The sequence below is a fragment of the Helicoverpa armigera genome, chromosome 9 (genome assembly GCF_030705265.1).
Source record: "Helicoverpa armigera isolate CAAS_96S chromosome 9, ASM3070526v1, whole genome shotgun sequence".
NCBI classification, from domain to species: domain Eukaryota; kingdom Metazoa; phylum Arthropoda; class Insecta; order Lepidoptera; family Noctuidae; genus Helicoverpa; species Helicoverpa armigera.
The window spans coordinates 6,997,677-7,109,760 of NC_087128.1; the positions used below are offsets into that span (position 1 = coordinate 6,997,677).

At 38.2% G+C, this 112,084-nt stretch overlaps 1 protein-coding gene across 6 annotated transcripts; it reads left to right on the forward strand.

Moving 5' to 3' along the window:
* The first annotated feature begins 21,493 nt into the window (after positions 1–21,493).
* Positions 21,494–111,695, forward strand: LOC110370041 (ecdysone-inducible protein E75). Of its 6 annotated transcripts, none has more exons than XM_021325734.3 (5): positions 21,494–21,808; positions 99,266–99,354; positions 105,973–106,117; positions 109,489–109,724; positions 109,834–111,695. In XM_021325734.3, the coding sequence occupies exons 1-5, from the start codon at positions 21,538–21,540 to the stop codon at positions 111,355–111,357; spliced, it is 2,265 nt and encodes a 754-aa protein (XP_021181409.1). In that variant the 5' UTR covers positions 21,494–21,537; the 3' UTR covers positions 111,358–111,695. The 6 variants fall into 6 exon arrangements, with proteins under 6 accessions (XP_021181409.1, XP_021181410.1, XP_049695358.2 ...); XM_021325735.3 differs by lacking the exon at positions 21,494–21,808 and adding an exon at positions 69,133–69,307; XM_049839401.2 differs by lacking the exon at positions 21,494–21,808 and adding an exon at positions 75,064–75,124.
* The last annotated feature ends 389 nt before the right edge of the window (positions 111,696–112,084 follow it).

The window sequence follows — 112,084 nt, forward strand, 5'->3', positions numbered from 1 at the left end:
CTTGCCAACAGATATCGAGTTGCCCGGGAAATTGCGTTGAGGAGGGCAGATGTCAAATAGGAAATCGCTCTATGTAAAACACTGGTGTTCATTTGGTTAGGTTAGGTTTGCTGGAACATGCTCTTGGCCTGTTTTAAATTGCAATATTTACAAATAACATAAAGAGGAAACATATTTTGTTTATCTAAAGATATATCTAGAGATACCTTAATTAAAGGCTCCAAAACTACTGAATCAATTTGGACAATTTCTTCATTGTTGGTGTCGGAGTGTAGCTTTACACTCATGCCGAGTAACATAGGCTGTATTTTATACCGGTACGTGAATAGTTCCCACGGGACGCGGGTGAAACCGTGGGAAATCGGCTAGTTTCAAATAAACAAGAGGAATGTATTCAGACAGCCTAACTGTCTTTTTCTACTGCATCTTCACCTGCGCAACGTACACGTCGACCATGTTCAGCGAATTTCTTTGCGGACACGCAACGATATCATCATCATCATCTCAGCCATAGGACGTCCACTGCTGAACATAGGCCTCCCCTTTTGATCTCCACAGATACCTGTTGCGACCTGCACCCAGCGTCTTCCGGCGACCTTTATAACGATATAGCCGCGAATAATAGGGTGGCCACCATTTAGTACTACCTCGTACAAAAATCGGCCTTACTTTTTAAAACATATTTACAAAAAAAGACACTGATATCTAATCTTGTGTTCCTTCATGTCTTATGTCAGTCTTAGTTCCTACAAATGTATTTTTTATTCGTTTGCAAAATAAAAGTAAAAAGTAGTTGGTTCCATTCCACTGTTTGGCAAGGGAACTTCTCAAATTGGTCGATGCTTACGTTTTCGTCTGGAGAGACTTCAAAGCAGCAAAGCCCACAGCAGAGTTTCGTCGAAATTCGAAATCCATTTTGTTTCCGAGTGTATTGTACGTCACTAGTCATTAAACTTCCTACAAAGACGCGGCGTATACGTTGCGAGTTTAACTACCACGCGCCCACAACATTTTCACTGTACAACGGCGGCGTGTTGGCGACCCTTCTGCTGCGCGCTCGCTCCACCTGGCAACCCCAAACCTCAAGTGTGATAAAGGCCCTAGATCTTTAACTTTAGTTTCTATTTTTTCCAAGAGTATGGCTGGCTCGGTAGTTCTATAGTCAATAGCTATATATTTATTTAAGGTAGGATTTATTTAGGATTATAAATATGATGAAAGCTGGAACCATAATTGATTTGCATCTAATAGCGCCCAAACATTCATGCATAAATTATATAGGTACACAGGTCAAACTGAGAACGTTCTGTTTTTGAAGTCAGTTAAATATTCTTAAAAAAACTTGCCTGCATGAAGAGTTATATCCTCGGTAAGAACTATATGCGACCTTCACCATAGCGGCTTCAACTAAGGTTACAGCTATGTTTTTATTTTGAAAACCTATTTGGCTTTGTTTTGGTACTCTTAGAAACATATGTTGTCTTTCCCGATTGATTCTTTCTGATCTGAAATTGTAAAATGAAATGCCTTTCATTTTTGCATCTTTAGTTCATTCGTGAATCAGTCAGTTGTTTTTGCATCTTTAATTTCATACTTAGTGAAGTTAGCTACAGCTAGGTACCACCGTAATTATTATGACTCCTATGTACTCACTTATATGTAACCCCATAACATAAGCACACCATTATATGTACTTTTATATGATCTTCCTGCTGTATTTCCTTATGTACTACGCGACTACCATTAATTTACTTCAAGTGTTTTTTTTAATTTTGCTGTTATGAGGTGCTTTCACTTAACTTGATTAAGTAAGTATTATAAATACATTTATTTATATTAAGTAAGTAATATAAGTATTATGCAATTCATCTTTTGCCTTGGCTTTTCCCTAACTATGTTGCGGTCAGCTTCCAGTCAAATGAGATGCAACTCAGTAGGTACCTACCAATGTTGTACATGAAGTACCAACCACTGATACCCTTTGTAAGACTAGTTGTTCGAATTTCTGGCTTCCGACCTTCTGGACTCCTTGTTTGTTTCTATCATTCATCCAATTTAAAATGCCTTCCGGAACAAGGAGAAACTCAACATAAGAAGGTGGTCACCCTTTCATGGACCGATCGCGCCAAGCTAAGCGCCTGTTATCTTCTAAGTCATGAGTCCCTCCATAGTGTAATTGTTCGTGAATAATAAAACAGTAAGTAAAGATGCTGTCAGTTTTTAGGCAAGTAGAATTCGGTGTGTTTAGTGTGGCTCACTCCGTTGCGAATAACTTTGCGCAGTATTATAATATCGGGACCTGGGTTTAATTTTCATACATTTAGCGATAGGTAGTAGGTAAAAACTGTTGGCTTGCAGTATGGCAAGCGTGCAGTCGGGTCGGCGGCTAGGGAGGGTGGGCGGACTGTAGGGGTGAGGCCAGACGGCGAATGAACTGCAGAAAGGGTTAACGTTCGCTTCCCCTGCAGCACCGCCTGCGTTCGCCGCCCACGGTCTGTGCCAGTGATACCTAACTATGCACATAGTACTGGCTTTGCTAGAAAAATAACAATGACGTAGGTATACTGAAGTCTGTTCTAATGGACAACTTAGCAGACGTTGATGTAAGTAATAAAAATAAATTGCACGTTTTAATTTAGGCCTTTCCTAAATTATAAGTGTGAGAGTAACCTTCCTGCTTGTTCCTGTCCGTCTGTCTATCGTGCTTTCAAGCCAAAACTTCTTAACCGATTTATGTTTCAGATAGTAAAAACTATAGCCTGAAAAAAGACAGTAATAGCTGTTTACCGCGGTTCCACCCGCATCCCGAGATGCGGATGGAACCGCGGTAGGTACTAGTACTTGAAATTGGTTAATATATTTGAAATATATGTACCTTTTCAAAGCACTTGGAATTTCAGGCTTAACTACATTTTTCATGGTGCGTTAATCACGCGAATGTAGCTTAACAAAGCATCTCCAGAATCCTTGTAGGTGCCTGATGAGTTTTGCTTCTATCGGTGTAGTTACGTATCTCTTACATATCACGTTTGCATTGCCGTGCGAAACTACAGCGCTGAAAACCAGTGATGTCTATGATATGATGAATTTATGGTGAGCCTTTTCACTCAGATAATATGAATAGTAGGCAAATATAATCTTAGTGTTTAGTCGCCTCGTATTTTTATTTTTGTCTGTTTATTTTATCGTTCATTGTTAATATGTGTCGGTATTGTGAATCAATGGTTTTTCTACTGAGTTGGGAAGAAAAGGCAGATGGTATGAAGGTTTGGATAGGTTTATGACAGTAAAAAAATAAAAAAATATCCTTTTTGGATTCAGTATTTATTGGAATACTTCGCATATTTTATTAATTGTAAACTTTACACCACGCCACTTAGCAGTTCGTAACACGAGCGCCATCTATGAACTAAATCCAATAGGGCTATTAGTAAGAGTTCTGAAGATATCGACAAATATTGAGCAACAGTAAAGAGATGTCGCTACCTACTATAATATTTTCATATACACATTCATATTTAGAGTATTTACGTTTTTCTGCTTTTACATGGCAGAAATAATAATGAGGCCTGAGATTAGCGTGTTCAAATAAGCAATCTTTTCAACTTTTTAAAGCAATTGGGTAAAAAAAAACATGTATTCTGTTACTTATAATAAAAATAAAACACTTGAGTAATATCCGCATTTTTATCTATACTAATATTATAAAGAGGAAAACTTTGTTTGTTTGTTTGGTTATAATGAATAGGCTCAAAAACTACTGGACCGTTTTTAAAAATCCTTTCACCATTCGAAAGCTACATTATCCACGAGTAACATAGGCTATATTTTATCCCGGTATGAGCAGTGGTTACCACGGGACGTGGGTAAAACCGCGGCAAAACGGCTTGTATTTAATAAAATGACAATCAATAAAATGTTGTATTAGGGTTATACGTTACGATCATTTATTGTTGCCGATATCGAGTTTTGTGAATTAGTTTATATGGCGTTAATGATGAATGGGATGAAAATTAGTAATAAAAGTTTTCTTATTTACTTACCTACCTAAATTATTTCAGTGAAAATATTTTGGTTATTTGTTCCTAATAATTGCTAACAATAATAATTAGGAACTAATAACCGAAATATTTTCGGTATTCTACTCGGAAAAATTCGAAACTCCTAATAAATTACCTTAATATGAAGTTGTGGGATAAAGCTAGTAAGTGTGTGTATATGCTTCTTCCATGTAGGTGATGTTCTATCGTAAGTACCTAATATTTTTCAGCAGCTAAGGTACATAGAGTCTCTGATCAATTAATATATATTGCTGCTAAATTAAATTTAAGATTTTTGCAAAACAAAACGACTTTAAGAATGAGGCAATATTTTCTCAATATCCAGTTAGTACGTTTCCAAAATAATCGATTTTCAAAGCGATTTGGAGTATTTAGGGGTTTTCGTACCTTAGCACTACAAGTACCTACATATCTACCTAATTTATTTCTTTTCCTGCCTCGTTCCCAATTTATTTAGGGTGGACGCAATATCTTTTAGGCTTCCATTCCTCTCTCTCACTAGGTAGTCATAGTCATACCAACATTCTGTCACTTTCGGATAATCCACCCATTCTCCTTCGGTTTTCATCTCCATCTGTAGGTACTTAGCCTGCTCTTTGATGCATTTATTTACTTCGCATATTTACTTTGCCATTACAGATAGCTAAATCTAATTCGACATAGTACTTAAAAATGTTTCCTTAACTATACAGGTATCCTTACATACTACACATGTGTGTTTCATTCATTCCTCCTCATTAAATGCCCAAATGCCTCATATTTGTAACATGTTCTATTTTCATAATCATTTCTCACTTCACCCATTTCTGTCACATATACATATATATCTACCCATCTACTTACGATGATCGATAGGTATATCACCATAGCGTCTATTGAATGTGAAGTTAGTGGCTTGGTTTTGTCGAAGATTTTGCGAATATATTAAAAAAAAAAAAACGGATTTATAAAATATTAATATTGAATTAAACTACATATTTTAGTTTAAAACAGTTACGAATATTAAGTGTTTTCTTAAATTTTCGTTTTAAGTTCTACTTCAACTTAAATTTTTTGAAACTTGTTGTTAAGGACATGTTTGACCAGAATTATAAAGCCACAAATATTTTTGTTTGTATTGAATTTCATCCGATACTACTGAACCGATTGGTATTTTTTTTATCCGGATGCGAGAGGATCTAGTAATTTATGTATGTGTATTTGATAAAAATTTGCAAGGAATAAGAAATTATCAGTTTATCCATCTGCAATTCTTTCACAACAAAACTGTTAAATCGGTTTGCATAAAAAGTTATATAAGTACAGAGTACAGATAGTCTAAAGTTTAAGAAAGGACTTCTCTTCCCTCGGGACGCAGGTGGAATCGTGGGGAACAGCTAGTTTTAAAATAATCTGCCTCTTACGCATTTACGTCGTACCTTACGTAAAATATTGAATATTGAATGAACTAAAAGGATTTCTAGGCTTATACGAGTTGGTGTCATTTAGCCCGAACGCCTAAGCAAACAATTAGATTGTTTTACAGAGAGGCATAAGCTGACGTTTCGGGCCATGTTCCAAACCGTCTCCTATTTATGGCCCTTGTTCAAACAGTTCAAAAAGTTCGATGAACTTTTCAATATCACTCAAAGCTTTTTATGTAGAATCATTCACTTAGTGATATAATAAGTAAAATGAATATTTAAGTACCTAATAATAACTTTATTTACTTCTTTCAATAGTAGAGCCCTTATTTTCTAGATCAACACAGAATTATTTATCTATGCTAATAATAGTCTTAAGATTTTGTTTGTTTCTATGTTTGCTTGAACACAATTTCTGGAGCTACGAGATCGATTAAAGTAGTCGTTTCTTGTAAAACACTGGTACTCAGATACATTCGGTTGGACTGGAAGCCGACCTCAACATAGTTAGGAAAAGGCTCGGGAAATGATGATGAAGGGACCGATTAATAAAAAACTTTCAATGTTGGTTACATTTATCGAGGAAGGATAAAGGCTGCTTTTTAACCGCTGGTGGAAGCTCATATTATCACAAATGTGTTTGGGCTTCGTTTCAGATTTATCAACTTTAATCATTACTGAAGCAGGAAACTGAAAAAATAAACTGGAAAAGCACATGAAGACCACTACCTACTGCTCTATCAAAAATAAAACGATAAAGAAGATGATAAAGTAAATAATTATGCCGTTTAGCGAGACGAGGTCAATTTAGAGCTCAGTGGCACCAAATGGTTTATAATAGTTCAAGGCAGATGAAATGACGACTTTCAACTTAGCGTGCCACAACCACAACAAAAACAATGAATGGTTTCGTGTAGACAGCTGAAACAGTAATCATAAAAAGCTAAACTATTTTTACATTTTATTACACGTGTCATCAAGGTACTGTAAATGACCTTATATCGAAATGAAAGCAGATACCTAAGCCACAGTTAAACATAGTAAGCTTAAGTGTGATATAACCAGTAAACCAGTAAGCGACCAACATCATTAGACCAATGGCATTCTCGTGGTAAACAGGAAGTATTGAACAAAGGCCGGGTGTCTTTGCACCCCAGTAAGTACATTATATACGCACAATAAATAGCTGGGGCGTATATAAGAAGATCTGCGTAACAGGGTCAGGGCACTATGTGACGGTGACAGCGCGTGCGCGTGTAAAGGTCAAGGTCAGGTGCCCTGGAAGATTTCCTCGGGGTCGTCGGCCGAGGCGCTTATTTTCAGAGGCCTGGTCCGGGACCCGCGACCTTCACCGCGATATGACCCTAGCGCGGCACGTGTATTGCCTTGCGTAGGCGTTTACTCTATAGGCCTGTGTACCGATGACTATTCGATAATGTACTAACCATTTGTTGGATTTACTTTGATCTACCTCAAAGTTGGCCACTATTGGTATGTAAATACGTACTATCAGAGTTATACTTCCGCTGAAATTACTGAAGTTAAATCTGTTACAAAGAATAAGTTCATATTTACAACTACAATTTTCGTTCTCATTAATGGTGCATTTATTAACTACTAGCTTTCCGCCCGCGGCTTCGCCCGCGTGGAATTCGGTTATATTGCGGTATAAATCACAACTATAAGAAAACTTCTCATTCCCACGGAAAAATCTAAGAAGCGCGATGTAACGCTGGATACGATTAGTTGTTAAACCAAAACTGAATGGTACACTATATTATACGTTTTCCCTTGTGGAGCAAAAACATGCAGATTTTGGGCACTGTAAACGACACACAGCGCCATCTACAATCCATCCATCAAGCAAACAATATTTTTGTTTTCCCTCGGGAATATCTTTTTTTTTCGGGATAAAAAGTACCCTATTATTTAATCCGGACTTCTAACTTTACGTCTGCAAAATTTCAAAGCAATCGGTTCAGTAGTTACGGCGTGAAAGCGGAACAAACAAACAAACAAACAAACAAACTCACTTTCCGATTTATAATATTAGTAAGGATTTATTTGCTTTTTATTAAAACAAACAAGAAGGTATATTCGTAATATCTGATGGCTATGTTGTTACTAGCAAGATAGGAGAAAGTTCTTACAATATCGTACGGTTCCCTATTGTATATTTTTTATGGCATATTTTATTTTGCCATCCTCATACATTCGGCTTGCTGGTCGTCATCAGCAACCAGCCTCAGCTGCGTTGGCAATCGTAAAAAAATAGACCAAGTCCAAGTCGAACTATGGCAAAAGCTTCGTAAGTTCGTACATACCTTTTATCTATAATAATGGTACGAAACCGAGCCAAAATCACCATAAAACTGTATTCTAGTTTTCAGTGTTTCAGTAGAAGAAATGTCTAACTCTCGCAGTTCATGAGATACGGTCTGGAGACAGACGGATAGTAGGTATAGTCTTATTAATAGGGTCACAATTTTCCATTTGGGTAAGGCATCCTGAAGGTATCCTCTTCTTTGCTTTTCCCGTTTTCAGGGAAAAGAATATCTTCTATTCGAAAATAATAACGATACCGTTTAATAAATAACTTATAAAAAAAAAGCAATGTTAGCTTCGATACTACTTACGACGCAAATTCACGTTCTCATACAGATTACGTGTTAATACATTGTTATAATCACGCGTCGGGTTATCAGACATCGTAATTAAAGGACATGGACAAACCTATACACATATATTCATAATATAGTAACGTTGATTGATAATAAGATTAGCTAAACACTATCAAATGTAATCGGGCACGTTGACTCACGTGTGATTTGATTGAATCACTGAAGTTAAAACATTTAATGATTGATTCGTAGAATTATAAGTTACAAAATGTTCTTTGTGTTGTATTTATGATAGGATTTAAGCTGTGCAATAAAATGTTTGTGTGATGTAACTGTTTCAAGCGATTTTTATCTGTCGACGGTTGCTCTCATTTAATAAGGATGATAAGCTACTTCCTGTGGTCCCAAGATAATATAATGTAGGTACCTAGTTTTCTATCGATAAAAGAACTTGTGATATTGATTGATGTGACTCCTATATTCTTATGTACTTACTCTCTATTGATTTCTTACGTAATTTGTTGATATATTTTTTTGTAATATTTTATTTGCTAAGAAGGAAATCTGAAAATTACATAACACCCATTGAGGTTACCTTATTTTCGCGTTTGGGTAACATAAAACCCGGCTGTCAGATAAATACGCACATATTTTTCTTTTTGTGAAATATTGAGATATACCTTGGGAGTATCTACATAATAGTGGTTATACCACAGTTTGAATATAGGTACCTGCATATTTATACTTTTCACAATATGTTGGTTGTCTACACATATGCTTATGAGTACTTGGACGCCAATTAAAAAAAATTGCTTAGTTTCAGAAGTTGTCAACCCATAGACCAATAAAATAAATTAAAAATCTGAATTTTGGTACCAAATGTCAAATGAACCTTGCAATCCTGTTGTAATTTAAAAGCTCTAATGCCTTCTACCTCAAGAATTTTGAACAATATTAAAAACAAAGTTCACGTACAATCTATGAATACGGGATCAATAAATATTTATTTAATTGTTTAGAAATTCTTGTGCGGCAGCAAGTTTATTGGTTCGCGCGGGTGTGAAGCGCGCGGGCGGCGGGGGGCGGTCACGGTCGAGGACGCGGCCTTGACACGCGCCGCGCAGCCTCCGCGCGTCCCCCCTACCCGCCTCTGTAAAGTATCTTGCCAAACGGTGAAACAGGGAACTAACTTCAATTCTACTGAATTTGACATCATTGTTGACTGTTGACATTAGCATTTCTAAGCAGTCCCACCAACAACCACATTGATAAGTTTGATATCTCGAGCACGCTCTGTCAAGGACGATTCCAGGGATCTTGAATATTCAATGTAGAATATAGGTACATGTTAAGCTCTTAATATTCTTATCGAACTTAGCTTTTGTTATCACAAATTATACTTTAAGAAGATTTTCAGTAGAATTTCAGGCAAAGGATTTTAAGATTATTTCATTTCTTCACAAAATTCTTAATACAGGTAGGTATTATAAAGCTGAGGTTTTTGTTTCTTTTTATGTTTGTTTGTTTGAACGCAATTATCTGGGAAACTGCTGGTCCAATTTGAAAAATTGTATCAGTGTACGGAAGCCCATTTATTACAGGCTACTTTTTATAATATTGTGAAAAGTAGTTCCTTCAGGACAAGCGGGACATCAAGGGTAGATTTTTTATTGTATCTACAAACTTCATGGTCGGGGTGAAATCAGAAACGTTAGGTTGTAAGCTGACCTTAAAATCGTTCAAATACTATCGAATTATCGATCATAAGTTAAGTATGCACGTTTAATTAAAGGAATGACCTTGCGGCCTGAAATGTTAAATCATGTTGCAAGCTTTGCAGGCAAAGAACAGAGGCCGATCGCTGACACATTCTTTCTTATTTTACATACAAGTTATAATAGGTATATTATAGACACTGTTTATCTTATTTTTTTTTACGAAGTGTGTTCGCAATAAGTGTTACTTACCACTTCATTTTAATAATTAAACCTATTTTATTGTTGGTTAGATATGTCTGTTTTTTTTTGAAAACATTGATTAACTCTATCTGTTTGTCATAGCTCTTTCTTGGTTTCTATGCACGGGAATAACGAAAAACAACATACACGTGACAAGTATTATATATTTTTGAAAAAATTCAAAGTGTGCAGAGTTCAATTACCCGATGAAAACAATGCTCGTTTGAAATTAATCTTTGCTATAGAATTATGGTTAAACGTTAATTCCAATTATAAAATACTACTATCAAAGCTTAGTTTTGGAATTCGCACTATATCAATTTAATACAAAGTTTCTGATAATACATTTAGCAAATAGCTTGTCAGTGACACCTACATAAATAGTAGTTTACATCAATGGATTACAATTAGAACTGCGTGACAATTAAACCTTTGTTGTTTTTAACCGTCCCGATAACCTTGGCAGTGCTTACAAAGTTCAAGGTTGATATCGTCAGGTCACGTAATTGCTGTAGATCGTAGTCACTAGACAAAGCAAGTTTAGTATGGAATGAAACTGGAAAACCTAGAATTCCACCAACTTTTGTATTAGCATTTTCATTTACAGTGTTTTTGGTATGGTGGATATTCTTACATAAGGATACTACACAATTACGCACAGCTAGCGAAAGATAAGAAATTAATAAATGAAGGGATTGCAATATTTTTGATGTGACAAAAGCTTTTAAAATAAATATTTATAAAATAATTTATGGAGAGCAATCCGACATCCTTCGACCCCAATTAATTGCTAATCTCTCCTGCCCATCGTGGTGCACCCGCTGAAAAACGATGACGAGGCTTTGGCGGCTGCATAGATACAGCACCAAGTGGTATATTAAGTATGGCTTTTTGTGAAAGTCAGTAATTTTCCGGGATCTGCTCATTAATTAAGTAATAAATATAATTGACAAACGACGTGGGTGGGCGCTTAGATATAGGCATATTTGTAATCTCTTTCTTACATAAATGTAGGTACAAAATATTGCTATTATTGCGAGTAGTAAATTTTAAATGTCATTGCACCCTAACGTTGTCTGTGACTTGCGTGAGGTTTTGGAAAAATCAATGGCGCATCTTTAGAATGCATAGAGGTCTAACAAAGAAGATATTATAGAAATTTCAGTGGTGTGCAATGCTGTAGTTAGATCAAAATTAATTGGTATTACTTTGTAATTGGAATAGCATCAAGTGTTTAGTGTCCTGTGTTCTACTAACTACAGAACTACTCTAAACTACAGACTTCAGTTCCTGTTAATAATACCAGAAACGTAAAAAGGGAACCTATAATAATAAAAAATGTGTATGTATCTTTTTACATCCCAAGAATTATCTAGGGGTCTAATATAATAGGAATTGTATGTCTCCAATTTTTTTTTACCAGATAATGTACTTCTCTTAAGGCGTCTCGCAGACTGAAAGTTAAAATGCAAAATAAATGGGGACAATAATATACTAAGCAAAAATAAATGATTATTAATTATTTGTTATTCTATCAGAGGTTTCCAATGATTTAAGCCAATTACGAGAAAGCTTGCAGCTAACTTGAACAACAGCGATCAAAAAGTAGTTGCAGAAATGTTTTCAAATGAACTAAAACTCAAAATATTTGTTCGTTTTTTTTAATAAGATTGATGTTACTCAGTAACATGTTAAAATATTAATACAAAGATTAGCCATTAGTAATTTTTCAAAATTTCAGTCGATTCGGACGATTCTCAATTAAGTAAGTACATTCATTGAATTAGAATTATCAATGTCTGTTCTTACTCTAAAAAGTATTGATTTTCCATGAATTGTACCTATTTAGTGACAATAATTGAATATTATTATGATTATGAAAAAAGGCTATAGGAAAGACATCCGCCAAAGAACAAATTATTGCCTTATTTAAGACTATACAAAAAAAAAAATGGATTTACATATTTCAGTTCTAGGGCATAGACAGACAAAGGAATGACAGTGACGAATGATATCCACTATAATAGAAGAAAGCGCCATTACTGTTTATGATTATTTCAACTTACCTACTGAGGTTTACGATTACAACTGACTGGATCAATTGCCAGATATAACAGCTCGCCAGATTTCTTTGCATGCATTGTAAATCGCATTCCTGATTCTGCCTGGAAGAAGAAAATAACTAGATATGAAACCACCTCTATCTGTTCTAACATATATTTAGCTTATTTTTGGCTCGTCTTGTACTATTTTCTTCAGTGATGAAAATTAGATCTAAAATATTGTCTACCCAATATACACAGGTCACAGGTCAATAACCCTCAAACTACAGTCTGTCAGACTTTGAAAATAATAATCGAATTATTATCAATCCCTTGTTATGTCTTGCCAATTGTACCTGCATCGATATTAAAGCCAAAGTCAAATCATTTATTTGGCCTAGGCCTTTATAAGCACTTATGAAAGTCACAAGAATACTTAAATAGTATTAAGTGTAGCTGCCCGTTTCAAAAGTAGTTTCCTACCGAGATGGAAAGAGGGCAATGAACTGCATGATAATTCATTTCAAATTAATTTTAGCTATTTTTGCCAAGATCATTTAAGGGCATTTAATAATTTCAACATCAATTGGATTGCAAGAAATAACAGTTAAGCTTTAATAAATTAAAAAATGTGAGAATTTATTGCTTTAGACAGGCAATCAATTTGTGTCAACATAGTCTTAGCTAGACTATCACATATTTTTCTAATCTCTATGCATAATCACTATAGAGCATTCGTCTTCAGAGCATGAACTAAATCGTACAAATGGGCACAAATATGAATATATAGGGTGAGTGTGTTCATTGTCTCAAGTATGCAACCGATTAATCGTTTTCATTAGCTCAACGAAGTGAGGAGAGTTGAGAGAGACCGGCGAGCGGTGGCCGGCGCTGGGAGCGTCGCAAAAAGCGTGGTGCGGTGCGCGCCGGATACGGGTTCCCGTTGGAGCGCGCGGCGCGGCGGAGCGGGGCGCGGGCCCGGGAATGCATCGGGACGTTGACTGTCTGGGCCCTGCCTGCGTTATCTGCAGTTGCCCTTTCGTACGATGCACCGTAACCCTCCTTCCACCCTTACTGTGGGGGCCACCAGACTACTGCAGCCCCCTCTATTCTAGAATTTGCTATTGACCTGAAATGAGAAAGTAAACATGTTTTGGCGAGGTCGGTGAACTCGATTAGATACAAGTTAATCTCGTTAGCGATATTATGTGCTAAACATAATACATTAATAAATCGTAGAGGTGCTTTTTGTATTGCAGCTAATTATTTTTTGCCAATTGTTTATTTATCTAGCGCATCCTTGCACACTTAACTCATCTAGAGAAATAAGCAAGAATCAAGATTGCCCCATAAAATAATGGATGAATTTGATAAGGCACTGTACCAAGTAAACAAATAATGTATGTACTGGAAGTTATAATTATAAGTAGGTGTCAGTTGATGTGCAGAGTGTTCGTTCGCAGGAGTCGAGGACGCGTGATAACGATAGCAATAAGTAATGGGCGACAAGCCTTGAACCTGCAGTGTAAGGACCTTCACAATGTCTCGTTCATTGTTTATTGAGCATTGTTATATGACCAGTTTATTTAAATACAGCTGTATTGATTGTTCTTAGATGTAGTTAAACTAGTTAGGTCTTCGCACTGCCAATGGCGGTCGGTGTGTGTTTTCATTTTTCCATCTGATTTAACTTATACCTACTCGTACACTTTCTGATTACAAAATATATTCTTCTCTATAAACATATGGAGAAAAAATGTATAATTTTGAATTAACATACAAATAATATTCTAATTTTTATTTTTGGTTTTTCCTAGCCATTGTACCTCAGCTGTTGCTCAATTTTATGTCCCATACTATGTCTATCTGTCTTGAATTGGTTGAAGTGTCCCCACGTTGTTTTGCCTCAGCTGTGGTCGGCAGCTCACCCGCATCCTTTGCTTGATAAGCGGACCACTTAATATTCAAATCATACATCACTAGGTAATATAGATATTTGAATACATATCGTAAATTATATACATTTATATCTTCTATCACAAAATGGACACTAATGCAGTTTTAATCCATTATTTCGACTTCTGTTTCAAAACTCGATACAACTGTAGGGCGGGCGGAATCTGATTTTATAAAGCTGAGAAAAATTGTCACTCCGAATCAAAATGACGCGACATGAACTTCTAACTCCAATTCCGTGCTGTGTATCAAGTCCCACTGAACACAACTGATGCCCTGACTCCTAACAAAGGAACGTAACTTGGAATGTATTTTATAGATACTGAAACGTATTTATAAAAAAGCCACCCTAAGGCTAGTGCGTTCAACGGCCCGTGCTGCCAACTTTAACGTTCATTGCTCCGTTTGAATCCAAGACGTCCTTCAAAATAGTCAGAAATTGAAATTATAATGAAAATTCTCCAAAATTTTGACTCTTCGAATCTTCAAGAGCTGCAGTGCATTACTTGATGAAACATCTAGATATTTCAAGGTCGTAATCGCGGTAAGAACTTTACTGTGATTTAAGCACAACAAACTATAATTTTATAGAGTGTGTAAAAGTACAAAGAACCAACAGAAATTTGATACTCTGGGCTGATTTGGGAAAGCTTTTTGGGAATAACTCAGTACGACTGGACTACTGTGTTGTTCGAGAAGTATCTAAGAAGTTCTAAATTAAATCAGGGGTCATGAAACAAGGCATTTTAAAAATATTTCGAATAAAACTGGAGCAGTTTGAGGTTTCCGAATACAGATACTGCTCCTAAGAAGTAAAATGTAGTAACTAGACAAGGCTTCAATCAAGTGACCCAAAACTACATGCAATAACTTTACCCCAAAAGAAATCGACCTACATGTTACCAAACTTTTTGCTGAAATTGTTTATTCGACAACACGTTTTATACAATTGTATGAGCGGTTGCATCCATTTCTGGCGATAGCTAAACTTTCATAAAGGGATTACTGAGGGCCGAGCGACCTTGGAGAGTTTGTCCTCGGGCCGTGTCAACGACAGCGAAGACTTCAGCCTCGGCACTGAACTCCCTCCCACCCTACACTACTACACCACCGCACCCCGTAACTGCGCACATCGTACGATTTTTTTAATTTCATGATCGCCAAACGTGGTGTTTATTTATTTCAAGTAAACGAATGATTACATTATTTTGATTGTGATTTATATTATTTTATACGTGACATTTTTTATTTTTATGTATACTGACTAATTACCATCATCGTTCTGTTTTTACGATGAGTTGTTCCTTAATTTTGTAAATGGTCTACTAGCGACTGCGAATCTATTAGTATTAACTGTTTTCTTGTCGTGTAGCTGCAAGTCGTCATGCTCCCTTTGACGGTATTGCTTGCGGTAGCGTCGGTGGTCGGGTTGCCTCCCTCCCTCAAAAATGTGCGAGGGGGGCGATGGCTGATCCTCGCGTTATGCTCGTGAACGGGTGCTGCTTGTGGTACCAGGTCGTCTTGCTGACTACATATTTGTACACCCGTAATATACCTAATGTATATGATTTTGGTTTGAACGGTAGTCCTAGTTCACCGTTTTCATTGTTTATGTTGTTATTTTATTTTTATTTTTCATAAAAACTGTTTGACCTGTCGGTGGGTGCACCCTAAACTATATCTATCTTCACTGAATGGAGGCTTTATATTTTTTTATATTTTTCACTCTTTTTTTAATAGATTTCTTTTGTAACTGCTTGAGTAATAGGTATGGGTAAGGTGTGTACTAGCCAACATGATTAACTATTTGAATTGATTTTATATACAAATTTATGTACACAATGTTGTATAGTGATATTTAAATATTTGTATACGGTTCTTCAAACCATACAGACAGAATTGTGTTGCTGGGGAGTTTGTTCCACCACTTCTTCTTCCCAGCAAAAACACATAGGAAGTGGTGAAGGGCGGGCGTTTTGGGGGCTGTCTTTTGTATTGACGTTCGAAAAGTGCTGATTTTCAGCCTACTTTGAATAAATGACTTTTGACTTTTGACATTAAAGCAGCTTTTCAAAGATTTCTTTTAAATTAAAAAAATATCATTTTTATTTTTTTAGGTAATGTACCACTTGAAATGAAATTATACTAGTTTCAGCTGTCTTTGTTTTACTTACTTATTAATATTGTAGATGTTATCGCAATTAACCCTTCTGGCTCGAAGTAAGCTTTAGGCTGTACTCAAAGCATGCCGTGTTAGCCTCTTTACGAGATCTGTGCGTGAGATATCGCATTTTATGAAATAATAAGGCAATGTTTATTTACAAAGTGGCAATTTAATATAGTCAAGGTAGTGGTGCAGGGTAGAGTGCGATGGCCGGGGGTAGTGAATCCGAGGGCGTCGACTGGCACCCAGAGCCCGACATTGAGGTACCCTCACAAGGGCATTCCACCGCTGCACTTCTCAAGGTTCCAATACAAAGCTTAAAATATATATTAAATTTAAAGATCACTTCAACCAAAAATAACCGAACTGAACAACATCGAGACATTTGATGCGTCTAAATAAATTGGATGACAACTGGTTTCATGAGTGGTAATCTGTGACTTGAAACGTGTTTACATTGTCTTAGAAATATATTAAGTGACAAGTAAAAATATGTCGCTGTATTTCATGAATGAAAAAATAATTGGCAATTATACGCACTTCTGCAGCTTGTATAAAAAATATCTGTGATAATGTCGAAGGGGTGGAGTCAAGTGAATTAGTGCAATGGACCTGTTATGTCTAGGAGAAGAAATACGTGTCCCGACGTTGCATATCGATCGGGGAGACCACGACGCCGCCGGTTGCCGCTGCAGGCCGCATTCACACCGACGCTATGCAAGTTATACGCAACGGGAATATTCCACCTTTCAATATTAGCATGCGATAACTTTTGTTCTATAATTAACTGAACTTGTGTGGGAATAATTTATTTCATATTTGCAATCCTATGAAGCGGTTTAACGAATAACGCAACTAGAATCGTGTTGAGCTTTTTCTGTTGTTGTTTTTCCTTCAAAGAGTTACATTGGACTTGAGTTATGAATCATGTGAACATTGTTACAGTAAAGTAAGGCTATGCCAATTGTCAGAAATAAAGCTGATTTAAGTTTGTATAAAAATAAAATTTTCATTTAGTCATCAAATTCGTTATTCATTTTGTTAACCCACGAGGAGTACAATACAAATATTAATTGATAGAAATGCTTCATATATTGAGAGTCAATATTGGAAAACGAAAAAACGCCTTGGCAATCTTCGAAATAATGCATTTGACTCATGTGATATGCAGGTATATACATATATAATAATAGGTACGTTGTTACTCTCCGGAGACAAAATATTTTTATGTCAAGAGGTTTTTATCTGAAAACATTTCAATATTATGGTTATTCTTACATCGTTATCTTTAAACGTTTGTGTTGACTATGGCCTTGATATTGCTTTGTATTTGGCACATATTTAATAGCGGTAGATAAGATAGTTTTTTTTAAACAACAAATATTAAACTTTACTATTTTAGGTACGTAACTTATTGTGTAGGCAGAATTGTGAAGGTCATGTCATAAACAATTACATTATAGAATCGTTTCCGGACAGATTGAAAAATAATTTTCAGCATTAGTTATGAAAAGATAACCTCTTTTTTCCTGCTAATTAACCTTGATATTAACTAAGTTCAAAAGATTGACCTTGATGATTATTTGTAATAGTACATTTAAAATTCAGGAAAATGTGTAAGAAAGCAATGTCGGATGTGGATGGTCTGTGTGAGCGCAGGTCGCGGCAGAAGCGCTGCGTGCCCTCGCTCGCGCATGCGCGGCACTGTCGTCTCCGCCACCCCGGGCTGCACCCCATCGCGTCGTGTCCTGGTGCCCTTCCATGCCATCCAACTTTCACTCCCGTACACTAAGCCATAAAAACCTATCGATAAAACCAACTAATCTTGCTATCAATTCCGTTCTACAAAAAAAAACGAACTAATCCTTTTGATTATAAAGAATATGGGTCTCCTGTACGTACACAGGAAAACGATTAATGATATAAGTAGATATGATCGTAAAGGTATTTACAATATACATAATGAGTAATCATAAGAATCTAATTAAGGTCATCATGATTAAAACAACAATGGCACTTACACCATTTATTACGTCAAATGAAAATGTTGTGGGTTTATTTCCACAATAAATTCAAAATCGTAAATCAAGTAAAAATACTGATAGGGCTATCAACCCTGTGATACCTCTATAAAGGCAAGATCATTAAGCTTTTGCGTCGTAATTGATGTGGAGTCAATAAGTTACAGTAGATGACACTAGAGTTCAGTGAGACTCGCCAAAATAGTGGTGAGCGCTGAATCCGTGAGCCGGCGGCGGCGGGCGCACCCTGCGACTGCACCGCCCCTCCCCGGAGCCACCTCGCGCCTAATGCCACTACACCCCAAACACCCCCGCACCCACTCATGTTTATGTTTCAAAATGCTGCGTATTAAATTGGAGAAAATTTTAACATTGCTACATGCACTTGTTTTCTTTGTGTAACAAAAGCCCTTGTGTCCTAGTTCATATCGATTAATTAGTTTTTGGGTTTTGTTGCAGTATTATTTCAATAACACACCGATAAGCATAAACCGTATTTGAAAAATAGTTAATAATTGTAAATTAGGCTGCCAAATAATACTTCGTTTGACTTGTTTCAATATGCCTTTATATTGCTAAAATGCGTAGTCGAGTGAAAACTGAATTTCATATGAATTGGAAAATGCAATGGATTTCAGTATTGATTTTTGTGCTAAAATTAGGTAGATTGCGATTATATTCGCATACAAGAGTACGTATGTACAGTTGTAGTATTGGTGATCGTAGTACGGTGTTACTAGTGCACGGTCAATGCCGTTGCATTTCCCCTCAGCTTTCAGCGACGGCAACGTCGGCAACCCAGCCATAAAGGAGCTGGATTATAAATATATTTATAGGAACTACATTCGTCGCATTTATGAAGTTTGCTATCAAGAAATAGGATGTTAACTTTATTTTTGTCCTTTAAAAATATATATATTTAAATATATGTACATATATTAACAATTAGATGTAGTAAATAGTAACAAACAACATTTGGATAAAGAACCTTTATAAAACCAAAATGCTTTTGTACTGAAGAAAGATAGCAAATAATATTTTTACCATGCATGGGATAGGTTCACCTACTATTCCTACTAATAGTTATAGGGAATAAAACTGTAAAAAAATCCTTGGTCTGAAACTGTGAAATTTTCTTAATGAGTGGATAAAGCAAGTTTATTTACACTACATTTCATAAGCGTAGCTAGAGAACCGTATGAATAGATATCAAATGAAATAAGATATAATGGTACAATTCCATTCTTTGTAAACCGTGGTGATAGTATAACTTGGATAGCACCTGGAGATAAGGAAAGTTCTAGATAAAAATAATATTTAAATGCATTATATGCATACTGAAGACCTTAATAAGTTAGGATCATGCTGTATCTGCCTCACAAAATATCCTATCGTGCACGTCATGAGAATGATAAAACATTCGTGTATTATCTTATATCAGCGATAAAAAGAGTTGAATAAAGCACATAACGGTTCTGCTCGTGTCCAGTTGGTGTGCTATCTACTAGATGGTTATCAGTTGTTATCAGCAAGCGTGCTTGTTCGACCAGTGAGCATCGATCGAGAACACAGTTTCACTCCTTGCCTTCACGGAAATGATTATAGGCGTTACGTCTTATCTATTGACATTAACACTGACCGGGTTATTTTAAATTTAGAAATCCTTGATAATAACGTTTGCAGATTAGAGGTTAGGTACACATACAAACTAAAATACATGAATAAGTACGCATATATAATTAGGTATGGATTGAATAAAAAGGATGAAAATGAGGAATGTAACTACATTTTCTTTTACTTTTTTTTAGAATAAGTACAAAAATTGAACACTATACTTTCGGCAGAAGTAGGAGTCTAGCTAGACGACATATCAGTCTTCCCTTGGATGATGGTTAGACCATTAGTTTGGTGGATGAAACCTGTGTCGATATTCCTGAAGGATTGCTTGAGGAACCTCAAGCTTCCGAAGCTACAGATTTTCATTGGGCGTTAAGAAGTTTGATTTATCTCGCCAGCTTATATAAAATATTTTTTAAGACCTTGAACGTAATTGTGGACGTATTTATTGTAGCGTATAGATTAATCTTTTGAAATAACAACCTTATTTTATGTCGAAAAATTTTATCATATTTTTTGGTTTCAGTTAATTCGTGATATTTAAAATACCGCTGGAGTGAACGTTTTTTGATAGTTGCATTTATTTATAAAAAATAGTCAATATTAATCGCATAAAATAAGTTCCTTGTTTGTTGTATTTAATTTAATCTGTTTAGGTATGGAGGCCAACTACATTCAATATTTTTTTAACAATACTTTACAGTAGTATACTTATGGCTTTTTTGAAGTGGCTCCAAATATGTATCGAGAAATATGTATATCGTATGTTAACTATGATATAACATGTATTTTTAATTTATTACATTATTTATTGAATTTATTGATGTATCCAAAACGAGCAATGCTTATATCCCATTTTATGAAAAAGAATATGTGACTAGGTACTGTTAACGACCCTCGCTGCTTTGTTAAGCTAAGCATTTCAAAAGCGGATCAATTAATCTACTGTAAGTACTACATAATTAAGCACATAGTGCTTGTGGATTTAAACGTTGAATTATTGAATGCTGGCCTCGTTATTCATACGTCACTGTTCTCAAGTTCAAGGGCGACATGCACCGTTATTAATTCGGATGCATAAAGGTTATATCGTTTTTGGTTTATTTTTAGTGTTACTGTACAGCTAGCTTAGCTTTTTCAAATTCTTCCTGGTATATTTGTGATCTAAATATTAATTATAAGGAAATACGCGAATGAATTTTGTATAAAAAAATATATTTCAGTTTTTTTTTGTATAATTTAGTGCTATGTATCGTAAGTGCATTGCACTCCCGTAAAGGTCACAGTTAAGGTTAAAGTTGATGTCGGATGGGCGTTGCAGCGGCGGTGGCGGCGGCGCTGGGCGGGCGGTGCAGGGACACCTGAGGGCGGGAGAGGGCGAGGGGCGCACGCTGCAGATTCACTTTCGTCCGGCTGCGACCGCCCGCCACGCCAGTGAGAGAAAGTTGGCCGCGGCGAGCGAACGAGTCTCGCGAGTCGAGCGGCGCGCCGCGCACGCACGAAACCGCGCTCGAACTACCGGCGCCCGGCACTTGCCCTTCAACTTCTCGTACGATCCACGTAAACAATGCGCTGAAATGTCCCATCTCTAAGAAGATTTCCGTATTGCATGTGAATTAACTTATGTGAAGAATTTGATAGTTTTATAGTAGACAATTTAATAGACGTAGTGATTAATCAGTATTTAAGGAACGATGCAGTGCTATCCTAAGTTGTCCCCGAAGCGCGAGCCGATGGACATAGTATACGAATCGGAGATGCTGCCTGGAGCGAGGAGGCTGGAGCTGCCGGCGCCCCCGGGCAAGGAGTTCCGCGCTCCCGTGCTGCTGGCGGCGCCCAGCATGGCGCCCACGCACTCCGTCATCCAGTGCATGCGTCCGCCGCCGCCGCCACCACCGCCGCCGCCGCCGCGTCTGCACAAGCCCCCGTCCTTCGAGGAACCATCCAGCTCCATTCCAGATTTAGGTAAGCAATAGTACTTTTTATAATAACATTAATATTTACATTACGGTGAATTACCATGAAGGATCATACGTCGAACGCCTAAAGGTGATACAAGGCATCAGACAACAGGAATAAACAAGGAATCTAAAAACAAAAATAATGTGTTTCCATACGTAAGTATAATTCACACGTCATAGTATTACTTATTTGCTAAGACACTAGCGTGTTCATTAACGTGATGGTATAATTTTTATAACAACAACATACGTAATTCAAGCATCAATGAAGAAATTAAATAATTTCGCTAAACATAAACAAACGTACCTACACAGTTTCAAATAAGTACGAAGATTTTCCTACAAATTGTAAATAGATTCCTAAAAGACCGGTACAGAATTAGTTGACGGAAGTTTTCATATATTTTCATTCACCTTTGACCTTGGATACTTCAAAACAACTATTAACAGACGAACATAACAAAATGTTTGTTGCATTGTTTCGTGTCTGTTAACCAAATAGTTGCTTTAATTTTATTCACTCACGTTCCTACATATTTATGATTTTTCCAACTTCGAGTAAATCCTAAACTTCGTAATAATTTAGTTTTCTTTGATCTAAACTCTATTTCAGCCAGTTATTGGATTTACTATTCATAATAATTTAGGAATGAGGATTTATTAATATTTGAAAAATTGAAAATGGTTAGAGGAAACCCACCATTCATTTTCCTTTACGGTGTGGGGCTGTTTCTAGACGCGAATTAAATAATATATAATAAAGTAAAATGAAATCTAAATTATCTGCTGTAATCATGAACAATGTCAATTAACACAAAAAAAGATAAATATAGCGACCTCAACTAAAGGAGATTGCCCGTTTTGTAAGGGAAGTTGGGTCCCAGTGAAAAATGTTTGTGCCCTGAAGATTTTTATTTTAACTAATAGGAAAAACATTGCATTTTCATAATCAGAAACCTTTTTTCATTTATTCACCCTGGTTCAAGAGATATCATTATTTTTCTGTTTTAAGAATATAGGTTATAATTAGAAATTGACATGGACTATAGATCACTATGAGCATAGAAATATGTACTGTAAATAGCAGTACCATGGAATTATGTCTCTATTTATGCATAAAGTAATGGAATTGTTATTATGTGTTTCCCGCGGTTACACCCGCGTCCCCGGGAACACCTTTCCATACCCGGATAAATTATAGCCTACCTAATCAAATCTTTCCTCTTTATAATATTAGTATAGACTCATAATTACCGTTATTGATAGTTATTATTATTTTAGTAATAGCAAGGGAAATAAAAAAAAAACAAAACATGAATAAACTATTTATTCTTCATAAAATATTTCGTCCAAAGATTGAGCTGGAGCACTCACATTGTTGAAGCGGCCCCAGCTTAAATACCACAATACTGTCATAGTATGAGCACAACACCCTACCGTACGGTTACCCACTAGACAGTTACAATAGTAAGCAATGATACTTTCTAAAGAATTTGCCCGATCTTCATCTCTACTTATCAACAAATAAGAGTAATATGTTTTATGGCTCACATGGCGGGACTTAATTCTAGTCCTAATTAAATAATTATTTTGACCCAATATTAAGGGCAAATCCTCTTCCAAGACATCATTGCTTACTTCAACATTATAAGTACCATTACTTCTTATGTGCTCCCCATAATAGGATCTAGCCTGTTTTAATTGGTAAGATCCCAATGCAAATCTTCTTAAATCATCTAAAGTTAATCTTGGAAAATGATCTAAATGGGGAGCATTGCTGTCTATGTTTTGGAAAACCGTACGTCTCCTATTGATGTTATCCCTTCGAATAAATTCCCCCAAATAATTACTACTGTTTAATCTCGCCTGAGCAATTTGCACATACTCTGCAGCGTCAGGTCTATCTTCAATTGTTGGGTGGAATTTATTCAAAAGGGCACAAACAATTTTAAAATCATCCATAAGGTGTGTTGATGCTCTGTTAAAATATTCTTGTCGAAACAGTTTGTAGTCTCTTTTGATGCGACCATTTACAATTTCAACTACCCATCTACACATAGTCACACACCTAGACTTGTTTGCTTGGTCAGTGGTCAATTGAAATTCACCTTCCAATAATGACTCAGGCATGTATGTTTTATAATTATAGCTTTGGAGTTCAGGGATCACGTCTCTAAATCCCTATCCAATATAAAGACATCCCCTGTCTAAAAATGAGCGCATTGGACCACTTTCATTACGAAATAGATCACTCATGATTGTCGAGTCATTTTTTGTTGCTTCATATGGTCCAATGCACTCTAAAATATATCCATCACAACATGTGATTAAAAGGGTTTAACCAAATTATTATATTTGTGTAGACTATATGTCTGTTTCTGATATTTGTAGTTACTACTACTCTGTACATAAACATATGTACCATCACATATGACAATAGCAGGTTTAGAATCTGGAGCCATGCTACTGTCTCCGAATAGACCTTCAGGAATAGTCCTGTTACGTGAGGCCACATTTTGTATATTAGTGTGATTAACTCCCAAATGCATTGGTACAAAATGTTCTTTTAAACATTCCCTAACAATGTTCATTTTTTTCTAATGTAGATCGTGGCAATTGAAAAGAGTTGCCAGTCTTTGGTTGCTGTCCCCTGTCCTAAGTTTAACAAGAAATGTGCTTAATGCAAGGCTAGGATTTCTAACCTTATTATGTAAAGTAGGAAGGCTATTTAATATTTCATTAAACTGCATCTCTGTAAGTCCCAGCCAATAATGGCGTAAATGTGCATCCATTGCTGCAATATTATTAAAATCTAAACTTCTTTGAGAAGCTCTTTCCAGTATGGAAAATATATCATCAACTTGAAAGCTAGTAAAGTCATTTAGGTTGGTAGTCAGTTCATCCCACTGATTGCTATATAAATGGTGATGACAGATTCTAGCATTTAAAGGTATATATATATTGTACTGCAATAACAACAGTTCCTTTATAGTCATAGGTACTAAAAGACGTTCATCATTATCACAGCCTACAAACATACAGTGACGAAGCTGCAGCAACTCGTTTATACTTTTGTGAGTTAATCTTAGATTGAACTCGTAATGCTTGTTGTGGTTGAGATGTTGGAGCTGGCATTGGAGGTGGTTCAGGTATCTCGGGTCTTCTAATGAAGATAGAGCTGCATCCATGACCCTTGCAGGTCTGTTTGAATCTTGAACCTCCAAACGTCTCGTCTCCGAGTTGCTGCTAACCAGCAAGGAATGCACACTTTTGTAAATGTGGAACCTAAAATGAAATAGTTGGTATTAGTGAATATCAGAATAGGTACCAAACCCTATATTGTTATTGTGCAAGCATATGAATAAAAATAGCATCAATTAGAAATAAACTATGCAGCATTTTTCTGAAACATTATTTAGAAAATGTTAAACACAATTGCAGGGTATGAGATCTCAGGTTCAGTTCCAGGATTGGGTTTCTGGGTATTTCCATTAAGATTTCATGAGTAGTAACCAGAAGAGCCTGGAATACTGGGTTTGTGCCTGGTTGATTGCATGGTCTCACCGTTATTACTTAGAACATAACTGACAAAATGTATTGTGTACTGTTAGGTACACCTCTGCCTAATCGTCGTCACGCTTGTGATTGGGGATTATAGGCGTGATGATACAGAATGTTATTAAATAATACTCACCAGATGTGCTAAAGTCCATCTTAAAATCATGCTACGTTGTGGACAGTCTAACTCAACTCTGTGGGTTCTCCGACTTGCAACAGAGATACCACATCCATAACAAACATTTAAGTGACCATATGCAGGTGATATATCCTCGTGGGATCCAGTTATATTTGACAATATCCTTTCTTGCAACAGCAAATAACATTCAATACATAGGATATCATCTGACGTTACCTGGAAAAGATTATATTCTATACTATTCTATATTTATAACTGCTTAAACTTGTAAATACATAAACTCTCATAAAGAACTAAGTTTACAGTGCTAAGTTTACTCTAATCAAATGTTATTTTGAGTTTGCATAATGCATTTAACCACTATATTTATATTGTCCACAATAATTATTATTGTTTATGCACACGATAACTTACAGGTGTAGGCGTTGTCCAAGTTCGTAGAAGAACTGTCATTTGCTCGTTCAACTCCTCAACTGTATACCGGCGTAAATTAGACGCTAGTAAAGGGAACAGTTAATACAGCGTCGGTAAGACAGGCGGTGTGCCCGACTTCTGGCTGGGGTAGACATAGTTCTGACAAAAACAGTTCGGGAGTTCAATATCACACAAGGATTTCACTAAGAGTCAAATTGTTCTCCAAGAATAGCACTTTATCTCACAAAGAACAGCACAAACAAGAGTCAAGCACTTAGAGTCAATATCTCACAAAGAGGAGTCAATTATCTCACAAAACATAAAGTAAGTACGCGAGGAACTTATTAGCTCAACTCGGTGGTAGCAGAAAGGCACGTATCGTAAATAATAACTAAGTAAATACGGAATTCAAAACTCAACGTATTATACAAAGCAATCACGAACACACAACGAACGAACGTCAAAGTGATGTGACATGCGCAAGTAAATGTTGCCAGAGCAATTATATTTAATCATTAATAAATCGATTTAAGTTTTTAAATTACGTAAGGCTTTTATTTTAATTTAAAATCGCTCTTATCTTATCTATCTTATCTTATCTGTTCAACAATATAGACTTATCATGAATATAGTTAGAATAATAATTAAAAATAATTGTATTTTTTTATTTTTAATAACTGTTTTGTTTTGATATCGATTACTCTATTGATTAAAATACGTAATTTTCAATAGTTATTTGATATCTGGCAACTTTTTTTTGTTTACCAATCAAACGGATGTCGACGTAATGTTTAACTATTAATTAATTTTAACTTTATTCCCAGGGTGAAAGAAATTGTATAAAAAATAATTTGGAAACAAAAAAATAAACAATATTTTTAGGTTATTATTCCATTCAGGCACACGATACCACAAAAGGGACCTGCCCCGTGGCAATCTCCTTTAAATAATTTTCATTGGAGTACGAGATAGCAAGTAGAGATATTAACAATGAACCTGTCAGTTCAAAAATAATTCTGTGGTCGAATCACTTAGGTACTAACTTAGCCTATCTTTTGTCAAAAATATTAGGAAAGTACTTTGAGGGATAAAAAAAATCATAAGTAGAGCTTTGTTTCCTGATTATCATCTAGATCTAATTAATTAAAATAAACGCGATTATCGATTAAATTATAATTATTAATTTGAATGACCTTTTGTCAATGAAGCTCTAAAAGATATGCATTGTGAAGGTCAGTTCCTACTAAAGACGATTGTCAAGGATTGTTGAAGTGCATTCTGATATAATCTCAGTCTGTACGTATTTCCGTTATCCTCTATTAGCTCAGTCTTGCATACAGCGTACATGAAAATGTATTTTTTTTGCAATACTGTGGCGATTTTTATGTAATTCATTATTTACACGTTTTTATAAAAAAAAATGACCCAGTAATAAACCCTTGTTGTAAAGACGCACTAACTAGGAATATTATTTATACATAAATTTTTATTAGAATCTTATTTCCTCAAGTTTATTACATCTCTAGCTACCCTTACACCTTTTTGCTGTAGTCAGTTTTTCATGAATGTTTGTCTAAATATGTACATATTAGAAGGTCAATGAACTTGTACAAAGAAACTTATACCAGTACCAGTTGATGGTCAACATCTGTGCTTAAAAAAGCAGTTTGAGTAAATAATCGTAATCGATATTCGACAAATACAACTAGGGGTTCCTTCAATTTTACCCAGGTCCCGAGAAAACTAATTCCCACAACTGGATAAATTTTATTTAAGTCGGTTTTGGATGTAACTGTGGATATCGAATCATATTTTTTTTGTATCAACAGATGCTAATCTGTTGAATCAATTACGCAACTCAATAATGCCCAAGCAGTTTTCATTTCAAGCTAAAAATACATTTTTATCGTCTTTAGCAAGATTAATGTAATTCAAAGACAAATGAATTAAAGTCCTCAGTTTGGTCCGTTTTATTCCATAATACCTACTCTATGGGAAAGGATCTGAAAACCTGATAATATGTATGAAATGAGTAAGAATTGGTAGAATATAAAAATTATTGTTGTAACTAAAAGCTACTATGCCAAAACTAAAACGAACAGTAAAACGCTGATAGAAAAGGATTCAGATGACTATGATACTATTCACCAGAATTTCCTCGAATGCAGCAACCACATGGAAAATGCAACGTATTTTGAATTTCACAGTGCGGTTGTTGCTTGATCGTTTTCCATCGAGCATGGCTTTGCATTATTTTGCATAGCAAGCACTATGTTGATTTCGATTGAGATCGTAGCCAATTAAAGAACCCTATTAAAATATTTATGTTTCTAAGACTCATATATGCGTAAAGAAACTTTCTTGTCTCTCTGGGAAAAATGACGCCGTCATTCAATGTTTTCCCACTTTTTATAAATCTTATATAAAAATCTACAGTTCCAAACGAATCTATAAAAAAGCGGAAAAAAATAAATAGCCTCGAATAGGGTTATAGAAATTACCTATGACCTAGGATGCGTATGTGACCCTCGCATTTTTATAGTGGGTTTTTTAAAAGCATGGCAATTCTCTGTCCTTGAAGTAAAACTTAGAAATAGTGGTCGAATATAAAGGGATGGCCTCCATCCCTTGTTGAACTATAATTTTCGTACTTTTGACAACGTTTATTTTTTATACAGATTTCTAAGAATTTAAATCATATTATTATAATACACATACGAGTAAATTATAAATAAAACAAAATGGGTCACTCGTGAATTGTTTATTTATATGTACAAAACACATATCACACACCAGAAGTAGAAACATTAATGTCATACGTGATATAATTAATAGAACGAGAATCAGCAGAAAAAAAATAAAGTTGTGTGTTAACTAGATGTAAAGAAGATCCAGTGGTATTTAGGTAACATTTGCGGTAACCTTCATAACATCAGGTAATACCTATAACAAAATGATTGCGTATAATAATTCAACATCGCCTTGGCCGCAGTGAATTCATACTTCCTGCTTCGGAAAATTGTAACAGCGTACTACTGCCACACTATGATTTCCGGGTGATGACGCGTCGTGAAGGTCGCACTTATTAAATATACGACACATATATTATTGCATTGATTAATTGTCACATACGGACACATTTATCTCAAACTTTTTTTTTCATCGTCACTAGCGCAAAAGAAAATTTTGAAAATCTGAACATGGTTTACACCAACTTCTATTTTATCGTATCTAGGTGGGCGGCAGAAGACTTTGAAAAATATTGCATTTTTTGTTTTGTTTTCCTTCATCATCATCTCACAAGCGCAAAAAGAAAATTTGGAAAATCGGAACATGGTTTACACCAACTTCTATTGTTATCGTATGCCTAGGTGCGCGGCAGAAGACTTTGAAAAATATTGCAATATTGTTGCATGGTGATTTAAAAATGTTCACGGAAAATTAGATGTGCTTGCATGAGAAAGTTACCGAGATTTTTCGTGAAAATCTTTTACCAGATACAACTCAACTTTCAACTTACTTAGATCCTGGGGAAGTTGATGGCAAGTGTACATTTTTGACATCGTTTACGAATTCATTGATACTTACTACAGTTTCATTTAAATTTTTCAATAACTTACGGTACAATTATCATCCCTTCACACACAAAGATTCATAGAGTTTGTTATATAAACCAGTTCTGTATTCTTCATTTTGCATTACTGCTGACCAACATAATGACAAAAAACGTGCTCACGTTTTCTGATGGAAAATGCACGTGCCTCTTCCGTAGTGATCCGTCATCTAAAAATATGTTCTTCTACATGGCTTTCTCACTTTTAAATTGTATATGTATATCACACATGCAGGGTTGTGCAATTTGTATATTAAAATAACACATCTCTTCTTTTGGAGTCCTAAATGTATACGAATATCCAGCCATTGAAAGTTCCGATCAACAATGATCAAGAAAACTACTTATTCATTGGAAAAGCAATAAGGATAATAAAAACATTTTTTGAATACATTTATCAAAAAATAATCTTATTACCTAATCTACATAAGTCAGCTTTACAATGTTAAGAGAAAGGTATATAGGTAATTTATGAAGATTTTCCACAACTTAACCGGTAGTCTGATAATTGTAATAAATGAAAGGATTTTCCAATTGTAACGTGTAACAGGGTGCACTACTTATCTAGAAAAAATCTTAATACTGATGAACTTGAATATTCTTGAAACTCCTTTGTTCTGTTCTACATATATATACGTACTATGTAAACACTGACATATATGGAATATAATCGTGCTAACAATATTTTCGCGAATAAGATTAGATAAATATCGCAAGGTCACTGTGAGGAACGTGTGTGGCGCGTCATTTGGTGTCATTAAGGTCACTGTGACATTGGACCGATAGCACTGACAAAATAATAGCCGTATCTTATCTGGCAATGTCAGCGTCGCGGGCGCAGCAGGTGCGCGCGACCCCTGGTTGTTTGCGAACCCTCTCGGACGCGCTAAACGGTTTCACAGCAATCAGTCAGATGCGTCACGCGATATGCTTCGTGCTCCTCCCATGTGATAAATTGCCACCAGCATATACCACGTCAAACAAAAACAACAGATTTCCTACATACCCAAATGTTCCTTTTGATGGCAGCTAGAAGTTTTTCCCATTTCTATCTAAGTACCTACGTGCATTTTCAAGCAGCCAAAAACGAAGGTTCGCCGTGATTTGATACTTTCCACTAGATTTCAGCCATAAAATGTTTACGCAATTGTATGAGTGTGCGAAGATTCAGCTATAGCGCAAATTATGTGTTATCACCATAACCTTCTGAGTGAGCAAATTACTTCCTGCTGATACTAGCTAGATATATATCTCATTATTTATCATACTTTATTATAATACTATAATAGGACTTCTGCGTCTAACTACAGCGTCATTTTTAACGACCCTGGTAAATGGCATTGGATCGATAATACTTCTTGAAGGACAGTTTACAATTTCTGCAACGTCAACACATGTTTCAAAGTATATTGCTAATAAAGTAAATGCAAACATTTATCCACGGAGTCATAATAAATGTCACAAGAAGCGGAAATGTTAGCGGAAACTGAATACTTAAAGCGAAAAATAATCCAGGTATCTTATAAGTTCATTATAAATATCCCGGAAAACAATAAACGGGCATGTGATTTGATTGCTCTGCTCTATTCAACGTACCATGTATAGATTTACATAAGTATGTGCGCTATAAACGACTGAGTACACAGGGAAGTGTTGGCTCGCAACCTTGGCCGAGGTCGCGAAGCGTCACTCGCAACACTTATAAACTGTTTCATAACAACTCATTCGTAAATCCACTAATTGCTTAGTGAGGCGTTTTCCTGAAAGGCTTTTAACAGTTGGTATGGAAACGCTGAAATTGTGAAAGGTGTATTAATGTTTGGTGGGCGCCCCCCGGGCCCGGCGCCGCTCCCGCCCGCCGCGCGCGCTGTCCTTCGCTTTGAACCCGTCCCGCGCCCTCTCCACCCTCGCTGCTGTGACCGACCAGAGGTCATGGCCACACATATTTTCGAAGCACGTGCTCCATCAATTTTCGATTACAGTTTCATGAAAGGTGTCGTATCGCCGGTAACAATGGGTATTACAGCTTACTATATAAAACTACGATCATAATAATTGTAATAGCCATGTAGTTTCCTAAATGTTCTGTTTTCGTTTTCATGTTCGTTTCCTGTTTTGCTTGTTCACTTTTAAGTAGTACCTTTTATTAATATATTTAATTTAATTCTTATTTCCATTACCTTTTAAAGTCCTACTAGACAATAACAGAAAATGTACATTTAATATTATACTTTCGTATTTGTTTGATTGTGCAAGTCCGAGAGTTGTGTGAAGGTCATTGATAAGAAATCAGCAATGTTACAAACGTTGTTTGAGGTGCCTTATGCCTTAACATAATAAAAACATAACGTAATCATTTTAGGTATACCTACTTAGATTCTTGGATTAATTAATTAATTCCATTTTTTAAAATCACGTTCGTAGCTTCAAGGTGAAGTGCCATTAATCCTATAATAACATAGCACATACAAGTAGTCTGGTGACTACTAGAGAACTAGATACAGAAGGAAGTTACTTGGAAGGATAAGATAGGTACTGAAATTTGAGTCACCCGCTTCTATATTATCTCAATAGTGCATTCATACAAATATCCTTGACATTCGATATTGTCAGATTATTTTGTTTGCTATACTTGAGTTTCCATTACGGACATAATGTTTGTAATTGTATCATTTATCTGTTGCCTAGCCTTAAATGAGTAAGGCAACACCATTTTCATGTATTTTCCACGGTTGTATGATTTATTACTGAAACTCAAGAAATACAATACGTACCAAACCAACTGGCTTTCTCAAGGTAACTGTAGTGGGCCTCTACTTGGCGCCCGACCAAGGGTGTTTTGAGAATTCTCAGAATTTCTGAACTAATCTCTATTAGCAGCATCTACAAAAAATTAAACATGAAAGTTTGTTGTTGCTTTTGAATATAGGATGAAAATATCACGATTAGGTATAAATATCATAATAATAATCATCATAAGCGAATACTTCATTAGATGCGTCACATAACTCTTCCTGTAAACATTGATGTAAATAGCACATAGACACGTGGATAATAGTAATGTTGCTATCTGTTACTTGGGTGTCTTTCATATTCATCTAGCATACATTACAGTGTTATGAGAACCTTTTTAAATAGTTGTCTATTCAAAATAATATAAAATAAAGACGCTAAATTCATTTATAGAAATAACATTTTGGCTCTAACTTTTTCTTTTATTTCAAACAGTTTGGCGCAGATGCTAATTCTTTATGAAACTTGGCAATATTTAGTGGGGACTCGAAACGATTAAACTGCATCGTTTTATTTGAACCCATTACGGAGAGACAGACATAATAAAATAACGTCTGAAAGAAAAAAGTGTACAAGTAACAACGTTTGTAGGTCATGTCTCCGGGCGTAGCCCAGAGGAAGATGGTTGTTAAATTATTAGGATCAAAATGGCTAATGAATGAGCAAATGCTTATGCAAACATCTAGACAAACACATTATTTTATAGTTAATCAAGCTAAAAAGCGTTTCGATTTGTATGAACAGTAAGAAGTAGCTATTAAAACTTATGCTATTCTGTAATGCCCGCTGCGCCGGGAGTAGGAACTAGTAGTTGTATAAGTGTGTTAGACTAGCGAACATGGAAGCGGGCGGGTGCGGCGCCCCTGACCCACGCACTCCGCTCCGCGTTGCCATGGTCACGGCCGATCGATCCCAGCCGGGATGCACCCGGAATTGAATTTAATATCCATGTTCAAGGTTTCTTACTACTACTATCAAGTGCATCTACATATACATGCGTAATTGCGTTAGCGATTACCTTAGATTGTTTGTACTTACTTATTGGCGTTATATTTCTGAAACCCTCCCGTGTATTTTAAACTTGAGAGCGCTATTTTTGGAGTTTGCTAGACGAGTTCACTATACATAGCTCTTGATTGTTAATAATATTAGCCTAAAGGGTTTTTGGATATTGGCTTCTTCATTTAGCATTCATATTTATAGTTTATGCTAATATAATCATAACATAATCATTGATAGTCTGAATACGAGAAAGTGTTACAATGATTTAGTTACATTCGATCACTATTTATTTTAGCCGAGTGAATAAAATTACCGTGGTACGTATTCGATACAAGGTTATTCACAGACAAAAGCCTCGATGTAGTAGGAGGCCCCCGCCACCCTGAACACCGGCCTTGGCCAACTCCAAGGACATGATGCTCGCGTAGGCAGGGAGAGCATTTCCCCGGGACTCAGAGCACCACCCGCGCTACACTAGGAAGTGAAATTCTCACAACTAATGGAACTAAATTGTCCGCTTCTGAAGAGCAATTTATGGTTTTTAAACGCATTATTTCTATAAATAAATTTTTACTATAACATACTTAAAATATAAAAGCTGGAAATTATGGAATACTGCTATAATTTAGAGACTGTTTCAGCTGAATATTTAAAGTCTCTATTCTGGATAGACGACGAGGCGAGATGTTTCTATAATGATTACACATTTGTTTGTCAGAGGATTGGGTCAACGAACCGCCGGATAAAAATAAAGAGCTCACTAAACATGCCACGTACATTCAAACTGGGCTGCCATTGAAGAATTCTAATACAGCAGGATAAAAGTTTTATACACAAGCTTTTTAATAAGACTACCGTTGCTTAAATCATGAACAAGCCGTCTTGCGAACAACAATGCTTGCTTGATTTTTCATGAAACACAACATAACCGTTGAAATAAACCGACAAAAATAGACAGTGAAATTAAAAAATATAGGTATATTGTATATTACTTCTTTTGATCAGATAATTGTACATTATCGGACGTTTAATGTATGTATGTTACATGATACATGGTCGCGGAGATTAAAGTTTTATGAATATTAGTTGTTATACACGAAAACATTGAGTCATTGGAACAGTGAGAATAGGAATACACAGAAAACTTTTACTACCCTATCTGAGTCCACACGGCACCCACGGATCGTGACTCACTATAGTGACCATACAGTCGTTTAATCCTATAGTAGGAGCTATGTAGTATGTAGTACATATAAGTCAAGAAAACTGAGAGACAAATGTTTACCTTAAAATAACGTAGCAATATTCGCAAAACAATAAAGAGAGAACAAGTCCTTTTGCGATGGTTTTAGGACCAGAAAAGGGTTGTGTAGTATGAGAACCTTCGTTACCAGGAGTGCATAAAGCGCGAGGCGATCGCCAGTCCACGTCGCCCTATCGGCGTCACAACGACGTCAATTGCGTCGACTCACTTACACAAGTACATAATCCGAATGCATTTTATACGTGCACCAGCTACATAGAGGTTATTTATATAATCGTTTTATCAATCATACGATTTGTTATTTCAATGTCCTACCAAACAATAAATGAATAGGTCTGTCTAACCTCTAGAAAAAAATCGTCTTTTTCACTATATTGGTTAAAATCTATAGTTGGGTTTTTCTTTATTGTCGCGTTAGCTTGCTTGAATAAAATTTAAGTTGTGAGTTTTCCTGATGGCTCTTGAGATAGTATTTTCAATGTAGCGTGATCTATACCACAGAACACGCTAGCACGTTGCATTTGCACATGACCTACCACAATACGTATTGCGCTGTGCCTCCTACACTATACTTAAAGTGTATTACAAAATAGAGCTCATTCAACGAATATCGTTCCTTTTAGTTTTTATTATTGTGACTGTGGGCATTTAGTTCCATGTAAACTCGTCTGCTTATGACATTGAAGAACTAACATATTATCACATGCACTACAACAAAGTTCACAGCCAATCGAATCTGTGAACGTATCGAAACGCATACAGACGTAATATCATGCAATTTACTTTACACAAGATACAATCGCATTGGCAGTAGCTGCACACATGCACACGATGTATCTATCCCTTTCACACTCGTGGGCAAGGCTACCTCTCTCGAACTGCATGCGAATGCATTGCGCCATTTTCTTGGCACGTGCAAACTCTTCGCTCGTTCAGTTGCCCTAGTAGATAGTAGTGAAACTTAACAGTTCATGATGATGTTAGTGACTTTTCCTACGAATGTATGGGTGGATCAAATGCATGAGGGTTGGTAGATGGTTCAAAAACTTTAAAATAATATGGAAACATTGATTGAATAAAGGTTAATGTAGTTGTCAATTATTTAATCAGTTTATGTTCGAGTTTTTTTGTACTTTTGTTATTATAGTTGTCAACAATTACCTTTAAATTTAATTTAAAAAGTTTAAATTAGTTCATGTTCAGCTAGTTTCTTGACATACAAGTTTAAGCTGAATCTTCTTAGTTCCAAACTCATAAATCATAATTGCGTAGTATACTTATTAGAATAAAAAGTTGTTAGAACGCCGCGCGACGCTCGACCGAGAATGCAGTTCAGTGCAACTGAGTACCAGGGCAGCAAGACGCTACAAGAGATCTCAATGCACTTTTCTCCCGCTAGCGATATATGTACTACAATACTTATAATTATGTATTATTTTAACCTATAAATATCATCTGTACATACACGTGCCGAATACACCTATTTATAGAGTAAATATACTGTTATGATTATTTGTCTATATTACATCAATGTTTTTATTGGGAAAATACGATAATTTTTTTGATAGAAGTAATGTTAGATACCACCTTCCCCCTCCACTTAGAACTGATGATTAATTTATTTTTTAATAGATTTTTTCTTCTTTTCATTTCCAATAACAATATGAAGCTGTAGTTGTATATAATGTAGGTAGTCTTATAGAATTTACTACGAGGACATCTGGCCATCTCAATACAACACGTAGTTTTTCATTCAGACGATATGTTTTGAATAACAGCGAGTGGATTGTAATGTCCAGCCTGCAGATGTATACAGCCCAATTTGATTGGCATATCATAACACTCTCTTATGCAAATATTTTTCTTTATTGTCATTGAGACAGTTTAATTATTGTTATCGGGACGAGTTTGAATATGGGAAAGCGTGGGAACAAATCACGGAACATTATCAACAATGTACGGACATCACCTGCACCGACCGGATGCCGATGGAAACTTAGCAAAACTCCTTATCGAATAACGTATAATATTGAAATGCATAGTGCTCTCGCTTTTACTTGTTTCCAAGTCAGTTATTACGCGAGACTGCAGTAGTGAGCGTTAGACGTAATAGGCGTTGCTTTCTAAGCAGTGAAGGTGAGGTGCACGCTCGGCGCATTGCTCGCAGTTCAAGTTTAGAGTTGCGCGGGCGCAGCGATAATTGCAGAGATCGTTGCACTTCTAACGCCCTGGCAGGGGCAACGAACGCACGCAGCTGCCCGGGAAATAGATCCCGTCCCGACTATTTCAGAGCATGCTTGCTTAGTTAGATAGCGAGCGCTCCCGTGCGCCGCCTTAACTAACGACTTACCTGTAATGTGAGAAGCCACCATGTAAAAAACCATAGCGAGCTTCAATGAATAGCTGGACTCAGCGCGTATAGATGTACTTCGAGTTTCGTTATTAACGTATGATTTCAGAAGGATCCCGGACATAAATATAATCAACTACTAATCCAAACTGGTTAGAGCTTATACTTGAAAAGCTCAACTTTTAACACAATTTTGTATAAAGTAATGATAATGAGGACAGTTTATAAATCATTCTGGAGATACGCGTTCGATAAAGCATGCAAAACAAACAAATGGTTGACAAACAATTCCCAATAGTTTTTGTATTTGCGCGGCCCACTTAGTGGCGCGAAGTTCATCGGGGCGTTGCACTTTCTGTGCGATTCCATTGCGCCGGCGCAACTCGGCCGCGAAAGTGATTCATTATGTGATCTGTGCGGTGCAGCGTGCACTCCTATTGTTTGCATTTGCCATTCATATTAATTCTTAAACTCATCGTTTTTTTAACAACTATTTTTTACATAAGATTCACTAAATATTCAATAACACTTTTTGATTTTTTAATGATATTGAAATATGAATTAATACAAATGGAGCGTCAATTCTATGACGGGTATTTCTACCAAATATATTTTAAACTTATTCAATATACGATTTATATGGTTTGCAGTTGGAAAAGGGTCTATGAAAAAGATTTTATCCATAAAAAACTTTCCATTTTCGACTCAGTCTTAAAGTAAACATAAATTAAGCTCAGATTAAAGTTTCTCCAAGTGTCTACTAATTGAAATAGTTAAATACAGCCGTATTCTAGAGCTATAAATTATATTGGCTGTAATAATATCTACCTACATGAGTGAAAATGCAAATGAAACACATAACGGGTACAATGTATTTTATTAGCACGTGTTTCTCTAGCATTGAGAACGGTTTCAAACTAAATACAACTGCATTTAACTGTATGCTACACTTCGGTAAAAATAAAAAAGATTAATTAGTTCTAAGTAGTTCAAATAATATTTTGTAATATTATCTCCAAAAGGAATATTAAAAGGAAAGTCAACAACCTTCACCCGAGTACCTGGTTTAGTTAGTGCTAGCTAGCTCGGCATATACGTTATAAAAGTGGTTTGAACGCAGCGGGTTGGGAATGTTAGCAATAGAAAAAAACCTGCAATGTTAGAAGTATCTAAGCAAGTCGGGTGCAGTGGCCGAGCAGTGCCAGTGACCTGCAAGTGAACGCGACGACGCCGATGAATGCTCTAGAGAACTCGTAGCCAACCGCTACGCCGCGCTACGAGCGTAGATCACACTGAAAAATTTGTTTTCTAGGTGAAAATCAATACTTTTACCCGTCTTTATTCAATAAATGGAGTATTGATTCATTTTCACGTACCATTTAGGCAAGTATTCTGGACCGATATCGAGAAAGGTCATGTAGAGAGGCCATTTGGGTGGTTAAATCGAGCTTTAAGTTACTAGGACGAAGATCAATGTTTGAGTAATTTCCTTCCCTTAGATCGTATTTGGTAATAAATGTGGATGCGTAACTGAGGAAATACAATTTTCGTTTTGGGGGATTGGGATGTGTCATCTTGTTTTCCCGTAGGGAGAATAAATGACGTGTCTTGATCAATACTGGGATTCCCTATTGAGCCTCAAGCTATGATTAGTCATCATACACAATTTGATACATTTGGGGTAGAATTTTTGTAGTTGATTATATATGTTTCAGATTATAAAAAAATACCATTTAAATTTACAATTAATGTTAAGATTACGAATTTAACAGCATTTTATCTGATTAACTGGTACTTAAAATGTGGATCTGATGTAAATGTAACATTGTACGTAGGTGTTCAGAGTTCCATTACCCCAATGCAACAAAAAATATTTTAAAATTCATATGTGAATTCAGAACGATTTGCGATACAGTGAGCGAAGGGTGTGAGGAACTCACGGTGTCAATGTACACCGCTGACCGACACCTTACATTTTGAACTTTTATAACCTCGCTTTATTTGATTTGAACAAACGAACATTTTTGACTTATCACATTATTTGTTAAAAGTATGAGTTTTTCAGGACAAACAAAAATCTTCAACAGGTAAATTTTTGGAAAACTTATAAATTATCAAAATTATAATATTGCTTATAATGAGTTACTTTCGTTAATAAACATGTCTAGAAACAAAATACATATTAAAAGACGTTTTTTATATTCAGCTAACTATGTAAATGTTGTTTAGAAAATGATAAACTTGTGTCGTAAATATTGGAATGCAGCGAGTAGTGTAATGAGCACTTGAGTATGTTAGGGGTGCATCGACTCCGAGTGGAAAGTGCGAGTGAAAATGTGCAGCTAAGCGACGCTGCCTGCTGCCCAAGTACCAGCCACACGTACCATTACCAACAGGTGGCTAATTACTTATCCGGAAAACCTGTCCCAGCCTTCCACAGGAGTTCCTGGCCTGCAGCAACACTGCTCCATGTAATTACATACATTTCTACTTCTATGTAAACGGCCATTAAGTATAGAACTGCGTCATTCATTCATGACTAATTAAGTGAAATGAACTCGGAGCAGGGTTTTACATTCGTAACCGACGCTTTTATAAGTTCGGTTAATGATCGGTAAATCTGGTTGAAAGAAAATGTACATTTTAGCTGTTTGACCCATCATGTAAAAAAAGTTGTTTGTGTACGAGTCAATTTAAAAGAGTCACATGCTATATAAAATATCTTGGCTCATAAGATAAACATATTATTTTGTGATTTTCCTTTGAATGCTGCAATGAATCGAGTTTTAAATTGTCGCATTGTGACTTTTATTTTCATTTGTAACCCAGTTTAAATATTTGACGCACGTAGATAGCTGGCAGTAAAGATGATAATGGAGCGATGTAGCATGTAGCATCAATTCAGTGGTGCGCGGGCGCAGGCGCGGTCAGTTTTTGCAGTGTGTTGCGTTTGCGCATACTGATGTGCGACCCGCGGGCGACGACCCGCCCCTGCGCGCCCGGCGCTTGACCTCGCTGCACGCCCCGCCCTGGGAAAACTACACCAAATTATCTGTATTTTAACAATTTTCTCCCTCAAGGCTAATTATATAATCTCCACCCAAGCGAGAACCAATGACAACTAAACATCTGTACAAGCATATTCATATGTTAACTTTTGACAGGAAATTATATTACTAAGCTTCCTACTGGCATAAGAACAAAAAATTTTTTTTTTAGTTTTTACCGAAATGACAATCAAATTATATCAACGAAGTTGAGCAAATACAGTTCTATTTAGGTATCTTTATAATTTATCTTTGTCATGAAGTCGAATGTATATATATGTATAAAAGAGACATTTATCAATAGGTTTTTAAATAAGGAATCATTTGCGAAGGATGTCGAAATGAGATCAATTCATTTCAGTGAGTCATAGGAGAGCGGTAGAATTTTCTCCGTAGCTGGCAGCGATCAATGGCGGGAGAAAGATCCTTAAAATCCTAACACTACTACGTGCCAAAGTCGATTTTGTATCACATGAAGTTATTTTATTTGTGTACCCAATGAAGTACCTGTGGTTATATGTTTCTCTACTAATGAATTTTCAGTGTGAATAGCACAAATACTGAATTTCATTAGTAGCTATTTTAAACTTATGACTAAATTTCATTCAATCTGAATATCATTTTTAATTATACTAATATTATTTCTGGGTTCCGACAGATGTTTCATCCTCATCCAATGGGAAAATCTTCGCGCATCGGAATAAACAATAGCACATAGCTTTCCTTGATAAATTAGCAATCTAACACTGAAGACTTTTTCAATCAAATAGGTCTGATACTTCCTGTGATTAGCTCAAACTTTGCAAACAAACTAAGATAACTTCAAATATCATTATTTTAAGAAGTTCCACAAGTCTACAAATCTTGCAGACCGTAAAGAAGTTTTAGAGTTTATTTAGTCAAATACAACTCAATCTGTACGTAGGCCATCAGATTACATGTTTTTGATAGCTTTTCAGTATAACGTGAAAATGAAATGAGATGTAGTAGTAGGGCTGCGACACGGGTGCCCCGAGTCGACGTCCGCGGCCAAGGCCCGTCGGTCAGGGACACGCTATCTAACTCGATTATACCCACGTATTAGAGATACGTATATATTAGACCTCTTTGCGATACAAATCTGTGTTCCACACGTATTAAACGAGAAAGTTCGGGGATAATAATGTAGCACAGTCATTTGTTATTTACGTAACAATCCTAATTGTTCCTGGTCAGAAGTTAAAGTGTCGGGTTTTGCGAAGGGTGTGCTAGGTAGGGACTAACTTTATTATAATAGAGAAAACTAATTAGAATCGATAAAGATGTTCTGTATTGTTTATGATCAATTATATTATCATTGTTATCTTATGTTTGAATAACCGTGAATATGTCACCACGATATTCGTTATCTAGCATATTAATCCGCGTAAAATACGGCATAGATTCGCTTTTTTTATTAGTGAGTAGTATCTATATTCGTGATGAAATATTTTAATACATGATGAAAATGCTGTTTTCAATTTAATTCATAGTCATAATGTTACGAAAGATCATTAGAAAAACGACACTATTTCGGTATTTCTGAAACTTTGCACATAGGTAGTAGTAGTATATGCTCATTGTCACTGTTCCGTTTATAAAAATAATAGCTTCAAAAGGAGGTAAAATGTAATAGGTAGGTAGTTGTACATAATTAAAAACTTATCTAGAACATCAGACATTGATAGTGCATGCAAAGAATTACAAATTACACAAAACGATAAAGATAAGTGCAGCAACTTATATAATATCACCATAGTTAAAATCTGCCAAAAATAGCGTAACTGACTAATCCACACTTCTGTATCGCAAGTCGAAATTGATTCTATATACATATTTCACTATATTTAGATTATCTAGGGGTATGTTTTCTTTTACGTAAAAAGCATTATTTAATTCGCTGTTTATGAATAAAGTTTCTTTGATTTGTTTTTAAATACGGACAATCTTTTCTTCGCACAATTTTCCAAAACCTACAACTAAACGAAGAAAATATAAGTGACTACAGGTATGTTTAACTGCATATTTCTTTGCGTCGCCATTTTTTTATTTCCTTTACGTTTACTCCGGTTACTTAGGATTCAAATTCAGCACTCGATTAATGTTAATCAATGTAGTCAAAGATTACATGTTAGTGGATATGAAATTACGTATGTTCCTATAGACATCAGAAATCCATGGAAATCTAAATGTTCATTGAGTAGATACATCTAGTTATTCCTCTTTTAAATATCGTTGAGAAAAGCCTTTGAAACGAGGTAAAAGCGTGTTCCGTTGGCTTGCAATGTTGCAGACTGTATTGTAGCGTCGATTACCCTCGGTTAGTCGGTACATGCAAGCGTATATTTGTGTATGTTCGGTTACACTACACTTTGGTGCAGGAACGAGGTGCGTCGCTTCTCCCGTCTGGCCCCACACCACCGCGCCTCCCTGTCTGCCCCCGCCGCCCCCGGCGCTGTGCACCGGCTTCCACCCCCACTCGGATGTAATTCACTCTCACTAACCCACTGCAGCACAGTCAATCATGCATATTGTACTGTCTACCTAATTCAAGGTGATAGCTATGGTGGATGCGCATACATGCAATTCTATATAAACAATTAGAATTCTTTGAATAGGTGTTTATTTTCTAATGTTCAAATCAAAATGTAGGTAAAAAGATTCAACTGTAGGATAAAGATTACAAAACTTACAGTTTTAAGCGAATAAAGAAATCGATAATATGAGTAATTAATCGTAAACACACGAGCAAAAAGTAATTTACAATTTACAGGTTCCTAACAGTATCTCGATGAGTAAATGCATCAATGACTGAAAACGTAAAAACGTTGTTACGTTGCACGTAAAATTTTCCTTAGCGGCAAGAACTACGAAGTTTTTGTTGCAACTTGCGACAGTAGAGCACATTATAGCAAAGCATAAAGCGCTCATTTCAAATGCTACGTGAAAACACCTTTTATAATTTTTCATCTCCATTTCCCGAGGTTTTTTGTTCGCATGTCACACACCGCGTCACTCAAAAGCTTCAGTGTGTTCTCTTTTTATAATGTCTGCAAGTCGGTGGTGAAAGCGCCAGGGTAGCGGGACGGGGCAGCGGGGTGCGGGCGGCGGGGCGATGTCGAGGGGAAGTGCCCCCATGTCTAGACTGGGTCGGTAGTTTTCCGGGATTCAGTTGGCTTTGCCTGCAGTCTGCTCACCCACTCACTGCAATGTACCTATATCCATAGATACGTATAGAGCATGTCTGAGGACCCTCGTCGCGTCAGACGCAGTTTTTGTATTATTTGTCTATAACGTAGTTATACTGTGTCGGGGTGGCGGTATGTACTAGTGAGCTTCTGTCTGCAGGGGATGCTTTCGCAACAACAATCGATATTTCTTCAGTTCAGAAATTGCGTCGCATTTTAACCTAATTATAATTCAGACGTTTTGTACAGAAATGTTTAAAAATGTTTTAAAAAGGAAACTAGAAGCAAGACATATTTTTGGAAATCTTATAAAATATTTTGAAAAGTTTGCGATCTACTCCTACTTTTAAATACGCCACTGTTTTAATTTAAACTTGGGACTTAGTACTTTATCCTTATGTTAAAGTACCTTATATTTTTGATTCTCTTTATTTAAGTTTGAATATTGTACCTGTAAATATTGATATGAATTAGTTAAATGTTTTTATAAGATAATTAAAACATAATATATAAGATATAAAGACAGCTACCTAAACCCTGTCTTCTAAACAAAGTAAAATTACTATTACCTACATTTTGTACAAAGAAGACCTTTTGCTGACTTTATAATGGTAGAAATTTCTCAATTCTTAGTCTACTGCGTCAGCATCCAAGTAAACTACATTAGGGTACCTACTGGAACTTTCCACGCTATTAATCTAGTTCCCGAGTTTGCCCAGACTCGTCCACGACTGTTTATTCAGCAGTTACTACGCCTGTAGTATTAGATTCTCATTTTTACATCTATAGGAAATCGTAATCCATAGTAACAAAATGATAACTGATAATATGGAAAGGACACAAAAGTAATGAAAAGGTTCTTATGGTTCAACATGAAACTTTTCAAAATAGGCTACCCATATAATCGAAAAGCTTTTACCATGGATCTTGGTAAACTTAGAAATTGTTTGTGTTAAAGATACTATGGCTAGCTTTCTAATTTAAATCTGGCTTTTAATAAGGCAGCATTAATATCAAATAGTAGCGGAATTAACTAAGGAAGTAGGGGCAAGCATTGAAATAGGAATTTAGAACAGCTATAGACAAATGCATTCTAAATATAACAAAATACCGTATATATTGCCTATATACATAGAGTGCATTAGATGTCTTCTACTAACCCTATAATATGTACACAAGCGTGTTCCATGAAAGCCTTACCGATGGTCGAGTAACACGGCGCCCGGTCCGGTTCCCGGGAACCGGAGCGTCTTATTCCAACCTAAACAAGTCATTGAAAGTCCGCAAATTGTCGCGTCTATGAATTAACAACAATAGGCAGTTTCCTTGTAACAGGCCTTTGTGATATTGAACTACATGCCTATAAATAAGCGTAACTTAGATTGAGCTTGTAATAAAAGTGTTAAGTGCGTAGACTTTTTGTACGTAAGCTGTTATACAACGGTTGAAGTACACGTTTTTCAGTTTTTTCTTGTTTGTAAATATTGTGCTTTTCGAAGTTCAGAATTGTGTAAAAGGTGCTTTGGGTCGTACCACTTTTTTAGTCGATCCTAGCTTAAATCTTATTGTATTGATGTAGGAAACCAAAATAAATAGTACATTAAATATTAAAAGAAGATATTTGCGTTTCTTTAATAAGTTGCAGGGAGTACAAAAATAAATATGCTTATCGATTCAGTGAAAATATGAAGTAACTCAGGGTGAACTTTGACGAAATTGAGTTATATAAGTCGTTGGACTTGGGATTTTCTGCTATATCCAATGGTACAACCCTATTATCGATATCTTTGTCCGAGACATTTTAAACGAAGTTTAAAAGTTGAAGAATAGATAAAAATATCTGACTTTGGCTTTCCTGAAAATCTTTTATTTCATAAGTTATATTATATTTTCGGCACCATTATATTTGATAATGTAGGATTAACCCTAAGTAAGTTAACACAATAAGATTTTTATTGGTTGCTTGGGTTTGTTAACAAAAAAGCCACAGTAAACAGTAGAAGCGTAAAAAAGAGAACAAATCTTTGTAGTAATCGGTGTTCAACATGCACACTATACCAATGCAACAACTCCATATGCAGTGAAATAATAACGAGTAATCCGGGTGTGCATACTAACCTAATTATAGATTGGAAGTTGTCTTGCAAGTGGAGACGAAATGCCTGTCTCTCTCAAAATAGTGAAACTAATTGCGTTTCGTAACTGCTGCCTGAAGGGTCGTGTAGGACCGAGGTGCCTATATTTAGCGTGGCGTGTCGGGGGCGCGCGGGGGTGAGGAAGGGCGCGCGGTGGCGCCGGTGACGCGGAAGCGTAGGGCGGGCGGAGGGCGTTGACCGTGAACGTGGGGCGGCATCGATCCGGTCAGCCATACCCTCGCGCAACGGAAAGTGTGTGCCAACTGCACTGTCACGACTACGACACTTTTCAATTACTTAACTAAATCTTATCAAATTAATTGTATTAGAATTTTTTATAGCTAATGTTAAATAAAAAAAAAAAATCAGCGAACTTTTTGTTAAAAGTAATCATTATGACCTTGTTCAGCTCCTACAAAAGTCCAGAATACTTAGATCGAGAAACTTAGTGCATCAGTACTGCGATACCACAAAATATGTGTTATTTATAACCTGTAGACTGAAACGTAGTCCGGTCTAAAAGTGAAGCCACGTGGTCTGTGTACGTCGCACCCATTCTGCTGAAAGCTTCCTCGGAATAATCTCGCTGTGCACTTTAGGAAGCTGAGGGTATCAACATTTGGTTACATTTTTATCATTTACTCGCACTGTACTAGTAACCTAAGATGTAGTTAATTCTTAGGTTATGTAGTTTTATTGTTTACATTATTTAATGTTCTGTAGTTCTAGGTATGGGTAAAACGTTATGTGGTGTTTACAGGTGCTATGAAGTCCTCAGACGATACTGTCGAAATTATGGGTATGTTTATTTGTTTAATAAATTACAACGCCTTCCTATTTATAACCCCATTTTTGTTTCATAATAACAAGAAGCCATAATTTACATTATGAGTAAAATGTAGAGGTTTTGAGCATATTTTGTGTACGTTTATTTAATAAATGTATTTTGTTGTTCCGAGCTATTACGCCACGATTTCCGAGTAGACGCGGAACAAATGGAATAAAACTTGAGCCCTCCTTACGACTATCCCTTCGATCTAATAACGAAATAAAAGTTAGTAGGGTGCCCTGGTCACGAGGGTAGCTTGCTTATAGCCAAGATACACGAAGATATGCATGACGAGGGGGCTGAGAGCGATCGTACAGAGCTGTGTGCGTGCCTTCTAGACGTATCAAACATTATCAAGATAATATTCATGAACTAATTTTAGAACAGAAATTGCATTTCCTCAAAACACGCTACAATAATTAATCGTAATCACTGTTACTTCGCCCTTCAGTTTAAGCTTTGGGGTTGTTTAATATTAGCCATAAAAGTAAATTATTTTCGCCGAGACCCTTCACAAAGTAAAGAAAGAGTCCCTATTTGTAATTAGTTAAACCAACTAAGAAAATGCTAAGGAAGTTTTATAGTAGGAAAATCCGAAAGAAACAACTGAGCTGCAGACAGTTTAAAAATACAGCGTATTAAAATATTTACGTTTATAGCAATCGAGTGTGTGCAATGGGGGGTTGGTGGGGTGGGTAGGTTGAATGTCGGGCAAGGGCGGCGTGAGTCACGTCACGGTCGATCAATACTGCACGGGAATGCGTGGTGCGACTGGCGACGCACCCCCCGAACCGACTGCACTCCGGAATTAATTCGATGCCATTACTTCCCCAATTCTGGTTAGTTCACTGTCACGATCACAATGTGAGTAATTTTACGTTCCTTATGTTTTGATTTGCAGATTTTACTGTCTGTTTATTAACATGTTATGACAACTATACTGGTGTAGAGTTCATATCTCATCTAGAAAAATTCAGTAATATTTTACATGTGTTTCAAATGCTCAACCAGTCTTGTAATAGGTCTAAATTGCATGATTGCATTTATTATGCTAAAAAAGAAAATTCTCAGCAAACTGCGCACTACGATTACTTACCTTTTAGTCTTTAAAATTGGGTGTGGTTTTAATTAGTAATGCATTTGTATATCCCACACCATACAAACTAACGTGTCTAAAAATATCACAAGCTGTAAATTGTAATATCAATAAGAGCATGATACATTCCGTTCGATTCTAAATAAGCTAAAACAATGTGACCGGAATGACTTTAAGAACAAATGATAAGTTAACGATGTCCTTTTTTGACACCACTTATCATTTATTCAACCCATTTTTTTATTATAATTTATATCTGATTACATAGTAACCGTAGAAGGGCGAAAGAATATCCTGACATATACGCATCCTAGATTGCACATGGAAAAGTACTTATTTATATTAAATAATTCATATGACGGTATTTGTCTTTACCAAAAAGACGTACGTAAGTAAACGTTTAAAATAAATATACATAAATGCTCTTTATGTATTTGAAATTAAATGCATCTAAGTCAAATCACAATATGAATAGCATGATCAACCGAAATTGAGTTATTTGTAGCTTCAAAATTTCAGTCCATTTCAGGAAATACTACGTAGAGTTAGATTTTGGCGGAAGTTCGCTGGAAACTTGCCATTTGGCGGTAAACACTATTGTAAATATAGGTAACAACATTATAAATACATTAAATTACGTGCTTCCGAGTGTGCGAAGTATTTCATTTTATAGCAATTTAACTCCATGAAAAGAATTTTGGGTTAAAATAACAGACTCAAATAAGTAATTTTAACAAATCTCGTATATCTAGCTATCGCTTTACTAATGTTTTTCTATTCAAATAAATATCACCTATGGTTTGTTAGCTAATAAATATTATACTTACTCATTTGACCGGTTGTCCCCAGCTTCAACACTACACCAATCAAGATAGAAAATTCTATACTGCGTAGATTAATAGCCACAAAAAATTCAGAATGTTGTGGTTAGTTTACGTCACCTGTTTAGCAATGTATTATTAGGTACTTGGGATTATAATGAATGTGCGATAACTGGTCGGTATCATAAGGTCATATCAATATGGGTGGCTTCCACGTAGAATTCTAATGTGACATTTCAGCGGCTACTACAGTACCATGTCCTATGTCAATATAGTTTTTTTAATAAATTGTATTGACTGTGTTAAATGTTTATGGTAGATACTATTACTGAACGGTGTTGATATAATTTCATGAAATAATCATCAAATATATCATAGCCAACAATAGAAGTTCCTGTTTGTTAAAGGTGCCACAGTTACTAACCTACAATCTTTGCGCTGATTCCAATATGTCCGGAAAATAATTCTAGTTTATTCTGCTGTCAAATAAAAAATTGTAAACATTCATCATAAAAACAAGGTTAAATATTATGTAATAAGTAGGTATCTCACACTTCCTAATATTTAGCTGCTTCGTAAATAAAATCAAAGTCAAAAAAATATGATGTCAGCTGAGGGCCATTTCTTTAATGTTTTCGTGAGTTTTGATTTGGCGCTCGTTAGCCGTGACGAGAGCTTTGCTATGTGGAACATTTTTTGCGTTCAGTTACGTGGTTGTTTGTAATTATAGCATAGTTTAGAGAAAAATCACCTCTACAGTGTATTCGTCCGTCCGGCGATCCGCCATAATGCTTGCGTGTGTTTTGTGGCATTGAGCACTAATAATAATCGGTGAACTTGACATTGAGAACAGAGGCTCGTCATCGTAACAAGATGCTCCATCTCTTCCGCACCATGTGGAAGTACTGATGTTAAAAAAGGATGGCTAATATTATCTTCGGTGTTCGCGAGTGTTTGTAGGTCAGTCGTGTATTTGTTCCGGACGATAGTCCGAAAGTCGGCTGGAGGTTACATTACGTAGTTATTTAAGTTAGAACTCAGCACACAATATGTGCAAATTATCAACAGAGCTGAAATCTGCTGAATCAGCCCATTTAGCGCGTCCTCTCGTGACGGAAACTGTTTACATTGTGTCATCACCTGGAGCCCTCTTTGCCCGCTTTGTACTGTAACATTTATGATACACACACTAATAAACATAATTTTGTTACGTTGTAACTATTAGTGGAAAACTTATCATATTAAATTCTGTACATAGGATCCTTATTCAAATGTAACGCTAACACTGCGCATCTTACCTAATGAATTTACTAAAATAATTGCTGAAAAATAGAAGTGTTCAGAAAACTTCTTACTCTTACCCCTATCGCAGGACTTGGGTATATGTATACATAAAAACAGCTTGAATAGCTTGCTACATAGATTTTTTGTGTATTAAATTCTACATAAAACTAATATTTCAAACTCGCCAATAATCCTTTTTCTTATAATATATCTGTACCTATACGAACACAGTCTGATTAAAGTCTGAGTAAATCGTGCATATTTTCATTTTCCTATTGTTGAGTTTAAAAGAAATATCTTCGTAGTTACTATTAATTAAATAGCTTTTTAAATGTTCAAAAAGCCGCGCTTCAAAACTTGTACCAAATTCCCCCTCAGAACTAAACTCCCCATTCGGCGAAGCTTGGTCGAGATTATTTGTGAAAAGCGGTATCTAGTAGCGTTTCCAAGGCCTTCTTTCAAACGTAAACCTTATACAGCCTGCGTTGTTTCGGAAAATTCCACTAGATGGCGCCACTTGAAGGCTGCATGCAACTTGAAGTTTCAAGTGAATCTTCAGAGATGGCGCTACTTGATACGTCTAGTGAAATGAAACAGTTTTCTTTTATGATTAAAGGTATAAATAGTCTTATTTAACGTGGATTGGAAATGCTGGTATTTAATATTTATTAATAGAGCCCTTTTTAACCTGAAATTGTATGCATTCATTTTCAAAAGGTACCTACATATTTTATCACAATCACCTTCTTGCATTTTCAAGTTTTGCTTATACATACCTACAGAATACTGATTTTATAAACTTATATTCCAGAACACATATATTTTTTTTAATGAAAGTCCAATGTTGACGCTAGATAATAACAGAAAACAAAATTCACAGATGTCATATGCACATCTTTTGTGTAATGTTTCAAGAGAAGTTTATGCCATCCAAGTTATATTAATGGTAACTTATTGGGCCCTATACGATATTTCAACGATAAAATCATATGACGCGTACTTAACGCTCAACAAGTAACATCAATACTGCACTGCAAGTCTCCGAGCTATCGGGCGACGCACTCTAAAGCAATCGTTATTAAATTATGTAGGTTATAAATCCGGATCGGTACCTATAAACAAATAAAACGGCGGCCTACGTCAGCGCTGCGATGTGTTGCGTGTTCGAACGGCACGTACAAATGCGTCACACTCGCGGTCGACGCTCCCCTTACAACAAATGACGTTCTGACTCATATCCAACGCTATGGGTATTTTTGTATAATCATATACAACCTTTTTATTTTTAAGTCTTTGGATTTAAATATAAATATGAAACGGGACGAATTCTGTTGTTTTGCCCGCAATTTGGTTGTAAATATTGATTTATTTTCACGTTTTCTTCTCACGTACTCTCTTGTATAGACAGACAAAATTATTATAGGTATAACTAGTTTAAATACAATCACGTCTCTAGAGATACCGGCCTGGTTTCCACGCTTATCGGGGATTAACATAAAAACTAACAACATCCTACTTATCCCGTGATGTAAGTCTGTGACCGATTAACGGATAAGCATAATACATGTGGACGATCTCAGAGGTCAGTAAACTCAAGTTGTGTAATGTTCTAAGCAAAGATAAGATGTTTTCTTTTTTTATAAAGAACTTTCTTTAAACTTATGTTACTTGTTTAGAGACTTCTAGTTATACAAAAGTTAACAAACGTTTGAAATCTGTTTTAAAACAATTGTAGTGGTTTTTTTTTCGTTTCCACAGTACTTTGTTTTAAAATGAAATTGGAAAATTCTTCTTTATTTATTTGCCACTGTAAAACTTAAAATTTGATTTTTAAACATCATTAAAAGCTCTTTAATCTGTGATATTGTATCACATGCTCCGTTAAAAATCTGACTTATAAACTACACTTATTCGTAGAATTCCAGAACCTTCAGTTCTAAAGTTCTCAGTACAGAGGCAACGGAGACTGATTGTAAGGTCACACGATCTAAGTCGCAGGCACAAACTATGCAGTCACATAAAAGGTTGCTAAAGTACCTCAGTAACCCCGTATGATCTTGCGATCTCTTTTTCTTAATGGGTTTTTAATAGAATATTATAATGATGCCTATCGTTCTTTATTGCTTCGTGTACCAGCGGCTCGAGCTAGATTGTTATACGCAAATTACTCGGGAAAGTTAAAGACAATTTTCTTGAAATAAAATGTCTTTTTTTTAAGAACACTTAGGCTCCAGAATATAGTTGTATTGAAAATATGTAATGTCTTATATCGCTGCAAAACATATTTTTTATAATATCTCTTCAAAATAATTAGCTGGAAAAACTATGTTGAACTGAGAGTATTTTCGTAGTCGTTTGCTACGAGGTTACGACACCAATAGTTCCGCTACTCGCCCACAGATGGCGCTACGTGTACTTTTCGTCTCAACGTAAAACCGTAGATTGATCCAGAACAATACCAAAATAAGTTGCTGTATATTAAAAATATGGTTTATTTAAGTACTTTGTTTGTTTTGATTTTAATCTGATGAACTTTTAATGAGATTATAATGAACTTTATTCATTTTACCGTGTTTGTCTATTGGGTTTTATAAATGTTGATGTTTCTGTATTTGCAATTTTCAATTAATTATTAAATTTAACTTATTATATAACGTTATATTTTATAAATAAGAGGAAAGATATCTTCAAATTCAAAACTAAAGTAGTTCTTATTAAAAAAATACCTGTAAAGCCTTCGCCGTTTTTCGCATATCTACTACGTACCTATATTGTAAGATACTGTACATTAAAGGTTGTACAAACAAAGGTGTAATAATCCTTAAGACCTTCAAACATAATATCGATATGACAGCAATGTAATAAAATAAAGTAGTTTGTCGGAGAAGGGCGGGCGATATCGTAACTGTAGCCAGCGATAGCGGAGTCGGTCGCGGCGCAACCTTGCAGAGTTTGTTGCTCCTGCGAGGCGAGGCGGGGGCGGGGGAGGCGGCGCGCGGGGGCGAGGTGACCATCTAACCTCCAGTGACACGGTCTAACTATACCACAGTTAAACAATAACAGTATGCCAATGCATCTTGCTGAATATCAAGTTTTCAAGTATTCTGTTCTCAAGTTACGTTTGAAAATGGAACTTCCACTAATTCGTTATTTGATTTCAATGCAGCAGTCAAGGTTTAATATCAAACTTGTTTTTTTTTCAATACTTTCATAATTATTTTAACAGTCGTAAAAACATATCATCTAATAAGCAAATCGTGAAGGTTATGTCTGTTATAATTGGCATGAGGTAGTTAAAATGTTAAATATTTGATAAACATTTTTCGTTTAATTCTTTTGTTCTACTGTGCTGTGTTATCTGTGGGAGTACGCTTTAGCCTAGGTACTCTAGCATTAAGCTTCACATGTATAATATCATAGTAGACGTATATAGATATCTCATTAATAAGCTAACACAATTATTGATTGTAAGACTTGACTTCTTATTTCTATCGAAGAGCCTTAGTTCGTTATAACTTGATGCTTCATTAATGATAACGATGTTTGCTATATTTCTACATAGTTGGATCGCTTGTCAGCTTATATCCTTTATCTATGTGGGCTTACGTAGGTACTGTTTATCCTTCAAACCGTATCGAAAGTAACCCAGCTACAGTACTAAAGAAACAGTTCTGTTTTCGTAGTCAATGCAAATGCGTGCATCAGAACGCTAATTTCAAGATAAATGCTGTTCAAAACATAATGAGATAATTACTTAACTATCGACCAGAATTATCGGTTGTTCTTGATGTAGTTTATTGTCCCGAATACAGGTTGTTTACTTTTCCACACATGCATTGTATTGATGATGAATTATCCTTCACAATATATGCACATTGTTTATTAGAGAAGAATGTTAGTGCACCCGTACACGAGCGCTCGCTGATATCAGTTACTAAGCGAAGTTTTATATTCACTGTTGTGCTTAGATTGTGTTGTTATTTATGAAAACAACATTTTCCCACCTGTTGCGCAGGATATTTATGAACTAGAATAACAATTCGTTGCGATAAGAAATCGTGTGCTATTCCTCGCGATGGCGCCTTCATACAAAGGTCTTTCTTCATAATAGTTTGTCCACCCACGGCCGTCACGGTTGCGTCTCCATTGGTGGCCTGTCCTAGTTTTTAAAGCAAGAACTTAAGCTAAGATTACTCCGCCGTCCCCCCAAGCTGTGACTACAGCTGTTTACGTATCCGACGACGGCTTGACCTATATACCAATACAATTGTATTATTCATGAGCCTGTCACTCGATTGCCTTTGTCGCACATAATCACACAGTCCTGTATAAATAGACTTGTTTTACAGCACCATAATAATATTGTGACCTATAAAAGTGAGCTCGTTACGATGTCGGAAGAGCTTAACATGAATTCGAACTGACTGAGCGTATTTTGGACGGATATATTTCGTTGTTGTTAAATGGGTTATGATAGGAAAGTTTTCCTGACAATTTATGATGCGGCTGGTGATTTATTATTCATACAAAGTCTGTATGTTTTATCACGAAGTGTCTGAAAAACTTTATAACAATGACGAGTGCATTTCAGATTGCAAATATAATCAATTTGTTCACACGATTCACAAAAACGTCACAGCTTCAAAATATAACGAAGGTAGGAATATTTTGTTGAGATCTATTTTAAGATAGCGAGCGTTTGTGATGCGCAAATACCGTCGTGTGCAGCTCCCGATGACCTACATGTACGCGAAGCTTTGTCTACGCCGCACAACTATGCCGACTCAACAAACCACTTCGAACCTATTTAATATGCAAATTATACATTTTTACGTATTAAGGCATCTGCAATAAACACATATGGTAACTCGCGACAAGATAAAATGACATTGACGCGCTTACTTCATATCTCTTACGTCATTCCCCCATCATTTAGATGTAAAAATCCCCGACATAAAAATATACTTTTATATATTAAGTAATTGAAAAGGCGGCCAAATGGTACATCAAGCTAATTAATGATGATAGTAACGATAAGTATTTAATTAGGGATTATTGCAATTACAGTTCAATAACAATAGTGATTGGAATAACGAAGGCATTTAATACCAGTGGGTATGTATTAGCGGCGCTGTGCAAATTCGGTCAATGCTATTCAAATACATATTGCTGCAGTACAACATTTATTATATATGTATATCTCTATAGAAAGAAGAATTTAAAGGATTTATCTTCATATACGCAAGAATAGATGTTCTTTAAGGCCGTAGTCTGTTTAGAGTTTAGAGTGTTTCAAAGATTCCGTTTTTCAATACAGAAATCGTTCGACAGATATTATTCAAGTTTGTTCTAGAAGCTCGTGGTTACTGTATTGTAATGTGGTCCACATGATGTAGAGGCATTTCAGTGCAGGAGCGTGTTGTATCTCGCGAGGGCGATAATTGCGAAGGTCGCGTCGCAGCTGGATGTAGCATCACACGCCCGACTCCTCCATGTGGTATCACTAGATAGGTGCTTCGTTACGATATATCAAGCAAAACGCGCTTTAAGCTAAAACGTAACGTAATGCGATAACCGAAAGGTAGTATTTACATTAACGCTCGCCTCGGTCGGTGGCCTTACCTCGTTAGAGTTCATGCACCCGCGCGAAACTGGGGCACGTACCGCGTGCTCCCCCCTCCACTCGCGGCCGTCCCTCCCCCCGCCGTCCCGTTACCTACCACTAACTTTTCATTGAATTGTTTCTATTGCTTGTTTCAGAAACATTACACTGTGATAAATGCAAAAATAAACTTTTTACAACTTATTGTGTAGCGCATCGTACACTATGTTAACTAATTGGACTCCTTTCTTTGTTTATGTTGGGACCATTTTAATAATGAGTTTAAGGTCATATTGTAAATATTACAAAGCTTGTTAACCGTCGCTACATAAATTCTTCAGTGATGAAATCATGTTTGTGGTTACTATAATAATGTTGTAAAGATTAATACCTCTGGTAAATATCTAGTAGCGATGAGTAGACGTCGGTGAGTAGTAGTGGAAGAGAAATGCTGTCACCGCGCCGAGGCGAGTGAACCAGTATTGCGCTATAGAAGAGTTGCGCAAGCGCAGCCCGAGAAAGTGCGAGTAAAAGTTGACGCAACCCACGTCACACGGCGCTCGCCTCGCCACGTCACACATATACATAGCTCACACATAGCGCGCGTGTGTGTGAGTGTAGTTATGTATACGTACATAAGTGTCATGCACTGACGACACTTGATTACAATCGAACGTGTTATACAATGCCTTTAATAATAAAGTTTGTTACGAAGACGTTGCCACACGTAAGAACATTGAGGGTACGTTTTCATAACACCTATTGAGATAAATGACAAGTTAATGTGTCGCGCATAGTAGTCACTAACTCCTAGCAATTATTCAAAAACAATGAAACAATTATTTAACACGGGTAGATAAGCGGTAACTATGTACAGTTGCTGTATGTTTTACTCGCGTGTTTTCATTAATGCTTTAAGAACGATTTAATTCGAAATCAAGAATGTTCAATCAGTAAAACTCATTATTAAAATCCACGAAAATTGCTATATGTCTTAATATGTATATATTTATTTTTTTACTACGGCTAATCTTGCACAAATGTTAATTTAAGAACTTGTAATATCATAATTTCAAAAGTTACTAAAAGCTATTCTCTTGATCGAAGCAAGTTTTCCATAAGTTAAAAAGTTTAATAAAATGTAAATAAATAGGAGTAATTTTCAGCATTGGGGATCTGTGTAGGGAGGTGAGGGGTATGGAGCACGGGAGGGGAGCGCACCGTGGCGACAGAAATAGGGCGCGGAGGACACAGCAAGGCTGCCCTGGTTGCCGGCCAACGACCCGCGCCGTAGACTACGTAGCCGGCCGCCGCTGTGTGCGTAGCACTCGCTACGATCTACTACGGGCCGTATGCGCCGCCTGACGTGCCACTACTATCGCCCGATAGGGATGCACCACCTAATCTACGTTACGTAGCTCACTAGCTTGTTACGTTGTAATTCGCAATTGATTTAATGCATTACTTGATTCATTAGAATTCTAAAAGCAAAACGAATAAAAATATGACAATGATTTTTTATTTAAGTACTATTTTAATATGATGATGATTTTATTTAAAAATAGTTCGTTTGTAATAACAAATCTCGTAATTTTTGTAGCGCCATCTGTCGTAGAATAGAATCATTTGAGTGTACAACGAGAATCGTGAAGCCGTTTGCTCCGCGCGCCCCGCTCCTCCCTCCGCGATAAGGGCACGAGTTCGTTGCCCCGATAGAGACTGACCTCAAAAACGAGGACACTGCAAAATTAGGACGATGACAACGTAATGACTCGAGCGCCATCATGCTTTATACGATTCTCAACCTAAAAATCATCGATATAAGAAGCAAAATTGCTTAAAGTGAATATTGAACTACATGTATTTGATCAATTAGGCAAATACGCTGACTTCAACAGCAGCGAGCTAGCTCGAAGTGTTTTACTGTACGATAATAATAGGTTCAGGTTATTCCAGGAATTCAAATATAAGTAACTGGTGTTTAGTTAACCTGTAGAGTGGTCTGATTCACGAAGCGAGGAAATTGATTGAGGAAAATGGAATAATAATTAAATTCCCTTCGATTAAGAAACGGCATATAAAAGACAAGTATTTACGCATTTAGAACATTATACGAGCAAGCTCGTGTTTTATTTAGTTTCATAAATTCAGAACGTGACCCAAATTGTGTGTTGTGTAGTGGCGCGACTCTCTGTTGCCTTTCTTGTCTACATCTGCTTTACTAATAGATAACTTTTCTTTTGTTACAGGTAAGTGACAGTTCATTCCCCCGCGCGAACGTTCCAGAAAAGCTCTCGATAAGTTAAGGGTTATCTTGAAAGGTAAGTAGTTTGTTGTACCGACACTTATACCAATATCTTATTGTATTCATCATCATTTTGATATCTTTTGTTTATTGAACCTTCATTAAATCATTCAGTTATTTTTGAAACCGTCGTTTCTGTACTGAACGTTAAAAATATGAACATAATTTTATTCGTTTTCTGTTTGCAACACACTGATAAACGTTAGACAGCCTTTGTTTATATTTACTAGCCTTGTAAAAGTATTATCTATTACAGTTAATAAACGGCGTAAAACTAATGTTTACAAGATAAATTGACACGACCACGTTTGAAAGTAAACATAAGAAAACGTGAAAACGTGAGCCGTACATGAATTTATTGCAATAACGAATGCAATGGAAAATAAGTGCAGGATGCATCGCGCGGGACGGGAGCCGCCGCTAAATATAGTCCGGCCGACGACCCGCAAATAGGTCGCTCCCTGCGCGCCACACCACCGCCACACCACTGCCACTCCACAGCCGCGCCACTCTGCCTGCCACCCTCTAATCATAACCCGCTCCAAATGCTACCTATTAATTTCTCTCCTGAGTCGCACTTACGTTAATTGCTTGGAATCGACTGTCTTGTCGCGATTGTAGCTCTTACGTAATCACACTATTTCCAATAACCACTTTCTCGAGCTTTCATAAATCTAATGATCAATGAAGCTTTAAGATGAATTTACATAAAAATGTTACCCAGCTACTATCATTATTTGTTTATTTTCAAACGACCTGTAGCTTCAAATTGAAAAAATCAAGTTGAGTTTTTCCGTTGGTTGATAAATTATATGAAAAACTCATGTAAACGACCGAAGGTGCATGAACTGTAAGTGCTTAACCGTTGTAAGGGAATACGTAAACAACATAAATTCCGTGTAAGCAGCTGTAGTAACCGGAGTGGTTTCTCCTTTTTTCAGCGGTTAACGTTCGTTGATCGTTTGTTTTCAAACTCTTTACGTCCGGCTCGATTGTAAACATCGTTTGGATTCAATAAATCACGTAACTCGAAAATAGGGATTGAAAATACGTGTAATTAGCTTAAAGTTTGTTCACGTAGAGACAAGGCGCTCGCAATAAATTGCAACATTTTGGAACTGGCGCACTGCAATATGCATTCATAATAAATTAGTAAGGACACGTCAGCAGAGTGGCGTGGGTGTTGTTGTTTTCCCCATGGTTTATGTTGGCTGAGCTCGGCGGGCGCTGGCGGGCGGCGGGGCGGGGCGCGGGGCGGTGTCGCAAGCCGCGGGTGCATGGCCGGCCGTCGGCACCGCGCCGACCCTGACTGACTTATCTTGCGAACGTGCGGCGCGCGCAAATTCTAACACTGGCAAATTTAACAGCCCGTGGATTATTGCTGCACTTTGCTGCTGTGCCTAATACACATGCTGCCGTCGAATATTGTATATTCAACTTATGACAAAAAACTTCTTTTACTACATCATGGCTCACTATAATAATGACAGCGCTCCATGGAAACACAGATGGAAAATATAAGTACATATATAATATGTGGCAGCTAGCACAAATACAATCACAATCCAATGCCACACCAATCGTGTTTCCGAAGTAGATTCTAAATATTTACGAACGTAGCGTTTAATTACAGCGTATTACGTACCGGAAACATGTTGATCATAAAACGTTCACAATAAGGGATTGGCTCTGACCCGTGTTTACGATTTACGGTCCGTATACGTTTCTGATTGTACATGTAATGTATTATAATGTCTTGTCGTTGTTGAAAGTAAAACCATTGAAGTCAGTGAACTGGCAGCATTATAATTTATGTTGTGACCTGTTTTACAACTGCGTTACACCCACCCTTTACAAAACAACAACATTTCCATGAACGGCGACAAATTGTGCGTGAAGGGACACGCCGAGCTTGTTCTGTTATGACTTTTTATGATTCTTGTTTCATTTTAAACTTCCTGCATGTGCATTATGCTGTTGATATAGAGTAACAGTTCCCGTTAAAATAATAATGAAGTCAGCCCAAATGTTCATTATATTGTCAATGTAAAATAAAAACAACAAAGGCTATTTTTGTATCCACGTTGGCGCTCTTATCTTAACGCTGAAATTAAATGAGCTCACCACTGAAAAACTTGCTGAAACTGAAATGAGAAGATTCTAGAACTGTTGAACCTTGTCGATTCTGTGACTAAGTTACTTAGTCGTATTTTTTATAGACTTTCATGGTTATCTCAACAAGAAGTAACATTCTCTTTTTTATCTGTAGTTGATAAAAGATTCTACAGTTCAAGAGCAATTCTTATTTCTAGAAAACCTAATTATTTTAATCGATTGGTGGCAACAATGCAATGGGTAGTAGTAGGCACTAGGCTGCTGAAAGCTAGTTATTAAAGCACAAAGTACTGGCTGTTTGTTTCACCTTGATGTAATGAGTAACAGACATAGGTTGTAGGTATCGGCGTGCGGTAAGAGGCGAGCCTAGGCTGGATCTCAAAGGCAGAGTGGCAGGGAGCGGCCGCGGCCGACTCGGACTTTGTAATACATTCGGCCTAGTCAGCGTTCGTTGCCCTGCGTCGCTCGAGGTCGCTGCAGAGCGCTACGAGAGACGCCAGCCCGAGTGCGCCCGAACACCCACGGAATTTACCGAACGACAAATTGGCGCGGAATTTAAATCCATGACGTTTGATAATAATCTAGTAGATTTATTGGTCCAAATACTTGTGTTTATAATAACTACGTGTAACTCATTTGCGAGTATAAGTTATAAAGCTATAAATCTTAATTGAGATTTTATATCAGTATTTACCCAGTAACAGGTTTTACGATGCAGGCATGCAGATCAGCATAGTAACATACCAGCCTAACAACGACTTCAGGCACATTTAATGTTCCAAATCGCATTGTTATAGATTGCAGTAGTTTTAAATTAGGTAATAAGTCGCAAACAGGTCTGCTAGTCTGCTCACGTAATCTCAACTGTTTGAAAACAAACAACGACACTGTCCGTGCGTATTGTTTGTAATTTCCCTACTCAAAAGCAAAAGTTATAACTTATGTAAGTGGTCGGAAAGTCGTCGTGTGACACTTTAACCCAGTGCTGCATATTCCGGAGTGAGTCCAACGCACCCGTTTCGCGCTCATTAGTATGGAGACAGCGGCTCACCACTTTCACTCTCGCCAATAACAAGTGTTACGCAAGCCGCCGCCGTCAGCGACAGCTCTCTACTCTCGTCGACTATCTCCGCACCGCAGGCGCATCGCTCCCTCCACGCCACGCCATCGCTACATTAGCGAGAGCAAAAAATGAACAGAAATTCTCGCAATAATGCTGCAACAGTGACGAGGCAGCGTAAGACGCATCCTCGAGCCTAATGATAGTCTCGGTAAAATGAAAGTGAATAGTGTTTCGGTTAGTTCATAGTGGGTCAGCGGAGTAGGGCAACGGGGGTCGACGCCCGCGCAGCCTCGCCGGGTGAAAGTGGCCCTCCTCGTCCCCGCGCCCTCCCGCTCCTCCAATGCTGAAGGCGCGTCGACGGCTTACCTGCGCACGCGCTGCTTTTTGCAACTTGGCCATGGAACCTATTACGATAACTGCGAAATAACGCTCAGGCAGCAAATGTAAATGCATGGCCTTTATTTGTGCCCGATCACACGACATACCTTACCTACAACCAACATGGCATGGATTTGCAGCTACTTTGTGCAATCTAATTATACCTAAGCTTGTCTAAACGTTTTCATGAAAAACATTATTATGTAATTGGTTTTTATAAGTTTTCTTTCCAAGAACATATTATTATAGACTCAATTACACACCGTCCTCAATCTCACTAGGTAATAATAATCAAGGAAAATCCTCTTAACAGTACATAATTCCCACATTCGTAGGTCATGCATGTGCAAGCCATAGAGCTTTATCATCTTGGTAATAATAAAGCATATAGAGGTTATTCATATTTCAGTCCCATCGGGAAACAGGTCAGTCATTTTCCTCAAAGTGACATCATCAGCTCATACCTTCATAATGTAGTTTAGTGGAAACAATGAAAGCGTTTATCGTCGTAAGCGAAGAGCCGTGAGCAATACGCGTGGTTTATGTAACCAGCAGACGGTAGTAACTAGTGATTGAATAGGCTCCATCTTACGTAAATGTAACGTACTTGCCTACATATCAAGTGCTGCTTACGTAAGCGTTTACAAATATTTTACAATGCTATATTTATAACTACGGGCTAAGGGAATTGACGTATCTTGCAACCCTGTATAGCACATATGTTCTGTAATCATTGATTCATAGCAATACTGAGAACTATTCGAATCGATAGGGTCACTCCGTGAGTAATAAATTATGAACATGGTATTTTTGATATCAATTGCATTGACCGATTTAAAAAAGATATTCTTTTTTGTTATTTTGTACTGTTGTTAAGAGATTCCGAAATACTAGCGGGTACAATTTCCTTGGTTTTAATAAAACTCATTTTGGGAATTTATAGACTGGTTACAACAGCAAGGTACATACAAATGAGGCCATCGGGAATGTTTGTAGACAATGTTTATGAGCTTTATAATTTAGATGAGTGAAGGCTTAATAAAGTGATCCGAGGCTGTGGCTGGGCCCGGGTTGCGACAGCACGAACAAAGAAAGCGGCAACGGGCCGGCCTTGCTGAGTTCATCGACCGACTTTTGCAGGTCGCAAGGTTTCGCCAATCGGGCTTCTCGTAGCTCCAGGATATTGCCAATTCAGTGCGATCAAGGCTGCGTGCTGCCGCCAGGCCTGGCCGAACCTCTTACTTTTCGTTGCAAAGAAAAACGTCCACACATTGCACTGCACATCGGAGGTGACAAACACTCATAGAATCTTACGTTACATGTTTGTCTAAGAAGAATGAACGTAACTTGAAAGGTTTACAAAAATATTTAACATTTTTCAACTATTTAGAATTAGAAACCAAAAGTTTTGAAGTATTTTAATTGGAGTTTTGCAGGCTACTAATTATAACATAAGTGGATGAATTTATTTAGTACGTGTTTTTATCTCATCTTTATTTATATGTTTAGTATAAAATATCTAAGCAATAACAATGTGTAGGTAATGTAGGCATTTTGAAAAGCTTTTAGCAATTTATTGTCAAATGTGTTGTTTCGTAAATATTGAATTCCCTGCAAAATAATAAAAAAACGGGTTCACACATTCACAAGTCAACGGTTTCGAGGCCAGCCACTGCCCTGATACTTGTTCAATACATCTGGCGTTACTTTCAGTTCATGAGGTTAATTATACATACTTATATGCTTACATACCTTCTATTCAGTATTTTCATACAAGGTCACAATATGGGAACGGGCATGCACAAAAGATTATAAATCGTATCGCTTCAGTTTAGACAGGACATGCCATTGTACTGAGACACATAATTGGCCTTCGCCATCACTTGCTCTTAAATAGATTATGCTGCACGTTACAGAAGCAGAACTGTGGCTAATCGTAACGATTGTTTCATTACATTACCTTCATGTTTATTTTGAACAGCTCCTATTTTTATTTAACTGAAAACTTTTCATTCCTAAGATTTGTAAGTAACTCTACACGAGGCGTCGAATTTGCAAAAAGCTCTTGAAGCAGCAATATTAAAACCTCTACCTTTACATACTTCAGGATACGATGATGAAAAAAACAGCAAGAGTGGGTCGCGCTGTCGCCCTCTTTACGTTTTGACATACATACATTTCTGCCAACATTCATACAGATCAACAAAGTTACGTGCTCAAAACCTAGATCGTCGGTGCGACACAGTTAGCATTATCTGACACAATCGAATTCATTGCCTAGGGGCGTTTGAATACGTAACGTACGTATACAAAAATAGTGCGCCGTAAACATATTTTATGGACGAAAAAAGAAACAAAAAGTTAAATATGGATGCATGCGACGAGCTTTTTGTTTAAAACAGACTTTGTGACGGTCACCGGCTCGCATGTAGGGCTGCTACGGATATTATTTTTGAGCAAAAAAATTAGTTTTTTTATGAAAATTAATTATTTTCCTTTAATACTACGTATTGCATGTGATAAGGCAAGGTCGATTTATCTATGTAGTTGTTAAATAAAACTTAGACATATAGTTATTTTACAAAGCGAAGCATCTTGGAGTATTTTCAATCACATTTTCATCCTTGTATCTAATTTCTTTTTGGAACAGCATCCATTACTTAAAACCCTCATAATAAGGTGGCAGTGCTAAGGTGCCGTATAAAAAGTCGTATAGCAACTACAAAAATATTTAAAAATCGAATTATAGGTATAACGTAATTGAAGGCCTTCAGCTATAATTTTTCATGAGTAAATAAAATGAGTCAAGCTAGCGACCCTGAATGATAAACACTGTCCCGTTAGCCGAGACAAAAGCGACTCGTATGTAGTTCAGTTGTAAAGCCACTTCCTGTGACACGTAAACAATGTATGCACGAGTGAAACCCACAAAAAAATAGTTCATTTACATTGAATACCGGCCATCAACCGTATATAGGCCACGATGGTATGACAGGAAACCAGCGACCAAGCCAAAGAGTTATAACGAAATTTGTAAAACCACTGCCAGTGGTCGTCATTGTGTGTGACCTTATTTATTGTTTCGAAACTTTTCCCTGTAGTATGAAAAGTAAAACTGTTATTACCATGGTAGCTTTTTTAAAACTTTTCGTACCTAGACATCACGCATAATTTTGTTTGAGGAATATTGGATACTTTACCAGACTAGAGCATTCAGTGCTGGTGCTAGTAGTTTGTTCAGCCTCACTTTTTGGATTATGAACGTCATTTCATTTTGTAATCTTGATGATTTAACGTTCTCTGCTCTAAATTGTGTCAAGTCAACTGATGAGTGGCCCAGTTATGTGGCCGGTAATCCCGGACAGCCGGACGCGAACATTTGTAGGCGAAATTTTCATGTTTCCATATTCATTAGCAGCCGAGCGTGACTGATCGGACCACATTCCACCATGCTGTACTGTTTAATTTTCGAATTGTTACCACCGAGGTATTGCTACAATTTGTTAAAGAATTTAAATGTATTAAAATATTTGGAAGTGGATGTAATTTGGCGTTACTCAATACAAGAGGAAGGAAAAATCTAATTTTAATAATTTTTCATACAAAGAATTGTTTGGCAAGCTGATAAAATCAAGACAGTCATGTATGTCGCAAGATATCCTATCGAGTATCAATGAATTATTTTGCAGACAAGCATATTTCAATCTTTACTCCAAAAACACAATTACAATGACCGTAACATATAAACATATCATATTTATTACAAACGTGTGTAAACAAGCGAGTAGGTACAACATGTCAGCAGTGCAAGACTTCTATTGTCAGCATACACGTTCTCGTGTCCGTTTTGCGTCATGTGTTTTTATTGAAATATTGAAAATCCGTGTTCCTGTCCCACTTGCCTTAATTGTTTTATAACTGCGGTTGCAAGTCAATGACCTCTGACACATCAACTATACCAGTTTTATTGATGAATCTGTGTACAAAAATATATTCAGCCAAAAATATACAGGGAAAATCCTGTAAATTCTAAATAAAGTTTCGTTACTGTACTGTTAGGTTCACTTTCGGACCATTTATCTTGAAATTGAAAATCCATTTAATGCTCTAGACGTCTCCATTATTAATATCAATAATCGCTTTGATCTGTGTATATTTATTTCTAAATAGTTGCGTTGATTGCATGCACGAACCACATGCAGTTTCTAAACAATTTCTTGGGATATAAATGAGATGTATTAATGGCGGCACTCAATTATAATAGACAATATGTTCGCGCAGGAAAGTGGGGCAGTGAGATGATGTTTAGCAGTCATCAGTCACACTGCAATCACAATGCAATTAGAAAGCGAATTGCACAAGTGCCGCTCGCGCTGCGGCGCTATCAGAAGAAAGCGCGTCCAACATAGGAAAGTTGAATCGAGGGCGGGGTGCGGGCGGCGGGGGGTAGATGCGCGCACGCAGCCACTAAAGTAGTACACTTTCGATCTCAACTCGCGTCGCTTGGTGAGAGTTGTGCGAAAATGAAAGTGGTGTTGTCATTATGGTCCACTTTCCACGCTGAGGTCAAGAACCTCGCGGGTCCAGTTCTAAGCCTGTTTCCAGTTAATTGTAGGACTGCATCAACGTCTAGAATGTACCAACCTGTACCCGCGCATACTTGCTCTATGTTTATTTACTAAGAAGCTATGTAAAAACTGTGTTACAAAGCTACTATGCATTTGAATATGAGGTTGAGTTACGACTGTTTACAAAAGTTTTCGTCATGATATTGCATACTTTTAGTTAATTAACAATATAATATTTCCCTTACTTTCAAATGTTGTCAGTTAATTAATGGACGGGTGTTAGAGACAGTAAGAATTCCATATCGTGGGAAATTAGAAATCAAGTTTTTAGTTATGATTTGAATTGACCTATCATTCAGCTGGTTTGAGAGATTGAAGTTAAGTTATGTTAATGAACAGATACCATTATGTCAGTATGGGGGTACTAATTTACTAAATTATCATTTGTTTGAGATTCACGATGAAAATTGCTAGAACTATTAAGATGTCACACTTTGAGTTTATGTAACAATGATTTGCTCGGCTTTCTTTTTACATTCTTGAACTAGTTTTACATTAATTTTTAGTTTTATTCTAACAATGTTTTTGTTCATATTAATTGACGTCATTTGATCTAGAAATTCTCTGTTTTTCCTACTAAATAAAAAGATCATCTAGTTTAAAAAGTAGGACACAATATCTAGCTATAATCTATGAGGTATGCAACAACGTGAATACTTTATGTACTCTACGAAGTCACATAAATTTCTCCAAGCTAAAAATGGATGTCATTTGAATGCATAAATCGGTGATACCAGTGCAGCATGAATGTGGAGCGAGGGTGTGCTCGGGGGTGAGTGGCGAGGGGTCGCGGGGGGTGCAGAGGTAGATGACCGGTGCTGACGTCAGCGCGACCTGATGCTGCCCGGCTTCAGCTTAACCCGAACTCTGACCTCTTGCACTGATGCTTGCATATTTTACTCAAACGTGTATGTTGGGACCAATGATTGCTGTTCTCGCTGCTGTTATTCTATTACCATCTTTACTGTTATAGGAATAAGACTCAAATTTGGAACGGTAAGAATTTGATAATTGGAGCTGCATTTGCAGCTTTCATGACAGTAATTTTCAAGCTGATCTATACTTATAATAAATCTGTAGAGAGGTCAATTCTGTACATTGAATATATTTCCAAAAAAACTATCAGTGCGTGATTAGTGATCGATACTGATGCCAAAAATGCAATCAGTAAAATTTTTGTCTGTCTGTCTGTCTGTCTGTCTGTCTGTCTGTCAGTCTGTATATTCGTTATGGAAACAAAAACTACTTGACGGATTTCGACGAAACTTGGTACAATAATTCTTTATACTCCTGGTCAGGTTATAGGATACTTTTCATCACGCTATAATCAATAGGAGCAGAGCAGTGAAGGTAAATATTGGGAAAACGGGAGAAGTTACTCCATTTTTTATGCTTCTGTCGCGTGTGCAGCCTTAATGGTTAAAGCTACACAGAAAACATGTGTGACGGAAATGTACTCCTTAAAATTATGTAAAAAATATACTATGACAGTATATGTCTATCTTTTATGGTTGGCTCAGAATAACACGTTTAACTCTCGATAGCTTAGAAGTTCGGAGCTTTCTGACAACATTTGTCTACTATTACATTTACAACACTCTTACTCACACTAATTAAAAAAAGTTAACATTATTACCTATTCAATAAAAAAAGAATCATATAAATCGGTAAAGAAACACCAAAGTTATACATGAAATAAGGTAATAAGCCATCGCGCGTAAATACTGAATCATGCCATAAGGATAATTTTTTGTGCAACGGTCGCCGAGCTCGACGCGGCTCGCGGCGCGGTGGCTGCGCGAGCTTCATACAATATTTGGCGGTTGATGCGATTGATGCGAATAGACGTTCAGTGTTAACCTTATTGGCCGAAAATAATTGATATAACAAACCTTGCTTATCAGAGCGACTTTTAGGTTTTAAATAATTTATTTTTAACTTTCTTTTATTGATATTTTATAAAATAGGAAAGTAGGTACCTATTAGTTGTTTTAGTAATGTTTAGGTAGATATATGTTCAAATTAAAAATTATTAATAGTTTACATTTTATTTATTTTTAGGTGAAGTAGTAGGTACCTACGCATAGATTTAGATAATGAGGGTTTTCTAAAATGGCAATCCACGAGGTGGCAGCACCGAGTCGTCAGGTCCAGATAGCTGTCAAAGTGCTTATCTTTACTATGAATAGTGAACGATGTTAGTGTTTTTTTTATTTTATAATTAAAGCACTGCATTATTGTTTTACTATTGCGGTTGAGTAAATAAAAAAAACTAAATCATATTGTGTTAACAAATTTTTCAACAAGCTTTTCCTTAGTACCAGTGACTTTTGCACCCTCTCTCTTAGCTCAATTTTTAGTTCGGAAACCTTATTCTGACCGTAGTCCATAATAAAATCAATACCACTTCCAATATAACAGAATTTCAATAAACAATAAGTTCGGCACCTACAATTCCATACTATTTGACAGTTGTTTGGACCAGACGCATACGTGGCGCCACCCGGTGGCAGAAAAAATTTCAAAAACCCTCATTGGATAAGCTGGTGTTTATTATTTCTTCCCCACTTTGCACAAAGTCCGAATCTAACGCGGACGAAGTCGCTGGCAGAAGCTAGTTGAAAATAAATGAAGAACGAACACAATAATATTTCAATATACCATCAGCTTATCATGGTCATAGAACTGTATCCTAAAAATAATACTTCAGTGAGTCCCTGAAATCACATTATCCAACACGTGCGTGTATTTACCCATATCGCCAAAAAATAAAACTTTTTTTTTTAAAGAAAATACCTTAATATAGGGATGCTATTGCAAGATTTCGCAAGTCAGTTCAGTGTTGACAACATGAAGTTTCAGTGGTACCTACACGCCTCCCCTCACGTAGTCTCGTCTGCAGTTCGGTCCAAGTATTTCAGGAGCGCGATGACGCTCGCTCAGCGGATCAACTCACTAAAGATAAAAGATCGAAGGTATCTTTGCTCGTAAATCTAAAGCGTCCGTTCATTATTGAAAGTCGTAAAACCGTAATATTTACAGCGGGTAATAATGCACGGTCAGAGCGGACTCCTAGTTTAATTGGTCGCCTTGGCCTATAAACTGGCCACTCTGCTCACGAATCATTCGCCAATTCTAGATTTAGGTTTTCAGTTCACTGGGTTGCTGGCGTTTCCGATCTTCACGTGTTTAGATTTCGGCATTTATCTATTGTCCACAGTGAAGTATTCTGATTTATTCAGTTAGAATTTGTTTATTCCTACACAAAAGGAATAATTCAAAAAGTTTATTAATATAGAGTTTGTAACAAATAATATTTTAGTAGTTATTTTTCCCGGTAACTTACACAGAAACTAATAATAGCTTATCAACAAGTACTTTGTCGAGTGTTGTTTGGCATTGAAATAGACCGTTTCGTTATTTATAGGTAAAATGTACGTAACCAGTTGATGTAGTCATTTCAATAAACATTGATAAAGATTTAACGAGACATGGACATGGAAGTCATTGACAATAACATCGGAATGTAGTGGTGGTAGAAGCAAGCTGGGTAGCATGCAAGCAGGAGTAGGCTGATAGCCTGTGGCGGCGCAGTGAGGGTTGTTAGGGGCGGGCGGCGCGTAGCGGCGGCTACGAGCGCCACGGGCGGCGTAGCGAGCGAGCGCCGCGCGCCATTCGCGCTGACGCCGCCGCCGGCCGCACGCGCCCCATCCGCGCGGCTCATGCGTCTCCCGCCGCTCCCGCTGCCCGACATGACTGTGACCGAGTGCCAGCGCCGCCTCCTGGAGCCCAGCGCCGCCGAGCCGCCGCCCCCCGCGCCCCCCACTGACTCCGACGTGCTGCTCGGCAGGGTCCTCGCAGGTGAGCGCCCATCAGCTGATCATGACACCTGTCAAGTGTCACCCTCCACATGTGCTCATGTTACTGTGATGTGAATGTTGGATGACCCTCAAGTTTGTGCTGTCTCCAGATATTTTGCGAATCGAAAATTGTATTATGATAACAGTGATTCACAATTACGTTTCTATTATCATCGACGTTGCCGATTATTTATTTTGACTTGCTAATATTTACTGTGTTATGTATTATTAAATAATAATAGGATAATGGATAGGGTAAAAGAATGCATGTCCTTTTCACTTTCCTGAGTGTGTAAGGCGTGCGAGGGGGTCGGGCGCGGGGCGCGCGGCGCGGCTCGCCGATCTAGGTCAAGCGGAGTTCGTTGCCCTCGGCCTTCCCGGCTATATTCGACGTCGCTAATCACCGCCCTCCGCCGCTTTGTATCCTCGCTTCTACTGGTAATATAACCACAGAGGCGGATTTAAATATTTTCTGGATTTCTTCAATTACTTATATGCTGTTGACGTAACAAGACCCTAGGTATTACGTACGAGTATTCAGTTAATTCTTTATTCGAGTCTCTGAATTTTATAGAATAAATCTTGTCGATGGGATTTATTTTACATCGAATTGAATATTCTCCCGGCTAAACTTCCCATGACCTATAAACCATAATTGAAAATAGTCCAGTTTTTGCACAAACATGGGAACGTGGTAATGTAATTATTTAGTAAAGGCAGTTCACGTTCAAATAATACATGTATTAGTCAATCAATAGTGATTGCATGATTCGCAAAGAGGAGCGAGTGAGTATCTGGTCGACATCATGGTCGGGCCGAGTTTCGCAAGTGGAGTCCATCGCTGAATGCCATTTAGTTTGGAGGCCGCGCGCTCAGCCGGAGGGCCCGCGGTCAACGGCCCCGCGCGCTATCTAGGTCGCCTCAGAATAACCTAGCGCCAATACTCTAATAATAATCTACATGAAGCCTTGAAATACTGTTGTCCCACTCTCACTCGCCACAACTCCATAGCCGCGAATAGCGACAATCCGTATTTCGTAAGACATGCTCTATTCCGTGTGCGCAGTCGCTAACTAGATTTGACTATCTCTTTTACTCATGACTGCGAGCCTAAATAGAATGAGTAACTATGAGTTCCTAAATCATCTTTTATTTTTTTCATTTACCCTAATGGTTAGGGGTATTGCGAATATATTAGAATAGTATTTTAAAGTCCTAAGAAACATTTATTAGCTGAAAAAAAATATTTTCAGCCTTTTAATTACCTTCTAATTTACTATAAATATTATATTTTAACTGAAAATCCGCATAAATAATTCCTGTATTATAGCTGTAATAAACAATGGCATGAATAAAACCAATAAATCATTGCAATATTAATTGTACACATTGTTTGTCAAACGCAGTTACAAATATAGTATGACCGTAAAAATCTATTTTTTTATGAGCCATGAATTTAAAACAAATAATAATGAAACAAAGTGTTGCGTGTGGCGTGCAGTGTGACGTCGAGCGCGCGGGCAGGGCGCGGGGTGCGCGGGCGGCGCGGACTCGGTATTGCGATCAAGGCCTCGAGTTCGTTCACCCGCCTGCAATTGGGTCACGCTCGCCGCCCCGCGCCGCGCTCCCCACACACAAATAACTGTTTAAATCACACTAAATCCGTACCTGTAACGTCACACTAAGTATGTAGGTAACCTTAATTGTTTAATTTAAATCGTTGTACACATCAAATGTATTGCAATACTTCTATCATTCACAATAGGCGACAGTTTGCTTTTGTTAGACTTCATCAATTAACTGTGACGCGGACTCAATGTAGAAGGAGTAAATCTTCTATTATGTAAAAAGCAGTCATACACACCTAATGAATATGAATTAGATGATTGTTGAAAGTATGTGATAGGAAAGAGTGAGTTCGTTTAACTCAATTCGATTGGCAACATAAAGAAAGTTGTTATGCAGGCAGGTACTCATAACTTTTGCATATCGTAAACATAACATTACGTATCTTTAATTAATACGTCATCTCCATTCAGTTGTACAAGTCAACACGTAACAATTAAATAAATAGCTTTTAAGCATTTAAGTAATTAGGTAGTCTATTTGATAGTCTATACTTTATTGCTGGAGTGCACGCAATCAAATATACAATTATCATCAGTAATAACTAATCATTATGCTTCGTGATGTAAAAAAGAAACAAATAGCAATCTTCGCATGCAAATAAATTAAAAACGGTACCTAATAATATTTCAATACTTAATTGTTATATCTGTCGAAAAGAAATCAATTTCCAAAATATTGTTACATAAATATGGCAATAACGATAAAAGTGTCATCATCATAATCATAATGAGCACATAAACTTCAGCGAAAGTTTCATGTGGATATATTTAGGGGGTAGTGGGGTGGTAGAAGGTTGCGGTGCGGGGTGGCGGGCGCGGGGCGGCGGGGGGCAGCTGCGAGAGGCTGCGGGTCGACGCCCGCGCCGCCCTGACCCCAATTTGATCTGCGCTCGCGTCATATCGCGCGGACCTCTCGTCCAGGCACACTCAGCGGAAAATACCCATCGTTTCAACATAACAGCTTTATGAAATGACTAACTAAAACGGTGCTTTTGACCCAAGCTTCGGTTACAGGATAACATCTACGTCTTTTATTGAGGAAGTCTAGGAGATGCCAGAAGCAAACATACTAAAATATCTTACATTGAATCGGTGATTCACAAGGTCAGCCGAAAACAGTCACTTCTGATATTAAATATACATATTTAAAACTGTACAGTGTCCGTATTATATGTGACCCATGATCTAAAATTCGTGTTATATTTCTCTGGTAACCCGCTAACCCGCGCCGCTCACCGAACCAAACATTTGAGGAGGCTACCGAACATTGTGTTCATTACCTCATTTTTTGTGTATGACCCGTTCATGTTCTCAAATATTGTCCGTAATTTCTACTAACTGATGTTTTTTATACAAATACTGGGTCATGACTTAGTTCGATGTAAGTTTTTTCGTTACTAAGAATAGATAGTATAATTAATCATGATTTACATTTGTACATACCTAGGTCAGGCAGCCTTGAATATTTTGGGGCTTTTGATGTAACTGTGTCAGTTACTAACAGATGCAAGTCTTATTATATTCAGGACATAGCACCGAAATAGTTTCACTAATTAGCACATTATCATGGCTTGCGAACAACTGACGGCGTCACTAGTTATTTGCTGTTATATAACAATTCACGCCAAATTACAAAAGATCTACAACAATTCAGAAGTTACAACTGGAACTAGTTTATCAACATACATTTACCACACGATTTGTTTCTTGTAACATTGGGTTTTACAATAATAATGAGTATAAACGTACCTACATTTAAACCAGAGACCTTTATTTGAATGTGTGACATCTATCAATTGAATTATTTTGCCTTGAAAATATAAAACGCACCTTGAATCTCCCACTCATTGACTTTACATCAATGTTACGTCGCTCGTTATAATTTCTATGTTTATTTATATATATATATTTTAATACTTAAAAACTAACTCGGTTTTTTGCTTATAATTTACACAAAAAATATGAGTATTTGACAGTAAGAATAATATAATTAGTACTAATAGCTTCATCTAAAACCCCAATTTTTTATATCTCCCGCGAAGTACTGCCTGCATCTGTCAACATAACTATGGAATTTCGTAGCAGGCTCTTACAAACTATTAAGCCATAAAGTAGTATTCAATTAAATTTGCATGTACGAGCATTAGCGAATGCGTAAGAAGTCTTTACGCTTACTCTAGCCGCTGATGATTAAGTATAGTGGGTCATACCATGAGTCAGTGGTGACCTAGATGCGGCAGGCTGTATCGACGGTGAGCGGGAGCACGGCCTACGTGCTCTAAATACTGCCAGAGTAGGTTAGGGAGCGAGGTCGACGACCTCAGCCCTACCTACCCGCCGAACTTTCCGGGCCATCCGAATTGTGTGCCCTACTGTGTCGGAATCGGCTCGAGAGACCTCAATGTTTATCCAGACGAATTACTTTAATAAACTCTTTTATTAGAACGTTATGTCTTCGGTGTGCTTTCAAACTATAAACAAACGCGTTCACATAAAGTTATATGTGTAGACAACTTTGTTTAATTTAGTATAGTATATAACACTTTGTCAGCTGTATATAATAGGTACAGCTGTAAAAACTGTGTAGAAATAATCTATTAAATGAAAATGAACCGTTAGACTAGCGCACAATGACAGTCCAATGCCAATGACCAGAGCTCGCATTGTTGTAACTAATTTCACAGACTAATATTTATTTTTGAGATTATATTTGTTAAAATCTTGCCAAATGTAACATACCTATAAAGATTAAGCTAATAAATCATCGCATGATACATTATTTCGAAATATAATAATTTGCAGATTTTTTTAAAACCAAGCTATATTTTTCTCTTTTATACTTACAAACATTGTACTTTATAATAAAGAGTATTAGTGATTAAAAAATAACTGCAAAAAAAAAACATAGAAAATAAACTGTACATAACGCCATCTAGCGTCGAGTAGAACGTTTGAAACAGTTTAGATAGATGTCGCTAGCTTTCCGCGTGAGCCAAATCGTCCACAGCTCTCAATGCATTAGATCACATATTTTTGGTTGTTTTGAAATAGATTTTTTCATTAAGATTCCATGCATATTTACATACAATACATGTATAAGAAAATTAGAATACAGCACTATGAATTACATAACAATTACTAAATTACACTGTAACTGAAGAAAGAACTTAATATAAAGTTTGAAGTTATATGACGGAAATCAGAATTAGACTGTAAAAATAAATAAAAGATACAAATATCAAGGTACCTTCGTAACTTTTTCTCAGAGCACCTAATCATTTTCCAGAAGTTTCACAGGTTAAGTGTATTAGTAGAAGAAAACAACAGCATAATTTATGTACCTATGTTCTATATTTAGTTACCTACTTAATTGAGAGATGAGTGTGCTCTAAATCCAGTCTGGCCCATTAGTTTTGTTATTTAAATCTTACCTGAAATGTAAGTTGGGGCCTAAAAATAGCCGGCGCTGGTTAGGCCGCGCGGACAGAGCGCTGGGGTGGCTCCGTAGGGTGGCGGTGGGTGAAGCGCCGCTTGGCCGTGAACTGTGCCGACCCCTCGCGCCCACATCACTAGCTTCCTCTGCAGCCCGCAAACAACATTACCTGCCATTTACATTACTTTGAGAAAAGGTTCAACAGTGTTTATTAGGTAGCTTAGAAGTTATATCAGCTGCTTTAATTGTATTGCCTCGTACATACATAATTGATGATCTATTTATTTAAGCCAATCTTAGTAAGAGCCATAATCAGAACATCAGTTCATTGAACTTGTTGTTATCTGATAATGAATATCTAGGAAAATTTAATGCATCTTGTTATTCATGCTAAATCTTAGTAGCTACGCACATTTATTTACGGAGTGACCTTTCCAAGAAAGGTTAATTTTAACAACAAAATTTCACATTTTAAAAATATCGTGGGATTGAAATGTTCGCTACGCCGCACCGGGAGGGTGTACAAGGGGGTTGTCCATTGACGTCACGGGGGCGCATGCGCGTAACTCGCCCACGCGTTCACCCCACGCTCGTTGCTCGCTTTCGCGCCAAACCGTTGTTGGATCTCGCGCCGGTTATAACCTCACATACACTAACTTACGCCAAATATTTCATTTTAAACTTTTATTCAAATCCCGATGCATAAACGCCATGACTACTAATAGTGACAATATTCAGATGCAACAACAACCTGCAGGTGAGCCTATATTATTATTTATTGAATGATTTATTGACCTTTTGAACTTGAAATTTTACCAAGCGGTCATTGAACTTTGCTCTTTGTATGTACGTTATCGAATTCCTTTAGCTAGTCTTGAATTGTGTAACATCCAACAGTTATGTGCATGATAATTATACAATTAACTTTTAAATTCACTACAACATTTTTCTGTAGATAAGAACTTGCAATTTAAAATAAACAGACTATTAATAAATTATTAAAATTAATTCTGCTGCCATTATTACAATACGAACATCAAGTTAATATTTAACTGAATTAAATAGTTTTACAAGGAAGGAGCAAAATGTTTTGACGTAGTCTTTTTGTTAATATTTCCTACATTTTATTTAAAAGTAAATGTAGAATATTGACACCATGTAATTTTGACCTGGTGGTATATACGTGAATAGAACTTCGTTTCGTAATTTTAACAATAAAATTATAGTTATTATATAAACAAAACATAAATATAGTATAAAACGACAAGTCAAAATGTAACATGGAGTAATTGGTACAAGTAGGTACACCGTACAATCAGTACGTATAATATAACAATAGCAAACTTTCGTGCAAGTTGTACGACAGGTTAGAGCATAGTAAACATTGGCACATAGTTTGATAAACAAATAAATGTAATCCACTGACGTGCTGAAGCCAAGGCAGCTTTATTCCCAAGTTCTTCAGTCTTTAGTCGACATCACATAGGGTCATCGTCGTTTGCAATGAAGCAGCTTATGGTAAGCTGAGGTCGGTGGTGCGTGAGTCAGCCGGACCGGAACCCGGCACGACAACGCACCCTGCGCCCAGGCGCGCGACGGTCACCCCGCTCCATCGCACGCATGCATATTCCATTGTAATGCACCAATATCCGTTCCACTTTTACGGTTATCTGCCGCCACTTGCATTCGTAAAGTGCAGTGTCACTTGCTATGGGTAAAACTTTTCATACTGCCGCGCATGGCGGGATTTCCGGTGAATGCAATCGGTCAGTTTTGGTTGCCCGGCTTACTTTGCAACTTTGTATTAAATTGTGTAGTAATTTTACTTGGAAGTAGTCCAGAATGTCAAAATTCCAGGTTGCTAGGTTGAAAATCGTATTAAGTCTCTCCACAAGGAGGAAAACTGATGGAAATTTCAGAACTCAAAGGAATCATTTTCTCCCCAAGGATCTTTTTCTTGTCATGTAAAACTTTCCTTTGACGGTAGAGTCTTGCATAGAAGACGTACGTGTGTTTGTACTGCGTGTACATCAGCATTTCAATCTTCTTCAGCTTTGAAAGTCTCCTTTTCAAGTAAACTTTTTATGTAAAGAGAGACTTGACGGCGCCCTACACAACTGCACATAGAAAAAAATAGGTGTGTGCCTTAGTGTGCGTCGAGTACGCGGCACTACGAGTATGTACTTAGAGAGTGCATCGCTCCCGGGCGCCGGTGTCGTCGCACTGCATATAGGCCAGTGCACGCGAATGCCCGGACCCCCCCCCCCTCCCTGAACTGCCGCCGCCCCAACTCCCCGCTGCACTTCGCGATTTTCCATTTCCATCGTATTGCCCGTTCGCTAATTCCAGCGGTTGACTCGGCGCGATGTCGTAACGCGGGGAAATTTCTTAGGCCTTTCTCCGAGCATGACTTTGCTGCAATGACGTCTTCCGGCAAAGGGCATTCACAGCTCACCAAGTTAACTTTAATACTTTCTGTCTTAGATTATTTGATTTTTGTGTAGGACTATGGGCAGGCTACGCATAGTTGTTTGCATATTGTTTTACTACAAATTATTTTCCTAGGAAGTTGACTTACTTATGCCAATCTATTTTCGCCCATATGTTAATAAGACAAGTTCTAGCACGAGCTAATTAATTACGAAACAGATTAAAATACAAAAAGCTTGTTGAATGCGTCATGATCGAATGATGTTAAGTAATCTTGTTTACAAAACACAATTCTTCAAAAGCAATAATAATTACACAATAGCATACCGACAAATGATTCAATTTAAGTAATAATGGTAACTTGTAGTATTTTTTGTAGTACATAAAGATCTTTGACAGATATATAGAGTGAGCTGTCAATTTATATTAGGCACGTTATAATGCGGAAGGTCTATCGGTATTGCGAAGAACGCCTGTGCCCTGTGGAGTGTGGGTTCAAAGCGCTCAGCGAGTGCTCGCGGGTAAACAACGTCGTAAGTGCGCTGGTCGGAGGCGCTGTTACGTCTGTTCGGTTCTGAGCGGGCGGATGTAGTTACAAGTTCCCGCGGTCGTTGCCCGGCCGATGCGTGCACGACTCCCCTATATCGGCTAACTGTGGCGCGAAAACTAAAAGCGTGCGCTGCGACACATATTATGTGCTTCATACCTTACACACTTGTTAGTTATGCATTTCAGACATTTACACAACTTTATGCGCCCTATTTGTGTGCGCGGGTTTTCCGCTTTACGGAAACCAATAGGATTATAATGTTCGAATTCTTATTCCATAGTCTAGTAAGATATGTTTTAAATATTTCTTATTGGATTTTCTTGTGTCTAGACTAAAAGTAGGTAGTTGTTTATCATTTTTAAATTACCGATTACAATTTAAGGTACCTACAGGAAGTGACCCAAATGAGCATTAATTTAATGATTATGATAACTGATTAAAATAAAAAAAATATACTACTTAAATGCTTGTATATAAATAACGCGTGAGTAATACCATTACCAATACCTTGTATCAGATTAGATTCTTATACACCTGAATTGTTAAATGCTTATTGGGAAACCAGAGTCTATGATATTATAAAAAAAAATATCACCATACATAAACAAGTACTTATTAATTATTTCCCATTTATCCATAACAAAGTGCAACTTAAAATAAATTATATTTATTAATAAATCACAATGGTGATGGGATTGCGTGAACGCGGAAACGGTTGGGTGCCGTTAGCTAGGTAACTGTATGTCGTATGAGTCTAGTCTAGAACAATCCTGTGCAGGCGTGCCTATAGGTTCCACTGACATGTCCTGAATTGATGAGCAGCCTTCGAATCACTCATATTCTGACCGTAATCACCATTCAACTAACTGTGCTTTCTATTACAATATCCTTCGCTAAGCCAACTTGGCTCGAACAGCTTATTAACTGAAGTTTCAGACACGCTGTGAGATCTGATCATGTACAGGTGTTGCCCTACAAAACAGTGCGCTTCTTCTATTTACGTAACAATAATGTCATCGGCATTAATATCTTGCGTAACGTTTCTTGTCATTCTTTTGGTTGTAGTCACACGTAACATCGTAGTATCGTAGGCGGTTACCTAAACCTAGTCACTCGCTTACTACAATACTTAAGACACCAAATATGTATACTGAATACGGCGCATAGTTTTGCTACTAAGAGCGATTGGGGACAGTAAGGCGCGTGGGTATTTACAAAAGTAGTGTCTGGAAAACGTCGGGAGGAGGGTTGTGCGTTAGGGTGCACGCCGGCGGCGGGTGCGAAGGGTTAATGACCGGCTGGTCGTCGCATTGTCGCGCGGCAGCCGCGCCGCCCGCAGCCGCGCCGTGCGACACTCTATGACTCCACTTCAGCTACGTGCACTGCACGCGATCTAATCTACAATATCTATAACAAGTTTATCACCATATAAATAGATAGTTAACATTTGAAGCAAGTCCCTGGATCATCATACATATTTATAGAACGTAGCAATGTGGTTATTGATTTCATCCGGTACTATTGACCTCTAGAATATAGTCTCTCCAAATTAACAAATCTACATTTCTATCTCCAGCGTCGCTATTCTCTGTACATAAGTATTTCTTACTTTATTCGAATGAAATAAAGATAATTTTCGAGTGCCACGATCTCTATCATACCGTGATAGTCGATTACCCCGGGTGACGTAAACGCCGTCCTTGGAGCGAATCTACAAACACAATTGTACAAATATCTACCATGAGTGGGTCAGTCACCCTCGACGCCGGCTCCATCGCGATACCTCGCTACACAATATAATAATACTTATACGTACCAAGTGTTGAACTACAATGACTTATTTCTTAAGCCAGTAGTGTAACGTAGTCTCGCGTATGTGACAACTAAATTAATGATAAAAATAACTCATAAAAACAATGCGTCAGCCACACAATCTGTCTTTAGCGGTGTAGGTAATTTAGCAACAATAGATTATTTTCCTACGAAACTGTAATTATAAAAATGCCCACATTAAATATTTAAAACAATGTGAAATCTTTTGGTAAGTGAACCTGAGTTGAAGGTACAGTAAAGATCTAGTTGCACTTGCACGCTCGTGTTTATGGTCTCCCTCTCTCTTTTCTGTAAATCACTTACAAAGATCCATTTCATCAGTGTGTCATCCTCATCAGTTCGCTCTTTCACGCTCATTTAGAATATGTGTGAAAACATAATTATTTTGAGTTCGGTCTGTACATGTGTCGACGTCGCCGGCTAATGTTGGCTGTCACACAGTAGATTCCGCTACACAGTGATGGTACGTCAAGCCTGACTCATGACAATTCACTAAGAAGTCCATTGACACGGACGCTTTGAAACATATCTGTCAGACACGTCGACCAAATAAGTCCCGTATGCTTTGCTAGCAATCTTGATAATTTCACTGAAAAATTGCGGACAAAACAATATGAAATCATGTTTATTCATTACGTTTACCTTCGAAGACAGAAACCACAGTGTAACTATGCAAGTTAAAGTATTTTCGTTGAAACAAACAAAGGAACAGGCTACAGTACATTATCAGTGACATACATTGCTAGCTCGATAGCATAGCTACGATAAGCTGAACAAAACATCGCTTCGGTACAATGACCCAGAATTATATAAAAATGTCCTCGATTTTGATAACGTTGTGACAATGACATTTTATTATGGCCTCGAGTTATTATTATTATGGCTTATATCAGGACATATGTAACATTGAATGTCAACACATTTAGTAATATTAAAATTATGTTGTTCAGGAAGTACATTGGACGTCACGGTGTGTTCTATTAGCTTGCTATGTTACTCACAGTTGTACAAATAGAAATACTGATAACTGATTTGGTTATTAATTGACCGATAAATATACTGGCTTAGTAACCAAAGTTTATTTTATCACACTTATTTTGAATTGGAAGGAAACTTGAAACTATAATGGTATTTCATATGTTACGACATTTTCATGTGTAGAACACAAGTATGCGTTATTTGAGGGAGATGCACGGCCGGTGCTAATTGGGGTGCATCGCGGTGCGTTGACTCTCGGCTGAAAATGTTGGCCGGAACGTTCTACAAGCGGATGTCAACTTTCTCGCGGTTACGTAACGCGGAGAGATGTGAGCACTAGAACGTTCGGAGTCATCGACCACGGCCGCCAGTTACGAAACACTGCGCTGCACACCACAACAACACAACTGCAACATATCCAACTCATATTGTAATGTGTTACAAAGCTCACGTGCTCACTCAAAATATACTCAACAAACAGCAGTTGCTAATAAATTAATAACACTTGTTATTACATACGTATAATAATTATAAAACTTTAATGATTGCAAAGCCATAAATCGTATCGGTATAGGTAATCGTAATTATATGCAACATAAAGCCCTCTGTAATGGTCGTTATTTAGTATCGGCTGGGGTAGCTGTATCGAGGCAATATGCAGTTATTAACATGTGTATTATATCAGGTGTGACTATTAGCTAGACTATTTGAAATATAAATTGGTTGTATCGGCGTACGAGCGCGCGGTGGGTCGTCGTTCGCGGCGCGAGGTCAACGCCGCGGCGCCGCCACCGGTTCAACTTACAGCTTTCACGACTAACTACTTCAACACATTTTACTTGCTCAGTTCAGTCGTCTTGAAAACACCCGAACCAGTGACGGCTCACACATTTATAAATAAAGCATTTCTAACTTCACAATTTTGTAGATTTAAAGTAACGTAGTTTAAGAGGTCAATATCAAAACAACATTACTATTTATTCGGTATAATATGAATTATTTATTGATTCTGTTTACTTTCTTCGTTATCAGTTTTATAGGTCAGGTGAATAAGCGTGTCGTTATTTGGGAGCTTGTTTGCCCTTAACTATCGAAGTTTTATCTCTGGACAACAATTGTAATAAATTATAAACGAAAGTTAAGGTCAATTAGGAAGCGTGTTCTATTTACGAAACATTAGATAAAGTTGTTGTTCGGTTTGAAAGTACGCATTAAAATTTTCAAAATACAAATAAATAAATTCTAGTACGAACTCCATTGACTGTCGTATAAATGAATGACTATTTAGTTGTATTGGTATCTGGTAAAACGGTTACAGTTGGTTTGGCACGATCGAGACTGGTTGCTTTGCTCCTTTTTTATCCCGCGCCGTATGTAGAGCGTAACAGTTTACGTTATCACTGGTTAAGATGTTTCAGGGCCGGACACATGGCCCGAGTGAAGGGGTCGACTGCTCGTTCATGACACGCCGGCAATTATAAGTACGGAGGCGTCATTGAACCCGCGTTATTGCGAAACAACGGAAACCAGTCCAGTACCGCCCCTCACCCCCCCCCCCTCCCCGCACGTCGCGATCCCCTCCTACACACCTGCTACGAATTTTTAAAATCCTAGATTATAGTTGACATGCGACTAGCTACTAACCGACGTGATTGGCATGACCAGTTGGTTACATCACTAGCTTGCAGTCTGCAAATACTGCGATCATATTATTTTCGCATTTTCCTAAGTATTGTTGAGTTTATATATAAAAAACTTGTAATAAGCAATTAAATCACTGATGGAGGTGTTGGAAATGAAGTAATTTTTTTGTAAACAAAAAATGCTCATTATAGTGTTAGTCAATTTAGTTTCAGACAAAATTATATAAAAAAAATTAACGTAATTTTAAAGTTAACTATGTTAGATTGAAGTTGAACAATTAAACATAAACAAGATGGGAAAGAAGCGTAATTATTTGTTAAAATTGTAGCTTAGTAAATGAAGTAGATTTGTGCATCAGTAGTGTTGTTGTGCTATCGGTACCGCGCCTAGCAGCGACCTATAAAGATACGTGCTTGATAGTGGTGCAGTCAGGGACAACGGCCGGACTGCCTCATTCGCAAGAATCGCAGGTAGGCTAAGGGGTTAAAGAACTCCATTGCACTATATCAAATACCATTGAACTCGCTCCGTCCCGCTCGCACGCTGCACCCCGCGATGCATCGCTTGCACTCGCCACCGTGCGAATCCTGTCTGATTACGCGACACGCATGCGTATGACATTATCTACGAGCAACTATGGAACACGTAAACCGGTATATGGACGTTACCTATGTACTGCCTACTTGCTATATAGGAAAATGAATATATACTGCCAAGTTTTAGTGCACGCGCAGTCGCACGTGACGGGAAAATAGTTTCTAGCTGCAGATTGGATTAACAGCACAATGGGGGGAAACTTTAGTGTGGGAAAATATTTTGGTTGGATCATACTGCATTCTATATTTGAATTCCATTTGATACAACATCTGGTACTTAATCACAATAATCATATTTCGTTGCAACATAAAAAGAAAAGTTGAATGTTATGAACTTATGAATGTGCATCGTAAAAATATGATAAACACTCAAAATCGATGTTATAACTTTTAGAAACTCGAGTCACCTGTTACATAATCGGTATAACTCGGCTTACGCTGATCGTGTGTCGATAATCAAGTTTAACGAGTGGAAAGTTCAAAGAGGGCATCGACATCAGACGACAGTGTCGGCACTTTGTCGCGCAATCGCCTGAAAATCGCGCTAATTTGTATGACACTCGATCGCGTGGTACCGCAGGTGACGTACCGTGAACCAGGAACAACTAGCCGAAGATCAAGTTCCACGGGCGTTGACTGCGACATGTGCGCGCCGCCGCTAACCACTTCTTATTTTCTACTATAATGTGTGTGTTACGTCATGCTCGCTTTGACTCACGACACTCTAATAGTTTTCACCTCAAAAAGATATAATATGAAATAAATTTTACCAAAGATTTCTACTTCATTGTAGAAATTACAAATACAGTTTGGCATGTCAATTATTTGGCAGACAATAGCGATAAATTCAAGGAGAAATGATAAAATGTCATTGAACTTGATAAAAATAATTTAATTCGACATACACGTACGCTTTAGAATGTTCGTAGTTGGCTGTTCTAAGAAAGAAAATACGTATTGCATTATTCACATATTTTTTTGGAACAATAGACGATAAACAGTCATGAAGTCATGTCTACATTTGTTGGATATTATACATAAAACCAAACCAAAAGAACTGATAAAATATTCTAGGTTAAATGTAACATAAACATGCCGCGGCCCCCGTACTGTCGGCCCCGTAACCGATGAGCCATTTCCCCAAATTGTGGCGGTCGCTTTTCCCAGAGACATTGAGTCGAAAATGTCCGGCTCGTTGACCACTCTCTCCCGCTCTACTTCATTCCGCCCGGTCTACAAGCGTAGCACTGCGTAGCAATCCCGTAGCAATCTCGTAGCACTGCTTATGTTATGATGTAGTAACGTCTGGTTATGTTATAATTACGTCGTTTAAATGTTCATTTTACTTATGACATCTGGATTCGTTGAATTTTATAATCCGGTTCGTACTATGTCAAAACATTACCATACATTGAACCATATCTCATAAGAGTTACTTTACAAATCATGAGAACGATGGTTACTAGCAAAAAAACAAATAGTAGTGTGGTGTATACTGAAATGTACTTAATGTTAAAGATCTTTAGGTCGACATTATGTATGCTCTACTGAATACGAACATTCAGCAATATGTGACCCTTATGTATAAAGATAGCACTGAATTTACATGCGATATTGAACTTTTGGCAGTTTATGTCTATTTCTCAATTCAAGGCTAAATTTATTTTACATAAATTGCGTCTTTACTATAAAAAACCAGTATGTTAAAAGTATTTCAACCCATTTCTAGTCACGTAAACAAATTCTTAGAAAACAACAAACACACTTATTGACGTTTGCATAGGTATTAAGTAGGCTGATAGGCGGCTTAAAGGTCAAAGACAGGGCTTTATCAGTGAAATGTGAAATGAATTGGTAACGCTGTCATTAGATCACGTGTAGTAGGCAGGTTTGATAATATAAGTCATGCTACATGGTACGTGTACATAGGTACGACGCACTTGTTTACCGCGCGATGCTCGCAGACCTTGAGATTCGGCAGCGGTCAGTGGCCCGAGGCCTCACACACCAAATATATAACTCTTATTATTACCCGCCGACCTCGGCTCCTCACCGGTTGTTCTATTACTAATCGCAGTTTATCCGGAAATTAGTCATTCCGTCTTTGAGTTCAGATTTGCCTGTTTAAATACTTAGTTGAAATCTGTAACCTCAAAGACGGAGCTTTTGTCTCTGTGTGTGTATGAGTGTACGAATACATACAATAATATGTTTATGATTCACTTCAATGCCAAGTTTAACAATAAAGAAGTCATCATTTTCGCAATAATTAGGAAGATTGTATAAATAGAACGCTTGTGCAACGTCTCCGGATAGATTCAGATTCCGGTCAGATTGTTTATAATAATACATATGAATGAGTCCTTTCCCCAAATTGCGACGCTATCTCTATAAACCGAATCGATTTGATTCGATCTGAGCAGTGTCACATGTTTAGTAAACGCTACGAACGTGACTACAGGACTACGTCACTCGCGGTTAACTTGATGTAATTTCGATATTAAGTAAGTGTATTAATTTTTTCCACCGCTACAGTTGATAAATGTGACTTGTTATTTTCACATACGAATCATTTTTCACATTACGGTTCGTTGACTCTATGCTTGCGTGTGTTAGCAGCCGAATTCAGCGTCTGATGAAGCTTGCGCGTGTGTGGGTGAACATTCTTGTGCTATATAGCGGCTGTGTGTGCTCGTTACAGCACGGCGAGTTGTGAGGTAACCATGTCTGTGTTGGTTATTGGCGATTTCGGAGGCGGCTCAAGGACGCCCGCCTCAGGTTCAGTAGCCACCTTCGCCAGTGAACGACATCAATTCGTGCGTTGACCTTACCGCTTCCTGTGCCACCACAGAAAAATACTAAATTTATCACTTCAAAATTCTATTAAATAGTATGTAATGTATGCGCACCACTTAATCGACTTTGACTTAGAAACAATACCTTTATTAGCATATAAAGTGATATGTAGAGTGTGAATGGCCTCGTTGTTTGCCTCGACACAGACCATAAAAATAACGACCAAAGCTTATTCCATTGTACATTTTCCTGGCTATCAGTCCAGGCCATTGTGAGCAGTTTAGTTTAACTCTAATCTGGACATCGTTTGAATTATTATGATAAAGGCAATGTGCTACAATTGTTGATTTTCCTTGTTACAGGTAAGTGTCACCGACCGTCGGCCGTCCTCAAGTTAGTTCGTAAGGAGGTAAAGTTAGCTGGCTCGCTTGATATGATTGCACATAATGGTGTGTTCTCGTTAGAGCACAATGCACCAGGTTGCAGTGGTGGAGTCAGTCACCCCGTCCTAACGGGGCTCGCCCTATGCCCGCTCGCGGCTCGCGGCCTGCCGTCATCACGCCGCGATTGTCGTGCAATCGTGCTTACTAATGCCAACTGGACTCCATACGCATACATAATATTATGGATATTCGCATTGCCCCTGCGCCACGCCTATTCCGAGTGCACCTTGAGGAAAACAACAGAAATTCTCTTGAAAGAATAAGTTACCAACCTTTGTATTACAAGTAATGTCCGAGAATCCCGCCGAGCTTTTGAAAACAAATCGCCAACACAAAACACTATAGAAATCATTACTTTATTTGGGTGCTGATTACTTAAAGTTACCACATACAAAATTGACGTTAAATAGCGGAATTACCAAGGGACTGAACTATTGTTGCGCTCCTTGTGACAGTTTTTTTTTCCTCTTTTCAAATTGTTGTTTTACATGATCTACTCTTCTCTAAGCGATACAGTCCCTTATGCAAAATATAAAATATCGTTGCTTTCGCAAAACTTATAAAAAGCCATATCTATCAATCGTGTAAAAATAACTTTTTTAAAGAATCTCAAAATAAAACCTAAATTATGAGAATACAATATTGTGAAAATATTGCACGGTATCCCGCTGATATTTTATCATTAAGAGGAATATTTGTAAGGGCATCCCTCGGCCGACATCTTTTAGCGTCGACACAATACATCGACGATCTGGGAATGTCGGTTACGAGCTGAACTAACAAAAGGAAGTTAAAAAACTTTTGTAAAAGATTCAATCCTCGAATTTTTTGTCTCCAAAATGGTTTCGATTAAACAATCATTTATTTTTTGTACATCAGAAGAGTTAGATATCGCAAAACTTGCACAATAATGTAAAGCCAGCAAAAACTTGGACTTTACCTGTTCTTGAAATCCGAGATGAAAAGAAAGGGTAGGTCGAATCGCATCGCGCTTTTTTGACAATAGGAGAGCACCATTCTGCTTGCATTTTTTACGCGGATTGTAAAAATTTTCAACCTTTGAAATCGAATTTGAAAGGAAGTTGGGAGTAAGGGTTAGCGATTTCTTTAGATTTATTGTTTAGTCAGCAGATGGTATCAAATTTGCTCGTTGCTCCTTGATCCATTGACAATATGGGTCACGATACTTACGTTCACCCGACCGGCAACAATATTCCTTAACCCAAATCTCAAGACAGAACCGCTCAGGACCTTCGTAAAACAATATATGCATTCAATTGGAGAAAAGACCCTTTAAAACAATTGTGACCAAACAAAAAAAAATCATAAAAGCTTTTTCTATGACGTTGACATTAGAGGTGATTTGCCAAGAACTCTTTAAAACAGTTTGCCAACTCAAAAAAGCTTTTTTTTTCGTATGTCAAACAATGAATTTTTGATTTTGCGGTCCAAGACTTCCACGTAATCAATGACACAATTACCTGCTTTTGTGTGATGTGGGTTTCTTTCGAGATTTGCCGAGTTAGAACACAAGACGGGCCCGACGAACATATTTTAACTTTTAATATTATTGATTCTATGTTTCTAGAGTTTTTAGCAGAAATCCTTTTCTAGTTTTATCAATGTGGAGTGGCACAGCAAGAACGTGGTGCACCGTTACACGCACTTGCAGAGTTGAGTGCACGGGCGCGCGGTCGCCGACTCCGCTAGTCCCACGTCCCCAATGCGATTCCCTTCGCCTATATTTACTGCCCCATAAGCCCGAATCTTATGTAACAATTTAAATACATATAAACAAAATTAATGCATACCATTACGTCACTGTTATTACCAAACACAAGCCACAAACATGTGTCGGATGGCACGCGGCAGCCATGCGTATGGCATGCGTACCCAATACTTCACTAATATACCACTTATAAAAAACATACCACAAAAGACCGAAAATATTTAAATGCAGATGATTGTACAGATCCACTTTTTACTAATAACAAGGTGCACCCGATGCCACGTCGCTCCGCCAGCTGGGAGACGAGGAAGTGTGTTCACAATGACGACCACGCAATTTATTGATTGGCGAAAATCGAAACCGCTCCAATATTATCCATTGTATTATTTTCGGTAAATAAAAGAAAACTCCACATCGCCTCCAACTACCTTTAATAATACATATTGCCAAGTTGAATGACTGCTTTATTGTTATTTTTTGTTGACAAAGAGGTCACTGTGCGTGATATTACACTTCAATCCCGCTACTAAAGACTAAATGAGAAGGTATCATGTATAGACAGCCGATTATTCTCTGCTGTAGTGTAATTACAGCAATTCCAATAATGGCTGTGGCATCCTACGCAGAATGGTCGTAGTAAATGATGTTAATCAGCTTCATGGACTGCGACTTACCAAAGCCATAACACGAATTTTAACCTGGCCGCAATTGAAATTGTCACGTAGTCATCTAGTAGCCACGCCACAACTATCAATAACTCCACAATTTCTACTAACTTAGCGAAAAAACCTATAATATTAATTAAATATTGGCGTCTTTAATCAATAAAAGTAATGCATAAAATAACAATACTATATTATGTGTCCGTGTATGCATATACCATGCGGAGCGTGGGGCACTTTGTAGAAAAAAGTTATTGAAACCGGTCTCTTATAAAATGAAAGTTGGTTATAGGTAATGCGCAGCACTTTCTCCGCGAACTACGTTTGTACTTTAATGGAAGTGCCTACTTTGATTAAATAAAATAACAAAAAATAGCGCCAGATAGTGTAGCGCTTTCTAGAAAAATATAAAAATTTCAATTTTTTCAGAAACATGCGAACCCTATATACCTATTTCTTTAAATTTTGAATGCATTAAAAATATCATTAGCATGAGGATTGGCTAGGAGAATAATACTTTCGTAGTAATATTTCACTTCAACATTAGATAATAAATCCCGACGAATATTCGAGTCAAAAGTGAAGAAACAGACGCGTTATTAACATCAATTAGTTAATTGAATCCAACGTTTCACTGAATGCTATCGAACCTACTGATTATGCAAAACATACTGAAAGTTTCTGATTTATTTACTGATTGTTATGTAGCTTTCCTACATATTACTGACTTTTCTTTTCACACTTTTCATTATAAGGTACAGATCACATTAAATTATGAAATCAGTCATTTACACTTCTTTGTGGCAAGTAATCAAACAATTTGATTTCTGATGGAAAACAAAAAAAATACATGGCTATGTATAAATGCATGGATATTACCTATATCGATTTACTTTTTTTGGTCTAACAGAGTGACATTTTAATATTTATTTTCTATCTATTAGAGCGGTTGACGGAGTGGGTGATTTAAATAAAGTCAAGGGGATCATTTGCGTCGCAAACAACGACGACGGGGTCAGTAGACTCGTGCGCGCAACTGCCGAAATTATCGCGGCCGGTACACGAGCCGCGCGCCCGCCGCGGCCAACGAACGAGCCAAGGCCACGATGCCTCCCCGGCCCCTACCCGCCGCCCACTCTATCTCAGCTCCTGCTGCCAGCCTAGATATCATGTGCTACAAGCGAATCGATCATCCTTCATACACAAATATAACCCTCTCCTATCGGCCACCGCGAGGCCTTGAACTGCGATAGCGAAACGATAAAACATTAAGGATGTCGATTTTTTTGCGATAGATATCGATAACTAACAATACGTTGCACCATACTTTTTATAAGTGCGTAGATAGGTATTGCATGTTGATAATTTGTAATACTTACAGAAGGTCATATCGTCTTTGGCTAGTGTTACGGGACTGATATGGCTCACTGTAACTGTAAGGGGGTTATTCATGTAGGAAGCAATAAAGATGGATCGGGCTGGCTGGGCCGCGGCAGCAGCGCGGCAGAGCGCGGGAGGCTGGCGGGTGTCGGCGGCGCGGGCGCGGGGCGCGGCAGGTGGTAGCGTCAACGCGCGGCCGTGAACTTTCTTCGGACACGTTTTCAGGAGTTAATGCTGCGCAATATTTCGCGGCTCAGCCCCGCCGGCCCCCGGCCGCTACTTTTTGCCGCGTGCCACATTTCCCGTGCGTTTTCCCCAATTCATAATAAAATGTTCTCAGAAATTAATATTTATAAGAGATAACCTGAACGGATGGATTACAAAATGATACTATTAAACAAGGTTTCGATAGATAAGTAGATTCACGAGAAGGAAGTGGCAATACGTTGATGATAGTGACATATATAGATAGACACATATTACCTACTTACACAAATCTTAGTAATGTGCCATCTTCATGTAATTACATAACATTGCAGTAATTAAAAAAACTTAAATAAAAATAAACAAAAATTAGTTAGCAGGATAGTACACCTATACAATGTATGGTGGTAGATACTTTAAATCAAAACGGAATTGATGAAAATCATATTTATTAAAGGAAATAGATCTGACTTATTTAAATATGTTTACGGATTGGGAACTGAGACTCTAACTTGATCTCATCAAAATGTAAATTTAACGTATTTAGTTCGAGTTCAAGTCGATCATCGAATATGTAAGAAATTCAGATTGATCCAGAATAACATGTTGACTTTTTTGCTGACATCGATTTAACAAAAAAAATAAGCGCCTCACTGCTTACATAACCTAAATATTTGACTTGAAAAACTACGCAGTATCTAGTCAATAAGGTAGTTAAAATGTTTAGTGTTTAACGAATAACTGAAAATGATCATATACAAGTCATACAGCGGTCTATGGCGCTAATGAGGGCAGGTAAATGTAACACTAGGAAATGTTCGGCCTACACTTCCTCATTGTTGCGCACAGTGTGGAGTGTAGGTGAGTAGTGCAACGCATTGCAGCGCCGCGAGGCGCGGGCGCAGCGCTCTCGAGGCGCCTCACCAACATTATACAACGAGGCGCATCACCACGCAGGGGACTCCGCGATGCTCTGATTACGCAAGCCCCCGCTGCGCAACACCTCTCCTATACTTCGCTGTACGTTACGTTATTGTAGCGTATAATTAAACAACCTCAAAGCTCTACAGACTTGGACCAATAGCCGATTTTAATGCTCTACTTAGCGCGTTTGCCATTTCGCTCGATATGCAACGATGGAGAACATGCGTTGTCCTATTTTTTTGTCTGTTTAAAGTTATACCAAGTTGATCAAAGCCAAAGCAGCAATTATATTAATTCCGCATTGCTTAGTAGGATGTGTACAGAATATGCAGACGTCCTCTGACAGAGCAGGAAGTCTCGCCTTGATGCAAATATCAAGGTGAGGTGACCGAAAGGAGAAAGGCTCCTTCATCAACAGAAACCTACCCACAAACATAAAGATATTTAATTTACCCTTCTTGTTTACCATAACTTGATTTATTTCAAGGCTCTCCTCATCTTAATTAACCTTTTACTTACATACAATACAGGTACAGGAAATTGTTTTGTCACAAATGTAAGGCTGTACATTAAGCTATTGAAGTAGACTGTCTCAAATATAAATGCCAAAAGTTGCACGTTATGTTCAGCACAATTAGTTTCGGTTAACATCAAATTTCCTCATGTCGGCGTTACCTTGAGGTTGACATTGCGGCTAAATCAGCACAGTTTGACATTGACATGTTCCGATATTCGAACGAGGAAGTGCTCCTAGTTTATTTGGCGGGGCCGTTCACATGTTTAGAGGTTGGTGTTGTTAGACAACCTACGTAGACAGACCGATCGGTATTGTCGAAATATAAATAACATCACTAGAATAAAAATATCAGACATAATTAGGTTCTTCACACAATTGGCTTAAGAATACTGATTAGTAACTACTTACACAATTTTATGAGCACAAAGTATTGAATCACGTCGGGGTCAATGTAACCTCTAATTTGCGTGTTATATTATTATTTTTTCCATGATCCGAAGGTCGCGTTACGTCATCCTATCCAAGTGGAAGAAAACATTGAAATAAAAAGATTTTCTATGGAGTATTTACTTTCAAGTTATCCTAATTATTTTACGCATCTTTAAAACAAGTACCACCAGGTCGGTTTTGTTTGTAAATGTAATTTCTACTAGGCGTATATAGTTAGTACCCTTGTAGGGATTGCCACCAAATCGAGAACTGAGGAGCATTGTGTGCCGTGTTGTCTGCGTTGAATTAATTGTGTTGAAGTAATCCACACAAAGCGATATGTTGGGCGGACGCGGCCGGTGGGGCACCAGGCGTCACCGCATTCAGCTATTAATTGAACACACCCGACAAATTGACCTTGGCCTTGGCACGGGTTGCCGAATCAGCCGAGGTCAACTACGATTGAGAGCGTCCGGATCACACGGCCTGTATGTCATGCTTGCTTATTCACGGTAATAATACTCTGCCGGGCAAATACTGTGATATACCTGCAGTATTAAATTTAAATATGTAGGAAGTACAATATACAGTAATAAATTATTTCCTGACATAATATAAACGTATATTTATTTTGAAATAATCAATCACGTTAAGTGGTATCAGTTCAATTCTCCAATAAACCATAATTCCTATTTGTTATGTCATATGAATTTAACAAGGAAATAACGGAATAGAACAAAACAATATTCTCTTTGATTTCGATTATATCATAAAAATATATGGGGTGTAGAATTAGCTTAGTACGGGCTGCGCGGGCGCAGTGTATGTCGTCGACGACGGCGTCGCCGCAACAGCCCGCCCGGGGTAATTGACTCATGCTGACCTCGCACTGCTTCGGAAAAACTCGCTACAACTCGGCACTCTTCGCCTCTCGACACCGCTAGATACATACATTTTGATTTTTACAACTTTTGTACCTATTGGTTCGCATAAATACATGTACAACTACACAGAAATATTTCATCTTTCTTGGAAAATGACTTGTTTTCGGTATCAAAAAGCAAAATAAATCTAAACTTCCTCTGCAAAATAACTTCTCAATCTTCCTCATTCTGATATTGGAGACAAAAAACCTGCCATTCTCAAATTCTATGAATACCATAAGCTCAGCAGCTTAGCAGACTAGACCAATTTTAGATAATTAAAAACTCCATTTATCAAATGTTACAAAATGATTTTTATATAAATGATGATCTAAATAAGGCTACAATAACAATCGGTGTGGCAGGCGGATCGAGTTTCCGATGCGCGTCGGGTGTAATCGCCGTCTCAGCGAGACCTTGACCGCGCGATGTCCGCTGCAAACATTCGGACTCCATTCCGTCCCGACCGAATTGCCAACGATGCTCCTCGTGACTTCGTAGAAATTTCCAGCGAATCCAGGCCAGCATTCGATTACAATAATATTGCGACTTATTTTTTTACATCGTATCGTGCTGAGAATTAAACTTTTACAATTACACTCTAATCAACATTTAGGAAAATCTTTCTTCTTACAAAATCCCATAATATTATTCTCTCACGTAAACACTTCAAATTATGGATACAAAAGTTAATCGTCACAACACATCACGTCACTTTTCTATTTGCGTATTCAAATATTTACTCATTCATATTGCAATGGATCATATTTCAAATTGCCCTTGTGGTTGTCAGTTGTGAAAAGGGATCACTGATCACATTCTTTAAGAAGTTGTTAAGCTAATTTATGGGTTTATGTAATGGATGCGTAGTAAATAAAGTGCTAAGTCCCGTTTGGCCGGAGGCTGGGCAGGCACGCTCGCTTTTGTCCCTGTGTCCTTCGGCCGGCCAGGAAAGGCCGACCGGCCCTTATTATTGTTGCCTTTTATTTGTTAAACGACTTTTCAAATAATGGTCGTTAAAGCTATGGATTGGCGAGCCATATAATTACAAATTCAAATTAAGTGTTGTCGTACTCTCTAAAATGTTAAGTCACGGATTTTCAACTAGAATTTAGAAAATAATTTTCTACTATTTATTTTGGATTAAGTTTTGTATTAATGTCGATTCTATAATATTTAACAGGGTAAAAAACTACTACGGAAAACCAAAAAAATATGAAACCATAAATTGCAAACAATATGGCATACGGTCTACTTTTTACGTATTTCGTTAAAAATGTCCAATCAATCGGGATCATCAAGTCTCACCAACTGCGGTCACAATGAACAATACAAAACTATACATGTGGCTACCGACTGACGATGCCGGCTTTAAGTTTTTTGACGGATCTGATCATTGGAATATAAACACTATTTCAACAGAATTAAAGTCCGTTTCGTCCAGTGCTACAGTTTCGGTAAGGGGCCGACTACGAAATTTGATATTCGCACCCCGATATTAAAAGTGAGGGCAGCGGAAGGAAGTAAAAAACTGGGTTCCTATTCACTTTCACGTTTTAATCGGCGCACATGTCGCCATTCGCTTTTTTTGTATTTGCTTTTGATGTCAGAGATCAAGGGACAAATATAATACTTTGCTCTAATCGTCATAAATAATTACAAAACAAAAAGTTGAGAAAGTTTGAATTAAATAACTAAAACACACAACGAATACATTACGAAAGGTGTGTTTTCTTTTTTCGTTTTCTTCATTATTAATTAAATAGTTACTACAAAAAGCATAAAAAAATTATAAAATCAAGTATGTGTAATTTAATTACATTACTTATAATTTTTTTTGCCTTAGGCAAAAAATGGTTAAAGTAAACACGTGGGAGGATATTTGCGAAACCCTTTAAAATATTTCCTTTTGTGCAAAAGGGAAAGTATTGAAGCGAAATAATCGCGGTAAAAAATTAAGAAAAAACTTGAACACCTTTAAGTAGCACATTGGAACCCTTTGCTCAAGCCATAGAAAATATTTTAGAGTTTAAATAGGTGATTCTTGTTTTCGTGATTTGCCAATATTAATATATTCGCGATACTTTTTCTTACTATGCTATATGCAAAATTATTTGGCAACCTGTGTATCAAAAACATTATGTAGACCATTTCGGAGTAACTTTGTTATTGTTTCTCTCAAAATAACTTGATTGCCAACATCTTGAATAATAACGAAAATGTTTATAATGTATTAATTATATTTAGCCCAAAAGCATTGCGTAACAATTTGTGTAGAGTGTAATTTGTTGACGTCCTAGGTATTATTGTGCCAATTTTTTTACAAGTTCAATAATGCTGTCCACTGAAGACAGGAAATTGAGAGATGTTTTGATTCGCTTAGCTGGGCGATACAAAATTTGTGTCGCCGGAAAAAATATTGAGAGAAAGAAGTTTAGTGGAGTCCAGTGTCAGTGGGCTGAGTGGAAGAGCGCCTGCGCGCCGCGTGCCGGTGGCCTTGACCGGCCTGCGCCAAAATTTCCAGGTCGTTCACCCGCCGCGACGCCCACCGCCACTCGTTTTATCTCGCGTAAATAACCACCCGCTCAAGCGAATAAACACCTAATGCTCCTTTACATAAGAATGAATCTTCCGCTATCACAACAATGGTAACGTCAGTGTTATATAAAGTCGTGTTTATGTACCTATTGTTAAAAGAAACTTGTTTATCAATTACAAGAAGGTAGGTAACATGTATTATGCTGAGTTACACAAAGTTCCTTATGATGTTGCTAGTTTTAATCGCAGTCACAGTAACTATAACAATAGGAGTTCTATTCTAATAATTTAGTTAGGGCCTGTAATGATTTTCCCTATCTTCCTCGTCACGTGTTCGTTAGAATTTAGCTTAAAAATAAACTTATCACGGTATTTTATCACGTTTCGGGTATGTCTTTCGTTTGGTTAAAATTTTTTTTTTTTGCTGTAATACTTAACTACTACATTACTGTGTAGTTATAATGAGGCGCGTGTTTGTGTATGTAGCGAAGGTTGTAGATCGTCCTGTACGCCAGTGGGTGTTATCATAAACCCCGGAAGTGCTGAGAGGGAAGCAGGCAAGCAGGGCGCTGCGGCAGCGGGTCAGTCCGTCACGCGGCGACCTACACCGCGCTCGCCATCCATTAGCTCGATTTCGTGTTCAAGTTCACTCGCGTTCCATCACCAAAAATATTTTTGTAGTGTGACGCAACCGGCAGCGGCTACGTCCCACTCGAACACTCGGCTGGTCTCTCTGTCGGTGCCGCTCTCGCGCGACCTTGGCCGCGGTGAGCCGCAAGGTTCGGGTCTTCGAACTCGCGCTGGAGCGCGGGCCGCGGGGAGCGGAGCCGTCAGCCATCCAATCGCTCGCCGCGCACGTCTGAGCGTGCTCGTGATTGGTCCACTGTTGGCGCGGCAATGACCTCGGAGACCGGAGTTCGAAGCGCGCCGATCCTCGCTACGAAGCGCAGAACGACAGGCTTAGCCGAACGATAAAGGCGAATTTCGCTTAGCCAGCTACGCTTCGCCGTCGAACCGATTGTATCGCACGAAGCGCTGATCTTTTTGCAGACTTTCACTCTTAAGGGGAGACTCGCGTGGCTTCGAGCAGGAGCGCGCGCGGCACTCGCTCAGTTCGTCGATCGAGCTCGAGTGAGACGCACGCGGCGCGTGCAGCGGCTATATCGCGGGACGAGCGACCTTCATCCCTCGACGTGCCGGCCGCGCGCCAGGCCCATGCACTCCTGTCCTATATTCAGTGTTACAGCGCGCAGGACGTTTCATGTCTGAAGCCAGCGGGCTCTATGTGGTTTACGTGTAGTGCAGTGCGGACGAGGACTAAATAATTAGTTTTTAAGTACACATAAATAAATGACTTTAGTGATGTCTCCTGATAGCAGCTACGGGCGCTACGATGCGCCTACGCCGGCTGACCATAACATGATGAGCCCGGCGCACAAGGAACGGGAACCAGAATTGCATATAGGTAGACAATAATTTTGCTTGTTTATTTATTTACATCAAAACATTATCGATGTTGTAATAATATGTTGTCATCTTAATTTGTTATTAATAGAATTTGTGTTAGACAATTACTTTTGTACTCTGTCTTTAATACACGTAAGTTTTCATTGACACATATAGCTTATGGCTTACGCTATTTCGATGGTTCTTACGTAAACCGTAGGTCTCATTATTATTAGATTTAAAAAAAATACATAGGTAGTACATACTATTAAAATCGATTACATTAACAACATTGATTACATTTTATGATATTCTTATATTTGTTCCATATTCTCTTTTGGATATAGGTACTTAAAGTATGAATAAAAATAGGAACCAAATGAGATAAAAAATCATCAGGTATACACTACCGTATTTCAAATTGCCCAAAATAAGGTCATTGTCAATGTCAGATGTGACTAATACTTTATTCCGTATTTGTACAATGTAACCTACCTACAATATAAAATTTCATGTCAGCATAATTGTAACGAATTCAGAAAATCTGATTAATGATTTCATTTAAAAAAATGAAAGGGTACAATACTAACAATATACCGACGAAATAATTTACAATCGAATGTCAAATCATCTGCAGAACGAATATTTGATGGATGAATTGTTGAACATTTCCGCTCGAAAGGGCTCAACGAAAACAATCAAAATTGCATTACACAATACGCGGGGTACAACAATGTTAACAGTTAAGTTCTCAGGACAAATCAGTGGGGCGAGTCGCGGCTGCAGGGGCTCTGTATCATTAGCCATCGATTCCTAATGATCTTATCGCTCTTTATCGATTACCTCCCTGCTATTTCCCGTGAAACTTTGAAAATAACAAAGGCTTAACCGTTACACAAGTTACACGACTGATATTGCTAACAACCCTTTCTAATTTTTAAATAATGATTTAAATCTTTTTTACTTTTCCCATGATGTAAGAAAAGTTGTAATAGGTATCAAGTAATAGGTGCGTGCGAACAGGTTCAACGTGGCGACAACCGCTGCCTCACCACGCCACTTTTACTTTTCACTGAATGCAGGTACCTAACTCAAGATAATTTGCTCGCACATCGCTTATGATCAACAAGTTGTAGCTGTAAGACTTCAAGGTTAATTAACAATTATTAGACTCAAATAAGAGAAACCACTCTTCCGAGGAATTCATAAAACATACGTGTTATATGACAAGGAAATAGAAGTTTTAAACGTGATTTTGACTGGTGTCAAGCACAAAGTATTTACAAACAAACATCGCCGTGACACAGATCCGCAGCGGTCGGAATAGCCGCGTCAGTGTTTTGCACGCTCGGTCGGCATTCGCGTTACGTGGACGAGAGACTTTCTCGCGCACTTTCCTCGCCTTTTAATTGACGTAACGAACGAGCGACTCTCACACACGCCACCCAGAAAAACGCGCGCGTTGCATCATACGAGGAGAAATGGCTGCACGCTACTGACTCTGTTGCAACTGCACTAGTTACGTCTCACGTTGCTTTCCCTGTTCTATTGTGTTCCCCTCCAGCCGGTGTGAGCATCACTGTGCACTGACAGTGTAGCGAGAGATGAGGCCGAAATTATTGCCTTGAGGGCGACCATATAACGCCTCTAGAAAAAAGAAAGTAACAACTATAGAAAGCGACGGCGTCGAACGTCGACCCGCGGCGAGTGGTGCACGCCAGAAATAGAAAGTTTCTTCCAAAAGGCGAGCTCCCTTAACAAATAAACAAACGGCTGGAAGAGGAAAGTGAGAGCAGTCCGGGGCGGCTGAACCAGTTCCTGGTCGCGCCGAGCGCCGAGCCCCGCGCCGCCCCGGCACACCTGTTGTTGCTCACTGCCTATCACTGACCTATTAACTATTATGACCAACATCATTAATGATTTTCAAATTTGTCTTTTCTCGGCGATAACGCTTCCGTATTAATTATCTTTACAATTAACTTATTGGATAATAATGTTGTAGATACTCGTTAAATCTGACCTATTTAGGCAAGTAAATATTGGATGACATTATTACGTGTAGCTAACGTGCTTGACTAACTTTGTTATTATTTGGTTACGTTGTTGTTTGTTACGAAGATGGGGTCATCGACTTTGTAGTTGAGAAACTTTCTAAACTGTCTGTCACCTTGAGGCACGCAATATAAGAACTGCGTTACAATGCATCACAATATGAGCATTCATACAGCCAATATCTACTCGAAATGGTATTATTCAATGTCAATACAAACATAGCAATTCACTTTTTGCCGCAGTAAAAAGGTATTATGCATTTAATTTTCACACAAATCAGAAAGCAATAAAAATGCTTGCAAAATCTCTTATCGTGAGGTAATGTTATGAGTAGAAACGAAAACCAAGCTAATAAGCACGCGATCAAGCCTCACGTGTACTGCAACTGATAAAATCAGACTTCACTACATTGAGCGGCGAGTTTATAGACGGTTTCTTATTTTTAAGATATATTAGTTCTTAAATATAAACTAATAAACTTAACTAGAACTCTTAGACAAGTTTACAGAATGAAAGACACGTTAAAATCTATGAAATGAAGCTGAAAATTTCTCAAGAACTGTTTTATTGGGTTTCGGTAGATAAATATGCCAAATGACTGACTGATCAGCTCATCACAAATGAGTGATGCGTGAGTATGTGGACGTCGGCGGCACATGGCGCGAGGTCACGTGCTCTCGCTTGTTGTTACACTCGCCGCCTTGTAACACAACTCAGGATGTTTGGCACGAGCTAACTAACTCCGTAATCTTTCAAACGCCCATAAAATTTATCGTGAATTACGTGTGCAGCTCTCTTTAACCGTTTCTTGTGTTTTGTTGCAGAGTTTGACGGCACTACGGTGCTTTGCCGCGTTTGCGGTGATAAAGCTAGTGGATTTCATTACGGCGTGCATTCCTGTGAAGGTTGCAAGGTAAATATCCTTCATTTGTAAATAATTGTAATAACAGTAATATAAATAAGTCGTCGTATAAGTATGCTCACCAGCACCTACGTATAATTCGTTACCACTGCCACCACTAGTGCGTCGTTAAACTAAAATAGCTCCGAAGGGAAACGCTCAGAGCATGTCCCATTATAATTGAGTAATGCATACGGGTAGTCTGGGCTGCTGAAGCAGGAAGTACGTGTACGGGTGACATGAGGAGTGCCCCCTCCGCCCCTGTTGTTCCACTGCAGGTGCCAGTTAGTACCAGTTCCAAGGTCACCACACGCGGAACACAATCTCTGTACACTCTCTGCACAAACACCAACCAGGTGACCTTACTTACTAAATGTTAATTTGATTCACTTTGAAGTCGGCGTCACAATATTCATTTGTCACACAATGGATAAAAAACTAAAAGTAAAAAAACTCATGTGAACTTTTATTAGGAATGGTTTTTGGGTCAACGGGTACGGGTAGGTACCTGCTGGCCTCGGTCGGGCGACGGTCAGACCCCTGCGCCCTAATTCTAAACATTTTATTTTCAATACCTGCGTGGAACAATCACACGGGAATCGGTTGTCGCTATTTATATTTGATAAGTTCATATAAGTCAAACCTGCATTCATGCATAGGTATGCGGATACACCGGCCAATACGAATATTAGTGATAAGGTTAAAGTGACAAATAGTTCACGTCAATCATAATAGCTGTAAATAAAAGTAATATCCGTTGTAGGGCCGCGTCGACGTTCATAAAACATTTAAGTATGCAGCACGTGACTCCTTATTCCTGCTACTCTGACGACCCTTAAACGAAAGCACTTGAATGAATACTTGAGATGCATGGAAACATCCTTTTTAAATGGACATCCCATGTTATATTATATTCTGGTCTTTGAACTGTATTCGACCAGTTAACATTACCGCGACCAATTCTCCTTAAATATTTTGTAAAATCTAACATCCTACATTCCTATACAAATAGGGAAATGAGAACTTGAAAAACTCACGTGTAATTGAATGTCGACGGTTTTAGAGAAACGTCTTTATCACGTACTAACGCTAAAGGTTATTTTCAGTGAAAGTAGACAATTACGTGACCAGAGAGCAGTATAGTCAACATAATTACTTCCTAATACATATTGTAAAGTCCTAACTCGTAATAAATTTATAGGTATTATTTCCTTTGAAGGTTGCTCAAATCTGTAATGTATGTATAGCAATAAATTGAGTCGTAATAATACAGAGGTCGTTCGCTAGTGTGAAAGTGAGGAAGCAGACGGGGATAGAAGTGCAAGTGTAGAGTAAACTGGTTTGTACGTTACAAGTTCGTCCGAGACAGGCTTGGGACAAAGCATGTCCTTCACACTCACAGCCGTGGATGTCGGCTGCATTGTGACTCGCTTTACCACTCTACTTTCGGACATGCATTTTATTATCCTCTTTGCTCATTGATTCGATCCCCCGGGGCAGAGCTCACGTCTCATTTCATTTAGGAAACTATCACACCTATTATGTTGTAAGAATGAATTTAAATGGGGTACAAAATAAGTAATTCCTTTGTTCGGAGTAACCGAACACCTTTACGCAAACACGTGAGCCTCGGCCCACAATTTTTAGCTTTTAGTGCATTTTCGGTCGTCATCGTACACGGGCGTGCATTCAACTAACATTTTTGTAACGATTTTCGTAAATAAACAAAGTTAACGATAATCGCGAGTTTCTCATCTCATTCAACATCAACAAACAACGCACATCCCCGAACATTGGTCCTTCGAGCGTTGCTGTGTTTTGGTGTCTACCAGTGTTTTGTGCTATCAAATCGACTGGCCTCCCAGAAGCGGGTCTCACCAGTCGGTTTGAGAGGTGCTTGTATCACAACAGCGAGTACCAGGGCACAGAGGGAATCAGCAATAACAGTATAGGGTGTGTGCGCTAACATTTTAACATTAACAACAACTTAATAACAAACAATAACAATGGAAGATCTTCTAACAAGACAAGCTGAGCTTACAACATTAATCGAGAGGATTTTCACTAACTTCAAGAAGGAGAACATGGAACGCAGGAAGCTAGTGGCTAAGAAGAAAGCAACAGAATTAAAACTTATGTTTCAAGAGTATAAGGAGAATGATGATGTTTTGAACGGTACTTTTATGAGCACGGTTCAAGAGCAGATTACATTTTATTTGATTGATCATGACAACAGTTCAGTAAATCGAATTTAGATTGAAGTGGAGTTACTTTGCCAGTGTATGTTTAAGGAAGTCATAATAATATAGAGATATTGGAATTTGGACTACATAACTATAAATCTAGCACTTTGAAGTATTGTAAGTTCATTTACTATACATGTTCAATGTGTCCCAATATATTAAAATAAATCCCTTATTTTCATTGAAAAAAAAACAAGAAAATTAAAAGTATAAAAACAAAAATACGTTACAATTACGAAACAAATATTTTTATATTCTCACAGCATGTCGACTCGAGCGCTAGCTAGCGGCATAAATATGAAACTGATATAAATGGTTCGGCTACTCGCCACTAGGTGTCGCGTCAGGCTTATCGTGACAGTGCTGCCACCACTCCGTGCGGTTACGAGCGGAGACTACTTGAATGAATGACGAGTGAGCGTGTAATTTTTATAACGATATGAGATGCGAGGTGTTCGACCGTACGCATGGGTGTCAACGAACTCGGGTTACTATTTACCTTTTTCAAAAACATTTTCTCCGGACTTTACTGTTATTTATTAAGTAACATTTTCGATCTAATGTGTACATTCGGAATAAATCGGATAAAGCGGGAAAAACTATCTGAAATAAAGCGAATAAAACTTAGTTTATGTTTTAACAGTAGGTATTAATCAGAACAATGTAACAAAATATTTTACAACTAATTATTGCGGGTTTATAGCTTTTAATACTAAAAGCTTTTCTTGATTTTAATTAGTTTTTTTTTGTATTACTGACTAAAATTACTTAGGCTAACGGTTTAGAAATTAACAGTCCAAGCTTAATTGCGCAAGAAATACGGTAATTAATCTGCAATATGTAGGTACTTCATTTCTGACCATACGAAGCAGTGATTAAATGATCCTTAATGAAATCAAGTCAAGCGTGCGGTTGCTATGTCGGAAGAGCTCTCCAACTTCTTTGTTCTCGTCGTTGGCCGACATAATTTCCGTCCGTTGTGGGTCGCTTATTTTTTCGGCACCAATTCTGCGGTGTAGGGCGAGCGGGCGTCGACCTCACTAGCTAGCTTTGCGCGCCCGACGCCGCGTACATTCGCGCCGCTTCTTCTCGCCGTAAACAACTTTTACGGGCATCGAATGTACGCGCTACGTGAACGTAACCCACATTATTTTTGAACTGTCAGCTCATAAGTTCGTTGATCCCCAAGCAGTCGTATTATTTATTGAGAACATCGCGCGCTGACTGTAACGTTTGCGTTTATTATTTCCTGTTCAACATAATGTATACACTCGAACTTGACTTAAATATAAATACAATGTACAAATAATGTATGCAGTGTCTTTTTTAAAACTAAGATAGGTATATTCGCACATGTTTTGGGCGAAGCGTATCTTATAATAATTTAATATTATCAGTTGCGCCCATTAATTAACAATAACAACTTGTTTTCATATTTCTATTGATGTCAAGCTATTCTGTTTACGTAAATATACCTACATAAATAATATTTTAAAATTGCAATCCTACGTACAAAATGTAGTTCAAATACCTATAAGTAGAACTTGTACACTACAGCAGTATTCGTAGCGATAAATTGCCACAACGATTTAAATGTGGAGGATTTTTTCCTTATATGTTCGCGAATACCTATTCATTTTACAGTTTTTGCGGTAAAGCTGAATCATATTTGGACCGCGCCCACATTTATATGGGCTTCTTATACCTAATTTAACTTCTTAATATTAAATTGTTGTAATGCAATGGGGACACGGATTACTTTTAGAAGTTACGTTAGTTACTAAGAATAAAACAGCGATACGTGAACGGGAAATGAATCACAATGACGTGAGTCAGACGTGTGTTATCAAGTAAACATCTGCGAGCCGGCGGGCATCGGGCACGTAAAGCGGACTGTTAGCGGCCGGTCGGCGATCGCTTCCTCGGAAATATAGCGATGCAATGCGTCAGCATGTTTTGAGCCTGAGCTGGTGTTAGCGGAGTCGTTGTCCGCTGCACCGTTAACCGTCGTCACAGCGCGCGGCAACACCTCGCCGAGCCGACTTTGTCACTGCTAACAACTAACAACCGCACTCTAAAAAACTCGTCCAATGACAAAGGTATAAAATAAAAATCTTTTTCAGTCAAACATGCCAATCATGTCAAAGTGTAAAGCGAATAGATTTCAACATATCTAAATTTGAATAGATTTTACCTATAAACACTGCAGCTTCAGCGCTATAAACATGGAGATAATCGTATTATGGTTCTTTATATTATATAATATATGTATTTAATGCAATAAAAATGCGGCATTCAAATCTAAAGCTAACACTCAGAAATATGTTACATCTTTTAACTCTAAGCTTAATCATAAATTCGTTTTGGCAAAAGCAGGCTGGCGATGAACTGAAGTTTTGCCAGTTGAGATTGTGACGGAAGAGTCGACCCACATACTGTTGACGAAACCCTCGCTTTAACTCCATTTATTTATACCTACGTGCCATTTATATATATAGATATATATAAACCCGTTTACGTGACTCATTAAATAGCTAAGAACTAGTTATATGAAGCCGTCACTTGTCAACAGTCAGAAATCTTTGCGTCATCCGACATACTTGTACACAAAAATAAAAAATGATACAAAATAAAATACAAACTCACAATTATTAACAATCTATATAGAAGAATTACTGTATAAAATGTTATGTATCTACACGTGCCAATACATTTTGTGCATTATATTAATACATATTATATTTGAGTCATCACGTTATCAAAATGACCTAAAATGATTGAACTACTTACAGTATAATGGAATTTAGTGAGTATCGGACACATATAGAATTGGTATTTTTTAGAACTCGAAAGGGAGTCACCGTGTTAATTACTCAGCGGTCGTTGACATGTTAAGATTAAATAATTTATAAGAAAGACGTCTATACGTAACAATTTTTTTGCAATTTCACAATGAGTAGGTATTGTTTACTACGTAGTGAGATCGATAACTTATGTTTAAAAGTTTGTTTACAAGCTAAACAATAATTGTTTACTAATGCGTATCTTCTCTCAACGCGATTCGTTTATTTTTTGAACATGAAAGTAGATAGGAGATGTCTTTAGGTACATATTCGCGAGGTGTAGTTCGGAGAGACGGGCGGGGAAGGTTTTGTTTTCGCGTCAGCAGGTCAACGACCGCGCGGCCGGTCACTGCCCGCGCTGCGACCAATTATGGGCCACTCGCACAGCGCACAATGGATCGATGGCAGCGCGAAATTAGGCCACCGACCTGAACACCGCGCGGCCCGCTTGCGCCGCTCGCTTGCCGCACCAGCCTCCGCGCTTGCTTGTTCGACATTATAATAGGACATTACCAAATAACAATAGTACATGCCAATCAAATTAATATACGCGTCTAATCCGAGGCTGAAGCCACGTAGTAAGAAACGGTTTTACGTATTTGTAGAGCAACCCACATTTGATATTGTTTACTGTATTTATACTACCTACTCGAGAAGTAATTCAATTGAATTGTTGTGATGACAAAATAGATCAAAAAGATCATTAATAAGGGTATCGGACGTTTAGCATACAAACACGTTTAGCGTAACATTTATCACACGTTACTTATACAATGAAAACAAAACGAATTTGTAACATCGTAATAATTATGTTAGAGCGGAAACACGTACATAGATAAATTGCACAAGTGCAATGTGGTGAAATGATCCATTAATTAAATTGGATCAGTGCAGCCCCTAGGGGAGCGCGCGCGCATTGAGGTAGGCCGTGACGCATGCTTGACGTCACCGGGCGTAGATTCGGTCGTCGACCCGAGCGGGCTGCAGCCCAGCTCCCGGGCTCGGGGGGAATGCGGGGGAGCCTCCGCGGTTGTGCAATCGAGCGGTCGACGACCCGGGGTGAACGGCCGCGCGCCGCGACGCCACCGGGATGCGCCCGGCCTATATCCGGCGCACCGGTGCAGCGGCGGCGACGCATTCTAGAGCGGCGTGGACCGTTAGGAGCGCGCGAGGGGGCCGGGGGCACTCTCACTTTCTCGGGTGGGTCGGCGGCCGGCAAGTAGGTCGCGCGGGTAACTGTGCGCTGCGCGACGCAGCGCCCGCACAGTCCGCTGTCGACCGCCATCCGCGTCGGTGCAGTGCGCCAAAGCCTTATTGCACGTACACATCGCGTCACTGTTAGCGTGGAGAGTAGTGGTGCTAGTGGGCAATAGTGGTAGTGAATGGTGCGTAACATGTCGTGTGGCGCTGGCGCTGAGCTGCGCGAGCGGCACTCGGTGCTGGTGAGCATGCTGGAGGCGCGCCGCGAGTCCAGCGACTCGGGCTGCTCCAGCGACGACGGCTCCGACAGCGAGCGCGACTCTAATTGCCGCTGTGATCCCCAGGGTTTCTTCAGGCGGTCTATCCAACAGAAGATCCAATATAGACCCTGCACGAAAAATCAACAGTGCTCAATCCTCCGGATCAACAGAAATCGGTGCCAGTACTGCCGATTGAAAAAATGCATCGCAGTAGGCATGAGCAGAGATGGTAAGTTGACATTTTCCTCTTATATTTTGTCTAATGAAAATGTTGATACAAAAATGACTTTGTCAAATTTATTAAAAACCAATTTAAATCGTATGCATATTTTCCAAACGCATATTTTTAAAAACGTTTTCGCATATCAACATTTTCATATATATTGTTGATAATAACCTGTCTTAATACCCTTAAAAATTGAGATAGGTCATAGGTTCGTTTATTATTATAGTGAATTTCGTATGAATTAAATTTAATTGTGATATGACAATTATTACGTGCGCATATCATTGGGCATACGCTGGGTTGCAATATGCATACGCAATTAGCAACGGGAAGGTCGGTGGGACGTGGTCGCCAAGTGTGGCTGAGGAGCGCGCTGGCGTGCAACGCGCGCGTGCTGCTCTGCGGACAGATCCTATTTCGCGCGCGGGCGCGGGGCGCGGGGGGCGGAGTAGCTCGCGGTGTGGGAGGTCGGTTATGCAAGCGCGGGTGAGCGCACGCTAAGCGGGTCGACGCCCGCGCTATACAGCGCCGCCCCGCTCCGCTCGTTGCGACACTCACTCCGTCAACGTCGCGCGCCGCCTGCTGAGCCGGTGAAAGCAGAGAAAGGCGCATTTCGTAAGCACGAGAGTGAAATTTATATTTTCACTTTCGTAATGAAGTTCGATGAACTCTAGTTAGTTTCCCTAGGTGCATCAGAGATAGTAATTGTTATTCAACATGACGCGTGAATTAACTGATAAGTCTACCGATTAGGATACTACAAGTTTCAGGAATACTTAATACACTTATGTTTCAAATTCAAAGTTCTTCAACCATAATTCAAAAGTGGCAATTCAAAAAATATGTACAAAATACATTTTTTGTTTTTACATCATTTCTAAAAATTATCTAAAAAACAAATGTAATAAATAAACAAATATCAACATTGAATGCTAGAAATCCGTCCTCTGTGCGAGATAACTTAATGCCATTCATGTCGAATGTAGTTCGGCTACTCGATAACAGATGGCGCTCAAGTAGAGTGTGACACTAGCGCCAGTATACTTTTGTTGGAACTAAAGGAGACTGCGAATATCACAAAATGAAAATGATTCGGAAAGAAAAAATATGAATATATGATTAAACATTGATCCCACTAAATTAAAACCAATTTAAAAATACCTAATCTACAAAATTAGAAGCAAGTTAATAAATAACAAAAAAAATATACATAGGTACATAGGTAAAAAAGCAAGACAAATACAAATTTTAACTAAAGTATTAATTTAGTAGTTACTTAGTAGTAATTTAGTAATACCTGTGAGCTGTGGTAATACAAACACGGAAACAGAGCAGTACAAGGTTGATGCCTAGACTTTAAAAAATCTCATCCTTCACTAATTAACCATGAAACAGTTCCCGCGATAATAATAATGAAGTTTAAAATTGCAATTGGAATTATTGTGAATTATAAAAAGTGCATTGTGCAAAAAGTATAAATAAATAAATAATTCAAGTATTTAAGGCATCAAAAAATGCAACACATATATTGAAATAAATATGCAAGTACGCAATGTTGTCTAAGATTTCGGTTGTATTAGTCAAGAGGTTGAATTTGGAAAGCGACCGTAATATTCCCATGTCACGTCAAATCAGCAAGGCTCAACGGTAGGTGGCGCAAGCAGTGGAGAGGGGCTGGCAGCGCGGGGGCAGGGGCCTGCGCGGAGTTTATTGACGGCGCCCCCCTCCCGCGCGCCGCGCTCCCCCCGCGTCAAGTTCAAGGTTGGCGCGGCGCGCGCCGCGGCGCAGTGCGAGGGAGTCCGGCCCGCGCACCGGTCGTCAGCCCTCATTGCTATCGCTATGTTATTAAGTCGCTCCTCAGTTCGGTACGAGTACGCGATACTTGCTCACGGTGACTGCTCCACTATACGCCGCTAACTACATCGCGGTGCGCCGAACACTATTGGATTATTACTGCTACACATTGGATTACAGTGAATGTGCAAATTATTAATATTCTTCATGTGATATGTGACACTTTACTTCGTTTTAAAATTTAAATTAGTCTTAAACTACATAAAGTTACCAACTTATCTAAGTTATCAGTGGCCATTGGCTGTGAACTAGTATTAGTGAAAAACTGTAATGGTATCAGACATGGGAGAAGATTTACCAATCCTCAAGGGGATCCTCAACGGCGTGGTGAAATATCACAATGCACGTAGGTATCTTTACATGGCATTTATGATTCAATCAACAATTGTCATTTTTATAAATTCTCAAACAAAAATATTTTTATTCCTTAAGTGAAAACTTCGTAGCACGGTGCTACGAGAACTTGCTACGCCTTGTAAAGTTCTCGTAAATTGTAAATGTACTATGAAATCAGCAATAGAGCGACTTGGGAAATTTATGGTATTAACTATCCACATTAGCATATCAATCTTATTGTATTTATTTACACATATTTGTAAAAAGTTTTAAAAACTTAATAAATAAACAAATATATCTCAATGCTTTAAATAAAAGACATAAACGCAACGGAAGAACCACTTGTTAATTCGATATTCCAGTAATGCTAATAAAATTTTTCATTGAAAAATAACTTTATGAAAAACTAAAAAAAATAAAATAATGCGCAAATCAAAGAACTTGATTTAATTATTTTCGTTTACATCGATAACAACCATTCAAAAGAAATTTCAATATTTCAAGTAAGAAAAATGCCAAACTATCATTATACCAAATATGTTAAATCAATGTATCAAAATAAAAATAAAGAGCATAGTTAACAAAAAAGCGATGTCGGTTGTGAACAATGGGATCGTGCATCTGGTGCGGCCCACATCGCGCAGCGAAAGTCAGGAGAAATGGCGAGAGGGCGCTCTCCGCTTTCGTTTTCAACCGCGCGGCGTGCACGCAAACACTTTCACCGACGTGCGCGCAGGAACGCCGCAAGCGCCGCTCACGCCCCCGGCGCATACTACATTTTGGTCCAGCGCGGGCCTAGCGCGAGAAAGTCGTAACACTTTTTACCGTGACCTCGCATTTCGCGCTTTGTCACTCGTCATTCGAACTAGTTCACTTAACCGCGACGCATTCAGGGTTCCCCTCGGCTTTTATAAAGGCTTGCCGAGCCAGACAAGGGTGGGCCACGCGATGCGACGGCCGATGAACTCTACCCTCCCGGCGTCAGCTGCGCGTGCACATGGCCGGCCATGCACTCGCACACGCGCGCACTCAGCGACAGCTGCAACCCAGTGTATGTTTAGTCACGACCTTGCGCAACATTCCCGTTGTTAGTTGCCAGTTCATTATGTGCCCTCTTCTTAGTGTAAGCCCAAGCACACTTTGACGATTTGAGCATAAATTAAACTTTGTCTTCTTTGTTACAGCCGTGCGGTTCGGACGTGTTCCAAAACGCGAGAAAGCGCGCATCCTTGCAGCGATGCAGCAATCCTCTACGTCACGAGCAAATGAGCAGGCTGCGGCCGCAGAGCTCGATGATGCTCCGAGATTGCTGGCGCGAGTGGTGCGCGCTCACCTCGACACCTGCGAGTTCACGCGAGATCGTGTCGCCGCCATGCGCGCACGTGCTCGCGACTGTCCCACCTACTCGCAACCCACTCTGGTAAGCATTCACTCTAAACTAATTCACAATATATGACGTATATACTCATATAACTATAATAAAATACAGCAGGAGTACCAATGTTAACGTATATTTTCTTTTGTTTTAGGCTTGCCCGCTAAACCCGGCGCCAGAGCTACAGTCTGAGAAGGAATTCTCTCAGAGATTTGCACACGTTATTCGTGGTGTAATAGACTTCGCTGGCCTCATCCCAGGCTTCCAGCTTCTTACGCAGGATGACAAGTTTACGCTGCTCAAAAGTGGACTATTTGATGCGTTGTTTGTGCGGCTAATCTGTATGTTTGACGCGCCACTCAATAGTATAATTTGTCTAAACGGCCAAGTCATGAAACGGGACTCCATACAAAGTGGCGCCAATGCAAGGTTCCTTGTGGATTCTACTTTTAAATTCGCCGAACGCATGAACTCTATGAACTTAACAGATGCAGAAATCGGTCTATTCTGCGCTATAGTGCTCATCACTCCGGACAGGCCGGGACTTCGCAATGTAGAACTCGTGGAAAGAATGCATGCGCGTCTGAAGGCATGCCTGCAAACTGTGGTCGCCCAGAACAGACCTGACCGACCAGGTTTCCTCAGAGAACTAATGGACACCCTCCCCGACCTCCGCACTCTCAGCACACTTCATACTGAGAAGCTAGTAGTTTTCCGAACTGAACACAAGGAATTACTACGGCAGCAGATGTGGACCGATGAAGAGGGTGTGATGTCGTGGGGAGATTCCGGCGCCGACGAGTCAGCACGCAGCCCCATTGGGTCTGTGTCCAGCAGCGAATCCGGCGAAGCTGTCGGAGACTGTGGCACGCCTCTCCTGGCCGCTACCCTGGCCGGACGCCGGCGACTCGACTCTCGTGGATCCGTAGATGAAGAAGCACTCGGCGTGGCACATCTAGCTCACAACGGACTCACTGTAACCCCAGTCCGCCCGCCTCCACGATACCGTAAACTTGATTCGCCAACTGATTCTGGCATCGAGTCCGGAAATGAGAAGCACGAAAGGATAGTTGGCCCCGGATCAGGATGCTCAAGCCCGCGATCTTCCCTAGAGGAGCACACGGACGACAGGCGGCCACCTCCCTCAGCCGACGACATGCCTGTGCTCAAACGCGTGCTAGAAGCGCCACCGCTGTACCACACCACTTCATTAATGGACGAGGCGTATAAACCTCACAAGAAGTTCCGTGCTATGCGCCGTGACACCGGCGAGGCCGAGGCCCGCGTCGTGCGACCAGCGCCCTCCACCCAGCCGCCGCAGCATCCGCACCCCGCCAGCCCGGCGCACCCGGCGCACTCGCCGCGCCCGCTGCGCGCCTCGCTGTCCTCCACGCACTCCGTGCTGGCCAAGAGCCTGATGGAGGGGCCGCGCATGACGCCGGAGCAGCTGAAGCGCACCGACATCATCCAGCAGTACATGCGGCGCGGCGAGGCGGGCGCGCCCGAGTGCCCCATGCGCACGGGCGGCCTGCTCACGTGCTACCGCGGCGCCTCGCCCGCGCCGCAGCCCGTCATGGCGCTGCAGGTGGACGTGTCGGACGCCGACGCGCCGCTCAACCTCTCCAAGAAGTCGCCGTCGCCGCCGCGCTCCTTCATGCCACAGATGTTGGAGGCGTGAGATCGGCCCGCGGAGCCACTTGTCTCCGCCACCCCACCCCGACCTACTTTAAATTAAATAATCTAGTTAATAGTAATCGTTCGCAGATCGTTTTAATATATTATATGTGATAATTTGATTAGGACGCGTGAGTGCGTGGCCGGCGCCGGACGAGGAGAGCGCAATAGACTGAAAAATAATTTAAGACTATATAAGTGTAATTTATAAATGCAATGCAGCGCCGGTCGCGGTGTGTTTGTTGTGTGTATTGTATGTGCGTATGTGAGCGTGCTCAGTCATTTGTTTGTTAATATAATGACAGGTTGTCGAACTAAAATAAAAGAATCTTGTAAAAATTATGTATGCATTTTATTCCCAAATTCCTATGAAATAAGCAGAAAACCCTAACAAACACAGAAACTATGGTGAACATACACAGTAAAGTACTTCCTAGTACTCCACTTGCACATAACTAGGTACACATATCTAAACCTATGAAGGTGTATTTCTTGAATTGAAACATGAAATTACAGTGACTTACGTATTAGCAATTTCTTTCAAAATAGCTTAGGACACGATAATCATTTTTCCAAGTCAATAGTTGAGGAAATTCAATTAAATTACAAGCAATGCATAAGCATTGAACAAAATAAATATTACTATTACAACCACGGGAAAATACAGCTCCGTTTCTGGGGCAGGAGAATTCACTAGCAAATGTCAATATCTGAGTCCAGATCTTGATGAT

Excerpts from the sequence above, each read along its gene's own strand:
- LOC110370041 (XM_021325734.3), top strand. The coding sequence starts at position 21,538 with ATGCAGTGCTATCCTAAGTTGTCCCCGAAGCGCGAGCCGATGGACATA. Across the intron at positions 99,355-105,972 it reads ATTCCTGTGAAGGTTGCAAG|GGTTTCTTCAGGCGGTCTAT; the intron begins GTAAATATCCTT and ends TGTGATCCCCAG. Across the intron at positions 106,118-109,488 it reads AGTAGGCATGAGCAGAGATG|CCGTGCGGTTCGGACGTGTT; the intron begins GTAAGTTGACAT and ends TCTTTGTTACAG.